Source organism: Balaenoptera musculus, chromosome 8 (genome assembly GCF_009873245.2).
Source record: "Balaenoptera musculus isolate JJ_BM4_2016_0621 chromosome 8, mBalMus1.pri.v3, whole genome shotgun sequence".
Taxonomy (NCBI): Eukaryota; Metazoa; Chordata; class Mammalia; order Artiodactyla; family Balaenopteridae; genus Balaenoptera; species Balaenoptera musculus.
This window is the reverse complement of record NC_045792.1, coordinates 79921514-80065692: the sequence shown is the minus strand read 5'-3', so window position 1 is coordinate 80065692 and position 144179 is coordinate 79921514. Positions and strand designations below refer to the sequence as shown.

The following is a 144179-nucleotide window of genomic DNA, read 5'->3' as shown; positions in this document are numbered from 1 at the left end:
GGAAGGAGGTCTTTCTTAAAGGGTTTTGTATGTTTAGCACCCTTATCAAGATCTTCAAACCTGATATTCCCTAAGGTTTAGGTTTCACAAATCAGAATTTAAAACTTCAGTTCAGCTTATTTGTCTCTCTCACATTCTAGGTTGTAAATTATTAAGGGTAAAGACAATATCATATTCATTTTTGTAACCCAAGCACTAAGAATTAAAGATTCCACCATAAAAGTCATTCAACAACATTAAGTGTAAGGAAGAAAGAAACCAGAATCAAATAAATCTCCCTTCCTTAGGTATTTGCTATCTGTTAGATATTGTTTTATATATTCCCTGCCTAAATAAATATTCAGATCTTTCCAGTCTAAAATATATTCATAAGCTTTCCTTAACACTGACAACATTTTGGTTGACTCAGTTTCATTTCCTTTTCACTATCAAATTCCTGAAAAGAGTAGTCCCTATTCTTTGTTTTCTTCAAAATGTGTTCACTTCTCAGCTCTTGCCAACTGTTTCCTTTTCTCAATTTTCTACACAATTATTCTACTCAAGTTTACCAACGACCTCCTGGTTATTATTTTTATTTCTACTCCTTAATCATTATTTCATAACATTTCACACTGTTGCTCACACATTTCTCTTGGAACTATTTCCTCTTGGCGCTTCATCTTTGTTCTCTCAGGCCCCCTCTCCTCAACTTTCATAAAAGAGCAATCTTTCTACTGATATCTTTAAGGCTCTTACTTCAGTCTTTTGTTCTTACTCTGTAATCTCTCCCTTGGCAATCTCATTTATTGTTGTCTATCTCCTGACTTTTTCTACCAAGTTTCAGTGCCATATTGTGAACTGGCTACTTCTCCTTTGCCTCTCCCAATTATAGAAGCTGAAACATTAAAATATTCATCTTGCATAGTCCCAGTGCTGGTTTTATAAGTGACAATCTTTGCTGACACACGTTTTCAGCTTTTTTTTTTCATCCTTCTCCCTTTTTTTGCTCTAAATATGGATGTGATGGCTGAGGACACAGTGGTCATTTTGTGGCCATGGAGACAAAGGCTAGGAATGGTGGAACAGGAAGACATATAGTACTTGTGTCCCAATGTAAAAGGTGAGGATCACTCAGCTTTTAATCCAATTCATCCTTTCAATCCGTAAGGCTAAAGCAAAGGCTTGAACAACAAAATCAGATTAACACTGAAGCACTTACACCGAGCGCAAAGAATTTTTCACACAAAGAATACAAAACTCAAAGGTCTTTCTGTTTTGGATTGGCTACCCAAGCTGGGGATTGTGTACTGCAAATGAGTCCCATGTCATTAATCCAGTACCCATACAGACCAAGTGAACATTTACATATGAAAAATTGTATGTTGTATCTACAGATTAAAGCCATACCCAAGCTTGTCTCCTTCTTTTTTTTTTTTTTTAATTTCTTCACTGATGAAACTTGTCTTCTTCAAAGGTTGTGCCACTGACTACAATGAATGCTACAGATTATTTGTATGTCTCTGATTTATTAGTTCATAAATTCCTTCAACAAACATTGAACACATGCCATTAGGCTATATGCTAGTTAGTGAGGATACAGAAATGAGTAAAGCATGGTCTCCTCAACCACGGTGGGCAACTCACTTTAGCTTATGTAACATATTGATAAAGTGGTGAGGGAGTATTATTGACTGAAAGTTGATGCGCTTGTGTAAATTCTGGGCTTAGTGGATGACCATACATAACCCAGTACTGCTAAGGGAACTTCGTATTTCCCCAATGACATTGATTCAGCCCAGATAAGTTTAAATTTACTATTTCTGTTTAGTTGTTTTATGAGAACATCAAGTTCACATACCAATAAAAAATAAAGAGGTGGGTTGGGAACAGATTTGGGTCAGAGGAGAAAAAGCAATTGTTATTTATGAAGATTGATCTATCCATTTATCTATCATCTACATATCCTGTAACTTCTTGGGGTCAGCATATTCCTTTACTCAGTTCTGAATATGAAGAATTTCAAAACTTCCCACTACTATTCTTTTCATTTTCTTCATCTCTGTATGAAATAGATTTGCTGTCTCCACTGAGTTATTAGATCTTGCAGACAAGCTCACTAAAAAATGTTGTCAAGAGAGGGGAACTTGACTATACCATGAACTCTCTCTATATATCCTTAGCCTGTTAATATAGTGGCTCATACTCTAGGGGGAAAATGGCCAGATTGATATGCTATCTTCCTTGCATAGTTGGCCATGTTATGAATTTATCTGTCTTCAAGTATTAGATGTTGAATCAGAACAAGAATGAGTATTGCATAGTAATTAACAATTGCAGGTGAAACTTTATTTTTGATGATGGAGATGACAATGATGGTCATTGCTAAAACAAAAGACTTATGATTTGTGATTATATAACCATCTCATTTGTTCACCTCTTCCATAAAGCTTGCCCAATGATGTCAGTTCCAAGTATTATTTCTCTTTTCTGATTTCATGGCACTGATTTCTTATAACTCATCATTGATAACCATAGTTATTACCACTTCTCTTCAAACCAATGAATATATATTCATTGTCAGTTTTAAGCAAGGGAGTTCCCTAGGCATTATGAGGAATGTGGGTTGACCAGTTAAGGAGCAAAGTGACATATTCATAACAGATTAACATAAAATGGATTATGAAATATGATATAAAACATACAAAAGGGGCACTTGACTTTATAGAGAAAGACACTGCGGAGTCAAAATATACACTTAGAAAACACATTCATTGTAGATATGATTCCATTTCCTGAGAGCTTTACTCCAAGCATATTTAGTCTTATGTTAAACACAGTCATAAGTAACTGGTTCACTTGAAATTTGGACTGGCGAAAACTCATGATATCTAATAATACTCAAATGCTGTCCCTTTCTAAGGGTTTCTATTTCAATGAATAGCCAAGTTGGCACCAAATAAAACTGGCCTTATAAGCAGCCAATTCACAGGCTGGCCAGGGACTTCTAAAATGGTTGGGAAGTAAAGTGCCACTTAAGTCATAGCAACTAAGTGAACTAACTAGAACTTGTATAAGTGGTTGATGGAAATACTAAGACAAATAAAAGGAGAGAGTAAGTGATGGGTCGAATTGGCCAAGTTCTTTGCAGGAGTCCTGTAGAAGAGAAGATGATGAGGTAGCCTAGCCCCCAGAATTGTTTTATATCCTAAATGACTTTCTAGTTCCTCAGCCACTTTCTCATCTTTTATTGCACAAGTGTTGGTAGATTCCCTTAGGCATGATCATCTGGGAGACATTTCTGCCTTTGTTATTTTCACATGCACATAATGAAAAATCCTCTAGAATTTTAGGTATAACAAGTGTTTCAGTTCCTTGAACTAAAGGAATCCAACAGACATATACAAATACATACACACACACACAAACACACACACACACACACACACATTTATATATACACACCCACTCCCACACCATACCTTATTTCCTAGTCCAAAGAAGAACAAGTAGAAAATACTCAAGGAGCACATCAGGAGACAGAAAAACCGCAACAACAAAAAGAGACACAACCACTAAAATATTGTCATTAGGAATTACTAAAGATAAAGGACATACCAGTCCCTGTTTTATAACATTGACATTTACAACCACAATTTTGAATCACCGAGGAAAATGTAACTTATGGTCATTGTTATGGTTACAAAGTAAGGGAGAGGTATGTGTATAACACTTCAGCTAGAATGCCATCAAACTATTATAAAATTAAGAATACTTCACTACTCAAAATAATAAAAATCACTTATAATATTTAGGAGATTATTTCCCAAATTTTCCACAAAAAGGAGGTTTTAATATACTGCCTTGAGCTTATCTTATCATTTTGAATTTTTACTGCTCTCCTGTGTATTTATAGCTTGGCTCTCTGAATTAGATTTTGAGCTCTCTGGGCAGGAACTAATATATATTTACATCATTTCTCTTTAGGAGAAAGTATAGAAATGTTTATTTTTTAATATTCTCTTACAGAGATATAAAAACATAAAACCCCTATTTTATATTATTTTAAAGGCCACAACTCTGAAATAAACTCCAGTTCAAATATAACAGAGAATACTTTTTAATCATTAGATTAAGCTTGCTCATTCTCAGTGACATGAGGGTGAGATTGGAAATAGAATATCATTAAGTCAATGATTTAGATGAGGGATAATAATTTGCATTTGTAGTGCAGAGCACATTTCATTCACGAAGAGGATGAGTGACTAGATTTGTTTTCCTTCCCCATAAATTACTAGAATTCAAGTGGCATAGTAATTATGAGTGGACTGACTGCTTTTCATGTTTGCCACCTTGGTTTTCAGAGCTACTTGCAGCATTTAATATAGCATTTATGTGAGCTCCCCAATTTGGGTTTCAATGATACTTTCCATGTTTTGAAAAAATCCAACTTTAAGTCAGTTGTACAGTAAAATATTTGGTCCCAAGTATCAACTATGTGCTTTGTTTATATAGTTTAGGCTGGGCTTTTTAAAGGCCTGAGTGTTTAAATAACGTAATTTATGAGATAAGTTTCTCTCTACCTCCTTAGTACAGTAAGGAATGAGTGAAATTAGAATATTAACAGAGACAAAAATTGGGTCATCAATGCATAGATAACCCCTTTTGTAATCCAAAAACATTTTCCGAAAGCAATCAGAACATCTTAAGTTTTGAACTGAAATCAAATGGCTTGATTTTCCAAGGGGAATTGAATGTTTAAGAGATATTTGTAAAACTGTGCCATAGTTTTTCCCCTGTATATTTTACCAGAATTTTACTTTGTATCCCCAAATTGCAAAAGCTTTTGGATTTGAGTTCCTGGGGTCAGTGAGGTGGCATTATAAAACATATGTGCAGCAGTGGCATAAACTGAGGTGCACCTGCAAAAGGAGGTAATCATCTCTTGCTGCTCTTAGTTCTCAAATTATTTCTCAGCTTCTCTGAAAAATAAAGAGCAGCTCCATGAAGGTTTGTTTTAATTTCCACTTTAGTTTCCAATGGACATCCTTCATTATTATGTTACTTACACATACGACATACCACACAGCATGATTTAAAAATACATTAATATAGAGGCTATTGTTTTACTAAAGTAGGGCTTTGTGACATGGGCATTTCTCATTATTTACTTCTCCCTGTCTAAATATATTATACATAACTGACTCCTTTTATAGAAACACTATTTTCCTCTTTGAAGCCTGAGATAGTAATTTTCAAATCGCTCTGAGATTTGCACATAATGTTAATGGCTGATATCAGTTAAAATCATTATTGGGATAAATCTAAAGATGAAGACCTAAACTTGAATAAAACAAAATCATTACAAGAGAATCTATTCTCTTAAATTCACTGAAAAAAAATACAAAATTTACATTTTCCTATTTTTTTTAATGTTTCGTGAGAAAAGAGAAATACATGAGTCTGAGAGGAAAATCTTTTGAAAATAAAATTTGTGCCAATAGGACAATAATTTGAATTAAGTAGGATTAACACTATCAAAAGGTGATGTTTAAATGTTAGTTTTTAAAGTGTTATGTAAAAATCATGATGTATCGTCCCTAAGAAACCATCCAAAACAAAAACAATAAGAAAAAATAGAATTGTAATTTCATCTTTAATGAAACTAAAACAAATTCATAACTCTCAGTATATAAAAAAAGGGTTGCAAATGCAGTGAAGATCAAACAGGTAAGAAAACTGTACCTGCAGCTGCAGATTTCAGAAAAACAAAGGCATCAGAATATAATTCTCCAAAGTTGATGGCACATCATGAGGGGATGAAACTAATGACTCCTTGTTTCATACAACAGGAATGAAATTTACCAGTCGGCAGTGGAATCCCCAAAAGCTCAACTTGATACCAACCTAAAGCACAGGGAGATGGGCTGAAAGAGAACTCAAAACTACTCCCACTATTTGCCCAAAACAGTGTCAATAGAGTGAAGGTTAGATACTCTTTAAGCCAGTATCTTTGGACTGAGAGGGAATAATGGCTTAAAGAACTCACTACTGGTCAATGCTCTGTCTTGGGGAAGTTAAGTTTAAATACTTCCTAGCATAGAATACAGTCCTGGCTTTGAACTAACACAAAAGCCAGCCCTTTGCTGTCTATAAGAGAGACACCTAAAACAGAGTAACGCAGAATGACTGAAAATAAAAAGCATATCTGGAAAACAAAAACCACTCCTCCCCAAAAAAAAGCATGGGTTACTCTTAATACCAGTTCAAGGTAAACAGTAAAAAAACAAGTCAAATCTTCTATAAAATGATAAAGAGTACAATCTCCAATAAGTACATTGGAATATTTATTTGCCTAATAACATACGATCCAAATACATAAAATAAAAACTTAAGAAATGTAAGGATAATTGTCAAAAGTACCTTAGAAGTAGGAATATTTAATTTACTTCACTTTGTCTGAGATAAATCAATGAGGTAATATATAAGTTAAAAAGTAGATGATCAAAAGCAAACTTCACATGCAGATGTGAAAAATGTATGTGCTCTTAAAATTAAGACCTCATTTTTAAGTGCTCATGGAATATTCAAACACACACACCTAAATGTTGCCTATATATTAGTAATAAAAAAACCTATAAAGAATTTTTTTAAATAGTACTAAGACAGTTATGCTAAGTAAAGTAAGTCAGACAGAGAAAGACAAATACTGTGTGATTTCACTTACATGTGGAATCTTAAAACAAAATACATAGAATCTTTAAAAACAAAATAAACAAACAAACAACAAAACAGAAGCAGACTCATAATACAGAGAGCAAATGGGTGTTTGCCAGAGGGGAAGTGGGTGGGGGGATGGGCAAAATAGGTGAAGGGGATTAAGAGGTACAAATTTCAGTTATAAAATAAATATGGGGGCGTAGTGTACAACATAGTGAATGCAGTCAATAATATTGTAAAAGCTTTGTATGGTGACAGATGGTAACTAGACTTATTGTGGTGATCATTTTGTAATGTACAAAAATATCAAATTAATATGTTGTACACCTGAAACTAATATAATGTAAGTCATTTATACTTCAATAAAAATAAACTTAAGGGGCTTCCCTGGTGGCGCAGCGGTTGAGAATCTGCCTGCCAATGCAGGGGACATGGGTTCGAGCCCTGGTCTGGGAAGATCCCACATGCCGTGGAGCAACTAGGCCCGTGAGCCACAACTACTGAGCCTGCGCGTCTGGAGCCTGTGCTCCACAACAAGAGAGGCCGCAATAGTGAGAGGCCCGTGCACCGCGATGAAGAGTGGCCCCCGCTCGCCGCAACTAGAGGAAGTCCTCGCACAGAAACGAGGACCCAACACAGCCAAAAATAAATAAAATTAATTAATTAATAAAAAAATAAAAAATAAATTTAAGAAAACCTCATCAACCATGAAATTACAAACCAGATAATAATAATAACAAAATACTATCTTGACATTTTATTACTGTTTCTTAAACAACTCTTCTGTCAAAGAGAAGATAATATTAAAATTATGACATATTTCAAAATAATTATAATGATATAATAAATATCAAATGATATGGGTTATAGCTAAAGAAGTGTTAGAAGAAAAATCATAGCCTTAAAACATATTTATAAACAGTATAGGATAAAAATAAATATAATAATCATCCAACTTAGAATATTTCAAATAAAGAAACATAATAAAACTAAGAAAACAAGGTGAAGGCATTAACACCAATAATTAATAAATGAAGAACAGAAAATATAACATATCTAATAATTTTTCTTAAAAATACTTTGCTTAACCTGATCAAAAAGTGAGCAAACACAAATGCATAAAATCAGTAATGGGGAGAAAACCACAAATGAAGAGGAAATTAATGGAGTCATAAAGGGACTAATTTATAAACTTCATATATATAAGCTTTAAAGTAGATAATTTTCTAGGAAAAAATAATTACCAAAACTGACTTTATACCTTATTCCATGGGAAAATATAGCTGTCAAAGAGCAATACCATCTCCAACACACCCCCTCATGCCAGGACTAAAAGTTGCAAGGAAGATTTCTACCAATTATTTAAAGAGCAATTAATGGCAAAGTCATTTCCAGAACACAGAAAAAGAAGTGATACATTTTCAATTTTTTTATAAAAGTAACATAACATTAATATCAAGACCACACACACACACACACACACACACGAACAACTACAAGGAAATTTCACCTGTGAATGTCAATGTAAAAGTCTTACATAAAATACTGACAAACAGAATCCAACAGAACATTAAAAAATTAACATAGGGTCCCTTTGGCAGCATGTATACTAAAATGGGAAACACACAGAGATTAGCATGGTCACTGCACAAGGATGACATGGAAATTCATGAAGCATTCCATATTTTTCTTTTACAAGAGAACTCCCATAAGTGTATCAGCAAATCCCTCAACAGAAACCTTGCAGGCCAGGGGAAAGTGTGATGATGCCTTCAAAGTGCTGAAAGAAAATGACTGCCAACTAAGAATACTTTACCAGAAAAGCTGTTTTTCAGAAATGAAGGACAGATAAAGACTTTCTCAGACAAACAAAATATGAGGGAATTCAACACTGGACCCGCCTAACGAGAAATGCTAAAAGGAGTTGTTCAAGCTGAAATGAAAGACACTAATTAGTAACATGAAAACATATGAAAATATAAAACACACTGTTAAAAGTAAGTATATAGACAAATTAAGAATATTCTAATACTCTAATATGGTGGTGTGTTAATCACTTAACTCTAGCCTAAAGGTTAAAGGATAGAGTATTAAAAATAAATATAGCTACAATAATTTGTTAATGGATATGTAATATAAAAAGATGTAAATTGTAACATTAAAAACATAAAAAAGGGAGAGAGAAGAGTAAAAGAGAAGAGTTTTTGTATGCAATCGATGTTAAGCTATTATCAGCTTAAAATAAACATATCTATAAGATTTTTTATGTAAGGTAAACCATAAAGCAAAAACCTATAGTAGTTACACACAAGATAAAGAGAGGAGAATCAAAGCATACCAGTAAGGAAAATCATCAGTTCACAAAGAGAGACATGAAGGGAGGAAAAATGAGAGAAAGGAATTAGAAAACAGCCAGAGAACAACTACTAAAATGGCATTAGTAAGTCCTTATGTATCAGTAATGACTTTAAATGTAAATGGATTAAACTCTTCAATCAAAAGGCATAGAATGACTGAATGGATATATGACAAGCATCATATCAACAGTGAAAGGTGGAAAGCTTTTTCTCTAAGATCAGGAAAAAGAGAAGGGTGCCCACTATCCCTACTCCTATTCAACATAGTACCAGAAGTCCTAGCCAAAACAATTATGTAAGAAAAAGAAATGAAAGACATCCAAATCAGAAAGGAAGAATGAAAGTGTCTGTTTGCAGTTGAAGTGATCTTATACATAGAAAATGCTAAAGATTCCTCAAAAAATGTTTTAGATTCAGTAAAGTTACAGAATACAAAATCAACGTACAAAAATCAGCATCATTTCTACACACCAACAATGAACTATCTGAAAAAGAAATAAAGAAAACCATTCACTTACAATAGCATCAAAAATAAGAAAATACTTAGGAGTAAATTTAACCAAGAAGGTGAAAGATCTACATATCAAAAACTATAAAACACTGATGAAAGAAATTAAAGAAAACACAAATAAATGGAAAGATATTCCATGATCATGGATCAGAAGAGTTAATATTGTTAAAATGTCCGTATTACCTACACCAAAGCCATCTATAGATTCAATAATCCCTATGAAAATTCCAATGGCATTTTTCACAGATATAGAAAAAACAATACTACAATTTACATAAAACCACAACAGACACTGAATAGCCAAAACAATCTTGAGAAAGAACAAAGCTAAAGGCAAAACATTGACAGGGGAATGGATAAAGAAAATATGTATACATTATATATATATATATGTATACATATAATACATAAATTAATTTAAAATATATAAAATATATTTGTACATGTATATGTGATATAAATATTATATATATAATAAGTTTATATACACACACAATGAAATATTATTCAACCATAAAACAAAAGGAAATCCTGCCCTTTTGACCTGGATAACCTTGAGGGCACTATGTTACATGAAATAAGTCAGACAGAGAAAGACAAATACTGTATAATATCACTTTTATATAGAATCTAAAAAAGCCACACTCATAGGAACAGAAAGTAGATTGGTCAATTCCCGGGGCTAGGGGCAGGGAAAATGAGGAGATGTTGGTCAAAGGGTACAAATTTCCAGTTATAAGAGGAATAAGTTCTGGGGATTTAATGTACAACACTGTGATTGTAGTTAACAATGCCATACTATATACTTGAAAATTGCTGAGACAGTAAATCTTAAATGTTCTTACCATAAAAACAACAAAAACATGGTAATTATGTGAGGTGAAAGTTGTGTTAACTAACCTTATTGTGGTATTCATTTTGCAATATATTTGTGTATCAAATCATCACATTGTACACCTTAAGCTTAAACAATGTTATGTGTCAATTATAGCTCAATAAAGCTGGGGGAAAAAGATTAATACACCATAATCCACGACCTGGGATTGATACACTCAAAAGGAATATCACAAAACATCACGACAGATGCTAACAATATATTTGATAATGTTTAAAATATATTCTTTTTAAAAATTTAATAAAAAAGGAATAGAAGAATACCTTGTTAACATTATAAACATGCATATCTGACAAAATAAAGATCATATTTACTGGTGCAGCTCTACCAGTATTCTCCTTAAGGTTCAGGGAGAAGAAATTTTTGCCCACTATTATTTAACATTTTTCTAGGTAAAATATGGAAGAATACATAATGGGTTGTTAACATGGGTTATTTAGGGTGGAGAGATGCTGTGGAATAGGGGAGAAAAAAGGGGGAAAAAGGCAAACAGAAAAAAAAAATTTTTAAATCTACAAGGAGCATGCATATGATTATATTTATGTAAACATGTATCAGCATATCTATGTGTGTGTATATATATATATATATATACACACATAATCAAGTTAAACTATCCTCAAAAAATAATAATAATAACCACAGAAACTGCTATCATGTTTTCTAGCAATGCTTCTCAAACTGTCCTGGTGAAAGGCCTATCTTTTATTTTCACTTTATCATGGTTAGATAATTTTAAACAATACAATAAAAATGAATTGCTAAAAGAGTGTCACAACAACAATGGATGTCACAAACATGTCAAATTGCTCTAAAATTTCTAAATGTTTGTTTTTAATTTTTAATCTTATCTTACTAGAGACCAGTATCAGTCTATGGGCTGTTTACACAAAGGAAGACCCAAAACATCCTCTTCTCTTGGACAGAAAGATTCAATTTCAAAATGAAGCTAATTCTCTTTAAATGAATCTATATATATTATTAAATCACCTTAAAAGTTCCCAAGAGTTTTTGGAGCTATATTGATTCCAAATTCACATGAAAAAATAAACCAACTGATTTTGTCAAAAATAACTCTGGAAATGAAGACCAATGATGAGGGATTAGACCTACCAGCTATGAACATATTTTAGATCTACAATAATTGAAATAGAACAATAATGGTACATGAATAGACACACAGATCAATGGAATTATAATAGAAAGTCCAAATATAGATGCAAACATTTTTAGAAATTTAATTTAGATAAAGTTGGCCCTTCAAATAAGGGGCTATATTAAAGACTGGATTATTAAAAATTAATGTTGGGACAATATGGAAGAAAATAGACTTGGATTTGTATATCAATTATTATAGAAATTATATCTTTATACAAAATATTTTCATTTAAAATATTAATCCATAAATTCTCTAGAATAAAACATAGGGTTTTTAAAAATAATCTCAGTGAGAAAGGCCTTTCTATGTAAAATACATAAACTAAGAGGTGATTTAAGAAAAGGGTGGTAAGTTTACCTACACTTTAAAAAATTTGCATAGTAAAACAAACACCTTAAATAAAATTAGAAAGTAAACTGCAAACTGGGAAAAAATTGTTAACTCATATCACAAAAGTTTCAATTATTTATATGTAAATAATATCTACAAATCAATATAAAACATAATAACAATGCAAAAGTAGTCAAATGCTATTAACAGTTCACAGAAAATGATAAATGAATAAATCTCAAACATATGAAAAAATGCTCATCTTTACCCTTAAAAAGAGAAGTGTAAATTAAAATAATAATGAATTACCATTTTGATCTTTGGCAAAAATCAAAAAGTTCAGTAAGGCATTGTGTTGAAAAGAGCATGGGAAAAACAGTACTCTTCTTAACTGTTAATGGAAATATATAGCATTATATAGATAACTTGTCAATATTTATTAAAAATTTCAAGATTTACATACTCTTTAAATCAGTACTTTGATGCTTAGGAATATCCTGTAGATAGAATCCCACATGGTAAAAATGATATTGTATAAATGATATTTATTGAAATATTTTTATCATGAAAATGTTTGGAAAAAAATAAAATCCCTTAGACAGTGAATTAATTAATTTAATGAGGGCACATCCATGCAATGGAATATTATATGTCTAATAAAAAGAATGAGGCATTTCTCTCTATATATATCCATATGAAATAATCTCAAAAATATATTGTTCAATGTTAAAGCAAGGTGAGGTAAAATATGTAGATAATGCTAACATTTATGTCTCACAATGTGTACACACATAGGTAATATATATTTGCATATATGTAAGATGTATCTTGACAGATTACATAAAAATAGCATCAGGGGAGTGAAACAGTGTGGCCTACCAAAAGAGGTGGAAGAGAGACTTAACTGTAGACCCTTTTACAACTTTTGGATTTTTGCACCATATTTATGAATTAACAATTTAAAAAAACAATTTATTAAAACACATAAAACATAAAATATATAAAGTACAAGTAATAATACTATAAGTAAGCTTTGTACATAATATAAATTAAGTGATATTCTCTCTGAAGGTGGCAGTTTCCTCATCTGTATAATAATTTTGATCCCTGTGGACCTTTCCAACTATAAAAGTTCATGTCTATGTTATGGAATGTTCTTGAGAATGACACACGTATATTATATTTTTGGATAACAACATGTATTATGCTGAGGGAGTTAGTTATGAAATAATTAACTTCTTGTTGTATTTTGTAAATGTCAATCAAAGCAGTCAAATGCAATAAAAGCTCAAGTGAGTTAAAATTAAAATCAAAATTGCAGTCTTGAACTTGGTACTGTTTGCCCAGAATTTTTAGCTGACCTGTAATTATTTGGGTTTTAAGAGAAACAAATCTTATCAGATATCTGAATTAAAAGGATTTATTTGGACATGACCAGAATACAAGTTACCAATATTATATATCTGTTGGAGAATAAATGAATGAATGAATGGGTGAGTCACAAATAAATGTACCTTATTATTAGGAAAGGCAAGGTAATTAGTTGAATCAAAGAACAGAGTTAAGGGGCCGTTCAGGATCAAGATTCTGAATGAACAGAGCTCCATCCGGCCTCCCTACAGGCCCCTGGGGATCAACCTCAAGTCTTTTCCAACCCTTTAAATTCTTTTAATGGTTTCTGTTTGTTGTTAGGATAAAGTCCAAATTTCTTAACATGGCATTCAGTGCTCTTGTGACATTACTAATGCTTACTCTGGAGACTCATCTCACATTACTCTCCTTCTTCCAATCCATACTTTAGCCATTTTAAACTTTCACTTCCTTGAATGTACCACGTTCTCACTTCCTTCTGAATCTTTGAACTTATTTTTTCCTGTGCTGACCCTCAACCCACTTCATTTCTCCTCTGGCTTATATTATATTTTGGTTTCAGTGTTAACGTCAATTCACCCATGAAACCATTCCTGACTGTTCAAAGTCTCCTTTTCCTGTGTCCTCATCCATAGCATTACATATACCTCTTATCCTAACGTCACAATTTAATATAATTACCTGTATAATCATCTTTTGTCTCCACCAGTCTAAGATCTATGAGTATGTGTCTCATTTATTACCCTTTCTCCAAAATCTAACAGAACTGTCTGTCACTATACTATTTCAAACTGCTACCCCTAACACACACACACACACACACACAAAATAACCCACTTTTTTGCCTCATTTTTCTCCATAGTTTTTTTTTTTTTCATTTAACTTATTGTATTTTAACTTCTTCATTTTATCATCTGTCTTCTCCCACTGTTATGAAAACTCCATAGGGCAGGGATTTTTCTCCATTTTGCTCGTTGTTCTCTCCCCAGAGACTAGTACAATGTCTGGCACATAATAGACACCCAATAAACTTTCTTAAATGAACAAATAACTGAATGAATGATGATAGATGCTCAAGAAAACAACTGTGTTTTGTATGAATGCATCATGCCAACAGGCAAGATTGAGAAGTGGTCTATACTTAAGATGAGTTAGTTTGGATCCTCAAGGCTAACAAATACCATATTCCCACTTAATCAATAACTAGACCCTCCTGGAGAGCTAAAAGATGGTTCTACTCCATATCTTCACCTGATTCCACTTTAAGGTTAAAGCTTTGGTCTTATTCCTTTTGAACCCCCAGCTGCACCAGCACAGTGCTTTGCATATACTACACAAGATACTCAGTAAATACATGTGGAAAAAAGTAGATGGAATCACCAATACACTTTTGGTATTGTTATAATTTTAGGAGCTACTGAAATAGAATGATTGCCTATAAGACAGTTGGGTGGGGAGAAGGTAATTCTAAACTTTGGCCCTGGCTGAAGGGTTCTTTGAGGGCAGCTCATGTCCTCATAATTCCCACACAAACACTGGAGAGGCTTAATGATAACATAAGTCTGATTTTGACTGTATACAGTTAGGGATACCTATAAGCAAACATCTCACTGAAGGTTACAAATCATGTTGAAATCCAAGGCTGTTCCCATTGACTAGTGAAAGAATTAGGGAAGAGGAGAAATTGATTCTGAGCTACCACCACAGGCACAGTCAAGACTCTTGTTTGATGCTTTAACCAGTTTTTACTGGACTCTAAAAAGAGAGCATTCATCACTAGAACCCAGGTTTGGAGTGTCTTCTTAGCAGTGGGCAGAAAAGAGTTATTCTTCTCACACATCCTATCACCTCATTATAGTCAGCTGGAATCTATCTCATTCCAAAGTTCCAGATGCCTTCCCTCTGAGAAGCAGAAGGGAAGTTGGAATTTTACAGGAATTTTAACCTGTAAGTTACTAATTACAGGTCAAAATTTGCTTTAACCACAGTTAAAACAGAATATCCTTCTCTTACTCTTTTCCCCTATTGATACAGGCAGTCCCAACTGAGAAAGAGTTAAGACAATATATTTCCTTGAGACATCTCTATTTCCTGCCACCTCTATTTCAGAAGTCAATGGATTTCATAAGACGTTGCCCAGAGTTAGCCAGTAGCACTTTCAATAAATGCTTGATACACTTATTTTGGAAGGAAAAGTTTGGAGAGAATTTGAACTGAATTGCCCAGAATAAAGGGATTCACAGAGTCTACTGACTTCTAAAGAAAACACTGCATGTTATGTATCATATCCAAGGGGTGTTGAACTAAAAATGATGAGACATTTGCCTGAGTCTTATTCTTGATAGTTTAAATTTTTCAATCTATGGAGAGTTCTTACCAGTAATTATTCAAAACCAGCTGCCATAGGAGCCACTGTGACCCTATTCCCACCCTTGCAGGGAACACTATGGTTCTCTGTTGAATCTGGATATTTGCTTCTAAAGAATGCAACACCAGTACTGCTCTATGCCTAGTCATGGAACTAGCACTTTCTGTCAACTTCTCCACAGTTCCTAAGATGTGAAAATTGAAATAATTGACATCACGATACCAGACCAAAGAACTCCAGAACTGAATAAACAGCACATTTGTGTATCCCAAAGTACAATCACATTACTGAAATATGATGATAAAAACAAAAAAGCATTTTTTACAAGTACAGATATGATATATAATTAGGCACGATCTTTCTGACCATAGATTACCATGCTTTGCCATTCTTCCCAAATATGTCTCTGGCCAATTTTCCACCAGAAAACCCTTTCGAAGGCACAAAGGAGAAACAGCAGAGAAGTATGACATAAATACATGCATGTGTATGTACATATATAAACTAACTAACTTTGAAAGGGGACCAGGTAACACAGTCAAACAGATGAAAATTCTGGAGAGAACTCTGTATGTGAGGACAATTCCCAGGGAAAACAGATGATGAGTTGTTAGAAATAGCCTGAAGGTGGAGGAGAGAAGACATGAATCCATTGGCCCTGGGATGTAGGATAAGATACAGCTGAGAATGGTAGGATTTAGAGCAAAATGTCTCAAACAAAGAACTTTATAAATTCTAAAAGTAAATTGACCTTCAGCTCCCATCAGGAAGATATTGTGTAGCTTAAATGTTATGAGGTTCCTTCCCTCTCTTAGACAATTTTGGTCTTTTTTGCATTTTTCACTCTTCAATGCCATATCAAATCCATGTGGCAGATTAACCCTGAACAGCTGAGAAATTATTTCTTTTGCAAGTTTGAAATTCACTGGTGTTATGAAGTTTTCACTATATATGTTAAGGTGTTTACACCTGTATCATTGCTAGATCTAAAAAAAGAATGTCAACATCTAATGTTTTCATTTAAAAAAATAATTCCTGAATCTAAAATAATGAAAACCAAAAAGTCCAAAGTCAGTTTTATTTTAACAACCATGGAAAGGGTGTTAGTAGTCTTTCCCAGTGAATCTAAAGGTTCATTCAATTCATTGACAATGAGTGGGTAAATCTGAGGAGTTTCTATAGATTACCCTCTGAGGGTAAGCAAATCAATACCGGGTGAATGATGATGCAACTACTGGGACATATTTTGCCATTTAAAAATCCACCATAAGACTTAATGTCTTAAAACAACAAAGATTTGTTATTTGTCATAATTCTGAGAGTTAACTGGGCAATTCATAGTGGGCCAGTTCAGATGGGGCTGAATGGTGTTGGATGGCCTCACTGACATGACTGATGATTGAATCCATGTTAACTACAGTGATGGAGATAACTTGGTCATGTGTCTTTCATCATCCAAAAGGCTAACACAAGCTAATTCATGTGGTGGTGGGCTCAGTGCTCCCCAAAATAGCAAGAAGATAAACTCCAAAGTGCAAGCACTTTTCAAGACTCTGCTTGCATCGCATTTGCTAAGAACCCTTTGGCCAAAGCAAGACATGTGGCCAACCCAGAAGCAAGGGGTAGAGAAATAGACTCCACCTGTCTTGATAAAAGTTGCATTGTTAAAGGCATGCATACAGGAAGGAGAAAAGTTTCGGGTCCTTTGGCAATCTACCATAGGAACAACAGAGGAAGGATAGCTTGTGAAACTGACCTTGTTCTAGGTACCCTACAGAAAGCCAGTGTCCAAAAATTGTTTTAGAAGACTTTTTGTTGTTTCTTGGTACTGGAAATTACTCTAGAATTAGAAAGATATTTTCCTGCTGTGATTCAAGGACATATTACAAGTCATTATCGTTCCAAAAAGAAACTTTGATGTGTAAATGAGTACAAACATAGCCCAATGCAAGACAATGGAAATCTCCTGGGTAGAGAAGAGATGCTGTTAGCTAGTTGGAGCCTAGCAACTCCTGGACTGTAGTTTTTCCATCTCGTGTCACTTGCCCTACATTGCGAACCCATTTAGTTTAGGCTTGAGATGTTAAAGAAAGATCTAAATACAAAGTCTCACTAATAAAATAGAAACACAAGACAGTACTAAAGAAATATGTTTATTTGGTCACAACAGCTAAACCTGCTATTAGGTTTAGTAACATACCCTAATGAATTTAGATTTTTGACCCATTTAGGATCCTGTATTCTATAAATTTTAAAAGACTACTTAAACAGTAGTTCCTTTACCGTTAACAATATAATTCATGGTTAATGGTAATTTCTTTACCATTAACAATATAATATTATATTCATTTACCCTCTATAATATAATTCACAGTTTTAAACCTCAGACTGATATCATGTTTTTCTATTGTTCAAAGAATAGTCTTTATGAGCTCAGGACTTTCTTGGATTGATGACAGAGGGTGATCAGCACATTCTACAATGAAACAAAGAGATCCTTCTATATCTCAACATTCATAATGAAAGCCAGTCAAATTTGAAAATATTTTCTTTCACTTCAGTCAGATTTTACTGGATTTGCTGCTTTATGAGTCTATTCCCATCTGGTCTAGGTTCTTTCTAATTTTCTAAAATAATTCAACTAACAATACTTTTCAGTCCTGGAACTTCAAAGAACATTAACACTTTAAGAAAATGTAATTAACCTCTAGTTCAGAGATATTTGAAAGGTTTATCTCATTTGTTGACTCAATTTAGTGGTTGCTGCCAAAACACTGTATTGAGAAGGATTCTGAGGTCATGTCTGGTCTCAGGAGAAAAGAATACAGTGATTGATTAACGATGTTTGTTATGGAAACTAGCATAAAGACAATGGAACTTATCTTGCTCTAAATCAAACTTGTCATTTTAAAGACTGAGGAACAGGCAGCAAAAGGGACTTATCCAAGGTCTCACAGTATTCAATGATAAAAAAGTCCAATCTAAGAACCCATCATGACTTCAAAGCCAATATTTATTTGGACATTTGTCATTCTTCAGCTGACCATAATCCACTTCCCACTATTTTTATCAGTTCCTCACTGTGTGCCAACATAGTTGGAAGACAATTCCCAGTGCTTGCTTCCCATTGCTGTTCCTCTCTCAAACCACAGAAGCTGGGACCTTCCTCTACCACTCTTGGCTGTACCACAGAAGAAGCCAATGAGTTAGGCTTTGTTGATCTGGCCTTTGTTCTGGAACTCTGAATCTTGGATGGATAGTGCACAAAATGAGGAAATGTGGGGGAAATCAGATGATTCCAACCATCACAAGAGCCCATGAATCATACAGTTGCTGCGGTATGACTTTGACTGTGCTTCCTGCAGCCTGGCCTGCAAAGCTCCATTTTCTAAGCCTAAGGCTACCAGCCAATTGTCAATTATGGGCATCCCTGCTATTTGTCCAATGCATCTCCTTTTGGCTAAGGCCAGAGATGGTTTTTGTTGCTTCAAACCAGGGACTCTGAATGATGTTTTACTCAGCTCCACAGTCATGAGGAAGTATTAGTGATGGAATGCTTTCCTCAGTCAAGTCATACATTTACACATATAACCTCCAAAATTAAAGAAAATGTGTTCCATTGAAAAAAATGGAAAATACGGTCATTTGACAATTAAAAACATCTACAACCATGTCATCTCAGATGGTGGAAACAGCACAATTATTCCATGGTGTTGATCTTCAAGTTTCATCAGCATCATCTTATTTTTTCAAAAATAATCATGAAAAAAAGCAAAAATTAAATAACTGAAATGAAACAAAGACTTTCTACACTTAATGAGAACTGCCTGGGAAAAATTCCCTTACTTTTCTCTACCCTATCTATGTTCAGAATATATCACATCTGTTAACTATAGGCTGTAAAGAACATGTATTTCTAAGATTAAAGGCTGGTTTATAGACCTTTGTTCATGTAAGATGTAGCAAACTCATAAAACTCTTGCTACGTACAAAGTCTGCGCTAATGTATTTTTGGCAAATACTATACTCCTAAGCCCTGGTTTACTTATCTGCTGTCAGTAAGAAAAGGTAAGAGGACATGCTGTCCTGGAAACTCATAATGTATTTCCATCACGCTGGTATCACTTTGAGGCCAATTCATAGAGTATATATTACTCTTCTTGGCTATTTACATTAAGACTCCATTTAAAAAAAAATTTTCCTTTAGCCTTTCTGTCTTCACTAATGAAAAATGCTACATTAAGAAATTTCTGCTTGGTTTTCCTTCCTGTTTCATATAGAGATTCATGTGTAATCTGCAAAGCAGTCTGAAAAGAATGGCATAAGCAGTCAAAATATTTACATATTTCCCTGTAAAATATTTCATAGAAAGATTTAACAGGCATAAGTAAGCTATGACAAGCATGTTCACTTATCTGAATAGAAATACTCTGAGCTGATTTCTTGGCACTGAGAGGAAAGCTGGTTAAGTGACATCTCCTTTTATGGAATGCAATGATTAAACCCATGAGTTGTGCTTACCTTCTCTAAGAGGGTCAGTTTTATATGGAGTTGTTTTCAGTAAAGCTCAGTGTACTATACCTGAAATTATAGAATATGTCACTAACATCAGTAAGTAAAGCAAAGCTAAACATTGAAATTAAAACAAAAGAAGAAATGAAAAAAAAAAGCAAAAGCAATAAACCATCACTACCAAAAACAAACATAAAATTGTATGAGACTGTAGTAATATATAGATGAATAATTTCACAAAAAACTGAGAAAACCGTAAGTGCTCAAATATTAAGAAATATCTTACATTTGAAGATGAGAAATAGGGTATCTCAAAAGAGGGTTTTAATGAAATGATTTTTCTATAGGCTAAATGTAGGGTTTTTTTATTGTTGTTTTTTGTTTCTTTGTTCTGCATGAATTGCGAGAGAAATATAACTGGAGAATATTGCCATGATCTCTTGCAAGACCTTTTTTCAATAAAGAGAGGAATGAACGGGGACATTTACTGATCCCAAAAGGTAAATGCCCAAGCTCAGAAACCCCTGTCTACTTCCCAGAGGAGCAAGCTGTAATTTCACAAGCTATGTAGAAGGCTCATAGATTCTCCAATGCTGAAGTCATCAGCATTTCACATCAGAGACTATGCTGAAGGGCGTAAAATGATAAATACTGGGCATCCAGAAGCCCAGATTCCTAACTCATCATGATGATCTGAACTTCACCTCTATTTCCCACTCTTCTTTACCTGGCAGTTGAAGATAATTCCTTTCTCTCAACATTGATTTCCGAAGTGAAATGAGTAAAAAGTTGATAGCATTTGCAAAGTACCCTACTTTGGTGAGGAGTGGTAACTTGGAATAAAAATGCTGGATACACTTCCTATTATGCCAGAAAGAACTGGCTGCCACAGCCTCCCCACCAAGAGTACCATAATATATTGCTTATTGGTAAGAAGCCTCCTTGTTAGCAGCTCTGATCACAGAGGTTTCATTCTAATCTATCTCAAATTGCTCAGCTTGGAAATACATAGGCAATAATTCCTGTCTAGCAGGATTTCAATAGCCTCATAAATTCTACTTTTGGAAAATATTCAAACTAAGATATCCATTCACATTGTTCACCACCTTATACTCATTTGCACAGAATAAGATGTCAAATTGAGTATCTTAGAAGATGCAGTTCTGGTTGTTCAGCATTTGGATTGATTCTCTGCCATTAAAAAAAAAAGAAGAAAGAAAGAAAAAAAAAAGGGTGGTCAAGTGAGACAGGGCTTCCATCTTAACCCAACTGCTAAGGATTTAGAGGATGACAATCTGCCCATTCCAACATGACTCTCAAAGGAGCTGGTGGCAGTTGTCAATTTGTGTCTTCAATTTAATTTGTTTTTCAAGGCATTTTTAAACCAAATGGAGTTGTCCCAATTTTTAAAAGTTTAAATGTGTTTTTCTCCCTGAGTTTAGAGATATCTGTTAAATTTTTTTAATAAAAGAGGATATTAAAAAGCAATATGCAAATATTAAACTGTGGTCAAGAATTTTTAAAAACTGAGAGAAAAGAGATAATCATATTTCTCTGAACTTTTCCCGCCTAAACTCCTGCATTCTGCCCCAGAAATAATAAGATGGATGGACTATTCTGGGCTATAAAAGAGATTCAACTATTGGGAGACATTTCAACTCTTTGTTTGAACAAGATAAAATATTTTTATAAAAAAATCTCTGTATCTATCACTTTGAAAGGCAGTATGTATATAGGATCAATTTAGAACATGGAGCATAAAGTTTGAAGTCACAGAGATTGAGGCTCTAATCCTGCTTTAGCAAGTCATAGCTGTGTTACTTAATTCTCTGAGCCTCTTTCTTCATCAATAAAATGGGACTAATAATAGTATATATTGCATGAGCTTGTTGTGAATATTAAATGAGATGTCAAATGTAAAGTGCCTACTAGTTTATTTTGGATAAGGCACTTAAAAAGTTTTAGTTTTATCAGATAGCTAGATGACAGATAGCTGAATAGGCCAATAACTGTTCTCATGAACCTTTGCCATGGCTGCATACCTACTTTCCCTGGGTACCTAGGCTTTATTCACTTTATCTCCCCTGGATTTCTGCCCTCCCAGTGGTAAGCTCATTTATTCTTTTGACATTTGCTGCCAGCCCTCTGTGTACCAAACACTGTGATATGTGCCCAGAAGGCAGAAAGAGCCAGATATAGTTCCTGTCCTCCAAGAGCTTTCAGATGCATATATGAGAAGGGGCCAGTGGCTGAGGGATGTTGACAGTATTTATAATGTATACAACGATGGGTCATGATAGGGATGTATAGGAGTGACTAATCTGCCTTCTTTGGGGTGGGGTGGAGGACATAGCTAACTATATGGGGAAGACTTCTACTGAGCTGAATATGATTTAGGAATTAATTCCCAGCATAAGGAGCGGCAACACGCAAAGACAGTGACCTCCTGCAAGAACAAGGGGGTGGATGTGCTTAGAATTCAGGGAAGGTTCAAGAAGGTAGTAGTAAGTGTATGGATGGGACATCATCTAGAATTACTGAATTCAAAGCTAGAATTAACTTCATGGATAATAATAAAAGCAATAATAACAGCAATAATTATATACCATTTGTTATGTGCCTGGACATTTTTACATATCAACTCCTTGAATACTTAGAAGCACTCTGTGATATAAATATTATTATGATCCTCATTTTAGAGAATAGAAAGCCTGAGGTATAGAAAGATTAAGCCATTTCCCAAAGGATATCCCATCTAGTAAAAGTAGCAGAATTGAGATTCAAACCCAGTCCGTCTAGGTCCTGAGCCAGAGTCTCACACACAATGGTACTCTGTTTCTTTGCTTTTGTGTTTTCAGTTAAAGTAGCTTGTACACAACAAGATAAATGATTGGAGCCCTTGGTGAGTGAGTGACCTCCAGCTAAAGTGGCTTTATCAGCACTACCCTGACAGGCTGCCACTAGAGAAACAAAATTACCTAATTGCCTAGCCGTCTGTAGTTAACAGTAACATTAAACCCTTGCAGCTAAAATTAGACCACAGAGTGTGCTCATGATGGTTAATGAGCAAAGACAGGAAATAAAGCCCAAAACACAAACCAGTGAAGAAACAAGGTATGAAGGCTTTGGCATAACGTCATGCTCAGTGTATCTGTGACCCCTTGGAATCAAACATTCCTTCTATGGGCACCACACAGGTATGCATCTATAAAATGGTGGAAATTCCTACCTTAGAATGCTGTGAGGATCCAATGTCACGTGTTAACCCTTAGACTGAGACATAGTAAAGAATGGTTGTTAATATTTTTCCTTCCTTTATTCTTTTTTTTTACCTCTCCATTTTTTACTTTTTTCTTCCTCCTTCCCTCCCTCCTTTCCTTCCTTCCTTCCTTCCTTCCTTTCTTCATCTTTGTCTTTCTCCCTCCCTCTCTTCCTTCTTACTTTCCTTACTCTTAATTCTTTCTTCATAATTACCATCTAGTAACTCTTCCACTTCCCTGAATGGTCTTTTGTCATTGCATCTAGTAATAAAACTTTAGTGACAAAAATAGGGAGAAATACACTAATTCTGAGAATGGTTGATAATTATTCACTGAACTACTGGATGACTTAGGAAAAATTGTGATGTTCTAATGTCATTTTAAAAGCTCAGAATCATGGTCAGTATTGAGCTACAGACATTCCCACTATGAAATATGTTAGCCTCTCAAGATATCAGTTATTGTAATACCACACCCTTGCCCTACCACTCAAGGACAACTGTTTGTTAACTCATGTAATAAGATTACTCTTTAAAAAATAATTTCAACAGTGTTACATTACAATCATAGATTTCAGGGTTGAAAGGTATCATGATAGGAATGCATCCCAGAACTTAGACAAGCTAAGTAGTAGGTCTGAGCTAGAAAAAAATATACATTCATTCTGAGAGGACCTCTCTTTACCTTAAATTTATATATACAATTTATTCAGGGAAAAATACTTTTTATGCTATGCTTCCTCTTAGTTTCATACATACTTATTTAATGACCCATGAATATACATTGCATCCATATTTTCATTTATGTACACATGATATCAGTGGTAAGAATTTTCACAAAACTAATCTTTCCAGGTTTGAAAGAAACTGTTTTGATACCAAAAGAAGTCATAATTTATCTTTTTTTTTTTAACATTCTATCCATTAGCTGTTTGTCTTATGAATGAAAGTATGAAGCAAGTAAGTAATGTATTCATGTGCCATCTCCTTGGGTATATAAAGGTTAAGAAAAATTGATTACAAACAAATGAGATCTATGACAAAGGCAGAGGAGTAAGGTGAGCAGCCCCCCAGATTAATCAGCATATAAATTAATCTTGCTCCCAGACAAAAAGTAGAACAGGAAGCACTGTCATCAATAATCTACTATGGCAAGACAGTCTCCAGGATGAATACTAATGAGTATAAGCAAATAGTAGCTAGATGAGTAATATAAATTCTTAAAAAGTTAAAAGAAAAAGTCTGAACATTTTCTAGTCTGTAAACTATACATATTAAAAATATCTTATTATTATTACCAGCAAAAATGCTATCACAGTAATTGATTACCATTTACAGAGTACCTACAGAGTGCCCCATACTATGCAAAGAACTTTTCATATGTTTTTTTTCTAGTTTCCACATTCCTTTAACAAGGTAAGTATTATTACCTTCGTCTTACAATTCCAGCAACTGAACCTCAAGGAGTTTAAGTGTTGTAACTGCAGATCTGTGACAATGAATCTAGGTCTCTCTGATTTCAAAGGCTATACACTTTCCACAGTGTAGAGAAAGACTGAAAATATTTTTCAAAAGCATATGATTTTAGTGACATAGTCTGTTTTTATAATCCTGGTGCTCACTGACCAATTGTTGTCTTCAGTTTATCTCAGAAGTTATACATATTTCTTCCAGAAAGTTCCATACTATCTTTAACTACCTAACTTAAGGTATTGTAGAAATGACCTTCTATAAAAAGATTTGGACAAGTGAAAGGTAGAGATGATAACCTGAGGTACAAACAGTTTCTAAGAGAATGAACTCTCCTAAGGAGGAAAGATTCTTTGATGGTGACCTCACCCCATTTTACTTTACTTTACACAAAGGGTGTTTTCCACAGCCCCCCTTATTCTTCCTCTCTGACTGCCCCTCAATTTTCTTCTGTTAAGAACAAGAATACATGGAAATTCTATCATTGCAAGCCGAACCAACATGTATAATTATAAAATTTTCTGAGGAAAAAAGTAGCCATGCGTGGCTACTAATTCTTAAATGGACTATCATGAATTAGGGATGTGTAGGAAATTTGCAAAGTTTTGAAATATTGACAATAAAATTGCATATGCTATGATTGAGAAAGAAAAGGAAGAAATTAAATATTTATGTGACTGTGAATAATCTTTTCTCTCTAAATCAGTAAAATACTTTGTAAATTTCAGGTTGCAAAATTATTCAAAACATCCTTGAATAATGTCTTTAAAAAGTGTTTAATAGTTAGAAACTCACATAACTTAAATTTCCAACATGACACATTATGGTATCTATCCATGTAATACTATACTATGTAGTCACCTGTATGGTAATGTAGGACTGTATTTATAAACAAGAAATATACCTACATTAAACTGTTAAGTGGAAAAGTATTATAGATTATAAAAATATTAAACACAGTATGAGCCCATTTGAAAAAGCATATTAAAAAACACATTTTTTTCATTAAGGTAACATAATTTTATAAATTTTGGATGTATGAATTGCTTTGATAGTTAAGTCAAAATCTCTTGAAGTTACATATTAAAGGAGAAAATTAACATGTGATTATATTAAAATAAATCATAAAATTCAGTAGCCATTCTTTTCTTGTTTGTTTGGTTGTTTATTTGTTTATTTATTTATTTATCTAGGCTGCATTGGGTCTTCGTTGCTGTGTGCAGGCCCCCCTCTAGTTGCAGCGAGTGGGGGCCACTCCTCACCACGGTGTGTGGGCCTCTCATTGCGGTGGCCTCCCCTGTTGCAGACCACGGGCTCCATGTGCCCAGGCTTCAGTAATTGCAGCATGCGTGCTCAGTAGTTGCGGCACGTGGGCTCAGTAGTTGAAGCATGCAGGCTCTAGGGCACTCGGGCTTCAGTAGTTGTGGCACGTGGCCCCAGCAGCTGTGGCTTGTGGGCTCCAGAGCTCAGGCTCAGCAGCTGTGGCGCACAGGCCCAGCTGCTCTGTGGCATGTGGGATCCTCCCAGACCAGGGTTCGAACCCGTGTCCCCCGTGCATTGGCAGGCGGACTCTCAATCACTGCGCCACCAGGGCAGTCCCGGGAACAGTCTCTTGTGGGTTCCCCAAGGCCTCTCCAAGCATCTTCTCAATGTTTCTCATTATGGCCACTTTCTGATGGGCTTTGAGAGGATATTCAGTTCTCTTAGGGATGGGGGCCCCCTTATACCAGAAGTACACAGTGATGGTAATGCCCCCATTTAGTAATGACTCTGTGTGATGCCACCAGTACATTGAGATGTAAAGAACATCACCAGGGCCAACCACTGTTCCGTAACCAACCACGTTCTGGAAATTGGGGAACCTCTTGTAGTCAGGATTGTCAAAGTCCACCTGGCTCTGTCTGTCACACGGATGATGAACAGGATATGGGTAGAGGCACTCAAACTGATCCAGAGGGAACAAAATGCATCGCTTGTAGTCTTTTATCCGAGCAAAGAAGTTCTGTTGCTCATCATCGTGAGCAGGTGTCACATTTCCTTCCACGCCAATAAGCAGCAGGTTAGAGGTCAGCTGCCCCCAGCCACGCTTTCCCTGTTGCTTATTAATCCAGTTCCAGTGAAAACCCAAGAAGTCCATGACAGTCTTCCTGCTCACAGTGTCGTTGAGTGTTTGCTGCAGATACGACCTCTCTTCACCTCCTCACTGCTGTATATTCTGCAGTTTCTCAACAAACTCATGAAATTTCATTTCTTCCCTATTGGACCTCAGCTTAAAGTTCTGGAAATTAGCCATCTTCTTCTCATCATAGTGCAAGAACTTGTGGGTGCTGGCACTGTACACAGAGAAGTCTCTGTTGTCAATATTTTCTTGCAGTTATTCAAGGCCCCATTTTAGGGCAGGATACACAAGATTTGTGTCTGTCATCACCACAGGCTCCTCATTCTCAATAAGCTCCTCTGCCCCGGGGTTGCTCTGACTGAGATGCAGGATGGGCCAGGTCGGGAAGGTATAACTGAGTAGTTGGGACTCATCCCAGGTGGGGCCGGGGGCCTCAGTCTCTTCCCGGGGTTCTCCAGAGCCCGAGGCCGCAGCCTCCACCGCAGTCGCCGCCCTCAGTAGCCATTCTTAATACATAATGCATATTAACATTAAATTTTGGCTTACAAAACCCAGAAGTTGATATTCAAATCCCCCCTTCCCAACAGCTGACAGACTCTTAAACTACATTTATGTTATGTTATGTTATATATTATATTTAGGGTGAGGGTCCAAGTAACCCAAAATAAAACAGCAACTGGTAAGCTTAATTTACTGTGATTGCATGAAGAATTCAAAATTTTAAAAAGAAACTGGAGAGATGATTTTTAAATACATATGGAAAAAATAAATATGTAGTAATTTCTAAGAAACTTTTTGAAAAAGAGATGAGAGTAAATACCTTACCACATATAAAATTTACTATGCTGGTTATTGAAATGAAAACAGCATTTCATTAGCATAAGCAAAGACCAGAAACAAAGTAAAAGAACAGAAGATAATTGAAAAATAGAAGATGGAGTTCAGGGCTGCCCAAAGAGTTAGCATTTGAAGAGGAAAAGCCTGGAGAGTGAGGAAGTTCAAAGAAGAAACCCAAAAATCTACATTCAAATCCCCCTTTCCCAACTGCTGACTGACTCCTAAACTACATAAATATATAAAAATAATATATATTATAAATATATGTAAATAATATGTAAATTCTATTATATTATTTATAGAGTGAGAGTCCAAATAACCCAGAATAAAACAGCAAATGGGAGGTTTAAGAATGTATCTCAGCAGCCACACCAAGAAAACAAAAATGAAAGTTTAATCCCTATGGAAGTAAAGAAGCATTTGCAAAAATTTTAGTATTTCTCAGTTTTCACCTCAGAAGGGTGCCATCCTAGGATTAAGTGCCATATTCTAGAAGTGAGGACTATGTACTACATGTAAGGGCAAAATTTAAATAGACCTATCTTGACAAAGTCTAAAACTAAGTCTGACCAGGACTATAGTAATCTGCCAGCCATCTGTGTACCAGATGAAAAACCTTAACATGCTTTAGAGAAATGTCCATCAAAAGAGTCCCTAAAATGTTTCATCCATCAAGCCAAAAGTTATGAGACATGCAAAAACAAAAACAAAAACAAAACCCACAGAATCAAATAATTGAAAGTAAAAAAAAAAAGAGAGAAAATAGGCAATAGAAATAGACCTAGAGATGATTCAGATATTAGAGTTATTCAACAAGGACCTTTAAGTAACTATGATCAATATGCTTAAGAAAGTTACAAAAAAATTGGACAAAGTAGAAGAAGAGAGAGAATTTTAAAAGAGAATTATGGGCTTCCCAGGTGGCGCAGTGGTTGAGAGTCTGCCTGCTAATGCAGGGGACACGGGTTCGAGCCCTGGTCTGGGAAGATCCCACATGCCGCGGAGCAACTAGGCCCGTGAGCCACAACTACTGAGCCTGCGCGTCTGGAGCCTGTGCTCCGCAACGGGAGAGGCCGCGACAGTGAGAGGCCCGCGCACCGCGATGAAGAGTGGCCCCCGCTCGCCGCAACTGGAGAAAGCCCTCACACAGAAACGAAGACCCAACACAGCCAAAAATAAAAACAAATAAATAAATTAAAAAAAAAAAAAAAAAAAAAGAGAATTATAATTTATAAACACTAGCCAAATGAACATTCTAAAACTGAAAAATAGAAAATAAGAAATTAAAGATCATAAGAAGTAACAAGCTCAGAATTAATGTGTTAAATCTACAAATAACTATTGAGTAACTACTGGCAGACACTCTTCTAAGAGAAAGGGGTAAAATAGTGCACAAAACAAAATCTCCTTCCCTCTTGGATCTTATGATCTAATGAGGGAAACAGAATATGAACAATATAAGTAAATAAATCTTTTTTAGAAGATGACAACTGAAGGTGATATTACAAGGGAAGGAGACACTAAAAAGTTAACACTTGAATGAAGGAGGTAAAAGTAAAACACATATAAAATCTGAAGAAGGGCCTTCCTGGCAGAAGGAATAAAAAATGTAAAGGTCCCAAGAAGGTGGTGATTTGTCTGCTAAAGGAAAAATAAGGAGTTTAATGTGGTTGTAATAGTAGGAGATGAGATTATTAACCACTGCAAGGACTTTGGATTTTACCCTGAGTGAGATGAGAAGGTATTACAGAGCTTTTAGTGTAAGTGTGACATGATTCAACATCTTGCATTAGACTGTAGGAGTTAAGAACAAAAGTAGGTAGAAAACTTTGGAGTCTATTATAATAATTCAAATAAGAGATGATGGTGATTGAACCAAGATGGCAGTGGTGAAGAAAGTGAGAAATATTTATATTATATTTATATTCTGGATATATTTTTTAATCAATGGCCAACAGGGGATATAAAAGATAGAGGGGACTTATATGTGACTTGAATTTTTTGCCTGATCAACTGAAGGAAAGGAGTTGCCGCTAGTAAATGGAAAAACTGAGCATAGAAGGTTTAGGGATAGAGTTTTGGAAATGTTGAGTAGGAGATAACTGTTAGACACCTAAGTAGAGATGTCAAGAGCCAAGTAAATATTTGGGTACATGAAACAGGAATTTGGGGAAAAGATCCAGACAGGATCCAAATCCAGGAATTTGGGAGTTATTGACATATAAACTGTATTTAAAATAATGAGGCTGGTTGACATTTCCAAGGTGCAATAAGTAGAGACATGTAAAAGATTTAAAATTATTGTTCTCTGAAAAAGAAGAATAAAACAAGGATAGAACATTTGTTTATGGAAAATACAATGGTTTGCTGTTAGGAGTCTCTTTTTAGATACCTCCTCTCATTTTATCTGATAGTACAAGATCATCTAGATAGAATTTTAACACTGAATGATCTTTTAAAAGTGAGAGTCATCTTCAGAGGATGCTAGTGAATCAAATTATTTGACAACTGGTAAGTAAAGAGGGAAGTAAAAATCAGGCATCTATTCTGCTTTTCCTATCAAACTTTACCATGCAGTAACCAAATGATAAGTAAGAGGAAAGTTTTCCTTAATAAAAGTATTCCAACTAATAATACAGAAGAAAAACTGAATTAGAATAGCATCATTTGACATCCCCTAATTATGAATGGATCTAGGCATTGAGAATCAATTACAGCTAAATTATAAAAAGAGAAAGAAAATGACAACATGGGCCCTGATCCAAATAGCCCCATGAAAAAATAAAATAAATCTAACCTAAATCTTCTCAATCCACAAGGTCCAACTACCAATTCACAGGAAATTCAAAAGTCTGAGGGATGAGCTAAGTTGATTGTTTAGAGGGGAGGAAGGAAGAATTGGGTTCTTCTGAAATGACATGAGCAATTTTGATAAAGAAGGTAGCATTTGAGTTAGACTCTGAATAGTAATTATGATTTCAAAAAGAGAAGGGATTTAAAGGGGTTTTTCATGTTGCAGGAACGATCTGAGCAAAGACAGGGAAAGTGTGATATATTTGTGACAAGGCCAATTGTCTGGGTGGCTGAGGAAGAATCTTAGCAGAATAGTGAAACCTTGCTTGAAAGTGAAGATGGGAGTGTGTATGTTTATGTGTTTCCCTTAACTGTACTTTCTAAATTTTCTAAAATGAACAAAGGATTGTTATGTAATTATACTTCTATACTTACATAAATTCAAGTTTTAAAAAATGTAATTTAATAGAGCTTTCAGTCAACTAATGGAAAACTTCTAATGCCATGATCAAGTTATTTTACTTTTCCCCTCACCAATCCTGGTTGTGCAACTAAAGATATACTTGGCTGTAACTCTGTTCCATTAAATGTTGATGCTAAGGGTGTCACCAGTCATAAATTTTAGAAAAAATCAAGTAGCTTTTTCAGGAATCTAAAAATCATTACCATTACTGAAATGTTCAATTTGAAGCCCAGTTTGAGAAATATAAAATTTCTACTTTATCTTCAGGGAGGTCTTCCAAGCATACTTAATGTGGATGCCAATAAATTTTAAAATACATTGTGAATATAAACAGAGTAAATACAGTTTGTATAGGCTCCAATTAAGACAGATATTAAAGCTATAGCTTGATTTCCAAATTGTTCTTCGTCCTGCAGATTGGGGACAATTTAAAACCTGACGATTGATAGAACATGGCAAGCTAGTCAAATGGAATGAGCAGAGACAGATGTGGGAGCGAGGATGAAAATGGAAGGAGTGATCATCTAAGAAGAGGAATAATTTAAAAGACTTGAGAATTGTAAGCACTTAAGAAAAACCCAGGGCTCTCAGTCTCTGGTTGCTGGCAGAGGCAGCCAAAGCAGGTCTGCTTAGTCTGTTACCCAAATTGGCTAAGAGCAGACACACTTCAAGGGGTATGAACAATTTTTAACTGAAAAATGGAACTAAGATGTGTTCAAAGAAATGGGGTCCGACCCAAGAATAGTGTTTAAAATCAAGAAATCTGGGACTTCCCCAGCAGTCCAGTGGTTAAGACTCCACTCTTCCACTGCAAGGGGTGAGGGTTTGATCCCTGTTCAGGGAACTAAGATCCTGCATGCAGCACAGTGTGGCCAAAAAAAAAAAAAAAAAAAAAAAACCTGGGTTCAAGGAGATGTCAACTAGATGGAGAAACAGGATAGGGATCTCAAAAGGAGACAAAAGAGATCATCCAACCTTTGAAGCCAGCAAGGATGCCAAGAACTTATTCTTACTGGGTTTTTCTGTAAGGAAAGCAGTTCTGCTGATATAAAGAGGCAATGCCAGAATAAACCCGAACATTTTACCTTAATATGTTCTATCTTGGGAAAATCCACCCCAATTTTGTGCTTTTTCAACCTTTCTTATCGTTATCAATCAACACAAACTTGATGCCAAGTAACTAATATGTATGTATATTTCTCCACACATATGTTATTTGTATATATGAAATTATTCATGGACATTTGCAGTGCATTTCCTGTTGAGGGCACCATACATTCATTCATCCAACAAATATTAATTGGGTACATACTCTTTGTAAGCTCTTGTAACTGCTGGGTGTAGAGAGGTGAGTAAAGCTAACTTAACCTCTGCTCATTATGGAACACATTCCAACTGAGAGGTGTGAGCATTAAATAAATAAGATGGTAACAAATTCAAGGTAGATATTTGGAACAATGGGGTATGAGAGTTAGTGACTGAGTGGCACTTTAGGTTGGGGTGGTCAGGAAGATTTTTGAAGAGGTGGCATTCAAGCTGCATCCTGAATTGTAAGAAACAGCCCTAAATGAGTGGGTTTCAGTGTCTAGATGAAAGACAAGGAATAAAAAAAAAAAAAAAAAATTAGGTTTTGTGATCGGATACCTTGGAAAATGTTTGGGAAAACCACGAGTGTTTGAGTCAAATCTCATATGTACTTTGAGCCCCTCTTTTCAGAAGCGTTTCTAAAAGAAAGATGCCCAGAGAGAGATTTTTTTTAAAGTTTGGAATCTTCTCTAAGGGAGAAGTATCAAGAATGACTACTAACTTGAAATGAAAATGTAGATTCTGCAGAGCAAAAGAGATGAAGCCATCATGTTTTTATTGTACAAGCTGAGTTTCACAGGTGAATTTGATACTTGGTAACATGCCCCGCATGCCCGAATGAAATAAATGAGAAATGCAGGAGATGAAGGTACAAATCCAATTTCCCTTTTGCAACAAGACAGAGTCAGTAAGTCTTTGCTGCTTTCTTCATTTGAAAACTCATCCATATTTTATCTTCCTTCATAAACAATGTTTAGATAAACCCAGTGAATAATGGGGTTGAAAGGAAATTTTAAAGGTCATCTTGTGTATACCCCTGGCTTCAGGCAAGATTGCATTTATGCCCACCCAAGAAGCTGTCGTCTTTTCTGTCAGGTTTTGTTTTGGATAATGTTTATTTTTTCCAGGGGGGAGTTAGGTAGGGAGGACAGTAATGAAGAGCATGTTTGCCTTAAAAGTACAAGCAGAGCTATTTTTAATGTAGGAGCCCTCCTCTCCCTGTTATGCCAGGGGCAGAGTATTCTCCAAATGCCTTATACACTTACTTTCAGCTCTAAATGTATTTGTGCAAATCTCATGAATCATCAAGGCTTTTGAAAATATTTATAGGGAAAGAAACTCTACCCTTTTCATTAGAGTGAGTAAAACTCACATTTGTATCTCGCTATTGTTTAAGGAGAACAATGGATGGGTGGATGAAAGAGAATGTCAGCTGGATCAACAAACAGCTGTTCCAACAGAAGTCCTGCTACCCTATACAGCAGAGCAGTACTAATTGCTGCCTTCCCTGGAGTCCCTAAAGATGTTCGATAGGCATTTAGTACCCTGTTTAACTAAAATCAAAAGTTAGGGCTGAAATGAGACTTTCATCATTATGACTACTTCACCTCCAGAGAGAAAGCTGTAGGCCTTTAAAACTTTCTTTATCTGACCTCCCAAGAAGACTCCACCACTTTCCAAGGCAATATATTCTAGTGTCCTCTTCAAATGACCTAACTGAAACTTATAACCGGGTGGTCTCATGTCCAGGCTTTGATGGAAGCAGGGACTCTCATATTATGTATAAATATATACTCCTTATAATATTCATAGGCCCTTGCAATATTATTTTCTCTAGGTCACAGAAATCAAATTTCTTCTGAAGGCAGTGTGGTACTGGGTAAAGGTTATAGGAATTGGACTCAGTTCTGGATGAGAGTCTTGGCTCTTCCATTGACTAATTGGATGGCAACTTATTTGAGACCTAGTTTACTCAACTTTCTCACAGGGTTGCTGTGAGGATCAAATGTGACAATGCATAAATCATTTATAACAACATGCCTAATCCATATTAGATGTCAATTTTTATCACTGCCTACCCACCTTTTTCCTTTATCAATGGATGTTTTTCAAGTTTTTATATGTTGTTTAAGTCATAGAGTATAGATAGAGGTTCAGTCATCTAAGAACCATAAATAATCCAGATAACTTTATACTTCATTACCAATTCACATGTGTTTTACTTAATTAACAATAGAGCATGGGGATTTCCCTGGAGATCCAGTGGTTTAGACACCGTGCTTGCTTTGCAGGGAGCGTGGGTTCGATCCCTGGTTGGGGAACTAAGATCCCGCATGCGTGGCACAGCCAAAACATAGGAAAAAAAAAATCAGTTAAAAAAAATGAAAAAAAACCCCAATAAAGTATGAATATTATGAATTCATATTTTGCTTTTGATCCAAAACGATCTACAAATTCTTTTCTGGGATCTTCTTAAAGCTTGTCCTGTGTAATATACATTCAGAGATTATTTTTCTTTTCTTTACATAGTAATTCTAAACAGTATTGAATCACATCTTCACATTTCTCAAATTCCTAAGACATTTTAAATATAAATCCTTTGCTTTTGGAGTCAGGCAAAATATTATTGGCTATAACAGTATTGCTGGTCACCATTCTGTCATCTAGATTATAAATAAAAATAGTAAATAGGGCCATTGTAAGTACCAATTTGGGTAGAACACAATATATTTTGTGGATGCAATGACTAAAAAGGTGCTTTCAGACCAAGTTTTCTTCTACTTATGAGTCATGCCACAATTTTTTTCTTTGACTTGCCTATAATGTGCCAGGCACTGTGGCAATAAACTTGAATGACATATTCTTGTAGACTTCAACTTAGAGAGGAAGAAAAAATTGCAAGTTTGTAAGTTACAACACCACTTGACAGATCTTAAAGCAGATGTACAAGCAAAGTGTCAAGAAGCAGTTGAGATGGGATACTTGAGGTAGTCTAGGTGCAGCATGGTATAACGGATTTACCAGTCACAAGATTCTAGGCACAACTGTGTGGTTCTCAGTCTCCTCATTTGTAAAGTGGAGATTTTTTTTTAATCAGGGGAATTATAACACTGTGTTGTCAGGGTCTGTTATGGAGTCCTTTTCTTTCCAGAGATCCCAGATCCCTGAAAAGAGAAAGAAATTTCAGACAGCTATCACCCCAAGTGTTCTGATTCAAGATCATCTGAGTCTCTAGTTTCTGACCTTAGGGTAAAGTGCAAATTCTCCACCAATATTTAACAGCTCTCCACTACACTCTTCCACGTTTCTCTCCTGCCTCATGATTCACTACCTTCCCCAGACGAAGAAGGAGGCAAAAGCACTCTAATCAGAGGAAAAACATATGCAAATAAAATCTCAGAGACATGAAAAATTGTGACAGATTAAGGAACATTTGGAACTTTAAGGTAGCTGAAGAAGATGGGAGCCATGTAAAGAGCAGCAAGAGGTGGTACAGACAGGTAGGTTGAGGTGAGATATAATATCAAGATAAAGAAGAAGACAATTTTCTAGGCAACAGAAAACTAAAAGAGAGAATTGGTTCCTCCGTTCTTGTTTTCTTTTGTTTTGGATAGAAGCAAGTTCTCATAAGATTTTTTTTTTTTTTTTTTTGAAGATCATTCTGATAGTGGTGGGGAAGGTGAACTGGAAGGGTTAAGAGGTGGAGGCTGAGAGGTCAGACAGTCAACTAGGGAAGAGCTCCAGGTGAGGCATGATAAAGGTCTAATGAAATTCTATGCTAAATTAATCTCCTTATCACAGGGCCAAATAATGAAGTATTTTGGTAAATGTCTGCAACCACCAAATTAACATTATAATCTGTCATAAGAACATGTCTTAGAAACACAGGTCTGGGACGGTCCTTCAACTTGCCATGTCATCTTTCAATCCTGTCTACTTTGGGAAGTCAGTTTTCAGAACCCAATTCTTGGGTTAAATGTGACTGCCTAAATTTACTGTCCAAATTTCCAAAGATGATACATAATCTTATTAAAGTTTTTAATAATCCCTTTAACTATTACATTACCTATAACTATTACATTATCCTGGAGAGCCCTACTCCATCCATCTCTTGACAATGAGACTGAATCCAATGATACTATAGTCTCAGCTCAGTTTTAAGTGCCCTGTGCTTTGCTAGCAAATTGCCTACTCAGAAACCAACACCAGTTTTAACCCTATTACAGTCTATTGTGGAGGCTCTGTTATCTTCACTTGCTTTATAGCGGATGACTATTATACACCACGGGACTCCAGAACCTGGGACTCCTTTCAGATAAAGAAATATAACCTAAGGTGTCTGCCATATTCAAGGCTCTGTCAGTTGCTGATAAAGCTACGAGGATATACAGATCATCACAGCCATTTCATTCCTCCTGAAGTAGTAGTCAAACATTATCTAACAATAGGCTACTGGGATTAGACTGTAGATGGCTTGCTGCGTTGGTCCATCTTCGCCCTGGCCCAGTAAGTACCCCTTTTGGCAGTTTCATACCAGTGGTGTCAAAACATCGCGTGAGTCTATTAAGATTTACCAAGATATTTACTCTTTGCTATCTATTTAAATGAAAGCCTTCTTTTTTACCCTTTCCCTCTATTTATCTGACATTCTCTCCCAATAAAACACCTATGCGCTCCTCAGGAACAAATGTCGATTTAACATTTTTCACTACATTTTTCACTACTAACCTTCATGACAGCTATAGATGTCTGACAGCATGTAACTTAAACATTTCAGTGGTGCTTAGCATATTTTCTCAAGGAGCAATTGGTGGAAGTGAAAAGGAAACAATATACTTTTCAGTAAGCAGTCTATACCTAACTGCCTACATCTCTCCCTCTCTTGTCCCCTTCCTCTTCTGGGAGGTTGCCACGGTGCCAGACTACGTGTATTGTGAGTGCTGCTGTTTACAGTTTAAAATGAAGCATATACCTATTACAGAAAATCTGGGAGAGAATACAGAAATGTAGGAAGATTGAGAGAAAAATTGATCTCTAATAAATCAATAATCATTACTTTGGAACCGTTCCATACAGTATTTTCCCTATGAATAAAATTTTGGAATTTTAGTGTATTTTAATTTGTTTTAAGTGTGTTTGTATTGGTAGGATCCATATTAACTTGTTATATTCAGGAATATTTTGGTTGCTAGTGACAAAAATCCAAACTGAATAAGTTTAAGAGAAAAAAATGTTAGAAGGAAAAGGCTCATTCATGTAACTTAGAAGAACAGGGGTTGATCAGGTATTTTTCTCAATTACTACAAATAGGAAATATTCACATAATGTGGCAAGAAGAGGGAGAGTACTTTGACATCCTCCCACTTAGAATCCCAGAGGAATGAGCTTTCTTGGCTCCCAGGGAAGGATGCTGGTGGACCTGGATCAGTCGCTGTGTTGGGGTAGACCCCTCTCCCCCTTAAAACTATAAGAAGTTGGGGAAGAGCAATTTCCCAAAGAAAGGGAAGCTCCTGTTTCTAAGAGCACAGCCAGGAGGAATAGTGGATAGTCACAATCAAGAGATGAGTGTTTTCTAATGTCAGGAACCATGAATTTTCCACAAAGTAAGAATATTCTTTATCCCAGGAAGAAGGAGAGTAGCAGGACTTTATGAGGTGCATTTTAATGTATACCTTCTGTCCTTCATAAAAGATTTTTAGTTTTATTTCTTTTTTCTTGTTACTTCAGCTGTGAATCTCTGTATTGGTGAGCCAATGCTATAGATAAAGATGTTGCATTCCCTCAAGTGTGTTGGGGTAGAAAAAAGATTAAGGATCAATTGTTCATCCACAAGTAATGAATCAAAATTTAAATATCAATTGATCTATTGCTGGAGATTTAGGTTGTCTCCATTCTTTTACCATTTTAAATAATGCTACTTAGAACATAAAGAGCTTTCTAGATTTAGAATTATATAAGACCAATTTTTAGCAGTAGAATGACCAGTTCAAAGGGTATATATAGTTCACTTTAAGGCCCTCAGTCCATTAAGTATTACTGAAACAGTATTTCAGTGATGCAGCTTCCTAATGCTGGCTGGACCAGCTGGTTTATTTTAGTATTAATTGTCCAGTGGTCTGCACGTATCAGCTCATGTATTTACAGTTGTTAGCACTAAGCGCAGTGCCTTGCATATGAAATGCTTTCAACAAATGTTTCTCAATGATGAACAAGAAGATGCTGGTGTTGAGAGTCCAGGGATTTTCCTAATTAATCTGTATTTAGGATGAAAGCATGAAAAGGAAGTTCCTTTTATACAAAAGCAGGACACTGAAGACAAATGACTGGCAGAGTAAAGTAACTCACCTCATTCATTAAGTATAAAGGGTAATTCAAGTTTTACCTGCCTGTCTGCTGCTTGCAGGAGCTTAGCCTACTCCATGTGTCCAAAGAAGATTAAATAAACCAGTGTTTATGGAAAGAAGCCATTGGTGCATATAGTGGAAAGAACTCCAGCTCTGGAGTCGTGAGACTTACTCTCCAGTGGAGGCTCTTCACCACCCTGAGTGTTGGTTTCCTTATTTGATCAATAGAGCTAAGAATGTCTGCCACGGCTGCCTCTCAGGGCTGCTATACAGAATGAATAGGTAATGCATGAGGAAGTTCTTTGTAAATTGTAAAATCCTGCACAAGTAAATTATTCTTACCATTATTATTGCAAATTCAGAAGAGTTGCTCTTAAATGATTTGAGGTTGTACATCTCTTTGGAATGTAATTCAAGTTATGAGCTCTCTCTCCCAAAAAAGGGGCACATACTTTTAAAAATTATATACAGTTTCAGGCTGTTTATGAAATACCACAAACTCAGGGGTACATGAAAATAAAACATAATATGTTCTCCCTGCTCAGAAGCTACTTGCACTCTAGTCAGACAGACATACATTAAAAAAATAAAAGAAAGAAAAAAAAAAGAGAAGCAAACAGGATGTGGTAATTATGGATGACTGTAAAGAAGAGCTATCACTGGAAGTCTAAAGCCACGCAGAAAGTCATCATGGAGGGGGCTTCACGTGGGATGGTTCTTGACAAAGGGCAAACTATGTATGGTGAAGAGCTATCTGGTACACAATGGAAGATGAGAAATATACATACTCTATTATGTCCAGGCACTATGCTGGGTCTTGGACAATAATATTAATAAATTAGACATATTTATTAATCTTAAGAAGATCCTGATATAGAAAAATATAAATGAAGAACAAATAAAGAGAATGTGATGTGAAAGTGTAGTACTTTTTCTGGGAGGGTGAAAAAAGGTTTTTGAGAAAGTGTCATTTGAGGTCGGTTTAAATTGTGAACAGAATTTAAGTAGAGATAATAGCATTTGGAAAGAAATAGCAAAGAGAAACAGTATGTTACCATTACTGGATCATTATGGGGGTACATGGCAAATGAGGCCATGTACAAGAGAGTGGACCTAGGATGCTTTTCTAAGGAAAAGGCACTTTATCCTGGAGATAAATCCAGACTTGCTTAAGGATAAGAATAACCAAATGTTTTATTAAAAAACAGACTCCCAACACCCACCTCCCAAGATTCTCATTCAAAGGATGAACAGGAATCTCTGTTGTTTATCGGTGTCCTGGGGGAATTATTATTTTCAGGCAAGTTTAGAAAATAATACTGGAAGTAAAAAATATTCAATGAGGGGTTTTCAGCTCCGAAAAGGTATCTTCAGTCTTGGAATTTGGAATCATTCCTTTGATGGCAATGTGGACAATTATTAGATGAAGTTTGAAGCAGGAAAATATTCTGATGCACCATAGTAACCTATCGCAAGATGTAATAGCTTTTTTATATCTTGCTTAATCCTTACTCTATTTATTCTTGCTTTATCCTAGTGGAGATAACCAATAACTGGTCATGATACTCTGTATCAAAGCCCATCATTTCACATCTAAGTTTCCTTTTGGATTACATTTGGTCTTCATAGACTTAGCCTCTGTTTTCTAAAGTTTGGTTTTAAGAACAACTCATTTTAATTCATTCTTTGGTCTCAAGTCTTCTCCACATTTACCAAGTTCTGGAGCTTATTTACAACACTAAGCCAATTTCTTAGGAATTCCTGCACTCTTTTTATGGCTTGACATTCTGTTTACACTCATGTCTCAAACAGCTAAATAAAAATGATGACACACAGTCAACCAATTCTGTCATTTATTCATGCAACAAATATTGCTTGACTATTACGTGGTAGGCACTATACTAGGTTTTTGAAACACAAAGATGAATACAAATAAAAGTTTATGCCTTTCTGGAGTCCACAGTGTAGGAGTGGGGGGGAACAAGAAATAAACAAAGTTGCCCCCCAGAAGTATCTACTTTTATAATAGACGGAAATAAACTATTTTGGAAGCACAGAGGACAGAATTATCTAATGCTAATTTGTGGGGTCAAGGAAAGCTTCACAAAGAAGATGACACTTGAAGGAATAACAGAAAGTTTCAAAGTGTATGGGACTGTAATGGCTGCACCCTCAGTGTTCTATAGCATCCTTGGGTTTACCAGCTTCTTTAGTTTATCCCCGATCCCTGTTAAACATTTCCCTAGACATTCATGATCATGTTTCCTTTTTGCTTCATAGTTTTATGTCATAGCTAGGTAGGACGACAAACATTTCCCTGGGTTTAAACCAGGAGAATTATACAAACTCACCCAGGTTCAGTTGAACATTCTGTAACTATTGCCTGAGTCTTGCTTTGGAAACCAAACCTGAAACCGGATAATTTTCACATGGTTTCAAGTTTCACCATCAACAATTCACATGATACCAGGCTCAATTCATGTATAATATAAACAGGTGTAAAATTTCAGCCACAAGTCACTATAGACATATGTTGGATGGGCCTTGAACTTGGCTTCACAAAAAATGATTTGAGCTTCCACAGAGAAAGTATTTCCATTTGTCATCATCGCAGGTATTCTCCCTTCCAACACATATACCAATAGCCACTGGTCTAATTGTGGAAGTAACACTTCCTTATTTGCAAAGTTCAGACAACAGATGCACCGTCTCCAAACTGATAGTCTGGTATGTCGAGGCATAACAATGGCCAGCCACAAGTTTGGTGGAAACTAACAAAACATTTTAGAATAATGGGAGATGATGAAATGGATCTGCAATGAGGACTTAATATGTCATTTTTAAAAACCACTAACATATGAGGAAACTTTCCAACTTACAACAGTGTGGAAAGTAATGCAATAATATGTTTGATTAGAAAGTACTTCAGGATGTACTAATGTAAGCACTTAGCAAGTCTCACAAACATACCATTCTGCAGTGAGCATATAGATTTTTTCAAACATACATTTCCACTTAAGTTGTGCTCTAGCTGATTGCTCTAAATGCAAGGGCAGTTCTACAAGCTCTTTCATGTACACTAAATTCAAACCCTTTGATCCCATTTTGTTTTGATATTTTTAAATGGAAATAAACACAAAACACTTAAATCTCTGTATTTCTTCATAAGCTGTGCACATTAGCCTGGTTCTGAAAGTATCTTTCCCTTTTGAATCCTTGTAAAACAGTCATTTAACACTATATTCTTTCCCTCTGATTCTCTGGGAATTTTTATTTGCTTTAAATTCAAAAGGGCAAAAGACTTCATCAGATAATAAATCAAGAGTTAACCTGGAAAGATTTATGTTTAACTAGTCTCCGTGGCAATGTTTGAGTTCAGCAGTTCTGACATGGGGAGCAACATTTGAGAGCAAGGTAGAGTTAAAAAAAAAAAAAAAAAAGAAAGACCCAGGGAAGAAAAGGAAAGGAAAGGAAAGGAAAGAAAAAGGCTTGTTTCCTTAAATAAAAATAATAGGAAAGCGTGGTAAACCTCAGAAGTTTTATCAGAACTAAGTACCACAGGTGAGTTTGGGAAAACAGAAAGATAGGTAAACAAAAAAATGAGAAAAGTTTGCAATTGTAAAAGTAAACATAGGTTTATCACCCATGGACAGAGCCTCATCAGAAAAGGAACAAGGAGGCCTGGCTCACTCCCACTGCAATCTAACCATTAGCAGAATGCACACTGAGAAGAGAAGGCAGCCTGGAGGGAGCTGGCACCACCCACACTGGGGCTTACCTGCAGCTTTTTATAAAAATACACATGCCTGGTCACTAATCTGAAAATTCAATTCTCAATTGTAAAGTGTAGACTGCCCCCAATATTTCCACCACAAGAATCTGTATCTTTTTTTTTTTTTAATAATATCTACAGTTTTTAAAATAATACCTACAGTAATTCTCTCACTAGCCATTGTTAAAAAAAATGCTTGACCTTCTGCCTTCATGATGTCTATAATCTTCATTAGTGCTACTAAAGGCTACCTACAGAGCCATACCAGCCCCTGGATGCAATGAAATATCTAAATCTTTGTCCCTAGATGTATTAGTTTCCTAGGGTTACTGTAACAAAGTACCACACACTGAGTGCCTTGAAACAACAAAAATTCATTGCTTCACAGTTCTGGGAGCCTAGAAGCCTGAGATGAAGTTGTAGGCAAGGAAGGATCCTTCTGAAGGCTATGAAGGTGAATCTGTTCCATGACCCCCTCCTGACTTCTGTTGGTTAGCTGGCAGCTGTTGGCATTCCTTGGCTTCTGGCAGCACAAATCCAATCTTCACATGGCATTCTCCCTATGTCTCTGTCTCTGTGTCCAAAGTTCTACTTTGTATAAGGAAACAGTCATATTGGAATTGGGCCCACCCCAATAACCTCACCTTAATTTGATCATCTGCAAAGACCCTATTTCCAAATAATGTCACATTCACAGGTTCTGGAGGATAGGACTTCAACAACTTTTGTGTGTGTGTGTGTGTGTGGGAGTGGGGGACACAATTCAACCCATAACACTAGTTCCTTTATTCATTCAGTCAACAAGTATTTATGGATCAAAGTCTATGAGCTGGGAACTGTCCTAGGCAATAAATGTGCCAAAATTATCAAGAGAGCTTCAAGATAACTGAATTTTCTATAAGGTGTTGATATGAGGATATATTATAAGAATAATAAACACACTGCATTCCTGGGAAGAAGTAGCTTATTCATTTCATTAATTCATTGATAATTTCTATCATGTACAATATTGTGTTAGGAGTCATATATGGAGAGATAAAGTACACACACACACACACACACACAGGATTGTCTACTACTGTGTGATACATGTTAGAAGACAGGAATATGTATTATGAGAAAACAAAGAAGTTACATGTAACTGAAGCAGGAGGAACCAGGAATTGCTTCCAAGAGGAGAGGATACTTGAAATGTGTCTGGAAAGACATATTGGGTTAAGGGATGAAGAATTAAGGGTGTTCTAGGAATAGAGGCATAGAAAAGAACTTATATTGAATATAAAAGCAAGGAGACAGGAAAAAGCATGAAATATTTGGAGAACTGTGAATGAATCCACTTGTGAATGTGGACATGGGGACTTGACAGGAGAAGAGGCCCTGAACTTGGAGTCTGACCTTCATCCAGGAGGTAGTGGAGTCAGAAGAAGAGAGTGATGGGATTGGATATATGTTTCAAGAAGCTCATTTTGAGAAAAGTGTGAATAATGGGATAGAGGAAGGTAAGGCTGGAGGTATGAAGGCTACTGTGATAATCCATAGAAGAAAAAAGGAGGACCTGAACTAAATCAGTGGCCACGGGCAGAAAAGACAGGGAGGAAGAGCTTCAGGAGATGTTGAGGAGATCAAATTTACAGTGACTAATTAAACATCTGAGGAAACTTTCAGTTGGGGGAGGCATGAGGGAAAAGGATGAACCTATATCACATATGTTATCAGAGAATTTAAATTTTGTTCCCTACTTATGGATGCTTTGTATACTTGTTCTCTGCCTGAAATGTATTTTCTTCCATTAACAAGAAAGAGCTCATCATTAAAATTCAGTCCAACATCATGTCTAGAAAGTTCTCCAGTGCATCTCTCCCTATGCTATTCTCATAGTACCTTTTCTGCCCATATTCTTGTGAATTTTGTGTATATATTTCTTGAAACAGCACACTCTTACCCCCACACAGTGATTCAATCACTTACAGATACTCAAAATATGTTGATGGATGAATTTATATGTTTGATATACTTTCGGCCTGGGCCATATAAGTTTGGCAATTTAGACAGTGTCCCATTAAAATGAATAAATGAATAAAATCTAAACCCTGTATTACTGGAAGAGTTAAGCTACAGTTATCTGAAAAGTTGGATAATTCTAGCTAAATGTAGCGTCGCTCACTCTTGTATTTGATAGAAATTAATTAGTGTTATTACTTAGTTAGTGTTAATCCTGGAAATAATTATAGCAAGACTTTCACATCCCAGTCCCTTAGTCTTTATACTTCAAGCTGGAACGCAGGAGTAGGAATACTTTAGTACAAATGCAAGTGGATTGGACACACTCTTTCAAAATATAGCAGTAGCAGCCACAGCACCATTCTCCCTTTTAAATATTTCTCCTAGCACACCATCCACAGGACAGTGGCTCCCTGTGTGCCCCCATGTTTCTACTTTAGTTGGACCTTTACTGTGTTCATGAAGTTAGTTGTTGAAGAAACTACAACACTCTCCCAATGGTTCATGCTGGAAGCACAGCCAATCCAGCTTCTTTAAACTTTGGTTCTGAAGGCATTACAGGAATCTATGAATGAAATGAAAATGTTTTGAAATCCTAGTGTCTTTAATAGCCCAAGCAATCATCAGTAAATTGCAGACTTTACAGGTATAATTTTCAGTAAGGGTCAGGGAAATTCATTCATTAGAATTACGGGAGATAAAAATTTAAACGTCTCTGTAATATTTATAGGAAAAGTGTCATCAGTATAAAGTGGCCTTAAATCACATTCATTCATTATTAAGCACTCCTCTACATTTCTGAGTGAAGTTTCTAATGGGATGAAACCTCCTCAGCTGCAATAACATCATGACTGTCTATTTATAGCCAAGTTGTCTTTGGTTATGGAAGTGCATTTTTAGGTTGGGTATTAAAGCAGGTTTTCCCTTTGAAGGGAGATATCTAACTTTCAATGACAGTAACCCATTACTTAGTAAACAGGAGAGTTCACTAAAATTGGAAATACCTACTAATTATAATCATGTAACAACTGGCATGCAAGCACAGTACTAAGATTTGTCTAAAGTCCAGTTTTTGACTGAGTTTTATTATGTTTTGTTTCTAAGGGTTAGGGTTCCACTTTCTATTTTAAAATGGAAAACAAAACAAAACAAACAAACAAACAAAACCCACAGAGACCAAAAAGATTTCTACCTGTATGAGAAAATCAATTTGAATGTGTTTCCTCTTTACCATTAAGCACTCTGGAGGTCAAGTAGACCATTCTCTCTTTATATCATTAAAGATCAATTATCACTCTATTAATGTTAATTTCCTTCCCACACACACCTGAGGCTTTGACAATAGTAACCTCTCACTAATAAATTGAGTACATGCTGTTTAAATACCCAAACCTGAAGACACATAATATATCTGTTCATTTCCTATTCATGAACGGTATCACCTATGTAATTATTTGCTATTCAATTTGCAAATTGTACCTTTTGCTAAGAAAGCCTCAGGGTTCAACCAAATCATTAATTATGATATGTAAAATATGTAAAGCCAATGACAGCGCTAGTGAAACATAAGAAGAACAACACAGGGGGAGCAGAGCTTAAAAATAGCAATAGGCAGCGTTCTTTGCCTGTAATTCTCTGTCCCAATTACAAAGATAATTCAGGCATGAGTAAGGATAATTGAGTCGTTCCTCTACTTTGTTCTAAGTTGTAGATCTGGCCAAATATCAGCATCCATCAGGGCTGATTGGGATCTTCTTTTAAATATGCCCAGAAGCTAACAAACAATAAGTGAAAAGAAAAATGAAATGTACCCTCAACAAATGGTAGGAAACATTCAATTTCATACAATAGGTGTTTATTCAAGATATAACTTTCTTTCTTAGACCAATTTAGCAGGATTCTGCTAAAACTTTTATCTCATGGAAGAATTTAAGAGCCAGCAGCCCAATTAAAGAAATTCCAAAATGTGTAACTATAAAATAAGAGAAAGGTAGATTGACAGGCCAGACTATAATGAAAAAAATGGGAACCAGAGGATCTAAACTATAAACTTTGGAGAAACGAAATCAGTAGAGGTTAGACAAAACCCTCATGAGGCTTTTGGAGCTTGTTGATCAATCTGGATCTCATGATTTTATTCCAAATGATCTGATGACTCAAAACAGGAACCCTACGGACCCTCTACCAAAGAAGGCATCTGTACAACAGTCTGGTCAAGTTGCCTCAAAATAAGGCCCATGATGGGTGAACTGAGGAGGAAAGACTGTAAGTCAAGGAAGATGCAAATAAAATCCCTTTTTTGCATGTAACCTTTTCTGAAAAACAAAATGCGTGGGTAATAAGACCACTCGCCTGTGGTAACTTTTCACCCTTTACACTCAAATGGTGCCCCAAACTAAGTTAACAGGAGTTCTTATAAAACCAACAAAAATTATGTTAAAGTGAGAATTTTTGAAAGGGGATAAACCTTTAATAGGCATTGAGCCTATACTGGACCTAAGCATCAAAATCTTATATAATCATTGCAAAAACCCTGTGAGGTGGGTCTTCTACACGAGGAGCTAGTCAGAGCACTGAGAAGATTTAAATCACAGTTGGATTCCAGAGCCCTCTATGCTTAAAGTAATGGCTTTTATAAAAATTAGTTCTCCTTTTCTATCTAATATCTGACACTAGATTTTTATTGGCAGTTATTCCCCTGGCAAGGGACAACTCAAACATACTATATCAGTAATTAAAACTCAGAACTCAGTGTGTCAATGTTCACTGCATTTAACTTTGGTTTTCTACCACAGTCTGCCATCTCCCCTTGAGTGTAACCAGGCACACAGGTACTCAGGCCTCCATGCCCACCTTGCTCATCCCCTTCTGTGCTTGCAGCTGTCAGCACCCCTCACTCATCTTATCACCCTAGTACATCATCTTAATACTGAGATGCTTTTGTTGGTTTACCTTAATTCAGGTCTATAATGTTGTCAGCCTTTTAAAAATCTCTTTCTCTATAATGAATTGTCTTCCCTTTTCTTTTTTTTTTTTTTTTTTTTTTTTTTGTTTTGTTTTGTTTTGTTTTTTTGTTTTTTTATTCACACACACACACACTGTATTTTATTTTTACAAGACATAAATAGACTGACACCAAGCATTGTACATGGATGACCACAACAAAAGCAACAATGATTGCAATTACCAAACATGAAACACACTCATACTATGTCATAATATTGACATTCAGTCCAGTAATCCACCACTGTAACAGCTCCTTTACTTTGCAGTGAAAATTGATTTGTATATTCTTTGCCTCTGAGTCCTTGTGGGATTTTTTTTTTTAAATTCAGACAGAAAGTCACAAAAATTATACTCATCCTCATCAGTTCACTCAGTCCCATGTAATTAATTTTTTTTTCATCTTGATCTTTTGTTAGCACTTTTATGAGTTCATCAGTTTTTCATTAGAGTTCTGAAAATGCTTATTCATTCAGTTTAGCAGTACAGTCAGTTACCAGAAACCTGTACTTGTCAGAGTCTTTTCCATGAATTTCTTGAAGATGAAACCCTTTTATAGGAACATATTTGCAAAATCATCAGAGTACACCCAGAACTGTCTGTAAATGACAAAAGACTTAAAAATGACCACGGTTAAAGATTTGATGAAATCAAAGATTTCTAAAAATCTTATATGTTCTGGTATAATGTTATAAGTAATAATCCTAGTTATTACTTTAAAATGTATATCTCAGAAATAACTAATTTTCTTGTCAACTGCATTATTATGAACTTTCATCAAGTCTTCCCCTTTCTTAAGAGATTCTTTCTACTCATTGTTCAAGGATCAGCTATCAACTTTTCATAGAGGTTAGTCTCTCACACACTCTGAAGCCAGTGGTTTTGCTGGAGGGTTAGTGGATGAAAGGTGGGGTGTGCATGGGATAGGCCCTGAGGTCCCATGTTATATAAGAGAGAACCAAGAATCCATGCAGACTGGGGACTCTGTAACCATAACTTTATTCATGCTTTGCCCACAGCAAAGGTTTATAAATTTAAGTAAAATGTAAAGTTCCAGAATTATATCTCTATACCAATGTGAAACTACAGACCATTTAATATGCTATCTTCCTCCCATGTCTTAGTCTCCATTTGGAATTAGTTCCTCACCTGAAAATTTCCCTGTATAAATGTTTCTATGTTAGTGCATTTTGCAGCTTTTTTTTGGCATTTGAAAATCAAATCATAGCACACTGTAAGTCTGGGAACCATGTGTTTTAGAGAACAAACACTTCTAACTCAGGGTACGTCAAGTCACAGCTACAGCTGACCCACAGTACATAATTGCCAAATGTGTTTGACAAAACCCATTCTTATTCACTGTGTAATGTACAAGCAGTAAATCCTAAAAATGTTTTGAGTCACTTGTTTTTTAACTTAATGCTGGGAAAGTTTAGATGGAAATGAACTATTCACTACAGAGATCTTGTGTACTCCAGCCAAGTGTAACTGGGGCCTTTCATTCTTTTCTCATGGTCGTGCTGTTGGTCAAGCTGATTCAGAGTTGGATATCTCTCAGCTCTCCTGGTAGCACTGAAAGAGGTCTTTAGTCTCCAGTTACAGAGCTTGGCTCCACCACTGTCAACAGAGATCATTCTACAGAAGGTGGTACCTCTTCCACCTACCAGCTCTTTTAAGTCCCCAACAGGGCTGGCACATTTCACTCTAGCTCTGAAAGTATGTTTAAAGTCTTCAAGTGAAAATCTTTGCAGGTTTCATAGGATGGATCTTAGCTTCCTTGGTATACAATAGCTTCCTTGGTGAAGATACAGTCAGAGAACACAGGCAGCAGTGCCTCACAAGAGATACAAAAGGGTTTGGTGACAACTGGAGCTAATCACGTGATAGGCAAACCAGAAAGAGAACTGAGCCTGACACTCAGGCTAGAAGCAAAAGCTTCTGAATAGGCCTGGGAAGGGTGGCAGAGGGTTTATGGCGAACTGTACAGTGACTGGAAATGAGTAAGACAGGTGCATTTGATGGTATGGGCATCAAAAGGCCAATGATTCGGTGTGCCTGAAGAAGTATCAAGAAAGATCATCTATTTGGAAATATTGCCTGGAAACTGTTTTCATCTCCCACGAGTATGAGAAAATGCCTGAAAAGCTGGCACTGATCGAAAACTTTTCAAAGAGTTTTGCCAGTTTGGCCAAAATCAATTAGAATTAACAATTTCTCTCAAGGTAAAGCCAAATTGACAAGGGAAATGTAGGAGAATCTAGGCAGAACAAGAATTAATGTATTGAAAACTTTCTCTGCACATGTACACACACACATGTACACACACATAAATATTTATGAGACTTGAGAACTAAAAACCCAAGTGATATTTTTTAAATATTTTAGGCAAAGAAATAGTCTGTATTCTGATTCAGCTTTTACATCTTTTGAAAACCATCCTATACTTTTCACCACATGATATCAAAATTTCTGCCACTCTTCTAAAAGACACCTGTAGCACTGTCCTGTTGATTATAATATTTTTATTCTCCACTTAGACCATTTGTATTTATCGAAAGCAGTGTTTATGAAGTCTATTATATAAAGATATCCTCCCTAAATACTATATCTATGTTTATTCCTCAAAAATAAAAGATATATTAGAAGAATTTTTTACACTTGCAAATTCACATCTCCAAATAAAACTGTAGCATATTGAGTCTTCCTTATTACTCTCACTTCAGGTTTATTAGAAAAGCAAAACTACATCAGGCAAATGTCTGCAACTATAACATTTACCATTGTGAAAAGTCGTGTTGACCCTTAATTATTTTCTTCTAGCCTGCTCTTTTCTAGTATGTCCAAAGAAAATCCTCAAAGCCCTCAAGTAAACTCTTGAGATGGACGTCACAAAGAACCAGCATTCCCTTTCACAACCCATTCTTTCACATCCAATGAGACAATTTCAATTTTATAATATTGTAATTTTATACTATAGACCTCGTGTGATTTCACCAGTGTTCTGGTTTTTACCTAGGCAAAGTACAGAAATATATTGGAATCAGAGAAAAAGTAAATAAATAATAAATGTGAAGATAGCTACCCCAAAGTCATGAGGATTAAATAGGATTACCTATGAAAACACCTTCCACGATGTTAAGTATATTGAAGGTATTCCGTAATTTCCCTCCCCATTATTTGCTTTTAACAATGCTCTCTATATGTTTATTACCAGAGGCAGCATACTCTAGTGACTAAGAATATTCACTTTGAAATCAGAGAAATCATATCAAACCTTGATTCTGCCAGGTGACATTGGACAAGCACTTAATCTCTTTGAAGCTAACCTTTATTTTTCCTGTCTATGAAAAGGGATAATGCTTACTGCCCAGAGTTTTAGTAATTATTGAATGGAATAACACACAAAGTCCCTAACCCAGGCACTTGCCCATGGTAGATGCTCAATAAATTGTAGTTATTATTTTTATCTTCATTTTTACCCCTAATGCCCCTGAGATGATTATCTGCATTTTGTACCTAAGGAAACTAAGGGCAAAGAAGTTAAGGGACTCCCCAGTTGCTAGAAAGAGGATGAGGAAGACAAGAACAAGCATCTTTTGACCGCTAACTAAGCCACCTCTTTCCCAAAGGAGGGATGCAATCATGGTGGTCAAGATACGTAGACGTCATCTGGACCACATTCTCTATTCCTGGCAAAACCAAGGGACTCCAGGACACTAAAAAAAAGAGCCTGAACTGCATTTAACACATTAAGTTCAATAAGTGAAAAGCCCACTACTCATTTAATGAATGGATTTCAGCAAGGTACCTATTGAAGGGGAAAATTCACTATAACTTTTAGTCTACTGTGAACTTAGACTTGAGGAAGAGCCATGTTGACTCCTTTAGACAAACTTTACAGTCAGCTGATGGAATATCCTCCTCAATGTCATTCAGGTTGATTGCTTGACATTACGGTGCTGAATATTTAGATTTTATATAATTTTTCTCTTGGTGTGTTTTTTTCAGAGTTTCTTATTTAGTTCTCACCCCAACTAATGTGGATATGAGAAGCTGCATCTGAATTATTTCCAGTACAGCCTAAAAATGGACAAGCAAATGCCATTCCTTAGGCTTCTACTATGAGCTGATCCCATGCTTGGCTTAATAATAATCATATCCATTTTAATGAAGTAGCATATGTAAAACACTGATTCACATCATTTCAAATTTGGTATTAGCTGTGAGTTCACTGAGTAGGCAGATAGTAAATTTCCCCAGTGAAGATGTCAAATAACAAATTATATAATGGCAAGATCCAAGTATCTATTGATTCAACAGAGCTACCCAAGCATATCTACACATCATTCTTTAACACAACCTTATCCCTTTTTATCACAAGCTCGTAAATTACCTTAGCATGCACCAGGGTCAAATAAATCACTTTTTTAATGGTTGGTTTCAAAAAACTATCAAGAACACAGACTGAAGTTAAGATATATGTATCCATTCCTACTAAGTTACACCACAAGTATTTAACTCCCAAGAGTAGATCTAATCAAGCATGCTTGGCTATTTTTAATCCCAGCCTGATAATTATTTTAAATTGTGTTCATTTCATGCTACCAATAGATTTTTTTCTTTTTTTCTGTCTTTCCAAAGCAGTGAACACCCTGGACTAGCTCTGCCACAACTTACCTGGATGACATTGGGAAAGTCCTATCATTGCTCAAACCTCAGTTTTGTCATCTCTAAAATGAAGACATTAAACAAGATGACCTTTAAAGACATTTTCCAGCTCGAATGCTCTTGGATTTTCCCTCTATTAAGGAAGCCAAGAATAAACTATGGAGGTTACTAGGAACTCTAAATCTACTTTTGGCTCTCTATATCCCCTTAAGGTCTAAGTACAGTTTCTCCAATGCTTTATAGACATGCTTCATAGGCTCGTTGAATCAAATAATTTCTCTTAGGTGTAATATGATATAGAACACATAAACAAAGCAGTGCTTTGAGTAGCATTGATGAGAAGGATAGGTTTGGGGGTCAGATAATCTGAGATCAGAGTCCAGGATCTATCATTCAGTTGGTCTATAATCTTGGGTGAGTCAATATCTCTAAACATCAATTTCCATATATGGGGCTAATAATATTACTTACTTTATTGTTTAAGTCTTAAATAAGAAATTGGGCATAGAGTTCTTAATATGGTTCCTGGAACAAGAACCTAATTCAGAATTTTCTTCTTTTTTTAAAAAAATTTTAATACCTTTTCTTGTTAAAAAGAGGATTTTTTTCCAAGTCTTTTTCAATCAAACTAGTGAACATATTCCTTTCCAATTGGAAGCCCCCACAATGTATGCCCAAAAGTAAAGTGTTCTGGTTTCTCCCATGTTACGCTTTTATGTGGAGGCTTGTAATACAGAAAATGTTGGGGGAGGACTCAGCTTCAGAAATGGTTCTAAACATGGTAGAGAACCAACCCATAGACTCTTGAATTTAGAGTAGAAAAATAAGTTATTTGAGCTAATTATGGCTTGGAAAACCTTTCCCCATTTTACAAAGACTTAACATACATCCAGCAAATATTTAATGAGCTCTTACTCTGTGACAGCAATCCTGGGTCTTGCCCTCATAAAACATATATTCTAGTAAGTAATTAAGAGAATTCAGAGGAGTACAATGCATGTACCAAGGTGAAGTTCATTGTAATAGGAAAATAGGAAAATGGAAGGGACACCCATTCCCAACTTCATGGATCACGTAAAGGCTCATGGAGACCTAAAGAATACATAGGAGTAGTCAAGGAAGTAGAGAAAGATTGTTCTTGGGAGGAGAATTAATGTATCCCCTATTTTTACTGTCCCATATTCCCCTTTTGAAAGAACTAAACTCAAAAAATTTCATTTGATTATCTAAACAAATGATTGTCCATTCATGTATTTAACATATATTTTATCAAGAATGTCCTACATTCCAGACTCTGTACTCAGTGACAAGAGCAAAACAGTAGTGAACAAAGTAACAAATGTCCTGTTCTCTACAAGCCTAATTTCTAAAGCAGGAGTCAGACAAAGCCTAGGGACTAGACCAGATAGAGTCTAGAAGACAGAGACATATGTTAATTGAATAATAAACAAATAATAATATAAGTTAAAAAAAACTACACGGGAGATAGGCACTTAGGACAATGACTGCAGATGGTAGGGTAGAAATGACAAAGTCAGAAGATTCACAGAAGACATTGTTAAGGACGGTAAAAAGTAACTTTGCCTATTTTGTCAGAATTATGGGATCACAAAGACACAGAATACAGGGACCAAATCTCTGAATCAAATGGCTCTCTCTCTCCCTCCCTCTCTCTCTCTGAAGATATATCTATATATATGTTATAGACTGAAATGTGTCCCCTCGAAATCCATATGTTGAATTGTATTGTGATTGTATTTGGAGATAGAGCTTTTCAGAAGATAGTAAATAAGTTAAATGAGGTTGTAAGGGTGTAATCTTAATTCAGTAGAACTGGTGTCCTTATAAAAAGAGGAAAAGACACCAGAGCTCGTTTTCTCTCTCTCTCTCTCTTTCTCTCTTTCTGTGCACATACAGAGGAAAGGCCCTGTAAGGATGCAGTGAGAAGGTGATTGTCTGCAAGACAGGAAGAGAGGCCTAACCAGAAACCAACCCTGATGGTACCTTGATCTTGGACTCCAGCCTCCAGAACTGTGAGAAGATCAATTTCTGTTATTTTAACCACCCAGTGTGTGTATTTTGTTATGGTAGCCCCAGATGACTAAAACACTGTGTATGTATCTATCTGGATATATAATTTGTCTCCTATTCCCCATGCCTTTGCTTGATTTCTTCTGTTGGCTACTTTAATGGGCTGGTCTGCTTTGGGTCGACTGATGACCTGCTCTTCCATGCATGTGAGTGACAGCCCCTTCCCAGCACAGACTGTGGCCGATGCAGCCACCAGCAGCTGCAGGAGGTTGTCTTCAAATTGAAGTCATCTGAGCCTCTGTTTACTTACTGCCTGAGGGTGCATAAAGGGAAAAGGGGAAAAAAGAAAAATAGACGAGGAAGAACACTATGTCCTGTGTCCAGGTCAAAGTGTGGACACCAAAGGATTGTTAGCAGAATTATTTTCTGAAGTCAGCACGTTCTCTCTACTAAGGCAAGAGAAAGGTAGGAGAAAACCTTCATCTTTAAATACCTCCAGAGGGATGAAGTAAAATAGCTTTCTTCAAACCAAAAATACTCTTGAAAAGTTTAAAAATAAAACCTTCACTTCCTGCCGAAGACAATAATAATAAAATGGTTGCGTTTATTAGATCCTTTCTATGTGCCAGGCACTGTGCTGTGTACATTAACAGAGGTTATCTCATTTAAAACAAAACAAAAAAAAACCAGCTAACATTTATAACACTTAAAATGTTTCCAGAACTGTTCTAAACACTTCTCATGTATGATCGCATTTCATTACATACCTACAAGGTAGGAGGACAAGTCCCATTTCATAAGGGTACTGAGGTTTATGGAGAGCACAAGTAATTTGTCCAAAGTGCAACAGCTGGCAACCTGCAGAGCCAGCGTCCCGTCCCAGGGAGCCTCTCCAATCCATGGCCTCCATGACTCAGCAGAAAGTGGGAAAGGTAAAGAGAAACTCAGAACATGGTCACACCACTCCTTGTTAGGAGGCTAGATCCAGAAAGAACTACCAAGAACATCTCATTGAAACCTCTCATTCTACAAGAGAACAAACGAAGGGCCAAGGTTGGGAAAGTGACAAAGCTAGGAATGGCCCCCAGGTTTCCTGATGGGCTAACCCGTCCATGTGAAGCACAGAGCTCCTTGCAAGACAGAACCTGACTGGACTCACAGTACACAGCAGGAAAGGCAGCATTGCTCAGTGAGATGCAGAGACCTGAGGAAGTGCCATCAGTTTCTCTTCTCTTTCTATCTCACATAAAATAGCAACCCCAGCCATATTATCTAGGACCTGAATACTGCCACATGATCCAATCAGTGGGGGGCACTGACAGGGCTTTATTTTTTGAAGGAATCTGTGTTGTCTATTAACATGAAAAGATGGGGTATTGGACACCACAAAATACTTGTGAGCTTGGAGGGTCAGTATATTAAAGACAAGCCTGTTTTTACTATTTGAAAGCAGATGCCCTTGTAACATTCCCTCCTTTTTAGCTCTTTGAGTTTCTTGGGTACAGAGGTGGTAGCAAGTTTTGCTATCTGTTCTGATGTTATGGGGCCCAGAGTTAGTGTAGCTCAAGTGAAATTCTAGGGAGAATAGCCAGGAGAACACTTCACTTTATTTGTTTGGTGGGTTTTTTTTTGTTTTTTGTTTTTTTTGGTGTTTCTTTACAAGCCCGAGGCCTGGGGATACAAACAAGAGGAACACCCATCCATTGTTGCTCCCAGCCCTGGCTTTCTAACTTGCCAGTGACTCAGCACCACCCCCATTTAATAGACTAAGCCAGGATACACTGGGGCTTACAGATGGTCCTAAGACTCGCCTCCCCGAAGCAGCCCTGGTTCAGGGAGGTTCTGGGTACTGCATAAATGCATCAGTATCACTAGGAATTTACTACTTTCGATCATAAAAGCCATAAAATATTTCTTCTCTGCATTGATTCTGAAGACAGATTCAAAAGTACATTTAGAAATAGACATGTAGCTTTTTTCTGCCTTTAATAGCTCCTCCAAACTGGGGGCCAAATATAAGATTTCCTTTCACACTTGGCCAGATATAAAATGACATAAACAGCTGAAAATACTTTGGAGAATTACATGAGTCCCTTGAGGACGGATGTCAGAGTTTGCCACTAATTGTGTCAAATTTTCTATTGCTTTGCAAGAAGAGCATTTTCAAAATAATGAACATTTGTATTGAGGGTTAGCTGGAAGAACGTTTATTGTTGTTGATGATGATTGGTTTTTTTGTACTTTTAATAAGCAGAAGCTTGTGTACATCCAGCCTGTTAAAAAGACCCTTTCTGACCTCAGTATATCTTTCAAAGCAGACACATCAACCTGTTTCAAAAATATCCTTGTTTACTTTTCTCAGTAATCCACTCAACACTAGCCATGCTATGGAAACATGTTTTTGAAAAAATAAACTAACAAGAATGAGTCAAATTGATAAAAGCCTACAAAATATAATTTCAGAAGGCAGAACAGAGGTTTGAAACTATATCCTCAAAGGCTGTAAAACAGTAAAGAGAAACCTTTCTTTGCACAACAAAACAAATTAATTTACATAATTAAAGGATATGTTAGGCTCAGAATATAGATAATCTCTGCTCTCCATTGCCTGAGGACAAAATATATGAAATGTAGAAGCTCTCTGGTGAGTTTAATACTTTTTAACATCTTATTTGCACTAAAGAAATTTTGAACACTCCCCAAATCCCGAACATTTGGTGGAATTTGGTGTGCTCACAGCTGTGGTTGAGTTCTTGTTTTGCCTAGTAATGCCATGCAATTCCATATGTTGTATGTGTCAAAACTGAAGATAATTTTTCTTTTGATTGAATAAACAAACAAACCTTTTTCTCAAGGAGAGAGTTTTACAGAATTGGGCAGACTGAAGCTTTGTGTGTGTTGAGAAGTATTAATAATCTGATAAAAACACACCTGTGGATTGTGAGTGGCAGCACATGGCAAGCAGATGTATGAAGCACCACCACCCAGGGTATGTTTTATCGGCTTAGAAAGAGCAAAGTAGATGCTGACGAACCCTGTGTATGGAGGCTGAGAATGGATTTCATCTCAAGAAATCAAGATCTCTCAGATCGTGGCAGTAAATGAAATTTCAAATGTGCAGGTAGACATTACAATGAATATCAGACTATCCCATGACCTCTTTGTGTGAGCACATGGAAAACAGTGTGGAGAAAAAGAAATCTAAGTTTAGTTTTCTAAGGGCTCATCTTAGCTCTGCCCCACCAGCTGTGTCTTTGTGCAAGTTTCTTACCTTCCTCAACTAACTACAGATAATCATAGTACCTATACACTGAGATGAGAGGAAGATTAAAGGATACTTTTATTTTAAAATGTTCATCACGGGGATTGGTTCAAGATGGCAGAATAGAAGGACATGCTCTCACTCCCTCTTACGAGAACACCGGAATCACAACTAACTGCTGAACAATCATTGACAGGAAGACACTGGAACTCACAAAAAAGATACCCTATATGCAAAGACAAAGGAGAAGCCACAGTGAGATGGTAGGAGGGGCGCAATCACAATAAAATCAAATCCCATAACTGCTGGGTGGGTGACTCACAAACTGGAGAACACTTATACCACAGAAGTCCACCCACTGAAGTGAAGGTTCTGAGACCCACGTCAGGCTTCCAAACTTGGGGGTCTGGCAACAGGAGGAGGAATTCCTAGAGAATCAGAAATTGAAGGCTAGTGGGATTTGATTGCAGGACTTTGACAGGACTGGGGAAAACAGAGACTCCACTCTTGCAGGGCACACACAAAGTACTGTGTGCATTGGGACCCAGGGGAAGGAGCAGTGACCCCATAGAGACTGAACCATACCTACCTGCTAGTGTTGGAGGGTCTCCTGCAGAGTTGGGGGGTGGCTCTGTCTCACTGTAAGGACAAGGACACTGGCAGCAGAAGTTCTGGGAAGTACTTCTTGGCATGAGCCCTCCCAGAGTCCATCATTAGCCCCACCAAAGAGGCCGGGTAGGCTCCAGTGTTGGGTCACCTTAGGCCAAACAACTAACAGGGAGGGGACCCAGCCACACCCATCAGCAGACAAGCGGATTAAAGTTTTACTGAGCTCTACCCACCAGAGCAACAGCCAGCTCTACCCACCACCAGTCTGTCCCATCAGGAAACTTCCACAAGCCTCAGATAGACTCATCCACCAGAGGGCAGACAGCAGAAGAAAGAAGAACTACAATCCTGCAGGTTGTGGAACAAAAACCACATTCACAGAAAGATAGACAAGATGAAAAGGCAGAGGGCTATGTACCAGATGAAGGAACAAGATAAAACGCCAGAAAAACAAATGAAATGAAGTGGAGATAGGCAAACTTCCAGAAAAAGAATTCAGAATAATGATAGTGAAGATGATCCAAGACCTCGGAAAAAGAATGGAGGCAAAGATCGAGAAGATGCAAGAAATGTTTAACAAAGATCTAGAAGAATTAAAGAACAAACAAACAGAGATGAACAATACAATAACTGAAATGAAAACTACACTAGAAGGAATCAATAGCAGAATAATTGAGGCAGAAGAACGGATAAGTGACCTGGAAGACAGAATGGTGGAATTCACTGCCGCAGAACAGAAAAAAGAAAAAAGAATGAAAAGAAATGAAGACAGCCTAAGGAAACTCTGGGACAACATTAAATGCAACAACATTCGCATTATAGGGGTCTCAGAAGGAGAAGAGAGAGAGAAAGGATCCAAGAAAATATTTGAAGAGATTATAGTCAAAAACTTCCCTAACATGGGAAAGGAAATAGCCACCCAAGTCCAGAAAGTCCAGAGAGTCCCATACAAGATAAAACCAAGGAGAAACATGCCGAGATGCATAGTAATCAAATTGGCAAAATTTAAGGACAAAGAAAAATTGTTGAAAGCAGCAAGGGAAAAATGACAAATAACATACAAGGGAACTCCCATAAAGTTAACAGCTGATTTCTCATCAGAAACTCTACAAGCCAGAAGGGAGTGGCATGATATACTTAAAGCGATGAAAGCAAAATACCTACAACCAAGATTACCCAGAAAGGATCTCATTCAGATTCGATGGAGAAATCAAATGTTTTACAGACAAGCAAAAGCTAAGAGAATTCAGCAGCAAGAAACCAGCTCTACAACAAATACTAAAGGAACTTCTCTAAATGGGAAACACAGGAGAAGAAAAGGACCTACAAAAACAAACCCAAAACAATTAAGAAAATGGTAATAGGAATATACATATTGATAATTACCTTAAATGTAAATGGATTAAATGCTCCAACCAAAAGACACCGTTTCGCTGAATGGATACAAAAACAAGACCTGTATATATATGCTGTCTACAAGAGACCCACTTCAGAACTAGGGACACATACAGACTGAAAGTGAGGGGATGGAAAAAGATATTCCATGCACATGGAAATCAAAAGAAAGTTGGAGTAGCAATACTCATATCAGATAAAATAGACTTTAAAATAAAGAATGTTACAAGAAACAAGGAAGGACACTACATAATGATCAAGGGATCAATCCAAGAAGAAGATATAACAATTATAAATATATATGCACCCAACATAGGAGCACCTCAATACATAAGGCAACTGCTAACAGCTCTAAAAGAGGAAATCGACAGTAACACAATAATAGTGGGGGACTTTAACACCTCACTTACACCAAAGGACAGATCATCTAAACAGAAAATTAATGAGCAAACACAAGCTTTAAATGACACAGTAGACCAGATAAATTTAATTGATATCTATAGGACATTCCATCCAAAAAGAGCAGATTACCCTTTCTTCTCAAGTGCGCACGGAACATTTTCCAGGAGAGATCACATCTTGGGTCACAAATCAAGCCTCAGTAAATTTAAGAAAATTGAAATCATATCAAGCATCTTTTCTGATGACAATGCTGTGAGATTAGAAATCAATTACAGGGAAAAAACGTAAAAAACACAAACACATAGAGACTAAACAATACGTTACTAAATAACCAAGAGATCACTGAAGAAATCAAAGAGGAAATCAAAAAATACCTAGACGCAAATGACAATGAAAACACGATGATCCAAAACCGATGGGATACAGCAAAAGCAGTTCTAAGAGGGAAGCTTATAGCTATACAAGCCTACCTCAAGAAACAAGAAAAATCTCAAGGAAACAATCTAATCTTACACCTAATGGAACTAGAGAAAGAAGAACAAACAAAACCCAAAGTTAGCAGAAGGAAAGAAATCATAAAGATCAGAGCAGAAATAAATGAAATAGAAACAAAGAAAACAATAGCAAGGATAAATAAAACAAAAAGCTGGTTCTTTGAGAAGATAAACAAAATTGATAAACCATTAGCCAGACTCATCAAGAAAGAGGGAGAGGACTCAAATCAATAAAATTAGAAATGAAAAAGGAGAAGTTACAACAGACACCACAGAAATACAAAGCATCCTAAGAGACTACTACAAACAACTCTATGCCAGTAAAATGGACAACCTGGAAGAAATGGACAAATTCTTAGACAGGTATAACCTTCTAAGACTGAACCAGGAAGAAATAGAAAATATGAACAGACCAATCACAAGTAATGAAATTGAAACTCTGATTAAAAATCTTCCAACAAACAAAAGTCCAGGACCAGATGGCTTCACAGGTGAATTCTATCAAACATTTTGAGAAGAGCTAACACCCATCCTCCTCAAACTCTTCCAGAAAACTGCAGAGGAAAGAATACTCCCAAACTCATTCTATGAGGCCACCATCACCCTGATACCAAAACCAGACAAAGATACTACAAAAAAAGAAAATTACACACCAATATCACTGATGAATACAGACGCAAAAATCCTCAACAAAATACTAGCAAACAGAATCCAACAACACATTAAAAGGAACATACACCATGATCAAATGGGATTTATCCTAGGGATGCAAGGATTCTTCAATATACGCAAATCAATCAGTGTGATATACCATAGTAACAAATTGAAGAATGAAAACCATATAATCATCTCAACAGATGCAGAAAAAGCTTTTGACAAAATTCAACACCGATTTATGATAAAAACTCTCCAGAAAGTGGGCATACAGGGAACCTACCTCAACATAATAAAGGCCATATACAACAAACCCACAGCAAACATCATTCTCAATGGTGAAAAATTGAAAACATTTCCTCTAAGATCAGGAACAAGACAAGGTTGTCCACTCTCACCACTATTGTTCAACATAGTTTTGGAAGTCCTAGCCATGGCAATCAGAGAAGAAAAAGAAATAAAAGGAATACAAATTGGAAAAGAAGAAGTAAAACTGTCACTGTTTGCAGATGACATGATACTATACATAGAGAATCCTAAAGATGCCACCAGAAAACTACTAGAGCTAATCAATGAATTTGGTAAAGTTGCAGGATACCAAATTAATGCACAGAAATCTTTTGCATTCCTATATACTAATAATGAAAAACCTGAAAGAGAAATTAAGGAAACACTCCCATTTACCATTGCAACAAAAAGAATAAAATACCTAGGAATAAACCTACCGAGGGAGACTAAAGACCTGTATGCAGCAAACTATAAGACACTGATGAAAGAAGTTAAAGATGATACCAACAGATGGAGGGATATACCATGTTCTTGGATTGGAAGAATCAATATTGTGAAAATGACTATACTACCCAAAGCAATCTAAAGATTCAATGCAATCCCTATGAAATTACCAGTGGCATTTTTTATGGAACTAGAACAAAAAATCTTAAAATTTGTATGGAGACACAAAAGACTTTGAATAGCCAAAGCAGTTTTGAGGGAAGAAAACGGAGCTGGAGGAATCGGACTCCCTGAATTCAGACTATACTACAAAGCTGCAGTAATCAAGACAGTATGGTACTGGCACAAAAACAGAAATATAGATCAGTGGAACAGGATAGAAAGCCCAGAGCTAAACCCACGCACATATGGTCACCTTCTCTTTGATAAAGGAGGCAAGAATATACAGTGGAGAAAAGACAGCCTCTTCAATAAGTAGTGCTGGGAAAACTGGACAGCTACATGTAAAACAAGGAAATTAGAACACTCCCTAACACCTTACACAAAAATAAAATCAAAATGGATTAAAGACCTAGATGTAAGGCCAGACACCATCAAACTCTTAGAGGAAAACATAGGCAGAACACTCTATGACATAAATCACAGCAAGATCCTTTTTGACCCACCTCCTAGAGAAATGGAAATAAAAACAAAAATAAACAAATGGGACCTAATGAGACTTCAAAGCTTTTGCACAGCAAAGGAAACCATAAAGAAGACGAAAAGACAACCCTCAGAATGGGAGAAAATATTTGCAAATGAAGCAACTGACAAAGGATTAATCTCCAAAACATACAAGAAACTCATGCAGCTCAATATCAAAAAAACAAACAACCTAATCCAAAAATGGGCAGAAGACCTAAATAGACATTTCTCCAAAGAAGATATACAGATTGCCAACAAACACATGAAAGAATGCTCAACATCATTAATCATTAGAGAAATGCAAATCAAAACTACAATGAGATATCATCTCACACCGGTCAGAATGGCCATCATCAAAAAATCTACAAACAATAAATGCTGGAGAGGGTGTGGAGAAAAGGGAACCCTCTTGCACTGTTGGTGGGAATGTAAATTGATACAGCCACTATGGAGAACAGTGTGGAGGTTCCTTAAAAAACTAAAAATAGAACTACCATATGACCCAGCAATCCCACTACTGGTCATATACCCTGAGAAAACCATAATTCAAAGAGTCATGTACCAAAATGTTCATTGCAGCTCTATTTACAATAGCCAGGACATGGAAGCAACCTAAGTGTCCATCAACAGATGAATGGATAAAGAAGATGTGGTACATATATACAATGGAATATTACTCAGCCATATAAAGGAACGAAACTGAATTATTTGTAGTGAGGTGGATGGACCTAGAGACTGTCATACATAGTGAAGTGAGTCAGAAAGAGTAAAACAAATACCATATGCTAGCACATATATATGGAATCTAAAAAAAGAAAAAAAAAATGATCAGAAGAACCTAGGGGCAAGACAGGAATAAAGATGCAGACCTACCAGAGAAAGGACTTGATGACATGGGGAGGGGGAAGGGGGTAAGCTGGGACAAAGTGAGACAGTGGCATGGACATATATACACTACCAAATGTAAAATAGATAGCTAGTGGGAAGCAGCCACATAGCACGAGGAGATCAGCTTGGTGCTTTGTGACCACCTAGAGAGGTGGGATAGGGAGGGTGGTAGGGAGGGAGATGCAAGAGGGAAGAGATATGGGGACATATGTATATGTATAACTGATTTACTTTATTGTAAAGCAGAAACTAACACACCATTGTAAAGCAATTATACTCTAATAAAGATGTTAAAAATAAATAAATAAAAATAAAAAATAAAAAAAAACCAATCCAAAAATGGGCAGAAGACCTAAATAGACATTTCTTCAAAGAAGACATACAGATGGCCAAGAGGCACATGAAAAGCTGCTCAACATCACTAATTATTAGAGGAAATCCAAATCAAAACTACAATGAGGTATCACCTCACACCAGTTAGAATGGGCATCATCAGAAAATCTACAAACAACAAATGCTGGAGAGGGTGTAGAGAAAAGTGAATCCTCTTGCACAGTTGGTGGGAATGTAAAATGATACAGCCACTATGGAGAACAGTATGGAGGTTCCTTATAAAACTAAAAGTAGAATTGTCATGTGACCCAGCAGTCCCACTACTGGACGTATACCCAGAGAAAACCATAATTCAAAAGACACATGCATCCCAATGTTCATTGCCACACTATTTACAATAACCAGGTCATGGAAGCAACCTAAGTGTCCACTGACAGACGAATGGATAAAGAAGATGTGGTACATATATACAATGGAATATTACTCAGCCATAAAAAGAAACAAAATTGGGTCATTTGTAGAGACATGGATGGATCTAGAGACTGTCATACAGAGTGAAGTAAGTCAGAAAGAGAAAATCAAATATCGTATATTAACGCATACATGTAGAACCTAGAAAATGGTACAGATGAACCGGTTTGTACGGCAGAAATTGAGACACAGATGTAGAGAACAAAGGTATGGATATCAAGGGGGGAAAGTGGTGGGGGGTGGGGTTGGGGGGTGATGAATTGGGCGATTGAGATTGACACATATACACTGATGTGTATAAAATTGATGACTAATAAGAACCTGCTGTATAAAAAAATAAATAAAATAAAATTCAAAAATTCAAAAAAAAATAAAACCTCTTGAATTAAAAAAACAATATATAAAAATGTTCATCACAATATTTATATTATTAAATATTGAAAACTCTAAGTCCAATGATAGGGGATCTATCTAATACACTATCCATGCAGTATTATATTATAATTCAATCAGTGTTTCCACCTTATAGATCACAGTATAATTTGCAACCATATATTCATGAACTTTTACATTTAATAAAAATTACAAGGAAACACACCAAAATGTTGGGTTTGTGTCTGGGTAATGAAATTTTGAGGGAGTTTGATTTTTCTTTTTATTTGTTACATCCTCTATAATGATCTTATAATATTTTTTAAAATCAGAAAATATTACTTTCTAAAATGAATAAATTAATTTTGCTTGCCAGAGACAAAATGTGAAATTTGTAGAAACAGCCCTTGAGCATTGTAGGGAGTACCATACTATGCAGGTTAAAAGACAGACCTTATATCTGAATCTTTGCTCTACTACTTACTGTGTTACCTTATGCAACTCTGTAAACTCCTGTCCCTGTTTCCTCTTCTATATAAGAGAAAAAATAATAACTACCTCATGAGGTTGTTGTGAAGGTAAAATAAAACTATGCATGAAATCTCTTTGCATACTGCTTGTCACAAAGGAAATGTTCAATAAATATTTAAGAAATATTCCACATTCAACTATACTGTAGCATTTTAAGAGCTCAGGAAGATCTTCCCTTAAGTATCCTCCATAGTTTTATTTCCAATTTAAGAAAAATGGTTCAAACTTGAAAATAAGGCAAAAACGTAACTGCACTCCCTTTCAAAGCCACACAGAACTATTGTTGAACAAACCCACATAAGTGTCCATTTTTTGATCTAGGGAAAGACAACTGTGTTTGATTTGTAATTGTCTTTTTTTTTAAATATCTTTATTGGAGTATAATTGCTTTACAATGGTGTGTTAGTTTCTGCTGTATAACAAAGTGAATCAGCTATACATATACTTATATCCCCATATCTCCTCCCTCTTACGTCTCCCTCCCATCCTCCCTATCCCACCCCTCTAGGTGGACACAAAGCACAGAGCTGATCTCCTTGTGCTATGCGGCTGCTTCCCCCTAGCTGTCTATTTGATTTGTAATTGTCTTGATCAGGGCCTGGACTTGGTAAAGTTAGATCTTAACTTGTACAAGATGGATAAGCTGCAAATTATTTTCATCCAGTAGAGATGTGAATAATTTCTGTTCAGTAGGAAATATAACTCCAAAGGTTAAGATATTATTATACTGCAGGACATTAATCAGTTTGGAATCTAATTTTGCAGCCTTATTTTAGCATTCTTTTTTCCACTGACTATAAATATATACATATATAATTTTTTTCTCATTTTCTCCTTTGAACTAGGTTTACCATCCTGCTGGTTCCCTTATTAATGAGGTAAATAAATCTTCGATACGTGATTACTGTATATTTGTATGAGGGCCATGTTTTTAACTTATTGAAAATTACACTTTAACACTGATCTTGGACATTTTTTTCATTAGTGATTTAGAATATATAAACAGACATTTAACCTTGTAAGCATAACATGTATAGTTTTACTAGTGATAAATATAGCACTGGAAAAGGAAGATGCTACATGGGATCTTATATCAGTACACCTGGGTACTTTCTGTGGAATTTTATCCCTCATGATGAGATACACAGGAAACATGTTTTGGAATGGAGAACTGGTGGGAGGGAGCTGATAAATGATGATTTCAAAGATGGAATTCAACCCAGGGATCCCACTTGAGACACAGTGCCTCTTGGCCTGTTAAGAGTGCTGTGGTGCACGGGTGGGCAGGGAGGAGAACGGTGTGGGCGAAGGGTGTCGGGAAAGGAGTGGGTACAGTGAGAGAGGGTGTATATCAAAGGCAATCCTTACCTATTTCAAAATTTAGCCTGGATCTTATCATGCCTCAGATATGAACGTTCTGTGGACCCACAGGGGTGTCCAAGAAATTTTTAGGCACAAAGTCAGAAGGGTTTTCATAACAACACTGAGATGATATTTGCTTTTTCACTGACTGTGCAAAAGTAATGGTGAGTAACGCTGCTTGCACCTTGACCTGACACTAAACACTAAACCAGCGATCATTACAGTCTTTACCAAATGAACTCACAAAAAGAAGGCCAGTTTCACTTAACAATGTCCTTGATGAAGCAGTAAAGGTTGCTAATCTTATTAAACCTCAACCCTTGAATATGTGTTTTTTAATATTCTTTGTGACAAAAGGGGAAGTATGAATAAAGCACTTCTGCTAAATACTGAAGATGTCTCAAGAAAAGGTACTGTGTGATCGAGCTGCCAGCTGAATTTGCTGCTTTTTTTTCCATGGAGTGTCATTTTTAACTGAAATAATGACTGACAAACTATGGTTATTCAGACTTGGGTATCTGGCAGACATTTTCTCAAAAATAAATGAAACAAGCCTGTCACTTCAAGGAAAACAACTGTCAGTGTCTATTGTCAACGAGAACAATTCCACTTGCAAACAATTATTAGAATTTTAGAAAAGTTGTATCCACCACTGTGAGCTTGATAGGTTCCTCAAACTTAAAGACTTTTCTAGTGAAATAAGTGGTGCAATGTTTCATGCTGTGCAGTGGAATGAGTCAACATTTACAAGAGCTACATAATTCAATGAACTGATATTTTCCACAGGACCATTGAATGATGTTACAAAATTATGCCTGGTAAAGAAAAGCATGCACTCAAAGACCAATGGATTTTAATATGCAAGATACCACCTGTCAAGTTTTGGTGGAGCATCAAAGAAGAATGTCCTCAATGATAAATGTAAAGTCTTTAAAGTCAGTTATGGCTCTAGTGGAAGAGAAGAACAGTATAGCAAGAGCAGAGCTTGTAAATAACATTAGGCATTAGGCAAGAATATCCACAATGACCTGAAAAGGCTATTGAAGTATGCTTCCCTTTTCTAAATGCACTATCTGTGTGATGCTGAATCTTCTTCCTATATTGCAATTAAAACCATGTATTGCAGTAGATTGAGTGTAGAAGCAGATACGAGAACCCATCTTTTTATATTAAGCCAGATACAGAGAGAATTGGAAGAATTTAAAATGATGCTATTCTCACTAAATATTTTTTTGTTTTGGAAAATATACCTATATTTTATTTTAAAATGTTATTTATGTTAACAGGTACTGTGTTTAGTATTGTTTTAAAATCATTTTAAAATAATATGTATATTTTACATTTCTACTTCAGAAAGTATCAATACATATGACCCACATTTTTAAAAAAGTTCTTTGGATTCCTCAATAATTTTTAAGGGTGTAAAGAAGGTCTTGGAAACAAAAAGTTGGAGTAGTTCTCCTCTAATGTACTGAAGCAAGAAAGATCTCTCCATGCTCAATTAGGTTTTTCATCTAAAGAACAAAATAATCTTTTAACTGACAGCATGAAAGAATAAGAAGTTTAGGAACTTGGGGTATTATATAGTTTGGGAATGATTTCAAGTATAAAAGTTCTGTGAAGTTTTCACAACAGGTTGGAAGGCAAACAATAAAACTATGGTTTGATGAATAATTTTCATTTGTTAAATGTCTGCGAACAGCTCATATTAAGGCTTCCATTTAAATAGACACAGTGCTTATTTTAAAAAGTATTTACTTTATGAGTATCTACATAAAAGGCTATCCTTTACAATACTGTTGATATTAACTCTATTTCTGTGTGTTAATCTATGACCAAACACACAAATGTACCCAAAGTTTACACAGATGTCGGAAATAGGAGGCCGAGGGGCTACGTTTGATTTTTGGTTGGTTCCAAAATGGAGGCAACATCTTTATCAACTTGGCAATGGAGATTTTAGAAAATCATTAAAACTTTTTTATTGACTCTATTTATTTTGATGAAATTCTCATCACAGTAAAGAAACAATATTCTGTTTAAGTGCCAGTTAAAGTTCTGGAAAGCTATAGGCAAAGTCTCATCCGCAGATTAGCTCTCCTGATATGTTGGCTATCACCTTTTAAAACTGATTTTTATGTGTTCTTCGAAAGCCAAGAAATAATCCCTGAGAATCTGAATCCAATATGTTGTCCCATGTTGGCTGAAAGAAAAAAAGTGAGGAAAAACCACAAGGGTACCCAACCTCACATTGATTGAAAATGTCTTTTCACATTTTCTGTTGCACAGTTCAGTTTTCAGTCAAGTGAAACTAAAAATGATGATGATGACGATGATGAAAGGAAGAAGACTATGAGATGGTGGAGGAGGAAAATGTAGGATTTCTTATTCCTCATTTTGCAAGTAAGGACATTACCGAAAAAACAACTCTTCTGTCTTCTATCTCCACTATTTAGTAAAAGAAAAGGCATTTTAACATGAAGAAAAGTGTGAAGGATACAATTTCAGAATAAAGGGCAGTCTTTCTTAAGATAAGCTAGCTAACAAACTTATACTGATTGGATGGATGGATGGATAGATAAATAGATAGATAAAATGTATGTATATTTATGTACTCTATGTATATATTTATGTACTCTATGTATACATACACACACACATACACACACAGCACAGTGCCTGGCACTAGAAAGTGTTTGATAAAATGATTATTATAATTAGGTTTTTCACAGTTAGCTTTTTGTAGAGGAAGGAATAGCAGGTATAATGCTATCAGGAAAAGGTGGTTGTAATTTAAAAATATGTATGAACTTCCTGGAGTTTTGCTTCATTTTATATTCTTTCACTTCAGAAAAAGTTTGAAATCATGGAAGAGAAATCTTCACGTTTCCCATGAAATCTTCTAAATGGGCCTCCAAGAGTAAAGAGTGAGGAATCTAAAGTAATATTAAATGATATTTCCAGATGTACCTGTCACTCTTTGAGACCTTGGACTTATGTCAAAGCAAGAGCTGTTTGTATTTTCTTTAGAAATACTCTCTTCAAGAGATTACAGTCAAGCAGAAAAACTTGCTCAGCAATGAAATTAGCAATAGGTCCTCAACTGAATCACAGTAGCAACCCTGTGTAAAAATAAGTTGATAGTAGACATTTAATCAGAAAATAAACGTTCCATACAAGTCCTTGAAGTTACATGAATTTAGCACAATATTCTAGCCCAGGGAAGTCAAATAACTTAAAATGAATGCCTTGACTTCCCTCTCCCAAATCCACCTCAGACATCACATTAACCGTGCCTCTCTTTTCCAACCAAGTGCAGATAAAAGGACCTCAGAACACATTTTTTTATTTGACACTTGAGGGTGATACCACTAACCGACCAGATTAGGCAGAAGGGATGAAACTCATTTGCTATTCCTATTTTAAAATTTCTACTTCAACATCTATAGATAAAGTTAGTGAGGACTTTTACTCGAAAATTTTCATCTACTCATTCATTTTGTACATATTTATTGAGTTCCTTTTATGTGGTGAACACTTGGCTTAGGTACATGGAATATGGAGGCATTTAGGATGAATTGACCTCAAAAAGCTTACAGACTGGTGGGAGAGATAGAAAATAAATTACTAATTACAGTACAGGATGCTAAGTGCTGAGGGAAGTATACTAAAGGTGCTGTGACGACACAGAGGAGAGATACCAGGCCCTTTTTGGAGAGAGAGTTTTGGAAGACTTTTCAAAAGAGATGGTCCTTGTCTGAGTCTTGAAGGATGAGCAGGACTTCATGAAAATTAATAGAGGTTTCAGGAAAATGCATTTTAGAGAAAGAGAAGAGCATTTGTAAGTTTATGAAGTTATAAACCAGAACGGAAAATTCTGGGATGCAAAGAACTGGTAAGACTGGAGGAGTGGCATTGAGACAAGTCTATAGAAGGAGTGGTTTAAGTCACAGAAGTTTTAAATGTTGAACCAAGGACAATATTAAGAAACTACAAGTTCCTCCATAATTTAACAAAATTCAGATGTGTCCAGGATTTATACATAAGAAGCAAACTTTTCCAATAGGTTTAAAACAATAGGTTATATATAAAACATATATATAATTACATAGACTACATATAATATAGATGTAGATATACACATAGACATAGATATAGATATAGATACAGATATATAGCTACCTTAATACTGATTTACAATATTAAAATGAAACCCCAATCTATTCCACTGATCTGGCTGCATGCCCTGATCATGCATGCAGATATACATTTATCCAGATTTACCTGTAATTTTTTCATTTTGTAGACGATAGTGGTACTGGTGTAATTCTATACTAATAATACAATTGATAGGAGCTTCAAGTCCCTCTTTAGTAGTTTTACACCAACCCCTTTACAAATTCTACATTGGGATTTTTACTCATTCTAAAGTAATTTAGCCTTCATGATATAAACCAGAACAGAAGAAATATGCCCTGTAATTATCAGTGTTATCATATCTCTCTTGGAGTTGGGAACCAAATGATCTGGAGCTATTTCCCTGGCTAAGCCACTTAACAGTACTGAGCATTCGCTCTGTATTTTTTTCAGTGAGGCTAGGAAAATGTCCTAGTAGAGCTGCTGTAAAGACTAAATAATCATGATACTTAAGACAACACTTTATGAGCTCTCCTCTCAAAGTCGCACCTTTTTGTAAATTATAATTTCATCCTTACAGTTTCTCACATTAAAAACTTTGGATTTGCCCTTAACTTCTTTCCCTCTTTCTCTCACACTCCATGTCTGGTCAGTGAGCAAATCCTCTTGACTCCATTTTCAAAATATATCTATAATCTCACCCTTTCTCACCTTCTCCATTACTATCACTCTGATCCAAGCCAGTACCATCTCTCACCTGGATAATTCAACAGCCTCCTTCCCCACACAGCAGCTAGAGTGGCCCCATTAACGTGTACACTAGATGCATCTCTCATCTTTTCAAAATGCCCATCCTGCTCTGCACTAAAGCCCAAGTCTTCACCATGACCCACAAGGCTCCACCTGATCTGGCCTCCTGCTCTCGTTGACCTTATGTCCCTAACTCTCTCTCTTGCTCCATCAGTTTCAATCATTTGGACCTTCTTGCTGTTTTGCAAACATGTCAAGGATACTCCTTCTTCAGGGCCTTTACCCTGGCTATCTTCTTGGACTAGAAAACTCTTCCCCCAAACAACTACAAGACCAACCCCCCTTACTTCATTTCTCCACTTAAATGACACCCAATCAATGAGGCTCTCCCTGGCTGATCTGTATAAAACAGCATTCCCCCCACAAGTGGCCCCTAGTCCCCACTGTCCTGCTTTATTTCTCTCCCAGGCCTCCTCTCACTATATGTGATCACCTTCAGGGCAGTTCTACACTCCTTCCAAGCATGCGCCAGCATCATACTCCCTACACCCTTTGACGTTAGGCACAGACATAAGACTCGCCTTTGCCAGTGAGATGTGGCCTATGTCTCTTCTTGGTAGGAGCTTTAAGAGTCATTGCAGAATTCATCATGCTTCTCTTGAAGATCATGGCATATGGGTCAAGGTGGAGCCTCTGTCCTAAATGCCTATGTAACTGTGAATTGCAGAGCCCCTCTGCTAACTTGCTTTAAATCTGTAGCATAAGTGAAAAATAAACTTTATTGGGTAAACCACAGAGATGTGAGCTTATTTTTTTTTACTGCCGCACAACCTAGACAATCCTAATATATTACCTGAAACATATTTACTTTCTCATTGTCTGATTCTCTCATCAAAACATAAGTTTCATGAGGGCAGGACCTTCATATATTTTGTTCCCAAAATTGTGACACATACTGCATACCCAATTGATTGAATTAATGAATTGGTTGAATAAATGAACATATGGATGTATGACATCTTAATATGAGGCAAGCATTGTTCTAAGTGCTTTGAAGTTATTATTTGATTTCCACACTACTACCCTATGAGATCCATTTTGCAGATAAGGGAACTAAGACAGAGAAGGGCATAATGCCTGGCACAGAGTAGAAAATCAGTAAATATTTTCTAAGAAGAGGGAATAGGAGTGATTAGTATTCAATTCTTTCACCAAATAACTGCTCAACTAACGATGGCTAAAGAATTTGGATAAATGTAATATCAAAGAATCTAGTGACGCAACTTAAAAGATGTCTAATTTCTACCCTCATTGTTCTCTAAAAATGCTGTATTATTAAAAAGATTTTTGAATTATTCTAATGGACTATCTATTCACATTCAAATTAATATTCACCCATAATATTCAGAGCCTTTCTACATGGGTATGTATTTCATTTTTAGGCTAAGCTCATGACAGAGGCAGAATGAACAAGTTAAAAAAAAAAAATCAGTTGAGGTGTCAGGAGGGTAGATATCCCTGGATTTGAATTCCAGCTTGGAACCTTACTAGATGTGTGACCATAGATAAGTGACCTTAATAGCTCTAAGTGTCCATTTCTTCACTATAAAATAAAGATATTAATATCTATTAATAACATCACTGTGAGAAATAAATGAAATTATGTATATAAAGTGCTTAACAGAAAGTTGATCAATAAAGGGCAGTAAAAAGATAAATAAATAAATGTCAGTTCGTTCTCCCTGCCTTGCGCTGCGCTATGGCAGTGTTTCTTAAAATGTATTCTGGGAAACACTAATTCTGTGGAATTTAAATAGCTCTTACAAGAAAAGGTGTTTGCTACAATCATATATTTGGGGGATGTATAGCATTATTCCCAACTGCATGTGTTCTGCAGGTGCACTGCTGGGGGGGTCCATCCCATTAACTAGTTGTGCACTATGGGCCACTTTCTTAACCTCTTGGTGACTCAATTTTGTCATCTGTAAAATGTAGACAATAATTTTAACTAACATTTAGGATGATTTTAGTTATTAAATGAGATCATCTACATTTTGGATAACCATAGAATCTATCACCCAAACCAGGACATTTTTTCCCAACATTTTATTTTGAAAAGTTGAAAGAACTTTTATCTACCATCATTCATATATATATATATATATATATACACATATATATATATATATATATATAACAAATGCTATAATTAATATTTTTCTAGATTTCTTGTCATGTATATCCATTTATCTATCCTTTTTTTTTTTTTCCTCTGGGACACTTTTGAGAGTGTGCATATACCTATGCAAGGATAGATAGGTAATATTTGGTCTTTCCCAGACACACTTGGATATATGGTCTTTCTATGTATAATTTACCTAGGACAGTAATTGGCCATGGTAAACACACAATAAATGATAGATATTATAGTTTCTAGTTAAGTTCTGAAAATTCTGAATTAAACAGAGACACATAGCATTTTGTCCTGCAGCAACAATCCTGAATAACTTTCTGATTACTCAATTCAGTAATTGTCTGAGATTGCCTCCATATGACTGCAACTTTCATTTTATAGCAACTTAAAGATTCCATGATATTTAGTGGTCACCATGGCATCTTTTCCCCACCCCTGCAACCTTAAGAAAATTAATAAAACCTAAAGGCCATCTTGGCTAAGAGGCATAAAATGATATCTGCACATTTCACCACATTGTAAAATAAACTCCACTTCTGTTTGCAAAGTTTCCTAACTGACCACTCAGTAGTTGGTCTCAGTAGTAGACCACTCAAATTCAGCTTCCAGAATCCAGACACTTGTTTGATTGTTTGCAGCTGCGTTGTTTATCAGGCGGATTAAAGAATGGGTTCACTAGCTGGGTTTGTAGACATCAGCCAACTTGGCCAAGGAGAGATATGCTTACAAATCAGTGTGGTGTAGAAGAAAACAACAATAGTAATAATAAAATGCAACTACCATGTGTTAAGAACTTAATATATGCCAAATAATGTGTTCAGCACTCCACATGGAGGATCTCTGGACTTGACATCTAAAACCGGGTTTATGTCTCTTCCCTTACAATCTGTGATTACGAGATTTTTACTAGGTCACTTAACCAGCTCATCTATAAAATCTGGACAAGAATACCTGACCAACCTGCTTCTCAGGATTGGTGGAAGGATCAAATATGACACTGCAGATAAATGTTCTCTGTCAACCACAGATTGCTATACAGAATATATTCTTCTCTGTTGGTTATCAGTACCCAGCTAAACCATTTATGGAGTCTACTAGCTCAGTAATAGATGCGAATAAAAAATATTAAATTTGTAAGTCCTGGGAAATTTTTACCTAGGAAGGGAAAAAATATGTTTCTTTATCATAATAAAAAATATAATAAATGTATAATAATATAATAAAGAAACACACTTTCCCACCACATGTAGCACTTATGACATATCAGCTTGAGGTTTTAGGACCTTGGGTAAGTCTTATGCTCCCTAAATTCTTCATCTTTAAAGTGGGGATACTGTCACCTACAATACAGGGTTGTTATGAGAATTAAATAAGACAGGATATGTAAATGCAAGTTATGAAACTGAAAGCATTACTCAGATATGGCATAATTATTCTTTGTATGTACCTGAATAGTCATAGTTTCTGTAATGTAGACAATTTAGACTGTAGAACTTCTTATAATTAGCACTTATGAAGCTCCCAGAATGGATATATTTCATATTCCATTCAAGAAGGCATTTCACTTAATTTTTAATAATCTGCAGCATTTCTAGACAAATCTAAGCTGGGCTACAAAGAAATGTAGTATATCATAAAATGATCTGCAAATGTACATTAAATATTTCAAAAACCTCCCAAAGTAATGTTTGTAGCCTGATCCCATTTAACATTACTAAGTGACACCAGTTAGAAATATCCCGCGTCCCACACAGGATGTGTAAAATTCTACTGGCTGAGAGATCGTGTTTGCAGGATAAATTAAATATGAGACATAGTGATGTTGTCTTGTGTCCCCACCCAATATGTTGTTTTAAGTTTATGAAATATGCTCTCAGCAGAAATCCATCCTGCAATGCAAAATTAGCTTCTGGCCTGTGACTCTGCAGCCCTTTGCTGATAAATACCTTTACAGTTGTCTTGACTGATATTATAACTAGTAAAAAAGAAAGAGAGAGGGAAGTTGGGAAAGAGGAGAGAAATAGAACAGATAAAAGCTGTAAGAGTTTTTGGTATATAAATTTAAAATATCTTCTGAATGTATTTCCTTCTTTAGTCTCTTATTTCTGCTCCAGAAGGGGTCTGACATGGCAAAAAGAATGAAAATTTCGGCACTAGTTTTGAGGTTTTGAATCCCACCTTCATCTCTTAACCTTGAGGCCATCTGTTTAACTCCCCACCCCAGCCTTATCTATACAATGGGTGTTGTGATTGTTCTTCCTTGTTAAGAAGCTCAAGGTTAAGTCATGAGAGATCCAGACTACAGTCAGCAGTGAATGAATATTGATGAATGAATATCAGTTACCTTCTACTTCTCTCTTTTTTCATTTAGTCATTAGCTCATTCATTCATTCTTTTTATATAATGTAAACAAAGTACAATACTTGGGGACACAAATACTAATTTTGTTATTTACTACTTGTACGAATTGCTTCTGAACTTCAAGTTCTTCATCTGTAACACTGAGTTCCATGGAAGTGCCTCTGAGCTGCCCTAGGGATAAGGGTAGGGTGACTGAAAGAGGATGGACACATGGCAAAGTTCAAGGCTCCTACCCTCTACCCTCAACCACAGATAGCAGCTCTACATTTATCCTCTTATATAGGTTGAGATTTCCTGCAAGATATTCTTTTTAAGAAATAATACCGTTGATATGAAATAAAAGAAAGAAAACCTCTGGACCAGCCAAATAGCTAATGATAGCTTTCCATTTCTGTTCTAATTTCCAATGATTCAAAATATTCTATGGAGGCTTAGTAAGTGTGCAATCCTAAAGACTCAGCTTTTCAGTGAGCTACAGAAACCATGGAGCTTAAAACAAGGTTCCTACTCTAAAGGAACTCACAGTCTCATAAAGAAGATGACACATCTGCCCATGGACTGTTGAAAAATCATGAGACAATACAAGTGCCACTGTGGATGGTATAGTGGCGAGGTTTGGGGACTCAGAGATGGGAATGCATCTCAAGGCCTGGCATAGTAAGGGATTTAGGCTGGATGGGAAAGGGAAAGGGAAAGGACTGGGGTTGGTAGAAAGGAATGGGAAGGCCATATGCAGTGTGAATACAGCATAAGCAAATATGCAGAGTGAGGAAAGAACATGAGAGGTATAGGAACCTCCAAGAAACAAGCCATTTCCTACTAGACAGATATGAGTAGAGATGTTTTATAAGGGCTTGAATGACAAGCTGAGGCATTTTGGCTTTAGTTTATAATAATTAAATTCACTGGGAGTTGTTTTGAGTAGGACATGATAAAAACCATGTTTCAGGAAGCTAAATCTAATGGTATTGAGAAATTTGGGATAGAAAAACCAGGATTCCAGTCGAAGGATATTTTGATAATCCTCATCTGACTTTGCAGCATTTGGCATTCGCAGCATTTCATCTTTTCTTTGATACACTTTCTTCACTCATCTTACTGGAAAAATTACGGTCTCCTGGTTTTCCTTCTCCCTTATAAGCTGGTCTGGTTTGCTGGTTCCTCCCATCTCTCCAGAGTCCTGACCACAGAATGCCTTGGGGCTCAGCCCTTGCACCTCTTCATTTTTCTATCTACATTAACTCTCTTGATCATTTTATCCAGTCTGGTGACTTTTAATACCATCTATACACTGATGACGTCCAAACTTAAACCTCCCATCTGAACCTCATTCTGGAATTCCATATTGTTGTAAGCAACTGCCTACTTAACATTTCTAATAAGCATCTCAAACTTAAGTGCCTCAAACATATTCCTCTTACAAAATGGAAAGTCCGTTTTTTTAGCTGCTTAGGCCAAAACCTTGCAGTGATCCTTGAATATACTCCTTTTCTCACAACCCATGGCCAATCCATCAGCAAATTCTCTTGGGCCCTACCTCCAGCAGGACCCTGGACATTTTTCCTAACCTCTACCACTCCTACTCTGGTTTAAGCCACCATCATTTTTCATGTAGATTACTACAATAGTCTCCTAACTGTTTTGTTTTTACTTTTAACCTGCCCTTTTAAAGTCTATCTCAATCCAGCAGCCAGAGTAATTCTCTTCAAACATAAGTTAAATCATGTCTTTTCTCTCCTCAAAATGCTATTGGAGCATTTTGGCATAATGCTTTGGCATAAAAGCCAAAGTTCTTACAAAGGTCTTCAGACCCTTGTTTACTTGATCCCTGTCTTGGCATCTCCTACTTCCTATCTTACTCATTCTCATCTCAGAGCTTTTGCTGTAAACTGCTCACTCTCCCTGGAATGTTCTTCCACCAGATAGCCACATGATTTGTCCCTGACCCTTTTCAAGTCCTTATGCAAAGATTAGCTTTCCTTATTATCTACTTAAAGTTGTAGCCATCTTTCCCCATATCCCTTATTGACTTCCCCAGCTTTATTTTTCTCCATGGCTCTTACTCTGCCAGTATAGACCTCTTCTTCTTCTTTTTTTAAGTTATTTATGTTATTTATTTTCTGACTTATACTAGAAAGTAGGCTTCACGAAGGCGGGATTGTGTCAGTTTTGTTTGCTCCTGTAATCCTGGTGTCTAGAACAATGACCATAGTAAGAATTCAACAAATACTTGTTTGGTGAATAAATATTTTTAAGCTGAAAGATTTGACTATGGTGAAAACAGTGATTCGGCAGAAAGAAAAGAAAAAGCCAAAAGGAAAGATAAATGAGGAAAAAGTTAGAAGTTCTAAGTGGCCTGCTGGAAATAAGTGAAAAAAGGGGAAAGACTAATGTTGTCACCCTAGCAACTCATTGTCACTCATAGTTCTTATTGTAGGTACATAAAACTACCATTCACATTAGGTGTCCCCTTCTGTGAAAGTAAAAATTACTTAAAGGAAGAGAAGAAAGCCTCCCATATTCAAGAAAAGATCACCTTTCACAAGGCATATCCTCTCCATGAATTAAGGAGGATAAAAAGTAACTTGGCACTTCCCAATTTCAAAAAGTTTTGCATATTTTTTCAAGATACAATTATTGTCCCCATTGTTTGGGAAGCAAATAGATCTGAGTGTTAAATGACTTACTTAAAGATAGCATAACCATTCCTTGAGCAAAAGGGAGCCTGAGCATTTTCCTGGTATTTTTGGTACCTAGGATAGTGCCTGGCATTTAGTGAGCACTTATTACTTCCTTGGAGAATTGAGTAGGACTAAAATGCATGGAGAAAGTTAAGAATTCAGTCTAAATAACAACATCGAAATGCTCTGCCCTTCATTACTCTGGTGGTTTAACAGGTAAGAGTCATATTTTTTCAGGTGATGTCATATGCTACTTAATCTGTTGTTAACAAAGGGTTTTGGTAACACCTAAAGTTTATGCTAAGTATAGTACAACAGGGAGAAATAAATTATAATATGTTCCATAAACATAAAAAGAACTTGATGAATTTGTATTTATTTATTTAAAACATGCGGTCTCCTGCCCTCAAGAAACCTCCAATTCAGTTGGGAAGGCAAGAATTGCATACCAAGGAAAAACTATTTCAAAATCCGATACATTACCCAAACAAATTATTTAAAAGATGAGAGAGATGATAAGTTGTACAGACATTCATGTTAGGAGAAAATAATGGAGGCAGAAAGGCTTTAGGTAAAAAAATAAATCAGTCCCCTTTGGGGAAATAAAATGGAGGAAGTTAGGAACTGATAAAGTGGCAGATGGGGATGAGGGGGGTAAAGGAAAAGAACATTCTAGATGGGAGGATCATCAAGAAAGGGTATTCCAGAACACATCACAAACAATATAAGGACAAAATATGACTCTTCCCCAATTCTAGAGGAAGGCACAATCTCCCAGAAGATACAATGACCAGCACTTACTTGAGAAACAGCCTCTGGATCCTCAAGTCTTGCCAGTCCCCTAGGAGAGTAGACGGCAGTCAACTCAGTTTTAACTTCTCCATGTTACAGGGAAGAGCCAGAGCCACAGAGAGGCAGAGAGGAAGCAGCTCTCTGAAAGCCCTCTTGCACACTAAAGGAAAGAAAATCATTGAGGAGGGAGAAAAGGAGAGCTGAATACCTCTAAATCTTGACGTTTCTCAGCAAAGCACGTTGCTTTAATACAAATGAAATCTTCACAAGTTATACATATTTAATTTACTGATTCAAAGATGAGTCAGGAGAGGAAAACAATAGTTGTGAACCTTTCAGTGGTAGAGAGAGATGCTTTCTAAAGTTTCCCAAAGCCTCTCCGAGGTCAGACTCATCCTGAGTTTGCAGGAATGCAAAGGATTTGTATTCAGAGATATGGCTTGATGAGACCACAGTAATCATAATTCTTGTGTAGTAGATGTCATTAATCAATAAGAGGGGATATAAAAAGTCACACTCCTCCCTCCCTGTGCCAGGAAGGAGGATGGCAGTCCATTTCCGGATGTATGCCACAGCCGGCAAAATGACTCATCCTGGGCCAAAATACCACTGGGACATGAGGGGAAAAGGAAGAAATGAACACTGTGACAGGCCAAGGAAGCAGTGGCCACCACAGTCAATCTGAAACAAGCCTTTTCTAACAGCTACAATGATAAGGGTTTTGCTGAATCAGAGGCCCTTTGAGCTGAAAGGGGCTTCAGTCCAAACCTGTCACTTTACAGACGAGTATACTGGGTCCCAGGAGAGGATATGACTGGTCCCAAGTGAGAAAGCAAGTGAGGGGCAGAGCTCGACTTAGAGCTAAAATCCCCAGAATGGGTGTTCTGTACCACACATTACATACTTCATAACAATTGCGCTAACAATGAAAACATCCTAACCAGCTGTAGTCCAAAAACCACTTGCATGTTGGTTGTTGGAATATAAACTATTGCCTTTATAGAAATCATGGTGTGTGATGACAGTTTGCGGAGCATTGATGGGGATTTAAAGGGACTGGAGCTGGGGATGAAGGGTTATGATGATAGTTTCCAGGTTAGCCTCAAAGGTTTCCTAATTCATAGTCTATTGGAAGAATAGTTCTACAAATAAAATCTCATTGTCATCAAACCCCTTCTATCACATTTCTATGGGATGATGCAGTTGGAATACTGGTGCAGGAGGCAGGCATGTACATCATACCCTGAGAGCAATGCCAACCACTCTTCCCAGAGTATCTTGGGAGACTGAGGCTCTGGATGGAAGAAGGGTAGAGAAGACAGCCATGTGTTCTAGCAGCAATGTTGAACCCCACATCAATAGGAAAGGCAAGTCTGTCAGGCCCTAGCTGTCCTGATAAGAGGGTAAAAGAGAAGCCCACCAAGGGGAAGAGCCTGGCTATAGCAAGTTCCTAACCAGATGTAGGCTTTATTAATAAGTCTGGTTCTCCAAAGCCAAGTGTTTGACAGTGCATGAGCTTTGCACTGAGCTGCATTCTTTCACATAGTCCAACTTAGAAACAAAAGCTAGTTTGTCAAATGGCTGGGAAGAGTTGGGTCTAATGTTACTAACAACAACAATAAAAAATTAAAATAGCTAGATTATTTACCTCTTGTATGTTAGGCAGTATACTAACCATTTTATATATGTTATAAATAGTCTTTACAACACATTTTAGGTTGATGATATTATCTCCATTTTATAGAAGATGAACCTGAGGCTCAAGGTAATGAAACAACTTATTCAACATAGCTAGTAAATAAGAGATCTAGGATTCTAACTCAGGACCATCCGACTCCAAAGTCTAATCATCCAAACATGCCATAAAGTAAAGCCACTCAGGCCATATTGGATTCTACCAGCCAAATGTCATTAGCCTCCATTTATACTTCGGGCGTCACTGAGATGTGATGTGGCAAAGTTAGGATGTGACGTACTTTCATTCGTCAAATATTTATCAAGTGACTGGCTATAAGGACCCACACATTGTGGGAGGTGCTAGAACAATAAGATAGGCAACGTCCCTGACCTCATAAAGTTTCAGAACCTTATCTTTGCCAAATGGATTTTCCTAAAGTCATCGCTCTTTGTTATCCTGTATTTACAGATGAAGAATCTGAGGCTTAGAGAGTTTAAGAAAATCGACCAGAGTATCACAACCAAGAAGGGGTAGAGCATGATTCAGAGCCAGGTTCATCTGACTTTGAGTCCATGCTTTTCCTCTCACATCCCATTCCCATTCTGGAAGCTGAACCTTAGTGGTCATAAAAGCACCAGGTCGTATTTCATGGAGGAGCAGTGTGCATGAGGGAGTCTATTTTTAGCTGCCAGAGGAAATGCCTCTCTAACTTCTAAACAGGCCCACCATTCAGGGAAGGTGAGGCAAGCACCAAACTACAGAACGGAAAGACAGAGCCATCTTGGAGCAAAAGAGAAGAGGCAACAGAACAAGCCTTCTTAGAGAAGAGGGGACACAAGATGGCAGCTAAAACCCACCTCTGAAGAAACAGTGAACACATCTCTGTTAAAAAGAAGGTAGAACTCTGTGTCAGAACCTCCCTACCCAGGAGCCTGCAAGGAGTCTCTTGATCCATTGTAGCCTCCGAAGTCAAGGCACTAAATCTCTGAACCGTGCGCTTGACTGCTAAGCACTGCTCTGTGGCTTCCAGTTTGTTTGTAACTGCGGTATTACTGTTGGTGTTACATCTTCCTGAGATTGGGGGCTCTGTCTTCCATTCCTCTGGCTCTCCATGATGCGTAGAGTAAAGGGACATTCTCACTAAATGTTTGTTCACTGATTTATACACTGGTCTTTTCACAAATCAGTCAATATGTGGAGCCAGATTATGCTCTGAATAGAAATACAGAGGTGGCCTATCAGTGACGATACTATAATGCTCCCCACTTATTTAAAGATTTATGGCCACATCATCTATCTGAAACATAGCCACAATGCAGAACTTGGGAGGGGGAAAGTGTGGAAGAGAAAGAAAAACAACTCTCACCAAGGCCATGTGCTTTCTGCCCCAGAATGAACTGGAGTCAACCTCAGGTCACCACAAAGGGTCAGAGGGCTTCAGGATTTTACATGTTTTTGTTCAGTACTATGGAAAAATTAGCATTGGTGTTGGTTTCCCAGACACAAAGTTTAGTATCAGCAAATAAGAATAAGAACTGGGAGAGGAGTGATCAATATTGGAATAGAGGGGCTTCCCTGGTGGCACAGTGGTTGAGAGTCTGCCTGCCAATGCAGGGGACACGGGTTCGAGCCCTGGTCTGGGAAGATCCCACATGCCGCGGAGCAACTGGGCCCGTGAGCCACAACTACTGAGCCTGCGCGTCTGGAGCCTGTGTTCCGCAACAAGAGAGGCCGCGATAGTGAGAGGCCCGCGCACCGCGATGAAGAGTGGCCCTCGCTTGCCGCAACTGGAGAAAGCCCTCGCACAGAAACGAAGACCAAACGCAGCCAAAAATAAATAAATAAAATAAATAAATATTGGAATAGAACAGAGAGCTGACAGCCTATCAAGTGGATAGGTGACAGAAATGGTAAAAATTACTTTGACCAAAAATTATCACTTAAAGCCGAAGTCATTTAGTATCGGTACAACTAGCGTTCTGTCCCACTCAGTCATATCTGAGGCTATACCTTTGTACAGTGAATGTTAGAGTGTTGAAGAACCTTAGAGATCTTGTCCAACCAGTTCATTATTTAAGTGATAAAAATGAAGGCCAGAGAAATAAGTATCTTGTCCAACCTCATCCTGCTAGTTACTAAACTTCAATAAGCTTTCTGCACAAATACACTGCACTCTGGTATATATTTATATAAAGAGAAAGACACAGAAAATTTAAAAAGTAAAATTCCGTCTTTGCCCTCAGGGGCTCCGATTTGTTCAGCTGAGCACTGATACTGCTGTACAATCCCCTGGCTAACACTTCTCTGTCTCAGTGTGGATCCAGAAGGGATTGACACGGCAGCAAGGACAACACTACAAAGAAATGGAAAGGGGTCACGGAGATATCAACAAGGTCTAAATGCCTTGCAAAACCGATGTGGTCAACATCTGCAGCATTTCACTAATCTAGGCTAGTATTTCTAACCTAAAAGAAGATAGGGTTAGCGGGGTTAATATGTTTCATGTATATTTAGTGATCCGTTACTCACTCCACATGACCATGAGTTCTTTTTAAGTGCTCACGGACCACACATTTAATAATCCACTTTGGAATTCTGCTGGCAATTAATGTGACCTTATTTAAATTATACTTTCCAGAATCTATTTTCTCTTCTGTAGATAGAACTAATACAAAATATGAATATGAAGGATTCACACAGCCATCAAAGGGTTAAGGAGGGCAACCCAACAGCAAAAGCGAAGGGTACTGCCACCAGGTGCCAGCAGGGGGCAGCAAATAGCAGTTGAGGATGGGAATTCAGGAAGAACCCTTGAATGAAGGATGGGTAGAGATTTGGGGTACCCAGAACACTGTAGTTATCTCAACACAGAGAATGAAAAGGAAAAACTAAGAAAACGGAAACAGAGCTTATATATGTACCCCAAACTCATAATCTAGGTAGTGGTGGAACTAGGAAAGTTATATTTATTGGACTCTAAGAAGGCAGAAAAATGTACCAGACACTGGAGGAACTTTTTCACTAAAAGTAATTAGTCTTTGTATTAAAGTTAATGAGTATGAAGAATTGACTTTCTGTTATCCAGAAAACTCACTTTTCTGGAACACACCAATTGCCATGGTCACCATTTAAGTGAAGTTTCGCTGAACTAAGATTCTACATATGTGTATGCAAGTATGTGTATGCCTGCATGATAGGGGAAGGAGGGGAGAGGAAGGGAAAGAGACACAGAGAGAGAGAGAGATGGTCTGCCCCAAAATTATTTTCCAAGTTTCCCCACAGTCTCCTTAAAAATATATTCTTCTTAACCTAAAGGTGTCCACACTTCATCTGAACTCTGAGATGAATTTCTTTAAAAAGTTTTATGTGATTCCATCCAGCTTCTTTTTCAGCTACATCAGGATGAATAAAATAGAATTTTCCATTCTCAAAAAAGCCTGCAATGATTTTTTTTCTCTCCACTCTTCTAACTTAACAAATAGTAGAGGCTAGGAAGTTTAAGGCTGGCAGAATCTTAGTGATCCTGGAAGAAGGAAATCCATGCCAAATATTCAGGAAGACAGTGGTTAAGTATTTTTAAAATTATGAAAGCTTGAAATGATAGGTCTCCACACAGGAAGAACACTTCATTCTCAGGGTTGTGGAGACCTTTTGGAAAGTCAGTTCTGCTGAGATATTCCATGGTTAGGGTGTCAGCTATTCCGGTAAAGCCAAAGTGCTGCTAAGAGAAAAGGACAGAGATATTAAAAACAAATACTTTTAGGGAGGGTTGTCAGCTGTGGATTTACTGTGATAAATTGCCTTCATTTGGTTTCCTGAAATTATGAAAGCAGAAGCATCTTGGTCATTAAAGATTTAGGGAGTTGTGGGAAAGGAGCAGAGGTGAAAGGGAATTTGAAATTGTTCAAAATAAATCCTCAATGTGCCCTTCTATCTTGTCTCCCACCTCTTGCCAGGTCCTCTACATTCTCGCCACACTCCTTTTTCTTCCCAGATTGTCACAGCCTTCTTGTCTCCCTGATTTTGCTCTTGCATCAGTGTATAATGCTCCCGCCCCCAACATACGGCACTCTTTCTGGCAAACTCCAGAAACTCCTACCCATATTTCAAAGGCTACTCTGAATATCACCTTTTCTGGAAGAATTCCTTGATTTTTCTGAGCTAGAAATAATCACAGAACTCTAAACTCACCTCTGTTATAATACCTAAAATAAGTTATTATAATTACCAGGGTATGTTATCTCTTCATTTAACTGTAACTTCTTTAATGTCAGGGACTCTGTTTCATGAATCTCCGTATCATCAACATTGTATCATGTGGTGTGGCTCATAGCAGATGCTTAATAACTTGTGAAATTAATGAATAAGTGATGTTCTATTAATTACATCATCGAGAAGTATAAACAACAATGCACTTTCTAACAACCCAATAATTCTAAAATATATTGGTAATATTGTGTATTTTAATATAATGAGAATTAATACTCATGTATCTGAGTAGACATCATTGCATCGCGAAGTATTGGATGGCTTTCAAAAGAAGATTCTGTTGTACTCCTCTTGAAAATTTAGTATTCTAGGATTTAGAAGACTGATGTGACCACATCCAGCCAAAATAGAATATTTAGTTATACATGAGGAGCATCACTAGAGAAGTAGGATGGAAACTCATTGGCAGAGATGGCCTCAAATCTATATGCATCTAATAAGATGAAGCTCTTATGTCGCCCAGACTACCGTCTCTCTAGTTGAATTGATCAGTTCCTTCACAAGCCTTACTTACTTCCCTCTACCTTTGCACCTTCAATACTTTACTGCACTTACCAGTTTGCCTCTCTGTCTCCTCTCCTAGACTTAATCTAGCACATATTGGGAGCACAATAAATATTTAATAAAGGAATAAATAAGTGACTGGAGAAGAATCTGGGAAGGCAACAGTGCCTTCTGTATTCTCCCAGTTAGGAATCTAGGCAAAGGTTGTTATCATGATCTTTGAATAAAAGGGCAGTGAGTGAAACTTTGGCAAACTCTTTGAACATTTGTCAGCAAAGCTTTAAGATTCACTAGTAGGACATGATCTACCAATTGGAAAAGCTTGAATGTTCAATAGCTGTATTAATGAAAACAGAGGCTTATCCAAAATAAACTGTGCCAGAACCAAATAGGACAATAGAGTATTTCATAATAAAGGGTGAACTTGGGCAAGTCATTCACATCTCTGAGCCTCAACGTTCTCATATATTAAGAAAGAGCTAATGATAGTAAATTTTCAAAAGGTTTATTGTGAATTAACTGAGATAACCCATGTAAAGTAAATAGCACAGGGTCTGAGCATTCAAGTACTAGCTAGCCTTATTGACAACAACAACAATAATAAACCTCAGCTCTGAGAATGCCTATAATAACTGGTCTGCCTTAACAAAACAATGTGCAGTTATTTTAGTTTGATAACCCTCAGTGATCTAATTCCAGTTGCCTGTATAGTGTTTCCTTGGGATCTGCTGGACTTGAGGTGACTTTTCTATTTGTTTTGATTTTTTCCATTGACATGAACCAGGAGATTGAGACAGATCAAAGAGTTTCATGAGTCCTTTATTTTCTATCAAATGTGATTCCAAGTACCACCTTCTTTAACTCCTCCCACTGATAGAAGGTGGGAATCTTCACTAGCTGGCATTGGTTACTGGGTAGTACTTGGGAAAATAGTAGACAGTACACACGGAGGTTTTGTCTGTAGCTTACAGCTTGAGCCATTCTATAAAGACCTCTCCAGCAAAAGAAAGGGTGCTATCCAACCCTTTTCAAAACTTTCCTTGGGGCAAGGATTACGGACCCATAAACTGGATTTGGTTTTCAGGGATTATCACCTCTTATGGTAAAATTTTATTACAACTTCCCTTTAACTTACTTGCTTCAGATATTTTGAATTCAAAGAAACTAATTTCTCCTTAATCTATTTAAGGAAATATACATACTGAAAAGAGCCTGAACAAAGGCACCTCAAACAGGGAAAACAAGATACGTTCCACGTTCTTTTTCAGTGTAGTTATAAGCATATCATACAGAAAAAGACAGCAACCCCTGTCTAGCTGAATGTATCTGTTAAAATGGTATTCAATTGCATGTAGCAGAGATTGGATTATAGCAGCTTAACCAAATAGGGCTTGGTTTCTCTCCTATAATAAGAAGTATGAGGCAGGCAGCATAGTGCCCATGTGGCTCTTCAAGGACCTCCTCAAATATTCAGGCCCATTCTAGTATCTTGCTCCACCATCCATAGTATATGTTTTTTGTCCTCATTGTGCAAGATTTTTTCTCCTGACATTGTTTCTGTGTTCATGGCAGAAGCACGGAAAGACAGGAAAGGAGTGAAGGCAAAGTTTCTTGCCAGTTGAAATGGTCCCTTTCGGTCAGGAATAGAATTGCTTGCCCAGAAGCTGCTTGACTCCCACTAGAATTTTGCTTGAATTTCACTGGCTGGAACAAGGTCCTATAGTCTTGCCTAGCTGCAAGGGATCGGGGAGGTGAACATTTGTAAATGAACACATTGACACTCTTTACCAAAACAGAGTTCCAGTGATAAAATAGGAGGAAGAAGGGGTATAGTGAAATTAGATAGGCAGCTAATAGTACCTCACACACTTCAGAGCAATAATAATCCATTTGTTCCTGAAGAAGGGAAAAATTGTCACAGTATAAGTGCTACTCATCCAGTTTCCCTAGGATCTGCAATATCGCCAACCCTCGCTTCACGAGAGAATGTCTATGTGATGCCTTTCCCTTATCTTGACATTCATAATGCTGCCCCTCTCCTCCTGGGAAGGCTTTCCCACCAAGTTCTCCACTAAAATCTTTCTCACGCTTTATGAGCCAAATCAAAAGCAACTCTGAAGCCTCCTGCAAACACCCAACCCTGCTCCATTCACACAGTGAGTCAGCATAAACGTTCCCATCCTCTCCAGTCGCTGCAGAAGAATATACTAACATGTTAGCTGCATCTGGGTTTTATTATAATCACTTGTTCATAATTAATTGTTAATAATAAATATTTATGGAGTGCTATGTTCTAGTATTGTGTGCTTCATATGCATTATTTTATTTTACCTTCACAACAACACTTGGAGTAGTCTATTCTTATTTCCATTTTACTGATGAGTGGGGGACCTCAGTTTTGAACCCAAGTTAAACTGACTCCAGTGTCTGAGCTCTTCATCACTCTATGATTCATAAATGTCTCTCCTAAAATAATCAGCATCCTTTTTGAAGATGAAGACTACTTCTTAAATTTGAATTTCTTCACTATATTCTTCATAGCACTGAGCTTTGTTCTCTACAGAAGCTCAATTAATGTTTCATTTTACAGATAAACAAATTGAGAGTGAAGGAAGTTATTAGTCACAGAGCCTGGGCAAGGACCATGTTTTTTTTTCCCCCTAATTCCAGTCTACTTGTTTTACACTACACCATAATGAACTATCCAACCTTTCAACAAATATTTATTAAGTACCTATCACCAGCCAAGCAGATGCTACTTTTTGCCTGGGTTGAGGGTCCTAGCCTGAAGGATTACAATCTTATTCACTGGGAGAAAACAAAACAAGATCCTGGAAAGGATGAGATGAAACGTTTTCATCTTTCAGCTTGAGGCTGTGTGAAATTGTTACTAGTTTGAGGTCCAAGGGAATGCTGGGATGAAATTCATCAACTTTGAGGTCATTTATCATTTTGTGGGTTTTTCTGCCCATAGTTTCTCCTCTGCTCCCTATAGACTGTTTCTGATGTCATAACAGCAAAGCAGCTCTGCAGAAGACATGTCTGGAAATCCTCCGTTTTTGCTCTTCTGGACACTGAGTCACACCACTTCTCCCCCCAGCCTCTGGATAAGAGGACCTCACAAGACTTTGGGTATGTCAGAATTGTCATTATTTGCTATGCAACTTTATTTCAGGGCTCTGCAGCCTTTGAAACCCTTTGCAGAAAGAACTTCAGACAACTCAAGCTTTTATGCCAATGAAAGTGTAAAGAGAAGCCTTTGCTCCTTGCCTTTGGGTAAGCCAAGCTCTCCATCGCCTCTGACATCCCAGAGTGCCCCACCAGAGGGTAGCTTGCATTGAAATCCATCTGTAAAAACTCTTCACTGCAGGGGATCTTGCTGACATTGAAGTAGGCATTGAGATTATCTATTTCTTCAGATCTGAATTAAACGTCCAGGTATACTGATGCCTCAGTGAGGAGAAGGGAGGAGGAGAAAGTCAGCATGGCCAGTGGTTGCTTGTGGCTCCCATCAAACTCCCTACAGAGAAAAGGACAACCTGGCCAGGTGTGCTAAATCATTATGAACATTGCCTCCAAAGCTCCTGTTGTGGCCATTACATAAGTGATAAAAATACACTTCCTACCTCTATAGCATGGACAAACTCTTTACTTCTTTTTCCTGGTCCTTTTTTAGAGACGCTGAGGTGATAAAAATGCAGACTTATTGAATTACATGTGCTTCTAGAAACACATTTTAACAGAAATTCTCTTTGAATCTTCATGTCCACTTTTGAGAATACAGGGGGATTTATGCAAGGCCAACAAAGATGATTTCTTTCAAAAGATCTGGCTTAATTTTGCATTCACAGTGAGGGAAAGACGATAAATAAGATGTCTAAAGAGGAGAAGTTATGTGTGCCCTTAGAAGATGCCTTTGGTAGCTCTTTTCACATACCTGGCTCCCCCCTGATTTCAGCTGCAGCTGTTGTGGGCAATTTCCAGAGAGCTGAGACTCACGTCCCTCTGCAAGCATCTTTGTCTTCAGCTCTGCCTGACAACCTTCTCTGAGGCCACAGGAGTCCATTCTACTGGAACTGCAGCCTAGAAATATAGGAATTAACCCTCTGGGGGTAACATTTAAGCAAGAGAGGCAGGAGCTGGTGGATAAAAACATGCACCAGCCTCTTTCCTTCAGATGGACAATTCTGAGGGACATTCTCAGACCTCTCAGCTGCCCTGGCATCTTCCTGAATAACTTACCCTGACTTTGGCCTTTTTTCCTTCCCTGTCTCTCGCTTCCAGATTCTTCATTCCTGCTTCCTGCAACTACCTCCTAGGCTCATAACTCCCTGTCTTAAGTTATTTTTTCAAAAGAATCCAAATTTAGATACTACCTATAATCATAACAATTGGTCAGTAGATTTAGATCAGTCAACTGGATAAATTTAGTACAGGAGAAAAGAAAAACAAGTCATACTCATTATTTGACAGTATATAGGTATAGAAAAAAAAGTTTGATTAATTTTGCAGTCATCATGTTAACAGCACTTGAAACCAAACTATAGGTGTTGTTATACTTTAAACAACTAGTCTAGCATAACAAAGGATTATGTAAAATTTATTAGCATGAAGATTGCATGTACTAAGCCTCCCTGTCTCCTTTCTACTCTTACCCTTTCTAAAATAGACCTTTCTGCCAGGCATAATGTCCTCCAATTTGGTGGCCAGGCAATAACAAAATCATGTATCCTGAAATTTAACTGATTTCCATATGTAGACATGTTCTAGACTATCAGGGTATTTGTAATTCCAACAAGAAAATGCAGTAGGCCTCACTTTGCCATAATCAGGCCTTTGTCACATGCTGGTTCATGCTTTAGGACTCTGATTCAGATGCAGCCTTTCTGACAACATGTAATAACAGACTGGTTAAATGCAGTTCAGCTGCACATCCATGATTATCCTCATCTAATACTGACACGGTACAGAAATATTGTGATTGTCCTATTTGTCTTATTTTGTTGAGTCAGAATAAATTGAACATGGAATAGATTAAAAATCTGTCACTAAGGTCTTGGTTTTCCCTAGTTCCTCCCTTCTAGGTCCACCTGTAAATGACATTCCATAACATTTAACACAACTTTTAATAATTTTATTTGCTTTTCCTACATAACTAGATGTGTGTTGATGGACAATATGCTTCATTTGGAGTTGGTGCTCAATCAGTGGACGCTGAATGATAAATTAATCCATTAAATCGTCAATAAGCCAAAATAGAGGGAGAGTCTACTTGAAGACTTGTGAAATCCCAACTAAGTTCTGAACAACAAAAAGAGTCGAAATTGTTTTATTTCTCATCCTCAGAGTAGGAGACAAAGTCCCCAGAACTGGGGAAGTTTCTCAGTTAAAGCCCCATTTCCTCCTGTCCAGAGCTGCAAATATGTGTTCTCATCGAGTCCCAGAGTCAGCTCCCAGGCTGCTGAGTGATCCCACCCCTGGCCCTCGGAGCCTGTCTGTCTGGGACCAAGAGTTAAGTTAAATGAAGCCAACTGGCAATCCAGTCTGCTACCAGCATTAACAGCTTTGTTATGTCAAAATGGTTCCTCTGCTTATTTCTCCTGAAGATTTATTTCCTTAAGATTTTGCCAGTCTGGCCAAATTTGCTGAGCTGGGAAATGCTTGGAAAAGACCGAAGGAATGTTTTAACTCTGCCGTTGTTGAATTTTGTCTCCACTTAGAGAATCCAGTGGTACACCCCAAAGTGCAATGTGTTCACGAGCTTCTTGTAGCCACAGGGTAAAGTCTGCTCTTGTGATCAAGCTACCAATTCCCAAGGAGGACTGCAAGGGCCAAACAGCTCACAAATCATGATGTTTCATTTTCTCGCTGTAACTTAGTGCTCGCCATAGCTCAGAGCTGAATGAACTTTGCATGGCTTATTTCATATGATCTTCAAAACAATCCTGTAAATTTGCTCTATTCTTATTATCTCCCTTTAGGAAACTCAGCTGACAGAAATTAAGGGACTTGCCTCCAGATAATACAGTTAGAAAGAGGTGACAATAAAGCTGGGATATTTATGAGGTTTGGGTGTCTGGTTGAAGGTGGGTCTTTTGATTGGATTGGGTAAGGATTATGACATAATATTATACTTTAAGATTGGTAGATACAGCAAAGCAAGAATTTCAAGGCAAGGGTTTCAAAGAGTCTTGAAGAGTAAATAATTATTTTATGCTTCCATACTCTTAGGAGAATAAAGTCATGTTAAGGGAGAACAGGGAAGTGTGTGGAATTGGATGGTTTGGGTTCTTATCAATGTCAGACAATTGGTCTTAATTTATTATTTGGAAAATATGGTTACCGGGTTTATCCTCAAAGGATCAAAGAGTATATGGAGGTAGACATTTCCCAGGCTGAAGTCCCACAAAGTGAAAGTTAGCCACTTGTGATTAGAATCTATTTGAGTAATAGCTTCCAAGTTCACACCTACTACTCTGCCTAAACTTACCCATGAACCTCCAGTATGAAGATCCTTCAAAGGAGAAAAATCTCTCCTAGACTTAGAGATTGAGAAGGAGTAGACTCCTGAGGAGAAGGAAGAATCCATTCTATGCATTCAATCCATTCTACTCACTGAAGAGTCCCAGACCCTAGAACTGTGCCTGCCATGTAAGATGTGCTCAAAAAAGATTTGTTGACTTCATGTTGAATGAACAGTAAGATGATGATAATAGTAAAAGTTGATATTAATATTTAATGAATGCTTACTCTGTACCAGGTATCAAGCTAAACATTGATATGGATTATTATATTCACTTCACGCAGCCACCCCAAGAGATGGGTACAATTTAGTTCCTATTTTCCAGAGGACAAGATAAAGTTAAAGACAAAATTAAAACACCCAAAGCCCACAAACAAAAACTCAAAGCCAGGATTGGAACCTAAGTTCTAACTGTAGGGCTGAGAATACTGAGGCCGGCATCTTACTTGCCACGCTATGAAAAGAAGAAAGCAAAAGCATATTAGATTATGAGCTGGGAAAAAGAAAATTACGGAGTGGAGACCTTGACTCTAGGATTTCTATAAGTGTTTGGAGTGTGTGTATATTCCCAGCCTTGCTGTTTCTATCATAACACTTTTTTTTTTTTTTTAGGTTTCCTTCACTTTGTACAAACTTTTATTGTTATGACAAACATAACAGTGCAAGGCAGTTCCTGTTTCATGAGGTCCTTCCTACTGGGGCATAAACTCTTTGAGGGAAGGAATCTTATCTCTGTATTCCTAGGACCTGGCACAATACTAGGCACAGATTTAACACTCAACAAACATGTCTGTTGAATAAATATGTCTCTCTCATATTAAATAGCAATAAGCACTTTAAATGCTTTTTGTTGGGGCTTGAAAGAGTCCAATACATAATACTGTAAATCTTTCCCACCCAAGTTCTGAACATATTGAGAAATAAGACAGAATAATAAAACAGGCACCAACATATCATCCTTATAATTGAGAAAGCTGATTTCAGAGAATGTAGCTTATACCTATTGGTGGGTAGGTTATGAGGCTCCAAAATTATCAGACATCTATACAGTCATAGAGAGTTCTGACAAGTTGTAGGTTTCTGCAGGTAGGAACAGAGTCTTTTTCATTAAACGCATGCCCTCTGCAAGCAAGTGGGTTCCCCAGAAGAAAAAGGAGAGAAAGGGACTGAATTATTCAAAAACACCCATCAGATTAGGTCTCTCCTCAGTCCTGGGAAGGAGTCAGGGAGAGGAAGGAAGGCTGTGCTCCATCCATGTGGACGAAACATGAGGAAAACGATATCTGTGCTTTCTCCTAACTGTGTTCCGAGACAACAAAGATAGAGAGCATCTTGAGAGTGCAACAAACTGTGAAATTACTCTGATACACCATAAGAAAATCAAAGAAAGGGTGACAAGTTTCTGAAGAAGAAAGAAAGAGATATAGCTATTGAAGTCCTAAACGTTTGAGGAGGGAAGCAAATGACAATACCGGGAGCCTGCAGAAATGAGGATGAACTCTTCCACTGACAGAATATCTACTTATTTTCCTAATGAGGCTGACAATAAAGAATTCCTCTTTCAGGTTTTATATAAAATACATAGAGGATGCCAAATCTGCTCCCTCACCATCATATTCTCCCAAGGTTAGAGAGAGTTTTTTAATTCATCCTATGGTAGGTGCTGGATTGTATTCTTGAAGGACTACAAGAACCAAATAATCCATCAATCAATCCATCATTTACAAGGCCAACCTTGCTTGTGATACAAATGGTTGCAGGTTAGCTCAGAGCTGGTATTTTCTCACAGGAGCTGCTATACAAGAATTTTGACCACCATGGAAGATGAGTCCCGCAGGTTTTCACAGCAGTGGCTTCAGTTTGGGAAAAGCACTGGTACCATTTACTGGCATTTCAGCAAATAAATGAGTAAAGGAGGAAAAAGCAATTTTATTTTTAAGTTAGAAAATCCTAAAACCAGCATCACAGGGAGACTTAAAATTCAACTGTTTCCCTTACTGGAAACTGTCTCTTAAATAATGCAAAGAGAAAGCTGCATGTACATCCTCAAACAGTGAATGTTATGAAAAGGCAAAAAGCAGGCCAACCAGATCTAGGAAAAACTCAGTGCGGCTCTGGGACACGCCCAGGCTATGGGGTGGGCTCTGCCTGGGCAGGAGGTTGTGCAAATAAGGGGACCCCAGTGCTCAGGCCAGGAAGCATTCTTATCACTTCAAGGTACAAAAGATGCACGAGAGGACCAGATTCTGAACACATTGGCCTTAGTTCTTAGGGTCTGTTTCTTTGTTCAGAGATTGGAATAACACTTTGAGAAGTGAGACATAAGAAGTCAACCTAAGAGGGGAAAAAGGAATGTGGATTTGGAAAACTCAAGATATAAATTCTAAATCTTCACTGATTGTCTGTTTGAACTCGGACAAACTCCTTAACCTCTTTGGGCCTCAGTTCACAAATTCATAAAATGGGAATACTAGCCCCTGCCATGCAGGACCATTGAGATGAACAAGTGAGGTAATTATGTGGCAGCATTTTGCACAGTGGAAGGTGTATTAAGACTGTCCACGGTCAGTGTTCAGGGAAGCCTAACAAGGCAACTGCCTAGGAAACCACCTGAATATAGATCTGAAGTCACCACCAGGTCTGCCTTTGACAATAGGGGAAGTTGCTGAGCTTTGATTTGGACCTTCCTTTCTTTCCCTTCTTGTGACCTACTCATTTGTCTCAGCATTTCTATACCACCTTTCTTTCAGGATCTACTGCCCCTACAGTTTCCCCTTAGCATTTGCCTTGGGTGATAGCATCTTAACTAATTGAGTGAGTAGCTTTCCCTTCTTCTTTTCCTCCCTTAATCAAACTTAACTCTTTCTTGTCCCATTGCCTCAAGACCTTTGTCTTCTGTTAGGGAGGAGGGATGGATGACATACTGAGTAAGCTACTCACTAAACCAGACACTGCATAAACACTATCTAATACGAGTGTTCTCAAAGTGTGATCCCTGGACCAGCAGTGTCAACACCTCCTGGGAACTTGTAAGAAATGCAAATTCTCAGGCCCCATTTCTGACCAGAAGAATCAAAAACTCTGGAATGGGGTTGGCACTCTGTGTTTTAACAAGTCTTCAAGGTGATTCTGTGAACGCTCAAGTTTGAAAACCATCAATGTAAGGCAACTCTCCCAACAAGCCAGCCAGATAAACATGATTAACATTATACAGGTAAGAAAATTGAATTTAAGAGGTTAAGCAACTTGCCTGAGGTCACCCTGCTTATAAATAGCAAGGCTAGGATTCAAATTCAAGCCAGTCTGGCCACAGAGCCTGGCTCAAGTCCATGCCACCTCCCACAATACCACAACAATCATGACTGAAAACCGGCTTCCTATGGCTCAGAGATAATAGTTGTATTCCAACAGCCACCTGGTATAAGGGCTAGAACACAGGGTGTGAATCACTAGGACAAACATTCAAACCCTGACCATGCATTTCCGAGCTCTGTGACTGTGGGGAGTTCGTTCAACATCTGAGCCTTATTTTCTTCATCTGTGTAGCTTTAACTTGATCTTATTTTCACACATTTCTCCTGTCATTTGTGGGAGAGCGCATGACACTGGGGCACTCCTGCAGATAAACTTTTTGTGTTTTGAAGCTCTTTAGAGGCATTCAAGTTCTATTGTCCAAGAAGAGGAGCATAATCAGCTATTGCGTGTAAGGGAAAAGGGGGAAAATGTATAAAATAGATGTTACCCAACCCCCATAGCCAGTTACAAACAAATCCAGCTCCTTAATGATCTGAGCTCAACTGGAGACAACAAGATCGCTTATCCAAGATAAGACGAAGCGGAATGAACACTTTTGTGTTTAGAAACTGAAAAGGAAAATAGCCTAACCATTAGCTGATGTAAAAAAAAAACTGTGTTCAAATCTGCAGTGGGCAGACACCAGAATGGAGTCTGGCTTGGTGCTTCCCACATGGCTGGAGCTGTGAAGCTCGACCCCTGCCTAGGACGGATGGACTCAAGGACTCAGAGCTGTCATCTTGCGAAAATAAGCAGGGGCACTTTTTTCTTAGCTCAGGTCTAAATGGAAGAAATGTAATCTTTCTCACTCAGTGGATCCCAATTTCCTCATCTGTAAAATAGGGATGAAATAAAATAATGTTTTTAAGATCACATTGAGAAAAATAACATTTATAAATTCAACAGCATTGCCAATTCCAATTCATTTTTTTAAATAACATCTTTATTGGAGTATAATTGCTTTACCATGGTGTGTTAGTTGCTGCTGTATAACAAAGTGTATCAGCTATACATATACATATATCCCCATATTCCCTCTCTCTTGCGTCTCCCTCCCACCCTCAGCTATACATATACATATAACCCCATATCTCCTCCCTCTTGCGTTTCCCTCCCACCCTCCCTATCCCACCCCTCTAGGTGGTCACAAAGCACCGAGCTGATCTCCCAGCAGCTTTGTGGTTGCTTCCCACTAGCTATCTATTTTACATTTGGTAGTATATATAAGTCCATGCCACTCTCTCACTTCGTCCCAGCTTACCCTTCCCCCTCCCTGTGTCCTCAGGCCCATTTTCTACATCTGCGTCTTTATTCCTGTCCTGTCCCTAGGTTCTTCAGAACCATTTTTTTTTTTTTTTTTGATTCCATATATATGCGTTAGCATATAGTATTTGTTTTTCACTTTCTGACTTACTTCACTCTGTATGACAGACTCTAGGTCCATCCACCTCACTACAAATAGCTCAATTTCATTTCTTTTTATGGCTGAGTAGTATTCCATTGTATATATGTGCTACATCTTCTTTATCCATTCATCTGTCAATGGACACTTAGGTTGCTTCCATGTCCTGGCTATTGTACATAGAGCTGCAATGAACATTTTGGTACATGACTCTTTTTGAATTATGGTTTTCTCAGGGTACATGCCCAGTAGTGGGATTGCTGGGTCGTATGGTAGTTCTATTTTAGTTTTTAAGGAACTTCCATACTGTTCTCCATAGTGGCTATATCAATTTACATTCCCACCAACAGTGCAAGAGTGTTCCCTTTTCTCCAATTTGTTTTTATTGGCTACCTAGAGAGCTGTGTTGAGAAGCCTTCTGAAGTTCATTGTCACAGTTGATTAGTAATAAATACCATGGACATGGTAGAATTGGGTAGGGGGTTGCCTTTAAGATAAAATCCAAACTCCTTAACATGATTTGAAATAAAGTTCTTTGTGATTTGGCTGCTGTCGACTTCTCCAGGCTCATTTCACCTCTCAATCGTTCAATTCATCCTCGCCCATGCAGTGTATAATGTTCATTGCCTCATAGGTGGCGTTATAATACTGTTTCTTCAGTCTGGCATGTTCTTGCTCTCTCCCTCTTCTTCTCCCAACCTTCACCACATTCTTACTCACCACGTACATACTGGCATACACACACATGCACATCCCACGTTTTGCATGGCTAGTACCAAGGTTATATCCTCCTGCGATACGCTCCTTAGCACCCCATCATAGCCCTGAGGTGTGATTGTCTGCTTGTTTGTCTTTCTCTTTCTCTGAGCTACAATCTCTTGTGGTCACTGATTGTGTGCCTGCTGTCACCAATATGAAGCATTATGCCCCACCCAGAGCAAGCTAGGTAGATACTGCTGAATTAACCAAATTAATGTATCAGTGATACATGCCTAAGAGAGTCAAGTACACAAAGGAAGGAACTGGAATCTGAATTCTTCTCACACATGCCAGAAGCTGTATGCAATTAAGTTATTACGTTTGTGCCTTAGGTTCCTCTACTTTAAAATGGAGAAATAATAGTACCTGCCTAGCAGTGTTGTGAGTAAATATACAGAGAATACTTAGAAAGCACTGGGTAATTAGTAAACACAACATAAAATGTCAGCTACTAGTGTTATTTCTTGTGATTGACCAGTTGTTTTGAAATCATCAATATCTGGACAATTTCTTAATCTTGATCATAACAAAAAAATGAAATTTAATATGTGAAAGTTAAGTAGTAAAACCAGGAACAGCAACTTTAGCATCTAATTCTGAAGTCTGAGCTCTCTCCACTAATGTTACATCTGCAATAACCAGAACACCTCATTTCATAAGCACTTAAATATTATGCATGGGGAATCACACAGTAAACTGAAACTGATTACAACAGAAAGTGTCACACATAATACAACCAGTGCATACTGATTTATTAATATTTAAACATATGTTGTTTTCTACCTTTGCCTGCTTTAGGCTGGTAGACAAAACCAGTGCCTTATATTATGTACAATACATACTGATACATTAAAGTATTAAATAATTGTGATTGTCTATGGCCAATAAATCATTTTCTCACTTTATTTATCATCATCTATTATCACCTGCATTATTGGGATTTTAATGTTCTTAAAACACAATTACGTAACAGTATTAAGTATAGATATGGTACTGGACTGGGGAGGGAAGCACTATAGATATTGAGGTCATGGCTGAAATCTGGTCCAAATCTAACTCTCTAGGGCTATCCTTGCTTTGATGTTCAAATTCAGAATAAATTGAAACTCTGAACTAATGATATGTTTTCATTTCACACGAGACATGTAAAACAGCATCAGCTGAGGAGATTGATCACTTAATAAGCTTTAATTCAGATCAAGATTCTCATTTTTCGTATGGAAACACAAAAGACCCCGAATAGCCAAAGCAATCTTGAGAAAGAAAAACAGAGCTGGAGGAATCAGGCTCCCTGACTTCAGACTATACTACAAAGCTACAGTAATCAAGACAATATGGTACTGGCACAAAAACAGAAATATAGATCAATGGAACAGGATAGAAAGCCCAGAGATAAACCCATGCACATATGGTCACCTTATTTTTGATAAAGGAAGCAAGAATATAGAATGGAGAAAGGACAGCCTCTTCAATAAGTGGTGTTGGGAAAACTGGACAGCTACATGTAAAAGAATGAAATTAGAACACTCCCTGACACCATACACAAAAATAAACTCAAAATGGATTCAAGACCTAAATGTAAGGGCAAACACTATCAAACTCTTAGAGGAAAACATAGGCAGAACACTCTATGACATAAATCACAGCAAGATCCTTTTTGACCCACCTCCAAGAGAAATGGAAATAAAAACAAAAATAAACAAATGGGACCTAAAGAAACTTAAAACTTTTGCACAGCAAAGGAAACCATAAACAAGATGAAAAGACAACCCTCAGAATGGGAGAAAATATTTGCAAATGAAGCAACTGACAAAAGCTTAATCTCCAAAATTTACAAGCAACTCATGCAGCTCAATATCAAAAAAACAAACAACCCAATTCAAAAATGGGCAGAAGACCTAAATCAACATTTCTCCAAAGACGATATACAGATTGCCAACAAACACATGAAAGGATGCTCAACATCACTAATCATTAGAGAAATGCAAATCAAAACTACAATGAGTTATCACCTCACACCAGTCTGAATGGCCATGTCAAAAAAAGTACAAACAATAAATGCTGGAGAGTGTGTGGAGAATAGGGAACCCTCTTGCACTGTTGGTGGGAATGTAAATTGATACAGCCACTATGGAGAACAGTATGGAGGTTCCTTAAAAAACTAAAAATAGAACTACCATATGACCCAGCAATCCCACTACTGGACATATACCCTGAAAAAACCATAATTCAAAAAGAGGCATGTACCACAATGTTCATTGCAGCTCTATTTACAATAGCCAGGACATGGAAGCAACCTAAGTGTCCATTGACAGATGAATGGATAAAGAAGATGTAGCACATATATACAATGGAATACTACTCAGCCATAAAAAGAAATGAAATTGAGTTATTTGTAGTGAGGTGGATGGACCTAGAGTCTGTCATACAGAGTGAAGTAAGTCAGAAAGAGAAAAACAAATACCATATGCTAACACATATATATGGAATCTAAAAAAAAAAAAAAAAGGGTCTGAAGAACCTAGGGACAGGACAGGAATAAAGATGCAGATGTAGAGAATGGGCCTGAGGACACAGGGAGGGGGAAGGGTAAGCTGGGACAAAGTGAGAGAGTGGCATGGACTTATATATACTACCAAATGTAAAATAGATAGCTAGTGGGAAGCAGCCGCATAGCTGCTGGGAGATCAGCTCGGTGCTTTGTGACCACCTAGAGGGGTGGGATAGGGAGGGTGGGAGGGAGACGCAAGAAGGAGGAGATATGGGAATATATGCTTATGTATAGCTGATTCATTTTGTTATAAAGCAGAAACTAACACACCATTGTAAAGCAATTATACTCCAATAAAGATGTTAAAAAAAAAAATTCTCATTTTTCTCCCACCCCATGGAACAAGACACAATGTCCAGGTTCCCTGCAGAATCAAAAGTCAATAATATCTCATATACCAATAATAAGTGAAAAACTCAAATGTAGATTTATTACTGTAAATCTACAAAAATTAGAGATTGTAAAAAGACTGGATGAATGAAAACTCACGTTGACCATACACAACTGATAAAGCCATAAATTTATACACTTTCACCAGTACGTTTGCTTTATGTAAGTTTCTTAAAAAACGTAAAAGCTGTGTCATTTCACATAAGTCAAGGTGTAAGAGAGAAGCTACCAGTTTCCAAAAACTGATGGACCGGCCCCATAACCCTTGAGCAGAAACTATCTGATTGATCTATTTAGCTCCATGCTTAGCAAGGGAGAGGTACATAGTAGACCCTCAGAAAATGTCTGTTAAGTGGATCTGAGCTATTAGAATGGAGAATATCTGTTTCCTCAATCAATTCTAATTGGACATGCAATTCATTTCAAAACATTTTTCAAGCGGCGCTTAATGTCATAAACTGCTCCATTTTCTCCATGGAATTTCTTTCAATTCGAAAACCTAACGAGTCTAAATCCAAAGTTTATCATTTCAGGTGTGTTTTCCTTAAAACAGCATAGAAGAAATCAGAACTCATTGGTAAATAAGCATCGTAAGCAGAATTCAACTCTCAGAATAATTTCATTTTCTAAAGGAAAATGAGTCAGCACCTGTACAATAGAAAAAGCAAATACTGTCAAATAAATAAGCAATGAGGAAGGAATACTGATATCATTCATGGTACCCCAGGAAGAAAGAATATTGAAGAAAGGATGACGGGACAAGTTCACTCCCTCAGAACCCTGCGTATGATATTGATACCAGCTCAGTGAACAGGAGGACTGAAAAGGACAAAAGACTTGGCTATTAAAATGGATCTGTGAGCCTACAGAACCCTGCAGATCTCACAGAATCCACCTGAAAAGGTGCCAAGTAGTGAGTCTGTCAACACACACGCTCCAATGACATATGGCCAATAGGTTGTTGGTAAATATTTAATGCAGTGAAATGCAAGACTCTGATGCCAACCTGCTAGGGTTACGAAGAAGTGGAGCCATACTGACAAAAGGCGGGGCCTGCAGGTGACAGTGGTGCTGTGTTACAGAGCTCATATCTGCAGACTAAAATTAAAACTCACTCTATTCATATAACACAACTCCCTGCAGGAGATCTCGCTGGATTTTCTCTTTAGTTAAAGCTGTCTTCTATGGTTCAGCAGGTTTAGTGCAGAGGGAAATTATATTGCTGGACTTCACATCTGTCCTACATACTCTACAGTAACTCGAGTTACTGTTTGGTCTTGGAATTCCCAATGCCCCAACCCAATAGTAGTGTTTACTTTTTGTCAAAGTTGTCACACTCTCCTTATTCTGGTGACATGAGAAAGACTCTGTACTGACTAGTCCAACGTGGGGGAAGAAGACTGATTAGTGATGTATTAATTTTTTTATCAAAGAGCTGAACTTTGGATGATTAGAACTATGGCCCAATTGATGTATAGTCCTGAAGAAGTTTTAGAGGACAGGCATACTTCATTTTATTGTGCTTTGCTTTATTGGGCTTTGCAGATATTACATTTGTTTTTACAACTTGAAGGTTTGTGGCAACTCTGCATTGAGCAAGTATTTGAGCAAGACCTAAATAGATGTTTCTCCAAAGAAGACATACAGATCTTCTTCAGTGTTGGTCAAACAACATTTGCTCACAACGTGTCTCTCTGTCACATTTTGGTAATTTTCACAATATTTCAAACCCTTCACCAGCAAAAAGATTATGACTCGTTGAAGGCTCAGATGATGCTTAGAAATTTTTAGCAACAAAGTATTTTAATTAAGGTATGTACATTGTTTTTTTAGACATAATGCTATTACACACTTAATAGACTACAGTATAGTGTAAACAATTTTTATATGCACTAGGAAACCAAAAACTTCATGTGATTCACTTTAGTGCGCTTTATTGTGGTGGTCTGGAACCAAACTCTCAGTATCTCCAAGGCATGCCTGGTATTCAACAATCCCCTAATTTGGAACATTCATCTCTGATTACTACCACCCGATACTATTGACTTACACCAAAAATTAAGATCATAAGGAAAGTAACTGGAGAAGGAGAGAAATGTTAATGAATATTATTAGTTACTATTTCTGACTCTGTTTTGTACCAGCCCCATGTTAAATGGAGTGTGTACCTTATTTCCTTTCATCTTCACAATAACTTTGCGCGGTAAGTATTATTATCTACGTTTTACAGAGGAGAAACTGAGACTCAGAAAATGTCATCTGTCCCAGTGGAAAAAGCCCAAAATTAGAACATAGGTTTGTCTGATGAAAGTCTATGCTCTTTGTCACCAAACTATGATGACAGAGTCTCTGAAAAGTCCTCTGAAGGGAAGGGTCCTATGGGATGAGGCAAGTAATACAGATATCAGAGGCAGTAAGACAGAGACACAAGAACTATTTTAACGCTAAAGGAAAAAAAGGATTAATTGCAATTGAAACTTTGTCTTAATATTAAGGATACGATTGGGGGACGGGGACTGTCGTGCAGCGAGAACTGGCAAAGAAAGGGTGAGTCTCATGAGACTGGATCGTGTCCCAGGGCTGACCATGTGCTGAGGTCAATCCCAGAACAATGTCCCAAGACCAGGTAAAAGAAGTCTGTTATTTGCCTGGAATCAGCCCATACCAGGAAGCAGGGCCAAGGTTTAGAACAAAGAATGAATGACAAGAGTAGTGATGAGCAAAGCCGAAGGGGGAGAAACGTGGAGAAGTTGGTGAGGGAACTACATTCCACCAGTAATGAACTTTGATTGTGCTGGAGGGGCTGGTTCTGTGCTTGAAACTATATACTTCACGGTCCTGCCATAAGGAACATCTTCCAAGGTTGCTGGAGAGGGGTGGCCACATAGTATATGAGATTTATTTTTGGGTTCAGTCTTTCCTTGTTTCCAGGGTACAACATAGTTGTAAGACACACATAAATGCATTTAGCTGCTAGTAGATGAAGGCTTTTACTGATTATTTATACCTCTCCTAGTGTCAGACCTTGGCATCTGTTCTGATCTCATTGCAAGGTAAAGCATACCCTGTCGGCCTGTCTCTCTCTCTCTCTCTCACACACACACACACACACACACACACACACACACACACACATACCCTCATTCCTAGACTAGCTATCCTGGTCAATGCAGTCGTCTTTAGGACCAGTCTGATTTATAGTCTCAAGGTTTTCACTGGGATCTTAGCTCCCAGCCAACTAGCAGGGTTGCCTGGAGGTCAGGTGACCAAGTCTGTGTTGCATTACTCATTGTCAAAATTTCAGCCAAACAAGGAACATATGTAAAACTTAGAGACATTCTGGCATCACTCTTAATTAGTAACCACGATCTGAGCATTTGTTATTTAAGCTCATTTAATTCCAGCCAGATTACAGCGTGTTGCAATGCAGGCTGCCTTCTGCATCATCATGCGAGGTTCCATTAGCAGGCTTCAGGGAAGCATGAAAAGTCACATTTAATCACTTCTCAGAGCAAACTGTCCTGAGATGGAAGTAACGTGAGCTACCAGGGGCAGCAGCTCTGGCTGTCGTAGTTCAGTAGGCGGCGCCCGCAGGGAGGAACTCCTGGCCAGCACACCTTGGTGACCACAGCAGGCCTTTGTAATTTTCCAACATATGTTACATAATAAACATCATTTGGGAACCATGCTCTTGTGAGTGTGTATATTCATTCATCCAAGTGATCAGAGAAAAGAAATAATATTGTTTCCAATAAAGATGGTGGGGTCAGGAAATGCCATCACTGACCTGAGTGGAGAGTAGGATACCTAATGAAGACTAATGAATTTTTAAAAATAAAAACAAGTGTCAAATTATGGGTTCAAAGGCTTTCAGTTGGCCATGTGGTTGCATGTCAGAGGTCTTGATGTAAGGTGGTCAAATGTTATAGCTCTTTCTAATAAAACCCAAAACTTTTGAATGCAGAATATGGCAGGGGTTGTCTCTCCACAGACATGCAGGGCAGTCTGTGCCAGGGTGCAGAAAGTTAGGCAGAGCTGAAGGAGTCAGGAAAAAGAAAGACATGCAGGAAACTCTTTCTCTCCTCTTCCTCATCAGGGAAGGAGGTTGTTTCAGGACCTCTGCATTTTGAGAATGACCTGGATGCAAGGTCCATGTTTTGGACTAGGGAAAAAAAAAAAAAAAAAAAAATGGAGAACTGGAGAAGTATGGGATGGAGCCCAAGGGAAGGAGAGGAGTCATCTAAATGTGGTTGGGAACAGTGCAGTGTCACCTGGTCCATCTCAGCTCCTACCTGGGAATTGTGAGCCCTGGATTCTAGTCCTAATTCCACTCCTGTAGAACTTGGGCCAAGTGCTGCATTTCACTGGGTCTCATTTTCCAAATTAGGAGTTGAATTGTAGGACCTTCAAAATTTTTTCCAATTGGAATATTCTATTATAAAGTGTTGAAGTCTGACTTCTCTGTAATTCTTAAGTGTTTGAAATAAAGCCCTGTTTGTTTAAACAAATTTCCTCTATTTTAAAGCAGTATGTAAAATGAGCCTTTTAAAAAAAGGTTTGTTAAAACTTGTTTCAGTGAATCAGGGTGTACTGAGGCCTTTTTTGTACTCAATCTTCTGATAAGAGCTGTTGCAGAGATAAGAGACATACAAAGTAACTCCTGTCCTCAAGGTGCACACAGGTCAGTTCAGAGAACACATATAGATACACGTGAAGGGATGAGTAAGTGAGACAGCATGGGATCGAGTAGGAAATTGTGAGGGGTCAGTGCAATGGCTATCAGAGAACTGAGTGGTCAGCATGAGCTGGAACAATCTTAGATAGATCTTGGAGGAGGTAGAACTGACACTGGGCTTTGAAAAAATATCTACAGAAGAGTGAGAGTAGGGGATAACCTATGTGAGCGTGAAGTCATTTATAATTTACATAATATACATGGGCAGGGAGGGGGACAGAAAAACAACCTAGATGTTAGAGGAAGAGTCATGTAATGAAGGAGCAGGAAATAGGAGAATGCTATGGAATCAAAAGGAAGGCCTTAAAAGCCAGTAAAATTCAGAATATATATCTCTATTTATTACATACACTCTATATATGGTTGGTTTTGAAAATAGCTTTGAATTAGGCTATTGTCTCACAATGTATTGGGCTATTTTAATACTTTCATAAGAATTGTCAGTATTAGATATGCTGTATAAACTTATTATTAAATATCTGTAGTCTAGCCCATCAGTCTAGGGCCACCTAAATTTGAATCCCTTCCTTGCCATATGCTACTTGGGTGACCTTGGGCAAGTTATTTATCCTCTCTATGTCTCAGTCTCCTCATCTGTAAAATTGGAATAGTAACAAAGTTTCCATGAAAATTAAATGCATTAAGACACCAAAAGTGTCTAGAACAGAATCTGGCAAAGTCTAAACAATAAATGTTAGCACTTAAGTCAATTTACCATAATTTACTTAATCGTTCCCCAAATTCAGGAATTTACATTGTTTTCCATTTTCCACCATTAAAAAAGGCACTGCTGTTCACCTGAAAAAGCTTTTTTGTTATTTAGAATTAGCTATTTCTTTAGCAGAGAGGTTCCCAGAATTGGAATTACCAGAGGCAAAGGGTGTGAATATTTGAAGATGCTTGTTACATCTTGCCAAGAAACTCCCCGATGGGCTGTGCAGCCTTGCCTGCATGAAGAATTGTCTTTACAGAGAAAAAGAAAACTTGCCAAGTTGATAGAGGGGACTAGTATATCAGTGTTGTTGGTTTCATTTGCACTCCCTTGATTACTAGTGAAAATGAACATCCTCTCATCTTTGTAAATGAGCAATATTTCACTTCTGTGAATTATCTATTCATAATTTTTACTTATGAATCTGTTGGTCTTGGTCACCTTAACACTTGGTCACATAAATTTTTCTTTTTTAAAAAATGTATTCGGCCGTGTTGAGTCTTAGTTGAGGCATGCGGGATCTTTCATTGCAGCGCGCGGGCTTCTCTCTAGTTCTGGGGTGTGGGCTCCAGAGCGCACAGGCTCAGTAGTTGCGGTGCACTGGCTCAGTTGCCCCGCGGCATGTGGGATCTTAGTTCCCTGACCAGGGAGTGAATCCATGTCCCCTGCATTGGAAGGTTGATTCTTAACCACTGGACCACCAGAGAAGTCCAACACTGCTTTTTCTTAGCATAAGAGATTGTTTGTATTTGGATGATATTTATCAGGCACTGGTGCATTCTTCCCTAACTGACCTCACATCATTTAATACATGTGTTTCCTCTTCTGTGTGAATGAGAACATTATCTTGTAAGTCCTTAACATCTATTCCAGACAATTCTTAGTATCTGAATCAATGCTCTGTATACAGTAGATATTCAGTAGACATTTGATAAACCACCCAAAGAATGCCATTTTTCTTTACCACTCTGATCAAGTGTTATCCAAAATTTGAAATTCATATAAATTTGTAATCCTCAGTACATGACTCTCAACTATAGTCACCTGGCATTTTTTAGTGTAAATGCCAAACTTGCACCTTATTACAAAGAGTGTGATATTGAGGCTTGGTCAGGGAAGACTTGTATCAACTTGAGTTGCTGTAACAAAAATACCATAGACTGGGAGGCTTAAACCAGAAACATTTATCTCTCACCGTTCTGGAGGATGGGAAATCCAAGATCAATTCTAAGATCTGGCAGATCTATGGCCTGGGGAGGGCCTGCTTTCTGGCTTGTCTATAGCTGCCTTTTCACAGTACCCTCACAAGGCCAAGATAGTAAACTCTCATCTCTTTCTCTTCTAATAAGGACATTAATCCCATCCTGGAAGCTCAGTCCTCATGACCTAAACTTAATCACCTTCCAAAGGCCCCACACCCTAATACCATCTCATTGGGAATTAGGATTTCAACGTATGAACTTCAGAGAAACACAAGCATGCAGTCTATAGCAAATAGTATTCACTGCTAAATACAAACAGTATAATCAGATTACCTGGGCCCAAAGAATCACTTCCACATTCCAAAATCTTAACTCCATTATTCAACAAACTCTCCAGCCTGTAAAAAAAAGGAAAAAGATAAGGCACTGTTTCCCCCTAATACTTTTTGGGTACAAAAGTTTTGATGGATAGCAGTAGAATAATGAAGTGCATATTCTCCTGGACAGTCTGACGTAAGCAGGGGAAGCAGAATGGCCTATATTTCATGAAGCGAAACATTGACAAGGGCCAAACTTCATGCTCTCAGCACTTGGGTCATTTCATTAGCATTTGTTATTTTTATACATTGGTAATTATGGATGTCAATGGCATTTTAATATCCCAGAATGGTCATAGCACCAATATACTCACTTCCACTAATGTTTCATGGCTTATGGATCATTTCCAAATCAAGAGCCTGGCTGATAATATGTCTTAACACTTTCCATAACAGAGCTAGGAGGAAGAAAAAAAAGATCCTCTCTCCTGGGTACACAATATACTCTCCCACTTAGTTTATGATGACCAACATTATTTTTCATTTATTTTTATGAGATTTATAGGATGCATTTCCTCCAGAGAATTCTGTTCAAAATTGAAAGTACTTAGGTGACTTGCTTGCATGCTATTAATTTTTTTTATAAATTTATTTATTTATTTTTATTTTTGGCTGCGTTGGGTCTTCGTTGCTGCACATGGGCTTTCTCTAGTTTCAGCGAGCAGGGGCTACTCTTTGTTGCAGTGAATGGGCTTCTCATTGTGGTGGCTTCTCAGAGCACGAGCTCTAGGTGCACGGGCTTCAGTAGTTGTGGCACATGGGCTCTGTAGTTGTGGCTCGCGGGCTTTAGAGTGCAGGCTCAGTAGTTGTGGCACACGGGCTTAGTTGCTCTGCGGCATGTGGGATCTTCCCAGACCAGGACTCGAACCCGTGTCCCCTGGATTGGCAGGTGGATTCCTAACCACTGCACCACCAGGGAAGCCCTACATACTATTAATTTTTACTTACTCTATTATAGCTTTAAAGTATTTTAGACCCAGGTATTGCTGTGCCATACCTTCCTAAAGACCTCAACAAAATACCAAGCTCCTCTGTAAGATCTTTATTTTATGGCCAACATCTCCATGCCATGTACCTTAAAAGCAGAATTGATATAAATTAAGCTCTTTCCCACTTACACTATATTACTGCACAATACATTATACCTTGTTGTGTGAAGGCATCTATTAGGTTGGCTTCCCAACTCCTTAACTATGTGACAAACAGCATCAAAGAGAGTAACAGAGCACAGAGTGAGATTCCCAAATCCACCTTTCACAATGGAACCCACCATGTCTGCAGCTGATTTGGCTCAAAGGGAACCACCTGACAAGTTGGGCCAGGCAGTTTTTCGTAAGAACTTAAAATTAGTAGAGGGAGTGCTGTGTTTTATTCCTTTTGGAACTGGAGGTACACAGTAAGAGAGTAATAGAAGTTTTGATGAATAAATTGGTTAACAAATTACCCAATCTCTAGTGAGTGGTAGAGGAATAATGGCAAGTGATTTATATACAGTCAGAAAACTCTCACATCTGACTTGAAGCCTTCTCTTGTATCTTCTATACTCACCCCTTTATTCCTCCCCAAAGACACTGCCAGCATGATGACAGCAATTCAGTGTAAAAGAAGCGGCAGCAGCAGCACAAGGCCAGGATACCAGGTTTCTGGTCTCATATTGCCATTTACGGGGCATGTATACCTTGGACATGTTATTAACCTCTCTAGAAGTGTCCCTGTGGCTCACAGGAGTCTACTTTCCAGGGTACTGGGAAAATTTAATAGTATGTAATGTAAGTGAACTACTAAGTACTGAATGAATGAAAAGAACTGTGTGAAATGATAAAGAATGGGTTAAAATAGATAGAACCATTATTAAAGCATTTTGAATGATATGGACAGAGAAGGAGGAGATGATCACAAACAGGAGGAAAGAATTATTTTCAGGCACTTCCTAAAACCTCTACGACCTGTGTCTTTTAATTCCTCCTCAACCAACAGACTTGAACCACCTCAGACTCCATCTCCAGGTTTAACTAGTGTAAATATTTCTACATAATGTGTATGGTGGTGTCTTTGGGGGGAAAAGTCAAGATGAAAATAGCATGGCTGACCCACCTCTTCAACTCGACCGTGCTCAATCAATAGCTACACCTTGGGGCTTTGGGACAACCACTGGCTGTGAGAAGAAAGTGTCTTCTCCCCATAGGGGTGGCATATTGAGCCAGGTGCCCTAGTGGAGGAGAGAGTTCATCTTCTTTACAAACATCTAAAATAGATATTTGCCAAAGGCAGGAAATTAGGCTGCAAGGCCTGCTGGCCTGCGAAATATTTTGAGAACTGATGCAAGTTGTGTTTCCAAATGTGACATTAGCAGACAAAGAGGGGCTTCTTATTCCTATTGGCCTAACTTCCAAAAGAATCTAGAAAATCACAGTGAGGTTAAACAGAAAACTGAGGAACCATATGATAAAGGCAAACCAATACTCATGGCTCATCCCTGAAATCAAGAGATCCAGATTCCAGGCCAATGCCACCACTTATTAACCTGGAGTCCTTAGGCAAGTAACTTAGGATCTGTGGATCTATGTTATTTCTTACATAAAATAAAGGTGTTGGATTAGAAAACTGGATGTAAGGATAAGTGACAGAAGAAGACTCTGGCTAACTTAAGTCTAAAAGAAATTCACTGGAAAGATTCAGGTGGCTCACAGAATTGAGAGAAGTCCCAGGGAACCAGTCCAGGAAAGAACAGGGACCAGAGAAGCTCTGGGGACCTCAGGGGCAGGAACTCCCACGCAGCCTAACCAGCATGCTCATGCTGGAGCACATGTGCATCCATCCTTCTTTTTCCTTCTTTTTCCTCTTCCTCTTCTTCCTCCCCTTCTTCTCCTTCTTCTCCTCCTTCTCCCTCTCCCTCTCCCTCCCCTCCCCCTCCCCCTCCCCCTCCTCCTCTTCCTCCTTCTTCTTCTCCTTCTCTCTGATGCCTTTCTATCACTTCAGACATTCTTAAGAGATAGAACACACTAACCTAATTTACCATTCTTCCTTCCCATTACCAGGTGAAAGCAAGAGTAAATCCAATTAAATCTGCACACAATGGGGAGAGATCAATTCCTAAAACTCCTAAAAGGAAACATAGCTGCTGTGATCAACAGAAGGTAGAGTGGACTTTGGGTAGCCCAAATCCACAAGTGTCCACTTTAACAGGTGTTAAGTTATTTATAGCAGTAATATCCTGGGAGTCCATTTAGCCTTTATTACACTGTAAAAGAATTCTGATAGAGGAAACTGACAACACAAGGGGGATATATACTTAAAGGCAAATGGCAGCTCCCCCACGGGTCCGATTTAGTGCATCTTGGGTGGACCCGTGAATATGTATTTGGGAACATTCTGGTTCCTCAAGGGGTTCTGATGCCAGATCAGGTTTGGGAACCATTACTGTCCTGTTCATTTAACAGGAGACAATACAGATAGAGACAGAGACAGAGATGGCTGTCATTATGTCATTAGAGAATATGAAAGCTCTCCAGAGGGAGATATATATATACACGTGTATCTCCAGACACCAAGACACCGTAACATCACAGTTCCCTAACCTCCTTCTCTACCTGCCACGCTAGACCTGGAGGGCAAGAGAGAGGAGTATTACACAGTACAGTTTAGCCCAAGTAAAATTAGCGAATACTCTCCCACTCTCCTTTATTAGAAACACTGAATTTAGCAACCCTCCTCCCTCCCGCTGTGCTCACTGCTCCCCCTCCCCACCTCATACGCCATATGTTTTTAATCATGCCCCCACGGTTTCTCTTCCTGCAACGTCCCGAGCAAATTAAAATTGAAAAACAGAAATCTGAGAACTTGGAGCAAACGTGGAAACTCGTGACAATGGTGGTAATCAGCAACCAGGCTGAATTCTCCAGCCTACAGGCAGGCGAGGAGATGGTTTGGGGTCTCAGTATAACTAAACCCATAGTATACAGACTTAATGGTGAAAGGGGTTAATTGTACTCGTGACTTTTCTTATAACGATTTTCCTCATAGGCTCCTGAAAGTCCATTCTGGAAGATGCTCTTAGAGAAAATCTAGCTCAGATTTGGGGCTTTTCTTTTTTTGTTGTTTTTTTTTTTTATTCTGAAGTTCCAATTGCTACATTTTAGGAAGTTTATGAAATCTTTACACTGCCTCCAAAATATTGATTATAATCATATTTATTTTTCTGAGGAAGGCACATTATAACTTTCATCAGATTTTCACAAAGACTTTAAAAACACAAAATTAACTTAAAAGTCCAAAAATTGGACTGGTCCACCTCACTCATCTCAAAGGCTATCAATGTAATGGCTAAAGTCTTTAAATCTATAGGTCAGAGAGGTCTGCTTCAATTCCTTTTCCCACCACTTCTAAGATGTGAGACCCCAAGCGAGTTACTTCTGAGTCTCTGTTTCCATAGTCACTTGTGGTGATGATAGTATCTGGTTCATAACATTGTCTTACAAATTAAATGAATTAAAAATATAAAGTGAGGGCATAGTACCTGGCTGTCTTAGTCCATTCAGGCTGCTATAACATAGTACCATAGATAAGCTGGCTTATAAACAACGGAAATTTATTTCTCACAGTTCTAGAGGCTGGGAAGTCCAAGACTAAGGCGCTGATAGATTCAGTGTCTGGTGAGAGCCTACTTCTTGGTTCATAGATGGCCGTCTTTTTACTGACTCCTCACGTGGTAGAAGGGACAAGAGAATTCTCTGGGGTCTCCTTCATAAGGGCACTAATCCCATTCATGAGGGCTCTGCCCTTATGGCCTCTCAAAGGCTCCACCTCAACATACCACCTCATAAGGCTTTAGGCTTCAACATATGAATTTCAGGGGGCCACAAACATTCAGTTATAGCAGTGACATTCCAAGAATATTAGACTTTATTCTTATTCTTACTATTATGTATTATTATTATCATTATTGTTATTAATGACAAATGGAGAGCTTGAAAGCCAAATGTGCTCAATATCATCAAGTGATCACAGAATCAGAACATGAAGGCAGGTCTTCTTATTGCTAGTAAAGTGGGAACAGATGCCTAATTTTACTGAATTTATTGGGATCCCCTGGCGAAGGAGGAAAAAAAAATCATAATATCAGAAGAAACGTATTTGCACCATGGCCCATATCACATATGACAGGCTTTGCTTCTCTTAAAGATGAATTCGACTAAAATACCAACTAATGAAATTCATGGACTCATAGCTTCACAAAGACTCATGGGACTTCAGGAGTCATTAATCCCAAGCATTTCACTTCATAGATGGGAAACTGTGGTTCAGATAGGTCAGGCAACTAAGATACAACAAAGGTCATTGGGGAAGAAGCTAAGGGCCCAGTTTATAGTGACCTAAATGATCATCCTGGGTCCCACCGTGTACAACTTTGCCTGAGAGTCAGAAGAACCGACTTTGAATTTGGAGCTGCAATATATACTCAGCATGCATTCTCAGAATATTTATCAAAGGTAAGGCATGTGAACATTGAGGAACTGATCAGCAAGACAGGCCAGGTCTGTGTCCTTAGAGAACTTACATTCTAGAACAGAAGATACACACTAAACAACAAATTACAAAATGATGATTTAATTATAGTTGTGCTGGAACAGCTGGGTGGGTCTAAACACACCTGCCTCATGCACAGGGTTAGTGTATTACATGAGCTAATGCATTGTGGGAACATAAGGGAGTTAGTGCTTCACACCCACTAGCTATTATATTGTCATAGCAGCTTCCCCATGCCCTACATTGTTACGATTCTATGTGTCAAATACTTCAAGTCAAGAAGTTTTATCTCACAAAGTGAGTTGGTTTTGACTCCAGTTTGGCAGAGGTCACCAGGATTTTCTTTTTTTTTTCACACATACCACTGAAACACTTTCATGGTTTAGAGTTCTTTAATGATCTTCTCTAGATTTTATTCATTTTCTTCCTAGTTCTGAGAAAGCTTGTCCTTTGACAGGTGAAATCATGAGTGACTTAAAATGAAATAGCTTTTAAAAAAATTTAAACACAGAAGGATGTTTCTTCACTATTTAAAGAGGTGGGGCAGAGAGCAATGGTCCAGGAAATTCTCTTTTTTTTTTTTTCTTCCAGTGCTGACCTAAAAGGCCAGGACTCTGTGAAGTTAAATTGTATCCACACTGTATCTCTAGCAGCTTGGCTGAAGCACAGCCATGACTCTATTCATCTTTCAACCATCTCCCATCATCTTCATTCCTCTCGTGACTCCACACTGACACTGCATATTCCTCCCATGCTTCTCCTGTGAAATTCCTGCCCTACTCAGCCCCCCAAGTTATCTCCCTATTACTGAAGGATCAAGTTGAACTTCTGCTGACTTTCTAATCCCAGCTCTGCCTTGCACTCACTTGTGTGGCCTTGGGCTAGCTCCTAATTGTTCTAAGCCTATTTTCTATGCATGTAAAAGGGACAAATACCTAACCCAGAGGGTGACTGCAGGATTAAATGAAATGCCATGAAATAGCTTGCAAGGCTACATTCAGTAGGTGTTAAGATGTTATTAATTTTCCTTCCTCTAGCAGAGCATCTAGCCAGTGATGGGGGTTTTCTGAGGGTATGGGCATAGCCCGAGGCCTCAGGACTACCAAGGCCAGTGAGAGAAAGGTCAAGGCAGCAAGATGTGGAGCCTGTAGCCTGCTGCAGTGACAGCAACTCCTTCTACATCTGCTCTAGGTAATGGGATTCCATGGACTCTTTTGTTTTAAAAAATAATTTTAGATCTGGGGGACTTCCCTGGTGGTGCAGTGGTTAAGACTCCATGCTCCCAATGCAGGAGGTCCGGGTTTGATCCCTGGTCAGGGAACTAGATCCCACATGCATGCCACAACTAAGAGTTTGCACGCCACAACTAAGGAGGCCGCCTGCTGCAACTAAGACCTGGCGCAACCAAATAAATAAACAAAAAGAAAAATAATTTTAGATCTAAACTGAGTCGGAAAGTGGGAAAGTTCGCCAGCTGCAAAGGTAGAGGGAAGAGTGTGCCCATGACTTTCCTCACTTCTGACACCAACTGCAAACTCAGAGGGTTCTTACAACCAGCCTCAGGTATTGATACAATTCACTGGAAGGACTCGTAGAACACTCTGAGAGCAGTTACATTCACAGTTACAGTTTGTTACAGCGAATGGATACAGCTTAAAAATCAGCCAAGGTAATAGGTGGGGAGAGCTGAGTCCAGGAGGTTTTCAAACATGTAGCTTGAAATTGTCCTCTTCTTGTGGCATCAGAGCAGTGTTAGTCCCCTGGCACTGATATGTGACAATACTCACAGAATACTGCCAACCAGGGAAGCTCACCTGAGCCTTGGTATCCACAGTTTTTACTAGGGGCCCATCAGGCATAGGCATGATTGATTGCCTATGTGGTGGATCTCAGTCTCCAGTCCCTCTGGAGGTAGACTGTACCATGTGACTCAAAGCCTGCACCCTTAATTTCTTTGTTAGACTATCCAATGTGACCCAAGACTCACAGGCGAACAAAGACATTCTTATTAGGTATGACATTCCAAGACTACCTCCCAGAAGCCGAGGACAAAGTCTAGACCTCTCTTTGAGCAAGTTTAAATTCTTTGCTATACAGAAACCTCCTCTCAAATGCACACTCTAGCTAAGTCGCTCATGATCTGCCCCACCTTGACCTTTTATTCATTCCCCCACATGGAATTCCCTATCTCCTTCTCTCTCTTCACCCTTAGTTCAAGACCTATCTCAAATCACACCACCTCTGTTACAACCACCTCTGTTACAACCACTGGCTCATATTGCTCTTGTACTTTTCTTATTGCCAGTGATGTATTTTATCTACATACTTCTGGCACGTCACCTCAACAAACATTTATTATATGCACAATGTTCTGGAGAAAAAGGAGAGAGAGAGTGATGATCAACATGTTGATCTCGAATTTAAGGGAGCTTAACATCTAGTAGGGCAGGCAAGTTCTTTTCATGCGCTTATTCAATGAATATTTATTGAATATCTACTTTGTACCAGGATCTAAACTAGTTGTCAGAATACATAATTATCTAGAATTACAGAAAAAAAAAAGTAAGACCCAATGAGAGAGAGTGTGAATGACATGGTCAGATTCTAGTGGATCTTGGTATCACATTAAGGAGTTAAGCCTTAAAGTCCTGTGTTTTCTGAATGTTGAAACATTTACCCTAAGATGATTTTAGGTGTTATGTTAATAACTCTTAAAAACAGTTAGTACTTATGTATTTAGTTTAATGATTCTCATATAAAAACATCATATGATCAGCATATTCCAACCTGTGATTTCAGTTATTATTGCTTAGAACAAGGAAAATTAGAAAGAGTGAGTTATTTTTCATTATTTAATGATCACTGTGGCCACATTTGCTTCACATCAGCTGAATCAGCCCTGGGTATAGATAATCTGCCGTTATGACTAAAATCAGGTAATCAAGACCAGAAAGGCCAGAGTTTGGGAATTACCGCTATAGTAACTGGAATGGCATGCTCAGATGTGGCTTTAAAGAAAGTCTCCAAGGGACCAGGATGGAAAACGGCTCAGACTGGGATTGAGCTATAGCCCAGTGAAGATGCTATTGGAACAGTTCTGATGAGAGATGAGGAATACGTGACTTAGAGCAGAGGCGTGGGGTTGGAGAGGAGGGGATAGATCTTTAGCAGTCTTTAGGACTTGGAGGATGGACTGAAAGAGTTGAGAAAGAGAAGAAAATTTAAGATGACTCTCAGGTTTCTAGCTTGTGTGATTCAAAAGATTATGGTGGTAACCAAGATAGAAAATATGGAAAGAGAAACAGGTTTGGAGGGAAAGAAAATGAATTTGCTTAGAAGGTACTATGAGTCCTCAGTATATCTAAATTTATGGAATACCATCTCATTGTTTCATGTATGCACATTTTCTCTTCAATTAAAATTTAATCAAAACAAGAAATAAGTGATATCCCTTTTTTATATATGCCAGAAAAATGTTTAGTAGAAGAGAACCCGTTTTTATTGGAAGGCTCTGAGTATCCCAGTACCAATTAAATGTGTGATTCAGACTGAACTGTTTAACCTGAGTCTCAGTTTCCACATCTCCAAAATGAGATATTAATATTGATACCTGCCACACACAAACTAAAGAGCTACACAATTTTTAGTTGGGTGGGTGTTGGGAGGTGGTCTTATGCTGAATAAGAATTTCTTCTTGAATTGTCTTGAACCACTTATCACTTATCAAAATACCAGTAGTGAGAAACTGTCTGTGAGGGGACCAAGTTCCATAACCAAATGTATAATACTTCTCTCCCAATCTAACTTTCAAAAAGCAAAGCTGCCTGGTGACTGTATCCAGACATCAAAAAGGAAACAGATGTTTCCCTACTTAATTCCACATTTTCTTCATCCTTGAGAAAATCAAGGCTCCATACCTCAAATTTACTTGTATAGTCAAGAGGGCTTTCTCCCCTTCCTCTCCCTCACCTCATAGCCTCGGTCATCTGAGGTTATGCCCAAGCCTGGTTCTGATTTGTATTGTATATTTTAATGCCTAACTAATGGGTAATTCACTAACATAAAAAAAGTCAGACTCTCCAAGTGTAAAATAAAATCCACCCAGGCACAACTTAAACAGTGTGTTTCTAACGTGCGAAAGATGTCAAAAAAAAAAAAAGGCTCCCCAAAGCCTCTTTGTGAGAAGACAGAGGGAAAAGATCAGACTACCCAGAGAGAAGAGCAAGGATTCACTTTGCATGCTTCCCTCAGTAGGTCAAAGACCTCAGCGCTGGAGAAATGACACAAGTCATTTCTATCAACAGTTGCCAAGTAACCCTGCAGATCTGTGGTCCATCCTTCTACACCTGACCTTAGTGGATTACATTAACAGGTTCTTTCACCCTCTGGCTTTCTTTTTGGTCCAGCCAATGGGAATCTATTATTAAACTCTCCTCAAATTGTCCAATCTGTGTGTAGTGTCTCTTTCCTGCTGAGACCAGACTGATACACTGATCTCAGGAATTAAATAAGGCTCAGGATGTGCTGTACCCTCAAATCACAGTTTCCTTGTTGCCAGGGTGTCTGAAATCCCCACACCGCTAACTCCTTCGGATCATAGAAGGCAGCACTGTCCGATAGGACTCTCTGAAATGATGGAAATGTTTAATTCAGTGCTGTAAAATATGTAGCCACTGACCATATGTGGCTATTGAAAATTTGAAACGTGACCAGTGCAGCCAAGGGACTGAATTTAAATTTTATTTAATTTTAATCAAGTAAAATATAAGTAGTCACATATGACTAGTGGCTATCATGTTGGACAGTGCAGCTGTAGAGAAAATGCAATTATTAATCTGGAAAGAACCATACCTTAACTCCTTGCTGGTTTTTAAGAGTTTATTGCTAGTATATCAGGTCACCTATAATCCTAAAGTCATGGACAGGGGCAAAGGGATCCTTATTCCCTCTCATATCTATTTTCTTCATCTTTATCTCCCAGGGTTAAAACCCAAAGCCACTGCTCAAACCGGAATAGGCTGCTCTGTTTGCTGTCCTGGTTTTCCAACTATTTCATCACCAACATCAGCTCCACCTGTGTCTTTTATAAACTTACTTTCTTCTTTCTGATAGTAGACGTGAGTAGTATTTCCTGAGTCAAGGACTTCATTCCTCAACTTTCTTTGCTGGACCACCCTTCAATCACTTACCTACTTCACCTACCATTGTTCTGTAGGAGGCTCCCAGATTTGTGTCTCTAGCCAAGAACTCTCTCTCTAGATGCATTCACCATTCCTTTACTATTCTTTCAGCAAACACTGTTGAGTATCTACTATGTATTTGGCTTTCAGTAATAATTGCTACAGCTTAATAACAATAATATCAACAACAATAATGGCTAATACTTATTTAGTATTTTCATGTGTCAGGCATTATTCAAGAGCTTTAACTGTATAACTCATTTAATCTTCATACAACACTGCTAAATAAGGACTATTACCATCCTCATTTAAAGGTAAAGAAACAAGTACAGAGAAATTCAGTAATTGCCTGAAGTCACACAGCTAGTGGGTAATAGAATCAGCATTTAAATGCAGATACTCAGGCTCTAGAATCTACGCTCTTTGCTATACTGCCAATGACCATGGCTCTGGAAAAGCAGACCAGGAGAGTCTCCATCTATTTCTTCCTAGAAACCAAGTACTAGAATCCCTTGTACTAGGCATATTCACAATGTACCCAAATCCAGAGGCTAGGATTCTTTTTATAATTTTCTAGGAGCCAGAATATCTGAATCAATCTTACATGTAAGAGTTTTTCTTTTTCCTAAAGTCATTGGTGATAAATATTACTAACACGGATCAAAGCCATTCCCTTAAACTCAGAAAATAGTATTTGGATGGGGGAAATCAGACGTTATTAAGACAGAGTGTTGTGGTAGGAAGAATACCATCCTCCCCACCCTAGAAGGCAATTTGCCATGATGTATAAAAAGTTGTAAAAATATGCATACTCTGTGATTTGGCAATTCAATTCTAGAAATATATTCTGGGGAAATAATCAGAGAAATGTGCAAATATCTATAAACAAGGGTATTCATCTGTAGCATGATTTATAATAATGTCAAATTTGAAATAACTGAAATGTGTAGCAAAAGGAAATTAAATATTTTTATGCATAAAATGTGTATTAGGCAGTGATTTAAAAAGAATCTTTGTATATATTCATAAGAAAATGATCTTAATTTATTTTTAAAATAGTTTAAAGAGTCCACATAGTATAATCACTGTTTAAAGAATTATAAATATGCATAAGACAATTTTAAAAATCTGAAAGCATGTATACCAAATGTTATCTCTAGATTGTAAAGTCGTGGATGGGTGATTTTTATACTCTTCCCTTTTCTTATTGGTATTTCTAATGTTACCTCAATTAATAATTCATATTTTTAAATAAAAAGTCACCAGTTTCCCTAATAAAAGACATATTAAATTTTCTACTGAAGCCAAATCAGGAGTATGTTAGTATTTATTTACTAAGATTTCTAAAAGTCATGGTTCTATAGCAATCAAAAACAAGTCTGTCCATTGTAAATTTAAAGCCACCAATTACACAATAGATTTCTTTTCTATTTAAATCATCAGGGTCTAATTTATGGATACCTTTCATTACTTTTTCCCTTAATTAAAATTTGATAAAGGAAGGCTGGCCAGCTGTTCCCTGACTGGATGGATGACAAGGGAAACAAACACACACAAATAAATAAATAAAAATAACTGGAATGCAAATCTATGTTCTGGTATTTTCTGGAGATATGATCTCAGAAAGAGTTATTTAATCTTTTCTAACCTCAAATTAGCTTCCCTGTATGTGGAAATGAAAATAATAAATAATTTAAATAAATTTAATTGTGAAATAGGACACATATAGAAGAGGCATTCTGTAAATTTAAAGTGTTACATAAGTGTTAAACAGGGATGGGTAATGACAATAATGGTTTGTTTTTCTCTGTCACTAACTTATTCTGAGACCTTGAGCAAGTCACTTAACCTTAAGGACCATCACGTTCTTCATCCTTAAAGCAAGGAGTTGAATGGGGGTGACTTCTTTAGTTGTTTTTGGCTCTATCATTCTGTTATTCTATGATTCTACTGGTCTGTTTGTGGGTTGTGACAGTTTCTTCCAGAGTCCTGGAAAATGATATGGAAATTGAGCTCATTGAGTCTGGCAGGAAACACGAAGCTAACTTCAGTGCTGATGTGATGATGGGTAGGATGGCTTTAGAAGAAATGCTCTGTCCCATTGTCCTCTGAATCATTTCCTCTCCAAGTGAGGGCAAAGATGAAGAGTAAAGAAATTCTGCAGTGACTATACACGTGGAAACTGACACACCCTTCATCCCCAAGAAACTTCTTGGAGAAAGCCATGCCCGGAGGGTGAGCTCTGTCCCCCTTGAAGGCTGCCTCTCCCTTTCCCAAAGGCTCTGGCTGTCTCTCCAGCACTGCGTAACTTGGAAATCTCTATGGTAAAACTGAGCGGTAATGACTCTTTAAATGTATTTATGGTAGAAAAAAAATGTGTGTGAGAACACTGAGCAGAAGAGTTCTTCTGACCAGAGGAAATGTTACTTACACAAAATAATTTCTGGAAAATAATGCTATTTTCCTCACTTGTAAAAGATATAAAAATGTCCAAAAGAATAGAATTCAGAGAAGAAAAGATATTTTAGTGATCAGTTGACTCAGCTCAGCCATCTGTAAAGGTGGAAACCAAGACTAAGTGGGAGGAAGAGGGAACAATAAGGAAGATGATTTACTCAATACCTACTGTCTTCTATTGCTGAACAGGACCTTAGTAAACATTCTCTAATATATATATATATATATATATATATATACACACACACATATATACGTATGTATATATATATTTCGTATATATATACATATCATATAAATATGTCAGTGGGTATGATACTAGATATGTAGATAGATTTTGATACCAAACCATAAAATAGATATAACTTACCAACTGTTTCTTTAACAAAAAGCCGAGGTTAAGCTAGATTGAGTGACTTCTCAAGGTCACAAATCTAATTAGTGGCAGAACTTGGGCCTTTTGTCCTTGACAATCAGAATCAGAGGAAAGCAAACTTTTTTTTTTTCTTCCAGCTTAGAACATCCTGCCCAGGGATGAGTAAGCAGACACTAAGGTACTTTTTTAACTTCCTAAAGATATTACAACTTGAATGCCTCTAAGTATCAGCCAGTTATTCCTTTATAGTCTTGCCTTCTATCCTGGCCACTGGCAAAGTGGCATTATTATCCTGTGAGTCATCATGCTAATAAATAAATCTAATTTGAAGGTACCCCGACTTCACTTTCTGCCACGATTTAACCCTCCCCACTTGTTCCCATCCCTTTCCTCTCCCAGCAACAGTCCCTGATGTCTAAGAACAAAATGTCACTGAAGGAATTGCATGAAATAAAAAGAGGACAGTAAGATCCTAAAACATTGCAAAACCATGACTTTGGAAAGGCAGCTTTGGAGCTGTTTGAGATGACTTAGAGAGGGAGTGTCTTTGATAACAGAACAAATGCAGAAAGAATATGGCCAAGGATACACTAGAGTTTGCAAGGAGACTGTCATCTAAAATTACTGGAAATGGTGAAGGAGGGATATAGAGGGGCATGGTCAGGAAACAGGTCCATATTTTTTCAGTGCTTCATCTGAGTTCCCAAAGCAATTTCTACCTTGGTTTATGATTTTATTTATCTTTTCCATGTTGGCCATTTCTCTTCATATCTGTATCTTCAAGGTCAAGGATTATTGATTAAAAAGATAATAGTCAGGGCCTATCCCAGAGCTTGGCATAGGGAACATTCTCACAAAGATTTGCTTACTGCAGAAATAAGGTTTATAGGAGTAGGGGGAGTTAAGTGAGGTGGTTGAATAGTTTCTGTCTGCATAGCATGCCTTCCTTCAGGGAAGTGAAGAGAAGCTCCAATGCTATAATAATTCTCACTTTATAAGATTCAGGCCCACACTGGACCCAGGGATGTGAACCCTGAAAGAACTCACTAGCCCCCAGGCCTCCTGGGTCAGGTAAACATGTGTGTAATCTAAGCCAGACCAATCAGGGCTCTCCTCAAACATTTCGCAAGTACCATGGGGACAGTTGTTCTTTCTTTTCCTGACTTCATCCACTCCAAAGACCAGGTGACTTGGAACTGCCATGGGGCCTTTTGTTAATAAGAGAGGGAGAAAATGAGACAGGGTCTTGATGCAATCCTACAAATACTTGAATGCAGCAATACATGAATATCCACCTTTTGTTTTTCCAGTTATATAAGCCAATAAATTCTCTTACCATTGGAGTTGGGGTTCTCTCACTGGCAACCAAAAGACACCTGGCCAAGACAATAAATCACGTGGCTTCATACAGTCCCTTTCCACATTTTAGACCTGTCATCCCATTCAGAGATAAATAGAAAGGATGAGCTACAGGGTCATAAAAACTCTACCTAAAGGAACTAACTCAAGGTTTCATGGGTGATTTATGTTAAAGAAAAATCTATGTTGATAAGAGTTTTCTAGGCCTGTGAGAAGATTCTCAGCAAAAACAATAACAGAATATTTTCTGTTATGTATTTAACCTCTCATCTGCTCTCCTAGCTACCGGACAGTCCATGTGTAGTGGAAAGATTACTGGAAGTGGACTCAGAAGACCTGGGCTCTATCATCTACTATGCTGTACCTCACTATACCCCCAGATAAAGGCACATTAATCCTTCATGTCTCACATTCCATATTGCTGACAAGGAGATAATAGCAGCTATTTCATGGGTTGTAGGAGTTAATTGAAATTATTTATGTATATGAAAGTCTGGTCTAGTGTCAGACATAAAACATTTTGTGCATATCTCTATTATAGCTATTGAATTATGAAAAAAAATTTACTGAATGCCTACTATGAACCAGGGTCTATTTTTGATGGTCTGGTAAAGCAGTGATCAAATCAAGGCTTCTGCCCTTGGGATGTTTACATACTAATGGGGGAGAAAGACAATAAGAAAAATAATATGATATGATATGATATAACATAATATAATATCAGGAAATTGTAAGTGCCATGAAGAAGAATAAAGCAGAGTGAAAAAGTACCACTTTACATAAGAAGGTCATGGAAGACATTACTAAAGAGGCGATTTAAGCAGAAAGCTAGATGAAGTGTTAGGCATATGCCTCTCTGGGGTAGAACATTCCACTAACATGTTTGAGGACCAGGAAGCAGGCCTTTGTGGCTGGAGCAGAGTAAACAAGGGAAGAGTGGTAGGAAATGGCACCTATATCTGATTTTAATATAATTGTCCCATTACTCCTCTGTTTGCTACATTCAATTCTAAGCTCCTAGAAAGCAGGGACAGCATCTTCTGCATCCACATTCCCACTACCTAGAGTAATATCAACAAAGAATAGATGCAAAAATTCTCAGTAAATATTTGTAATAAATTATGCATGTATAATTGAATTACTTCCCAGTAATTCTCAGTAAGTGATTGTCAGGTTTGGATCTGAATGATACATCTGTTTAGGCCAGATGTGACATGTTTAAACACTCATAACTACAGAAATGATACTACAGGAACCATAGTCAGTTTTGTGTTTTGGTGGTATCCAGCCAAATTAGATCACCTATGTGAAAGACACTGAGTTGTTACAGAACTGCTAGTGGGCATATATTTATATGTGGGCACTGATTAATTTAATATACTAAATATGCTAAGAATGTTATCTTATGGCTTCTGTGACTGAGCTATGTTAAAGGCAAGAGAAAACACAGCAGTGAAAGGATATGAAGTGATGCAAATCCATAAGGGCTGATCTACATAAAATCATCCTTGTTGAAAAACAAAAATGATAATTACACAAGTGACTCCTTTGTCACTGAAATGACCAAGCAAATTCTCATTTGCCTGATTCTTTCATTTCATCTAGATACCACCCAATGATGTTTTTCTAGACGTTCTTTGGAATAGAGATTCTTTTATACTTTAATATACTTTTGAAGTTTTCAATAATATTTTAGTTAAATCTCAAAATATTCTTCAAACAAGATGCATTCAGAGAGGTGACATGACGTGACTAAGTTTACAAGTCAGGAAAGAAGTTCAACTCAAGTCTTATAATTCCTAATTTACTGTTTTTTTCCATTCAAGAAGGATTCAATCACTAATATGGATTGAAGAATCATCTGTACTAAAGCAAATGTGAAATTAGAAGTTTTAAAAGTAGGTAAATGTAATTATTTAAAAATATCTGAGGTAGGATTATTTTAAGTAGGTGACAGATAATCATCTTAATTTCATAATCATATTGAACTAGCAATGGAAAATGTAAACAAATATAGCACACAAAATATAACAATATATATTTATATTTATGTATTTATCCAGGATCTTGTCAGAATAGAATAAAACCCAATTTTACTTAACTTTAAGTAAATTTTTATTTTCCTTGCTAAGCTATACTTTCATGAATTTACATGTTACCTAAACAAGGGAGTTTAGGAGGTCCTCTTCATATCAATATACATTATTTAAATCACTGTAATTATAAGACTGTGTAGGAAGGAAACTTATCATAAAATGAAAATATTCTCCTATGATCACAGGTAAAAATTTTCTCCACTTTAACATTGCTTCCCTCCTACTAATAATGTATTTTCCTAACCTTTATATTACCTATGAGGGTCACTTTCTTCTGTTTGTAAGCTATTAAACAACAAAAATACAATGCAAACACAGTGCAAATTGACTACAAATAAAGTTACAAACTTGCAAGAGATTCATGGTTCCATGAATTATGTTAAGTTCTCATTGCAGAACTTCTCAAATTCTACTAGTCACTGACTCAAGAGAACCTGTTAAAATTAGACCAGTTAATTAATACAAAAGAAAGAAATCATCATGGATGGTGAGATATGCATTCCAAAATAGAAGTAGTTGAATATCAAAGATTAAGAGTAGTTCTATGGAAAAATAGTGCCATTCCAGAATATTTTTGTAAAAGTAACCCTCTAAATTATCATACTGCAAAAGTCCAATGTGAAGTAAAGTAAAGGTTGTAATATCATACTATCATATGATTATGCTGGAAAAGTACGGAAGAAAATGAAATCAATACTCAATATACACTTTGTTCTAACACTGAGCACACAGTTGCATTTATAATTTAAATTTTGTTAATTATAAAATAAACTATCTTCAAGCTTTAAAAATCACAGAAAAATATAGGAGTTGCCTCCTGATTCTTCTAGAAATCACCTCCAAAGCAGCAAAGGTAATACAAAATCCTTGTTCAACAAAACTATATCTATATAAAATGTAAACCAAAATATATAACCAAGGAGGACAGATACACTAAAAAGCATACTAGGGTATGGAAAGACACAAAATAAGAATATCCATAGCTTTAGAATTCAAACAAAGCCAGCAAAAGTTACTTCTCCAAAGTATGTGGCACATTTTGAGAAAAAAAACTCATCAGAACACAAGGAGGGAAAAAAACATATAAGTGGTGTTGGGAGCTTCCTTGAATTAATTTAAGCATGAAGTCTAGAGATGCTGGGAAGAACAAGACCAAATGTAAAAAATATGGAAAGTAGCCTGCCATTGAGGCATAGAAAAAGAAGTAAATTTATATTGTGAACAGCCCTAGAGCACAAACTTAAGGCTAGGAAAATTCACTCATACTTCTGGTTCAGACTGGAGGTTTTGACTCTCCCTCATATTTAACCACCTTCAAAACTCACCTAAAGGTCTAAAGATGTTATGTGGAAAGATGTTATAAAAAGAAAAAAAAAAAAAAAAACAGGAAAAATGTCAAACAAATATCATGCACCAGAAATTTTGAAGCAGAAGAAAATTGTAACAAATATATCACTATGATTTTTTAAAACAATATAGCAACAACTTCTATAAAACAAGAGCACAAAGGAGAGATATAAGAGTTTAAGAATGCTATAATAAGGTAACAGAAGATAAAATGTTGGTGTAGAAACTTTAGAAAAGAGTGGACGAAAAATTAAAGTCAAACTAAAAGTAGCACAAGAAATAAAAATATTGTTGAAAACACAGTTACGGACAGTGTACAGGAATGAGAAAAGTGAGGAAATAAAATGAAATATGAATAAGCAGATAAAAATATCAGAGAGAAAATGATATATATGAATTAAAGGTATGGAGATACAAAAACGCATGAATAGTGATCCAAAAGAAAAAAACAGAAATAATAGGCAAGAAATAAAATGTATAGCATTGTCACTAAAAAAAAAAAAATTCTAGAAATTAAAAAAAAAATTAATTTTACTGATTAAAAGAGAATAATGTGTCCCAGATAAATTTGACACAAAATAATTAATACATTCCAATATATTTTCTGGACTACAAAAATAAGAAGTATTCCTTAGATATCTGAGGAGAAAAGATGAAGTTACTCATAAGGGGGAAAATATGGGCTGGTCTTGCACTTCTCCACAACCTCATTTGAAAATAGAATATAAGGCTTTGATGCCTTTAACAATCTTCAAGGAAAAAAGAAAAAAAAAAGGACAGAGAAAAAGAAAGGGGGAAAGAGAAGGAGGGAAGAAAGGAAGAGAAAGAAAGAAACAAATTAGAAATTAACAACAAAAAGAAAGCAACAAACATCTTCCTCCTAGCTTCTCTCTTGACAACTATTGTATCAAGGAAGAAATAAAAATTAAATCTGTAAAATATTTTGAAAGTAACCATAATTAATACTATACATATTGAATTCATGGAATAAAACTACAGAAGTGATCAAAGAAAAATTCATAGTCTTAAAGCTAATGGTAATGAATAAGAATGAAACAAGTGAGTCACTGGAAAATCTGATTAACCATTATTTAATAGATAATAAGAGTAAAAGCATAATTACTTCCATAGATGTGGCAAAGGATAAAACTTAACATCCACTCTTGAAAATACCTCTTAAGAAAATAGGAAAAGAACTCAGAGCCAGAATCTTAATTAATAGAAACAATAGGACCATTCCCATAGAGTAAAAAGGTAAATAAGAATATTTTTATCATCAGTAGTATTTAATATTTTTGTGGAGGAACTAACCAATGCAATTAGGAAAAGAATAAAGAGAGATGTATATAGACATTTAAAAGATGAATATAAAATCATTATTGTTTGCACACCCAAAAAATATTTTGTAGGAAAACCCAGAACATAAATGAGAAACTATTACAAATTTAAAAGAACTAGTATGGTAGTTATATACAAAATTCACATATAGAAAACAATGGGCTAAATACATGCCAATAAAAACCATTAGAAAATAAGTGAATGAAACTACCTCATTTACAAAAGCAACAAAATAGATAAATTCCAAACTTAAGAAAACACATGTAAGATCTACATGAATAAAGCTTCAAAATACTAATCACGGACTCAGAAGTAGTAGACAAACAAATGGAAATGTTTGCCATGATCTTGAACAGAAAATCAAATATCACAAACTTAATTTTTCCTTTAATTAACCAATAAACTCAATATATTTTCAATTTTACAAAAACAAAAAGTTTTAAGGAAGAAAGAAAACAGAAAAAAAATTGATATTTTATAGGAACTAAGCAATAATAATCCAGTATTGTTTTCAAAAGAAGAGTGCTGAAAGGGTATAGCCTTATCAAATATTAAGATATTTAAAAGATGCTATAATTCAAACAATGCGATGTATTCACTGAGACAATCCTTTCTGGATCTTTTCTTGAAAGGAAACAGAGTAGTTTTAGATCCAAATCACCTGGGATCCACTTAGAAGAAACTCTGGGACTTAGGAACGAAGAATCCACATCTCTTTGGTCTGCTGTAGCTTAAGTGTAACTTCTTAATAGTTGATGAAAAGAAAGAGAATCAGCAGGGCCAATGATTATTGAGGGATTGGATCACTTTCTCTCAACAATTATTTACTGGGCAGTAGCAAGCCCCATATCAGGCACTAAGAGATAGAGTTGTGTAGCCTATATATAGGTCATCTATTCCAAAACAACTAACAATATTCTTCTCTTTCTTAAAATGTCTTTTATAAAGTTGGAAAAGCAAATTACATACTTTCTCAGCCTTCCATGCAGGGGTAGTCATGAATAGTCATTATGAGGGGAAGTATGATGGGGACTTTCAGGAAAAGATATTATCTCTCAGATAAGAAACTGATGAGGAGAAAGGCTCTCAGCAGTGATACAGTCCTCTTGAGTTCTGACTTTGACTGCATTCATGACTTCTGCATCTTCTGTAGCCATCTTGAGTGCATGAGTGACAACATATGGAAGCTGCTTATCTCCAAACTTCTTTTTAACGTTATGGGAGAAAAATACTGTTATTTCGTTAAGCTACTGTAAGTAGGTATTCTGTTATCTGAAATGGAAAACAATCCTAGCTGAAAATAATTTTTCTTAAATAAAAACTAAGCAGATATATTTCCTGGAGCTTAGAATAGTGAGAAATAGTAAAACAGCGTCAAAAATCTGTTCCAAGCTTTTTGGTCTCTGACTGACCATAGTTTAGAAATCATTCTTATTCACTGATTTGTTGTAACATATAAATTCCACAACTGAGTCTAAATTGTGGGCTTGTGTGTGTGTGTACACTCACATGCACTACTGCCCTGGGGCACCAAATTCAAAGAATGGGCAAGGGATTGAGTGGATGTCTTTGTCCCGACTGGAAATGGCATGAATAAAATTACCTCTCTTAGATTCTGAAGGATGAACTCCAAATTCAGGAGTTATACCACTGAGTTAGTGGGTAACTGGAGGGGTCATCACTGAATTCTCAAAATGAAAAGATATGGGCCACCTGGCTTTTACATTTCATGCTCTTCACTGAAAAGGCATGAGTGAGCAGCTCCAGCTTCAAGCTGTCTTCCCCTCACATATGACCTGAGGCTCCAACTGAGAGGCTACAGTTGTTATGACTCACACTAGACAAGAGGATTTGCCCTCAAGGGTACAAGGACAATCACTCACACGTGTGGGCAAAGCCAACAGATTCTCCATGCAAAAGTCTCTTCACCATCCTCTGTCATGCTTATTAATTATCCTTCCATCAGCTGGAAGACAGAGGGCCCCCTTGAACGCCAAGCTGGATGAAGTAGGCACCACATTCATCACTGGACAACTGGCTGAGGCTGACATAATATATACAGATTCGATTCCAGACAGAGATAACCCTCCATGGCAAAGGCCCACAGCCGTGTGGTTTCCTAGACACTCAGTGCTTAAAAGACAGGTTGACCTTTTCAAGTTTAACTTCTCAAGATACATGTTCACCACACCAAGGGATAGCAAAAAAAACACAAAAACAAAAACAAAACCCAGAACATTCTGCTTACGAGTTCAACACAAAGTCCCTGCCTTACCTGTGGATATACTATCCATCTTCAGATTTCTAGTATGAAGGGGAGCCAGCAAGACACGGCCCTGTATATAGTTCAAGATGTAATACACTTGCTTGCTGAAGTACATGTCAAATGAGATCATGTATTTGAAGAAACCTTTGAAAACACTAAAACAATGTATCAATATATGGTATGAGTGCTGTGAATCCTAATGCAAAGCCATGAGGATGTTATGCCCTTGTTGAAAAAACTTCAAAGGCTCCCATTTCCTACAGAATTAAGTTATAACTCCTTATCATTAAGAGGGACTATTTATTCCCCTTCCGATAAGTCTTTATAAAAAACATGAGGGTACTTCAGGTCCACTTTCCAAAAGGCAGTAACATTGGAGGTGCATTCCCTGCCCTTCTCTGGTGAAGTGATTAATATAATTGGTGAAAACCGTAACCAGAGGTGAGGCCACCCCACTGCCCAAGAGCAAACCTTCATTATTCTGTTTCAACCTTACCCCCTGCAAACAGATGGGGGAAAATCTAGGTCATGTGACCTCAAGATTTAGGCTTAACTCTTTTCAAATCTAATTATTTCCAGAAAGTTTTATCTAATGGAGGTTCCTTACCCCATCTGGCTCTTCAACCAGAAACCTGGAAGTGAAAATGGTAAGTAGCAATACTCCAGCACAAACATACACTGAGGTCCCAACACCATCAAGACACTCGATAGATGAGGGAGGGACATTCTAGGTTGAGGAAACTGCATTAACAAAGGCAGTAGACAGGAAAGAAGAGGCACATCTTGGGAATGTTCACTAATCCAGTGTGACTATAACATTCAAGAACCCAAGGAGGTGCAGTGAGAGATGAGACTGGAAACATGCATCTCTGTGGGTTCTAGAACAAAACCTGGCATGAAGTGCTATGTAATAGTTTGTTGAAGGAAGAAATTATATTATTTAAAATTCACAACAATCCTATGATACTGGTGCTGTTATACCAATTTTAGAGCTGAAAACTGAGGCAGTCTAACTTCAGAATTTGTTCTCTTAACCATAATGAGACTAGACCATACATAATAACTGGGTGGTCCAGGCCAAGGACCAAAAGAAAAGAGAATGGAAAAAAGGGAGGAATAGAAGAAAGAAGGAAAAGTGGGAGAGAAGAAACCAAAAGCCTAAAATAAAAATTAAAAGAATGTATGATCATTTACATAGTTAAGTTCTTGAGAGAAAATAGAAAGATGTGAGAATCCGCTGGATTTCTACTGTAGACAACATAGCAGTAACAACGGTGTGATGAAATGACGTAGACCTTTCCCTCCCCAAAGTTCTCCAATAGCAGGGACTATAATGGCTAGAGGACTCTGTTGAAAGCAAAGTCACTACATTCTCCCAGTTCAGAATATGCTAGTTTTCCTGCTTTCTCTCTGCCCGAGTACACAGAAACTGAAACTTGTCTGACCGTCTTTTCCAAAGAGATGTAAGATGGGCCAGGAAGCCCCAAAGGCTGCCATTGGAAACTGCAGTATTTGAGAAGAGATGCTATCTCCTGTCCTTTAGAAGGGGAAGGGAGTGCTTCACTGGCTCTCTCCCTGAAGCCATCTCAGGGGAAGGGCCCTAATACAATGTTCCTAGAAGTTGGGAATGTGGGTCGGAAGAGGAACTTGACACCTCATTCCTGGTTTGGGTGTCCAGTCAATGTCTGGTTTTGCCAGCCTGTTTCTGAGTGGTTGGGACAGAGAAAAGAGCATGGGGAGGTGGAGTTGTGATCCATCCAGCAGAGGGTCCCAAGTTTCCAAGAAGTAAAAAGATGAATCTCTTGTCCTAGAGTCCATCCAAAGGTGGATATTAGGAGGGAGCTGCAAGTTTGCTGGAGGCAACTACCTGGTGGAGCTACGAGGAACACCCATCAAAGGGCTGTGTCCTGAGGTCACCAGCTGGAAGTCACCAGAAAACCAAGGGGAGCTTCACAAGTGGCCACCAATAGTAAGATTCCCTAGGAAAGATGAACTCATAGCACACAAGGAGCAGAAGCTATCGATACAAAGCCCATAAAGTAGACACTACTAGTATTCCCATCCTTGATATTTGATTGAACCTAGTCCCAGATCCTTCAATGGCCCCAGGTCATGTGGCTTCCCAGAGACAAAGTCAGGGCTAATCACATCTTCTGATTTCTTGTCTAGTACTCACTTCATCCCTGCTCTTCAGATCACCTTGTCTCCATGTCAGAGTCACAGGAAGATTGAAACAGATCGTTGGCCAAGCCACAGCTGTGGTCACTGCCTAGAAATATTCTCCTCAAAGCTAATTCTGGTCTGTGGAATATCCAGTCAGAGCTATACCTCCCCGTCATGCTGAATTACAAAATACAGCAAGATGACTAACTTTCCTCTCAGCACCAGCCACTGTGGGCTAAATGGCACTATAAACTAGGCTCTCACTGACACCATCACTATGAAAATGCCCGCAGCAGATGATGCTGGGGTGAAGCTTACCTGAAAGGTGCAACGTGGACAGAAGTTGAACTTCAGCTCCAGAGTGGTCATGAGAAATTAATTTCTATACTGAAACATCAAGGAAAATTTTATAATATGCATTACACCCCAAATCATGATAGTCTTCTGAGCCAGAAAGCCAAAGTGAAAGGAGGAACTGGATTCCTTCAAGTACTTAAGTACACCAATCAGCCACACATTCTTAAAATACCTACAGATAATCTCCCTAGACTGCAAGAGGATAGACAACAGGGACCAAAGATGAGGGTGTGAGCCATCTTAACATTTCCATTTCTATCTCGTACAGTATCTTTCGGGTAACACCGCCAAGGAAAATTTTGTAAACCAAAGCTATGTAGACTTTTCCTCCACCCCTGTGTTAGTTCCTTGCAGATTTCCAGATGGTATTAGATGTGAAAGAGAATTATTAGGGGCGGGGGGAGTAGAAGGTGGAGAGAGCCCTCAGATCAGGATGTAGGTCTGACACCTGTACAAGGAGAGAAGGAAGGAAAGAGGATTGGGTAGAAGGAGTCTTAGACGGCAGCACAGTTCCAAGAATGTTTCAGCCAGACCAGGGGGGAGTCCTCTAACCAAGGCTGCTCACTGGAGGAGTCTTGCATCTCTCCAGAGTCCAGAAGCAGCCTACAAGGGCGCCAACACAGAGGTAGATTCAGAGTGGCAACAGCTGCAAGCCATTGGTCAGTTGTGCTCCTTACAGTGGGAGAGCTGAATAACACATTTCATCGTCACCACATTCCTAACCATCGCAGTCAGGGTTCAGAGTTCAAAAAACCAGAACTCAACGCTGGCTAAAGTACGTGTAAAAAAGGAATTTATGGGAAGGTGTTGGGTAGCTCACAGGATTTATGGGAAGGCTGGAGGAAAGACTGAGGAAAGGGGCAGGAATCAAGGTTATGCCTCAGAAATAACCTCCTCAGGATGCTGCTGCTGTTGCTGCTACTGGATGCCAGACTCCAGCACTTTCCCTGCACCATGGCAACCACCACTGGCGCCCCTTCTACCATGACTAGACACTGGACATCACTGCCACCACTGCCACTGGCTGAATAAATTCTAAAGTGCTGCTGCTTCTCTGCATCACTTGAGTTATATTCAAAGTACAGAGAGGGAACACCTAATTGGTTCAGCTTTAGTCATATATCCTGGCCCCCAGGTAGGGTTGCCAGGTTTAGCAAATGAAAATGTAAGATGCACAGTTAAATGGAAATTTCAGATAAACACTGAGATTTTTTGGTATAAGTATATCCCATGCAATATCTAGTGTATACTTAACACTGAAAATATTGTCATTTATCTGCAATTCAAATTTAACTGGGTGTCTTTAATTTATCTTCCCGGGGGCCAGCAGGAGGGGAGAGTGAGTGTCTGTTTTTTAGTGTCTGTCACATAAGGCAGTAAACCCTGCCTTCCATCAAGATTGATGTAATGGTGAATTCTCCAAACTTGGGAAAGAGGTTATTAGGTTGTGCTGCCATGGATGGGAATATCTACTCTCCAGAGTCCAATTAATACGGCATCCCTTATCATAATCAATGTAAAAGGAGCTACTCGGGGACATATTTTTAACCCAAATTTCTCAAGAACAGAATGAAATGGGCAGAAAGATATTGTTTTTTCTTGCTTCTCATGGAAAGTTGGTTTTTACAGACATTTAAGTACAAAGCATTTGCTGTTTCACACATTTGTTAATGTCCAAATCTGGGCTTCATCCAGAGACAATAATATGCAGGGACACAGATATAACTGACTACAACTGCATCTGCCAACTCTGTTGGGCTGGTGGGGGGTTGTCTCGGACATAGGCTCTTTGAAGAATTTTATAGATAGAGAGAAGGAGTACTTTGGGCAAGAGCTGTTACCCCAGGATTTTGATGAGACAATGTTTCAATGAGCACCACATGCCCTGCAGAAGCGTGACCTCCAGGAAATCAGCCCTGGTCCTAATAGAGAGGTACTTCTGCTAGAGGCCAGGACCAGTCTGCCTGTGGCTGTGCTTTTCAGATGGATCTACCCCACTGGACAGGAGACATGCCCGAGAAGGGCCAGGAGCCTCTTTGAAATAGGACATGTATAAAGGGGAAATATTATTGTCCTTGAAAAACACAATTCCCCACATAACCAGAACCATGTGTCCCTGGCCTGTGGGGCTTTGTTCTCAGCAGGGTGTCAGATGCTGTCCAGCCTTGGAATGTGCTTTCTCTAGGCAACCAGTACCAGGTAGGGGAAAGAATACACACCGAGCCCCTCCTCCAGGACATCTGTGGCTTCAAGGTCCCCCCAGGGCAACCAAATCACTACATCTCTGTCTTTTACACATCTTCCTATCAACCTTTTCTAAACAGAGAAGAGGAAATGATGTTTTCACAGTGTGGGCCCTTCCTAAGTGAAACCTCACCTTTTCTAGACAGTTTCCAAAAGAGCGTCTTTTCAGAGCCCTCTTTTGTGTGCTGGGTGGAGAAAGGGAAAAGGTTTTCAAAAAATCTCACTGTGACTTTGCATATCACAAAAATATCTAAGATGATTCCGTTTTGTAATCTCCACACCCCGCCCCCGACACACACACATCAGATTTTAAATCAATTTGTTAGCTTACTTCTATTCACAAATATTTAAGCATATTTATCACTGAGTGCTTGGCATTATACTAAACACTAGTGATGTAAAGATGAAAAAGATAAAGTGATCCCTACCTTCATAGAGTTTTCTTCTTTAATATACCCCACAGAAATAAGTATAAAGCTTTACATACAGTTCATTTCAATTAAACTAGTATTTATTGAGTGAACTGGAATTCCCCAGGAGAATAAAGTCTCTAGGAAAATAAGATCTTATTGAAAGTATACTAGATGTTCTTCCTTCTTCCTTCCTTTCATCCTACAAATATTAAATGTTCACCATGTGCCAGGGTCTGTGCTACAGTTTGGGTATCCAAGAGTAAACAAAGAATTGCTCTTGTGGAGATTACAGTCTAGGGGGAGCGAGACACCTTAAAAGATCATTCTCAAAATGGAATCACAGCTGCAAACTGTCATAACATTTGTGATGGTCCATATTGGTAGAATGAATAAATGAATAAGGGGTACTACGAAAGCATTCAACAAGGGCGTCTGATAAAGCTCATGAAGCCATGGAGTTTAATTCAGCATTTAAGAGTAAGGCCAAGAAATGTAGGGGAGGAGAAGTTAGAGCCAGGTGCTGGGCTATGAATTCATGAATTTTATCTTAGTCTCTTGAGGTTTTTATTATTATTCTCATTTTGTGAACAAGGAAACTGAGACTCCGATTTGAAGTAATTTGTCTGCTGTCATAGGGCTACACAGTGATGGTAGACCTTGGATTCGCTGCGTGACTCCAGAATTCATGGCCTTTTCCTAACACCACATTCCCTCTCCCTAAACCAAGCAATATACTAAACACTAAGACCTCATTTCTTACCAGCCCATTGGCCTTTGCGTTCCTCAAATACCCCAAACACATTCCCATCTCAGGCTTTGAACTTGCTCATATGTCTATGTAGCTCCCTCCCTGCCTCCCTCCCTCACTTGTCAGAAGTTTCCTTAGAGAAGCCTCCTCTGACCCCATTCACCATAATAGTGTCTGCCACTCTCTGTTTCCCTGCTTTATTTTTCTCTGTACCACCTATCACTATATGAAAGGAATTTGCTATTCATTTGTTAGTTGTCTCTTCCCCACTAGAATGTAAGCTCCATGTAAGTCGGGGGCTGTATCAAGCAGGGTCCCAGCAGGACACAGAATTCCACTCTGATGCTTTCACCCAAAGGATTTAAAAAGAGAGGTGGGCATTTTACAGAGGCTAAAGTGGTTTTGAGGAAAACAGTGAAGAAGGTTGAGACATCTAGAACTGAACAAAAGCCAGTAGGCATTACCACCCTTAGGCTTAGAGGGAGGCACAAAGGGAGGAAATGTTGTCCATGAAATCAGCAATTTCTGGAGCTTGCAGGAGGGGCTGGCGGGCAGCAGCTGTGGCAGCGGAGGAGATGGCCAGTGCTGGAGCTGAGACCGTGGGACAGGGAGAAAGCCCAACCTCTCACCACTCTACCCTGACCCCGTTTTCCGCGTTGACGCTCACTAGCCAAAGCCAACTGGAATCCAGCCATTAAGGCTGCACGGGTGGTGCTGTCTGCAGCGGTCAGCATCTCAGGCACAGAACAGGGCAGAGAAGTGGAGGATGGATCTGGGAATGGGAAGCAATAAATGGAGAATAACCAGGTACAAGGATTTTGTTTGGTTTACCTCATTTTCCCACCACCCAGAATACTGCCTCTCACAGCTTGAGTGCTCAATAATATGTGTGAATAAATAAAATATGCCCCATGAAAGAGAAAGACAAAGACAAGAGACTGTCATCAGAGCAACCAGGAGTCACCCAGGAGTGGTTTGATGGGGACTTCTAACCGGGTGGCAGCTTTGAGCCTGGAACAGAAAACCAGACGTGAAAGTTGCTTCTAGGGAGGGACAAGATTTGTTTGTTCAGCGTTACACACTTCTGTAGAGTGAAAGGTTATATAAATTGGGAAACACAGGTCACATCCACAGATATTAAGGAATGCCTTCTGAATGCAACATAAACTGATATCCAGCCACTCAGATGGTCTGAGCTGATGTTCAGGGAGGAGCTGGAGGTCAGGCGTTCATGCTGGCTGGGATCTTAGCTGTGGATCAAGGCGCAAACAATGGAAACCCACTCATAGGAGCTAAATAACAAAAGGGGGGATATACTATGAGAACACAGGACTATTTTAAGGGATCTAAAGAAAGGAGATGTAGAGGAGGGACCACTGCAATTACTCCATCTCTCTAGGACTGGGTCAGTCAGTCATTCAGCAAACATTTATTGAACTCCCACGGAGTGCCAGGCACTGTGTTAGGGTCTGAGGTGAACACAACACAAAGAGTGCCATCTCTGCTTCTCTGGTTACATTTGAATTCTCTCTTGCTCTCTCTCACTATCTCAAGTTTTACCTGATTTTTTGTGGAGACAGCCCACATGAACAGTCCCCACCTGCACTGTGCCCTTATGCCTTTTGAAGTCCCCAACCCTGCAGAAACATGATGTTTCTGAGTTTGAATTCTAAGCTCCAAGAAGAAAGAATCCAAGGAACTGACTGGATGGTTCTATTCCAATCAAGTAATCGAGTAGGCCAAAGGTCTGAGTTACCTGTTTCTCTGCCTGCTCGGCAGGGATGAGAGAAGCATACTTTGTGAAGGGAACATAGGCAGCTTCTCCAAGAAGAGACTGGAGGGAGGAGACATCATTAGTACAACAGAGCATCTCCACCCATTCAGCCTTTACGTGCCATCTCCGCCCATTTGTATACTCTGTAGAAAAACTCAAGGGCAGGAAATAAGAGAGTGCACCGATGAATATAACACACCGGCTCTGTTTACGAATACCCTGTGAGAGAAACGCACACCCTCTGAGGACTGATTCTTCCAGCTGGTTTATAGCATGTTCAGTATAACTCATCAGATAGCCCATCAACCCACAGACACAGCCCTTTGGGGCTGCCACAGACAATAAGCAGCAGGAGATGTGGCAAAGGAAAAGGGAGGGCATTTGTTCCTCTAATTTAGTTCTGACTAAATGAGCAACTACAGTGAAGACAGCAGGCAGATCAAATAGAAATTCCCAGCACCCATGTTAATGAAAACATCTACATTATAATTAAAGGTCCAAAAAAAATCTCCTCTAAAATGTAGAGCCCATAGAAGATGGGGTGGTTCACGCTGAACCAAACATAAATCTCCCTGGAATCTGACTCCTGTGGCATTCAGTGGATTATTGATTCTTGCCAGTGGCAATAGTGGTAATGTTCAGAATTTTAAAAAAGATTAACTATGATTTAATTCATTTAAGCCTTACCTTGGAAGAGGTGGAGAGAGGCAGAAATCTGAGAGAAGAGAGTCATATGTGATAGTGCCAATTTCATTTTTTAAAAAAAGGCTCCCAGGAGGCTCCTAACCATAGTAGGTATTGCCAGGATTAGAGGAATTAGAAGCATACATAGACATAGTGATTGTATATATCTCTGCTTTCAGTGTAGTCTTATGAGCAGACAGGAAGTAGACATTGAAGCTGGAATCAAAGGGCTTGGTGAGCCTCATGTGGTATAGAAAAGGCAAGGGTGACCCACCCCTCTATCCCCCAATCAACCTGATGCATAAAACTTTAAGACCTTCCGGGAGGCAATGAACACAAGTATCTGTTCCCTAAGGACTCATAGAACCAGCAGCAACCTTAACCTTATCAACAACAGTGCCCTCATTTTACAGGCGAGAAAAATTAAGACCCAGAGAGATGAAAGCACATCATCCAAGATTACAGGCAGTCACAGGTCTGCCATGAGATTGGAATACCCAACCAGAATATGCCTTGTGGCAGGCAGAATTCTGAGATGACCCTGAGTGACCCTCATCCTTGTATTGATACCATTCTCTCCCTTTTGAGTGTGGATGGAACCTGTGAAGATGATAGCACTCCTGTGATTGTTACATTTTAATGCCAAATCAAGATAATCCTGGGTGGGCCTGACCTAATTAGATGAGTGCTTTAAAAGGTTAGTCTCTGGCAGGTTGCAAAACAGGAAGTATGAGAGATACATGCTGGCTTGCCTAGAAGAAAACAAACATCTACTCTGAGGACTGCCTGAGGGCACCATGTGACAAGAAACGGAGGTGGCCTCAAGAAGCCCAGAGAGCTGTCTCTGGCTGACAGCTAACAGGAATATGGGAACCTCAGTTCTACAGCTGTCAGGAAATAAATTCTGCTAGCAACAGGTAAGCTTAAAACAGGACTCCAAGCCCCAAGTGAGAACTGAAGCCCCAGCCAATATCTTGATATCAGACTGGTAAGACACTGAACAGAAAATTCAGCCATGTCATGCCCAGGACTTCTGACTTACAGAAATTCTAAGACAATAAATGAATAATGTTTTCAGCTGTTAAGTTTGTGGTAATTTGTTACGCAGCCAAGAAAAAACTAATACACTCCTCAAGAACTTATCTAGATGGGGATATTTTGATTTCAAGGAGCTGAAACCTTATAAAACCAGCTTGAGTAGAACAAAAAATGGTTTCAGGGGAGGGGCAGTTATAGTAAAGACACAGAAATCTCATAGACTCTGAGAACAACAACGAAAAACTAAGCTTGGGTTCTCATAAAAGCTTTTGCAATGGAATCAGCCACCTCACCCACCCATCCTACGGTGGACGCCATGTTCCAGCCATAGGAACTAGTCACAGTTACTTAAATACACTTCCCTCCTCTATGCCACAGTAGTAATTAAATTTTGTCTTGGGTGCCCAGGCTGCTTGACTGGCCATAGCTGCCTGGAGTGTTGTATTGAGGAGAGTTTTGAGACTGATGTTTGGAATCAGCAAGAATAATGAACTAGGGTAAGATAACAGGCAGTGATGGACTGAGCCAAGGCAGGGAATGGTTGATAGCCTGCATGCCATCTATTTGTTAACCCAGGTCTGCCACTGTTTATGCTGTATCTTCAGCTTGAAATGGCTGCTCCTGGTGCTATCTTGCTACCCAAAACTCTACTCATTATTCAAGGCTTCTCCAAAAAGCCAATCTCAATTTCTCCTTGCTCTCATCCATTAACAATTAAGAATTACTCTCTCCCTCCTCTTGGTCCTAGAGTACTTTCTTCCTATCCCTATTTTCAGATTTAATATCATTATGGGTTGAATTGGGCCTGCTACAAAGATATTTGAAGTCCTAACCCTTAATACCTGAGAATGTGACTTTTTTTGAAATAGGATCTTTGCAGATGTAATTAGTTAAGATGAGGTCATACTGAAGTAGGGTGTGTCTTTAATTCAATATGACTGGTGTCCTTATAAGAAGAGGAAAAGAGACACAGATACACAGACATTCATATGGAAAGATGACCATGTGAAGATAGAGGCAGGGATTGCAATTACGCTGCTATAAACCAAAGAATGCCTGGGGTTACCCAAAGCTGGAAGAGACAAGATCTTCCCCTAGAGGCTTCCGAGGGAGAATGAACCTGCTCATACCTTAATTTTGGATGTCCAGCCTCCAGAACTGTGAAAGAATAAATTTGTTTGTGCTACTTTGTTATGGCAGCTCTGGGAAACGAATGCAGATGTTCTATTGGTTTTGTGTAAATTTCTGTCTTCCTCATTAAATTCTAAGCTCCCTGAGTAGAGAGTCCATGTTCTATTCATCTTTTTATCTTTCATGACAGTAAATTTTGGATAGATGGATAGATAGATAAGTGGATGGATGTATTTATTAACCCATTCATTCATTTGGCAAATATATAACGAGTACCCACTATGTGTCAGACACAACCGCAGGCCTTTGGGTATGTAGCAGAGAACAAAATAAATTTTTTAAAACCCTGACCTCAAGAAGCTTATAAATGAATGAATTAAATATGGGTGGATTGATGGCTGGCTGGCTGGCTGGCTGGATGGATGGACAGTGAACCATTACCAGAAGGAATTTTAGATCCTCTAATATGGGCAGGATTGGTTCAGGCACCTGAAATAACTAAACTTGCAGAATGCGTTTAATAAATTCAGTTTCTATGGGTAAAGCTGTTATTCTCAACTGCGGCAATTTTCCCCCCCGTCCCTACCCTAGGGGATGTTTGGCAGTGTCTGAAGACTTTTTGATTGTCACAAGTGGGAGGGAGGGCTACTAGCATCTAGGGAATAGAGGTTAGGACTACTGCTAAATGTCCTTCAATGCACAGAACAAATCCCACAGCCAAGAATTAACTGTCCCAAAATGTCAGTAATGCTGGCCCAAAGTGTCAGTATTGAGGAGGCTCAGTTGAGAAACCTTGAGTTAGAAGTGTCCAGGGAACCCGGGGAAGATATAGGAAAGCAAGTGAATCTGCAGCATCCGCAATCAGCTAAACACTGTGTTGAGATATTTACTTACGTTAACGTGCTTAATCCCATTTTACAGACGATGAAACAAAGGCTCAGAATTTAAATAACTTTCCCAAGACCCAAACATTTAGTAAGTTGTAATACCATCATTAAACCAGGTCTGGCTCTCAGTGTTCCTTCCCTCCTATCACAGCTGCCTCATTCACTAGAACTTCCCTGACTTGAAATTGGAACTGAAGCTGAACCCTGGGGGTGAGGATATTAAATCTCAATCAGCAGACAATACTGAGGCTCCTGGGGACACTGGAGAGGAAAGAAAATTCTGGAGAACTATTAAAAGGAGGGGTAAGGAGACTGAAAAACTGACCCTCTCCTAAAGCCATGAATCAGATATAGGTATAGGTAATGAAAGGTAATTCTCTAATAATACAGGAGTTCCATAAACTAATGAGAACAATTGTGAAAGAGGAGGAGAGATACTTGAAATGGAATCCCGAGAATGTAAAAGCTACAACAAATAGAAAAAGATAAACATAAGAATTAACCTATAAGAGGGGCTAGACATGCAATTTATGTATTTGTCCATTCACCTGGTATCTAGTAAGTGCCTACTTTGTGCCAGGCACTGTGCAAACACTGGATTATATATTGGTGAACACAAAAATGTGGCCCCTATTATCATGAAACTTACAGTCTGATGAAACTTATCAAAACACTGTCCCATAATAGGGGTATGTGTGTGTGTGTGTGTAAATATACACATATTTCATCTCAATTAGATTTAGTGGCAGTCAGGAAAGCAAGAGGCTATGATACAACCTCGAGTTTCCATGTTTTCTTCAATTATACATCCTCTGTCAGTCTCTTTACATGCTTTCTTCAAGGGTAACAGCATAATGATGATAATGATCTTTTTTCTTGTGTTCAAAAAGATTGCTCAGCAGCCTCTGATGAGGTTTAAGGAGTTGGGGAAGAAAAGAGAAAAGAGGACTGGGTTTGAAGTGGCACATTAGAGGAAATTATCTGGGAGGGTTAAGCTCTTCAGAACCAGAAAGGCTCTTTCTAGAGTGACCTAGTTGAAATGATTTAAAATATATCATTGTAAAAAAAAAAAAAAAAAAAAAAAAAAAATATCATTGTAGGCTCTCTAACAATATTATAATCCTAATTTTCTTGCTGCTGTTCCCATCCTCATATCCCCCTCCCACAGAGAGCTTTGAAACATTCAGTTTTAAAACAAGTGATTAAGGAAAATTGCAGATTATTTTGGGGAGATCCCTGATAAATCTATGAAGCTGCTAAATTCTATCTTCAGAGTCCATTCATGCCCAGTGACTAGAAAGGTACTAGCACCTTTCTAGAGGCTGTGCTCACTGAATATTTGCTGAATAGTAAGTGCTCACTGCATATTTGCTGAATGAATGAACACTCTTACCCTTCAGGAGCTTCTCCCATCCTTACAAGATACATCCTTACAAGATATTACCCTCCCACTCTTTGATGACTGCAGGGTCCTCTTGTGGTCTGGATACCAATCATTCATTCATGTGTTTAATGAGTACTTACTGTATGTCCGACATTATGTTATCAGAAACTTCATGATAGAGGTATCATTATAGCCACTGCTGCTATTGGCTTATTTAGCTGTGTCATCTAGGAAAACACTCTAAATGTGCAGATGTGCACTCTACAATGGAAAACATCCATTTTTAAAAAATGTAGTATATTTCAGCAAGAGGTTCTTCCTCCTAAAAGGAACAGACCTCTGCAATGAAAGAAATACAGCAAAGAATGCATTTGGCCAAAAGAACACATCCCATCATTACCTATTCCCCCACATCCACCTTCTCCTCCATGCATCCCCCGCTCCCCCGCAAGGCTGATTGCAGAAGAGAACAGAGACTGATGCAACCCAGAAAGCTCGGGTTAAAGAGAGACAGCATCTGAGAGGCCATGTGAGCCATCCAACCTCAAGCTAATAAGGAAATCAGGCTATTTGGCACTTTTCTCAGTATAAGGAATAACATCAAAGCTCATGATACAACACAATGATGACTGTATTTAAAGTGAATTTCTATACAAGGCTAACACATTGCCAACTCCAGGGGCACCCTCATCCCATGTGCAACATTAGTACCATGAACTCTTATGCAACAGCTTAACATAGATCCACATGTAATGACAGCAGAAGAGGTCTACAATATTCTATTAAGGATAGAGAGCAATCTGAAAAAGAACGTATTAAATAGTTCCTTTTTGCATATATGTATACTATATACATTTATACATATATAGTTAAAAGGTAAACTGAGGCATATTAAACATTTTAAGGGTTTACTTGAGCAAAAATCAATTTGAAATCAGGCAGCATCCAATCTAGCAGATGAAAAGGAGCCCCAAGGAGCTGTACGAAATAAAGTCTTTGATGGGCAGAAGGGAGCAAGAGCAAGGAAGTTATACCAGGCGAAAAGGTGGGTTTGTTGTTGCAAGGTTACTTTCCTTTAGGGGCTGGCAGGGGTCTAGGAGGCATATTACCTAACTAGTGCTGATCAGGTGATTCCTGATTGACTGGTTTAAGATTCTGTTTCTGGGGGAGCCAAAACTAATTAAGTCTTGGTTTGGTGACATGGGGCTCAGCATTCGGGACTCCATTTTGGGCCTGTCGTCTTGTTTTTAGCAAAATGTACATATATACATATAGATATAATGATTCAATCTCTATAATATCAGTTTTAAATCTTTTTGTGTATTTTATCACTCATTTTTATATTTTTAAAATTATTTCTTAGCTCTGTCTACCTATCTACCTACCTATCTATCTACCTCTACCTGTCATTAGAATTTCAGCTCCAAGAAAGCAAGAACCTTGCCTCTTTCATTTACAGCAGTATTACCAGTGTCTGAACAGTCTGGCATATAGTATATAATTTCAATAATTATGTATTGAAAGGAAAAAATAAATGAGTACATTTGTAAATGCAAAGAAAAAAACTTGGAAGAAAACTGTAGTCACCTTGGGGCCAGGGAGCTTGGTAGATGAAAAGAAAAGAAGGTATGAGGGAATCTATTTACTTAATATTCTTTTATATTTTATGGAAGTTCTACAATAAGCTGGTATTTATAAAACTAAAAATATAGACAGTGGGGTTTTATAAAGATTTTTGTAATGAAATTTGATCAGTTTATACAACGATTACATTTCAACTTTTTACAGTTGAGTTAAAAGTCCTACAACATGAAGATAGCCACCCCTAACAAAACAATATGTGAGAAGAAGAGGCTTGCGTACACA

The 144179-nt window shown here is 37.7% G+C and overlaps 1 protein-coding gene and 1 pseudogene across 1 annotated transcript; one reads left to right on the top strand and one right to left on the bottom strand.

Annotated features, from left to right (window-relative positions):
- The first annotated feature begins 8284 nt into the window (after positions 1-8284).
- LOC118900344 lies at positions 8285-8385 on the top strand (annotated as a pseudogene).
- Positions 8386-26504: 18119 nt separating this feature from the next.
- Positions 26505-137492, bottom strand: LOC118899557 (hypoxia-inducible factor 1-alpha inhibitor-like). Its single transcript, XM_036861331.1, is given in 3 exon segments — positions 26505-27553; positions 136053-136187; positions 137120-137492. Coding segments are annotated over 3 exon segments (1557 nt in total).
- Positions 137493-144179: the final 6687 nt, after the last annotated feature.